The sequence below is a fragment of the Lepisma saccharinum genome, chromosome 19 (assembly GCF_977018435.1).
Source record: "Lepisma saccharinum chromosome 19, izLepSacc3.1, whole genome shotgun sequence".
Taxonomy (NCBI): Eukaryota; Metazoa; Arthropoda; class Insecta; order Zygentoma; family Lepismatidae; genus Lepisma; species Lepisma saccharinum.
In genome coordinates, this window is record NC_139247.1 from 61,001,070 (window position 1) to 61,102,389 (window position 101,320).

Here is a 101,320-nt window from a genome sequence, read left to right on the forward strand (position 1 = left end):
TATTAACTTGAATAAGAATTCATGGAAGCGGATATTCCATTTTGGGTTTTTACAATTTTGTCTCGTTGAATGGTGCTTTACTTCGAACATTACATTCTAACGTTTACGTCAGCCTAGCGATGTAACCCCTTGACATTTGAAAACTGTTTATTCACTTGATAAGTGACACTTTTTAAGGGTTATTAATCAAAAAGGGACTGGGTCCTACAGTGCTCAGCCATTTTCCTTCCGAATTTTATTACGTTAATCCCAGGGAATTGGCGTTTGGGTTACTCTTTTCAGTGGCATTCAGAAAACGGTTACCATCGCTAACCACGACGATAATATCCGCCTTTCGGCGGTATAGTTTCAATTATGTTTCAGTTATTTATAACTTCCACACTCCCTTCTCGTGGCAAGCAGCCAATTATTTTCCTTATTTTAATTCTCGGCACATTTAATTTATTACCTGTAATTCATATATTCCACTTATGCTTTCAATTCAGCCACAATGAATTCTTGCGTTTTAGAACAACGTTACAGAAATGTATTCCCTCATAGTTTTTTTTAAGGGGCATCATCTTATGAACATTAATTACATTTTCCTTTGTTTATTGCGTACGCTCGCTCGTACTGGGACCTACAATCGGTTACATTCTCGAAATAAATCGTCGCTTGAACCGATACCTTTGCCTAATCGCAACGCATGTCATTACCATAGCATTCACGCTGTCGTGAATGAACATATAGATGACTTTATTGCCCTTGTGGTTTTGATTCATTTTCGAACCCCCAGTTTATTCGTATTTACGCCATGTTTGTTTTTTTAGTCAATTTATTACCCATTGTACACTAAAGTAATTACTTCCCCCCCTCCTCCAATGCCGTCAACGTTGACTACAGAGGACGGGACATTTCATTTGTTGCAAGATCGTCACCACCCGCGGGAAGATAACGTCCTTTATCAATTTATTATTTTTATTATTATTATTATTATTATTATTATTATTATTATCGTTCTCGCCACGGTAACCCGTCCCCATCTTAACGAATAACCTTTGGGCTAGTGCTTTGCTTTTGCAATTGCATATTTTAAAGAATAACCTTTAAACTTAACCCCCCCATATACCTTGTGTTTTATTGCAATTTTTTTTCACATTTTCTATATTTTCGCTCCAATCGTGACATTTTGAATTTATTAAAGAAGTAACGTTTCAGTTTGCACCCCTACCTTTTTTTTTAAACGATCTGGTCTGGTTTTCCTGTTCATTTTTCAGCTGCCCCTTACCCTACCTTTTCACACCGTTCGTCTCAGCCCAGCAAGGACTGTTGCTGCAGTTTGAAGCAGAGATCACAACAGATGCATCCAGCATCCCCAGGATTCATCATGTTCCGGATCAGCATCTTCCAGAGGTTCATCCCCTCCAGGACAAAAGTGCACCCCCTCCCTACTGGAGCTACCATTCTTGCGACGCGTGATCACCAGACGTTGTTCGCGTCCAGCAGTGCACTCCACCCCCCAAACTTTTCATCTTTGTGATCAGCACCTTTCAGAAGTGCATCATCCCCCCGGCACTTTTCATCTTCGTGATCATCACGTTCCTGAGACGCAAGCACCAGTTATGCTTGCGACCCGCGATCACCATAAGTGGTTCGTCTACAGCAGTGCGCCCCAACCCCCAACGACTCATAATAATTAGTGATCAGCGCCTTATAGAAGTCATCAGTGTTGATAGACAGCTATCACCAGCACCCCCATCAGAATTCATCAGTTTGGAGAGCAGAGTTCCTCCGACCCCCCGTCAGCTTTTATCATGGGGATGACCATTACTTACCAAGTGCCCCCCCAGTCATCAGTTTCGGGACCAGCAACGCCCCAGTGCCTTCGTCACACTTCAGAATTCACGTTGCCGCCGCTGTTCGTCTGTCCACTCTAGGTTCTTCACGACGCCCCCCTCCCTATTCGAGTCTTCACTATTTGGCCTCAGTGCCCATCTCCGCAACACATCTCACCTCCAAGTGCGTCGTCCAGTGCTCACCTTCGAACCCCGAGGACAGTACCCAGTCTGCAGTCGCCAGTGTCACCCCCCTCCCCGCCCCTCCAGATGGCAAGGATTCTTCACACATGTTCGTGGGTTCGACACCGGTTCCAGGCTTGCCCAACATACATCGCGCGCGTCGTGTGTTTGGGTCCAACCACCGTAATACGTTAAAATGGACGCTCTACCAGTGCCGTTTTCGCGTGTCTATTCCTTCTGGACTTCCACTGTTCGCGAGCCAGAACTTTTTGCCTCGCACAAACTGCCAGTGTGTTCTCCTTCGTCCAGGAATAGCCTTTCGGTGACGTTTTTCGGACTCATTGGATAAACTTGTTTCCAGTTTCCGGTATATCTCCTCTGTGCGTGTGTCGCGTCGCGTATACAAATGCGTGTGTCCGCATCGATTCGTGTGCTCCGTGTGTTCCTGGTTTGACTCTCGTCGCCGGATCTTCAAGAACATTTCGCCGATCTCCGTTAGCAATGAACGCTCGCCATCGCGATTGCTAATGGGGTAGTATCCTTCAGCTACATCAAGAACGCTACCTAAGTGTCTTTTTTTCTGTTTCCCTCTGGCCAACCAACATTTCAGCCAGTACTATATGTCAAAAACACAAACTCGAAGTGTCACATTGGGAATCAGTTTTTTTTCAGACCGGCAGAAAGACTTAAATTATTTTCTACATCAATTTCTGCCACTACTGTTATTATTATTTTTCCTTTTCAAATTATGTGTATTAACTAAACAGACAATAGTTTGGGGGCGGAACGCCCCATGTATATATATCATATCGCAATTTGAATGTTTGTACTTGTGAACCCTTCAGGTTGATCCTGTTGTATCTTATTGCATGATTTTTTTTCTTGGATATTGATACCAAGTTTTTTTTTAGGTGATATAGACATTCCCCCGTTAATGGGTTATAAACAATCTCCGTGTTTTCCGAACGATGCGCAATGGAATTAACCTTGCCCAGGAAGCAAAGATACATTTTCTTCTCTCTTACGAGTGCTTCAGTGTTTGCGTGTGCTCCGTGTGTACAGTGATAAACACCGCTACGGTGACACCATGAGAAATGGCCAGTCAGCATCAGCTGACCCCGCGTAGTACGCGTGCCATCAATGTTGTTTATAATCCAGCATGTTAAGTTCTTTAAGTGCATGATTTTTGGTTGTGTGTAAAATTTATTTTTCCTTACACCCACCCTTGTATAATAGTAATTTTTTTTGGGTTGGTGTAAATAAATTGTCTTCTAGAATTGACTGGTATGGCCGGGCTCGCGTTACAAAAAATTAACTTCCCTGCGTGAATTTAATTTTTTGCCCCAGGCAGGTGTGTCGTATCATGCCCAAGGCATGACTCGAATCCGGGACCCCGGGCGCCATAGTCCGATAGCCTAATCATTTCATAAAAAGGGCCCGAGTATGAAAGAAGCTGGAAAGAGCTTCTTTCAAGCAAATGCCACTTTCGATCTTCAGCGGATGTAAAAATCCGCTGATACGAATTCTTCCGGAATCGCAGGAAAGATACTGCAAACTCAGCTTCACGCTGAAAGCACCGTTATTGAGAGACGCGGTCTCTCAACAGCCGAAGTTCGAATTTCGTTTAAATAGCTTGAGAGAATATTTCTCTCCCCAGTCGGTATCTGAAATCTATCGCGTGCACAGTTAGTGCCTCGGAATTATAAGAGTTGTTGAACTAAGAAAGATATGGCGTGAATAGTTGTTACCGAACGTTACAAAAGGAGTTACAGCGAGGAGTAGTACAATATCGGAAAGGAGTTTTATTTCAGGAGAGTTTCATCAACGAACCAGCGAGTCGATCGTCACTTCCAGATCTACAGGTAACGAACGTTCCTCTATCCTTGTCTTTCATTCTCTCACACCCTTGCCAGACCAGTCAATTGTAGTGTTTAAAGTTAATCGTGAGTGTTCTTATTTCACGGGGCTAGCCCCCTTGCTTGGTTAAGTGTAGACGTAGCTTTTCAGAGTTATACCCCCCTCTTACGATAACACCTCTCGCAGCCAAATAACCTCGAATATCAGGCTTCACATAGCCTATCTACGATCCCTTAATTTAAAAACAATCAGACTTTGTACGAATCATTGTCCTTGTACTAGAACAAACTGTACTTATAACCCGATGTGGCTTAATAATGATTCTACATGGAATTCTTATAATCAGTCTGATAAATGCTCTAATAGATTTTCACGAGTTAGTGAACTCAGTCAATTGCCACGTTTTGGAGGAGATGTTTCAAAACAGTCTGCTAGAGAATTTATCGAACAACTAACTACAATGTTAAACATAATTGGTGTTCCTTCCAAGTATAAATTATGTATAATTCGTAAGTGTTTTTATAATGTAGGCGCTTACTGGTTCAACAGTGAAAAGAAGAGTTTCATTTCTTATGAGGACTTTGTACATAAATTTCTTGATCAGTTTGCATCTAATGAGTTATTAGAAAGTCAGTTGACATTGTTACGATCTAGAAAATACAACCCAGCTTCAGGTTTGTCATTGGAAGGATACGCTTTAAAAACGTACTCTGCTTATTGTAACCTTGTGGAAACTCCAAACAAAGTTGAAGTAATACGAATGATTTTGAAACAGCTACCTGAGTCAATTTCAAAGAATGTGGGCTGCCATAACATTACAGATCTTAAGCAACTTACGCAGAAATTAAGGACTATTGATTTGTATTCGAGTGATAAGAATAAAAGTTTATCTTTGCCCGGTGATAATACAGATTCTGATGACAGGGCTAATAAGAAGAGGAGTTTCGATAGAACAAAATACTTCGTCAGGCAAGTAAATGTTGAGCGGAATTCTTATGATTCTACAACACAGACTGAAAATGCAGGAATCAATGTAAATCATCGCCCATCACCCAGAAGATTTGAACGCAATCCCTCAAGAAGGCAGTTTGTAAGGTCTGAAAGAACTAATAATAACGTAAATAATTCGAATTTCAGACTTGGCAATACCCCAACATCTGATAACAGAAGATATAGTAGAACTGGAAATTACAACGAACAACCAATAGAGTATGGTAATACATCTCATAGTTCACAGGGAAATAGTGTTACTGTAGGCAGCACCAACTTGCAGCGTAATTCTGCAAATATGGAACACCTAACTCCGACTACTACTACCACCACAAGTGCACATTCTTCTAACTACTTAAACAACTAAGGCAGGGTGATATGCTCCGATTTACCTTGCCACAAATAAATGCAAAGGAGCTGGATGGTAGTGTTAATAACCCTTATTTAGTACATGTTAAGGAATGTCTGAAGGATTATAATAAAATTAAATCTTTAGGCGTTACCAGAGATAAAGTTTTATCTGTAGCATTTTTATTAGAATGGTACGATTCTGAACCAGAGTGGATTATGTCAGAAAACGGTACTCCAATACCAAAAATTGAGAATCCAGAAATACAAGGTAAAATTGCGGATCTGTCTTTAAATTGTTTAATTGATACTGGAAGTCAGTGTAATCTATTAGATTATAAAATCTGGACAATTCTAAGTTCAATTATACCAGGAGCAAAATTGGAACAATTAGAAGGAATACAATTGGCTTGCTTTGCAGGAGATCAACGTATAAAGGTAATGGGTTTCAAATATGTAACAGTTCAAATAGCAAATGAATTTTTCCACATGGGACTGTATATTGTCAAACAGTTACACGCTGATTTAATTTTGGGTTCGCCGTTTTTGTGGCAATATAAGGCGATTATAAATTACAGCAACGCAACCGTCATGCTTTCGAATTCATTAGGTCAGGAAATAATAACTCCGTTTTTAGTGCAATCTGAAGAAAGTCTTCCGTCAATGAAGGGAATAGTACGTTCTTGCAAATTACCAATTTCAACCACTTCACAAATTGAAGGAACATCTGACATCGCTTCGGAGGAAGATATTCGGCGTGCAGCGTACATGAACAATACTCTTCCATCTGATTGTTTGGATCAGTTATTTCATCTTCTTCTCGAATACCATGTTTTATTTTCTGACAGACCTAAAAAAGCAAATGTGGAAGCTTACGATATACAATTGGATACTGATGTGCCAATAATAGCACCCACTTACCCTGTTCCTTATGCTAGACGGGATGATATGGAAAGAGAGTTACAAAAATGGCAACAGTGGGGCGTCATACAAGAAAGCACATCTCCCTATAGGAATCCACTCCACATAGTCCCAAAGGCGAGAGGTTTATGGAGACCAGTGGTCGACTTCCGTAAATTAAACCAACACGTAATTTCTCCGATGACACAGGTAGAGCCTATCTCGGAATTACTACAAAGATTGAAGGGAGCAAAATACTTCACATCTATTGACCTTAGTTGCGGTTATTTTCAGATTCCTTTGACACCAAGGTCGTTTAAGTTTACGGCATTTTCTTATAGAGGTATTTTGATGGAGTTCCATTTTTTGCCTTTTGGAATCAAAAGTGCCGTGAGTGTGTTCGTTGATAGAATGCATAAAATATTTGGCAATCATACAAATTCTTTCCTGATTGTTTATATTGATGATATTTTAATTTTCTCTCCATCAATTAAAAACCACTTAGAACATTTACGTTATGTTTTATCAACTCTGAAGACAGCTAATATGTCTATTAAATTGTCGAAATGCAAGTTCTTCCAAACTGAAATACATTTCCTAGGCCATGTGATTTCTGGAGAAACCATTCATATTGATCCTGAAAGGAACCAAGCAATCATGGATTTTCCAGTTCCTCAAAACAAGAAGGCTCTAAGGAAATTTTTAGGAATAGTAAATTGGAGGAGAAAATTTGTTCACAAATTTGCAATGATAGCTGCTCCTTTGTATGATTTACTAAAATCAAATAACAAGTGGGACTGGAAGGAGAACCATCACCAAGCTTTTAATGATTTGAAACAACTAGTTACATCTCCTGATGTATTAGCTCAACCGGATTTTAGTAAAATTTTCCATCTTAACACTGATGGAAGCAAAGTTGGAATTGGAGGAGTTTTATGGCAGTTATCAGATGAAGATGAAACGTTAGTAATACAATATGTTAGTAGAGTATTGCGTGGTACAGAATTAACTTATTCAACTCATGAGATTGAATGTCTTGCTATCCTCTTTTCAGTAGAAAAGTTTAGTGTTTATCTTAGTGGAAGAACATTTGTTATTCATTGTGACCATCAGTCACTTTCATGGCTGCAGTCGGCTAGAAGTTTAAACCCAAGACTAAACCGCTGGGCATTAAAACTTCAAAGTTTTGATTTTACTGTTGAACATATTCAAGGTTCTACCAATATTGTGGCTGATGCCTTAAGCAGATATCCTGCAAGGGCACAGGGAGATTTATTCACATCGAAACTCTACGTTAATAATACAAATATCAATCTTCTATCCCAAGATACTCCACAATATTGGGTACAATCTCAACAGAACGATGAACAGTGTCAAAAGTTAAGAATTGCGATAAACAAAGGAGATTCTAAGTTCGAAATCAGAGGACATTTTAGAATGTATGAAGATATCTTATTCTATAAATCTATTGCGTCTGAACACTGGAGAATATTTGTACCTAAAAAAGCTGTGGAAAAGGTACTGTATGATCATCATGATTTATGTGGACATTTTGGTTATTCAAAAACGTTCAGAAAGTGTTCAAAATTTTTCTTTTGGCCAAACATGAAAGCCAGCATTAAATTATATCTGAGAAATTGTCTTGAATGTGCTAAGTCAAAGCAGAGAGTGCAACGTATCACACGAGAAGATCTTCACATATTAACTCCTAAAATACATCAATTCCTTTCATTAGATTTGATTGGTCCGTTACCAGCTTCTCAAGGTTATCAATATATACTAAGTATAGTGGATCTTGCAAGTAAATTTATTATGGTTTATCCTTTGCGTAAAGCTTCATCTATGGAAATTATCAATAAACTAAACCAATCGTATTTTCATCATTATCCTGCATGTCTAATTATATTAAGTGATAATGGTTCACAATTTAAATCTAAGGAGTGGCGAAGTTTTATTACCTCCAAGAACATCAAGCATATTTTTACTTCGCCATATTCACCACACGCTAATCCAATTGAACGCTACAATAAAGAGATTGTGCGTTTACTGAGGTTATTTTGCAAGGATAATCATAAATCTTGGGCTAAATATTTGACAAACGTTGTCAAATTGTTGAACAATTCATATTCTGAATCTATTGGTTTTACACCTGCGGAACTATTTTTACACGATCAAGTTAAAGATAATATAACTAATATTGTCGATTGGCCTGAGAATATTGAAGAATTATCCTGGAAGGCAAAATACTTGGAGCTAAAAGAAAAACTTAAACAACGAAGAAATTCTAAAAGTGTTCAAACAAGCTCTGGTACCAAAAATATTGTCAAAGGAGATTTAATCATGATTAAAAATCATGCTAAGAGCTCTGCTTTAAACAAAACTATCTACAAATTGTATGATTTGTTTATTGGCCCATTCTTGGTAATAGAAGTAAGAAATAATTGTGCGACTGTAGTTTCTCTAGATGGAAAGGGAACAAAAGGTAGACAAAACCTAGAAAACATTAAACCTTTTAATTGTTCGGAGGAGAAAAGAAAGGAGTTGTTAAGAAATACTGATTTATGTTTTAATTGTACATAAGGGTTGAATTTGTTGTAATTTTGTGCAAAAACGAGTTCAGTTGTTTGCATTATGTATTTTATTATCATGTGTAAACCAGCATGAATTTATTATCTCTGTTTTGTTGATCATCATATTATCTTTTATGTAAGAACGTATGTTTGGCTTCTATTCTCATCAGTATGGTGTATGTCAATGTATCAAGGAAAAGTGTTGACACGAATAAAAAAAAAAGGGAGAATTATACAAAGTGTGTCTGGAAGAATGATAAGAAGGAATATATATAATGTAAGTTGAATGTAATGTGGTTCGCATTTTTATTGAAGGGCTTCATTTGCACATATAGTTTCAAACGGAAGAAGTGCACTCGTGAAGAATAAAACCTTTTGAAATGGATAGTTATGAAATAGTAATGGTAATGAGATTGCAGTAAAGAAGAAATCTACTGAAGATGGCTGTAAAGAAGATGTGAAAGGAATGAGATTGCTGCCAAAGAAGTAGTAGAAGAAGAAGTGAAGATGATACATTGAAGATATACGTTTGAAAAATATATGTATTTCTACATCAAAGTATGATGTCAAGGTTTTCAACCGGAGGAGGAGGCTATTGCAACAGTTCTTTAATTCAAAGACATTTTACAATTATATTTTGTTATTTAGTTTTGAGCATAATCTGAAAAGAATGAAGAAAATTCTGTTGTGCTACTCTGTTCAATTTTGATGTTATTTTGTTTGTTACTCGTTACTATAGTGACTGTAGAAATTGGTTAATATACTAATGTGATAAGTAACATTTGAAAGTTAATTTTTTTTAAAATATTGCAACAAATTGCTCCACACTGGGGAAAGTTGCACCGTCATGGTATTCTGTTCCCTAGCTGAGAGTCGTACATAGCTTGTGCTGGTGTTGTGACCCGTGGATGACCTGTCCGTTGATGATCTGCTACTGTTCTTGTGTCTGTATACCGCCTCCAGGTCCTACAGACATCGCTTTGCGCCACACCAACAGCCCTAGCTACAGCCCGTTGTGACATGCCAGTCTGCAGTAGCGTGATGATCCTGGCCCGATCAAACTGCACTATTGTACGTCTAGGCATGCCTTGCACACAGCTGCACTCGCTCGCCTTCGCTAACTGGACGCAAGAAACACCTACCTAACCTTCGCCGACTACCGCGGTGCTACGCTCGAACACACGCATGTGCTTGCCGACTCCGGTAGTCGTCTGTGGTAATCGGTATTGCACGTCGACCACGTTACTTCGCACAATGAGCTCTGCTTCATCGTTTCTTGTCCGCTTCGGCATTTTGCGGACGCTATTTTCATCACTTCTCGGGTGATGCAAAACTTTTTTGACTGTGTTTATAAACATATATAAATGATTGATTTGGTTTATTTTACTTCGCTTTTCTGACCCTTTTTGGCTAATCGTGAAGATGAAGATGACAATGAGTGATGTGAAATTGATGAAAGGACTATCATAAAGAACACACACGCACAGTCCGGGATTCGAATCGAGGACCCCTGGTATCGTCGTGCACGTTGTTAACCACTGCACAACACATAGAAACATAAAATGCGTGATAAGTAATTTGCTTCTCCATAACTCATGATTATATTATATAACTATTATTCGCTGTATGACTAGGGATTAATTATATTTTTATGTCTAGTCAACCTTGCCACCTAAGCAGCAGCAGCTTCCGCATTTATAGGTGGAGGCTAAATGAAGAGAAAGTCAGAAAGATATTCAAATTTTGTAACATAATACACCGTGTTCCAAAATGAATATCGGGGTTTTAATTAAGTGTATCTTCTATTACATATACATTACAGAAATGAAACATACCTTAAAAGGAAGGGTAACTCAAACATTTTTTTGTCACAAGTTACAAGTGTTCAATGTGGGATCCCCTTGTGACACGGCACACATCTAGTCTGTAGGCAATTTCTTCCCACACTGAAGCTAGCATGTCTGTTGTAACAGACTCCACAGCTGCATCAAACCCGCGTTGCAATCGCAGGGGGTGAGGTCGGGAGATCTTGGGGGCCATTGCAGAAGAGCCACGGCATCCTCACAATGACGACAGATCCATCGTTGGGGAAAAACAGCATTCAACCAATTCCGTACTTCACGATGAAAGTGAACGATCCAGTTGAGGGTAGAACCATTGCTGGAGCATGTCCAAATACGCAGTACCAGTGATAGTGTTTTCCACAAAGAAAAAAGGTCCATACACTTGTTCTTTGGATAGAGCACAAAAGACGTTCACTTTTGGCGAATCCCTCATGTGCTGCACTGTTTGGTGTGGATTTTCGTATTCACTCGTCCACTAAGATGAAATGAGGCTTCATCACTAAAGATCACACTTGTAAGAAAATCATCTTCCATGTCCAGTACATTTTCGCAGAAGTTGGCACGGGTCACATTAACTTCAGGCTTTAGGGCCTGTAACAGATGTAGACGGTACGGCCTCACGTGCAATCTCTTTTGTAACACCCTCCAAACAGTGGTGGACGGCATTGACAGTTCTCGACTCGCCCGCTTTACAGATTTCTTGGGACTCCGACCGAAACTTGCTCTGACCTGTTTCACTTGCTCATCTGGTAGACGTGGTCTTCCGGAGCTCTTCCCTTTGCACAGGCATCCCGTATTCTTAAATTGGTTGTACCATCTTCGGATGTTGTTATCCGATGGGGGATCACATCCATATTCCCGCCGAAAAGTACGTTGCGCTCCAATTGCTGAGTTACACCTTGCGAATTCCAAGAGACAAAGGCTTTACGCTCAGGAGTCATCTCCATCTTTACTACTAGCGCCGTGCTGCGGCGGAGTTACGAAACATCACCTGCGAAGTTGAGACAAAAACTGTTTGAGTTACCTTTCCTTTTAAGGTATGTTTCATTTCTGTAATGTATATGTAATAGAAGATACACTTCATTGAAACCCCGATATTCACTTTGGAACACCCTAATTACTTATAGAGCATGCAGACGGCTGTACAAAATGCTATATACCTAGTTTTCTTCCTTAATTGATATGTGGTTTATTCTTCATTGTAAATTAAATCAACCATCCTGGGAGTTGAACCCATGATCTTGTGTGGTAGTCAGACTCTCTTTTAGAACGTCAATATGTTGGACATTTGGTCATCAGTCGATGCTGATCCATTGTTTTCAGAGGAAGACGATCTGGGAGCTTCTCATTCGACATTTCACTCACGATGTAGGAAAACGAGATCACAAACACTTCACGATTCTATCTTCTCGCGTTTACAGAAGTTAAGCACCGCTCGGACCACAAGCCCTACTTCAAACTATCTGACAGACATAATTTGTCCACCAAATCAACAGATGAATCGACCGCTTCGACGATTCTCCGAATTTTCAGAAAGTGGCCTTTACCCTCCTTTGCAGGGCAGGTCGTTAGCAGGATTGTTGAGTGCATGTGAGAAGAACCGCTATGTCATTCATTCCTGTGCCGAAAGAGGGGCAAACAATAGAATTCTGTTCTTGGAATTTGAAACTCATGGGGATATCTTTTCTGAACCATAAAATAATTAACCCAGAAAGTTCTAGCCACCCGCAGCTAAATCTTCCTGTTTGTGTCGACCTTTCGGTGCCCATGGTGCCAGTGCAGAGCCAGATGAAGAGAATGAACGGGTTTGTGGGGGGGGGGATTCTGGATCTGGTGTGCAGCAGGGAGGGAAATTGCATTTTCAATACGTCTCCAACTTCCCTGACCCGGGCGGACCAAAAAACCATTAACTGCACCCTCTCCCAATACATCTGTTTGTGTTCAACAAGCGAGAAACAGGGAAATAAGAAAGAAATGCCTTGCTTGAGGTTCGTGGTACTGGAGATTGAAGAAGTGTTTCAAACTGCAAGCAAAATGTACTGAAGAATTATTTTGCAATATTTGTCATCAAAGTAAAATTTCCAGCTAATACAGAACAGTTTCCCGGGGCCACTGCCCCCCCCCCGACCCCCTAACGACGTCCCTTTTGACTTCACCTCTAAGAACATTTGAAAATACGTAAATAGCATTGATAAACGTTAAATCCAAACTTTACAGTTCTACATAATCTACCTTTATCTTTCAAATTAGTTAAAATTATCAAACATTTGAATCTTTCTCTAATTCCTTGAAAATTTTTCAGCTTTTATATATAATGAATTACTATCTAATAAAAACTACGTGTTCGAGTTCCGTATTTAAGATAATTTTTGACAATTTAACGTACACGAGGAATGGGAAAGAGAAAGATTGGAATTCGTTTTAAATAAGCTTGCAAACTTTGAAAATTCAATTCTCGCTTGGAATGTGCAGAAATTTTTATTTTCGATAAATATGGTAAATATTTTGCTGCAGAAGTTACCGTGGTCATAGGTTGGAGTTTTTTAAAAGCATTTTTGTCATTAAAGATTTTGCGTGCACACACACCTTCAGGCAAAGAGTGAGAGTGTAAAGTTATGGACACTGCTGGGTTGTAACGACCTTATTGAAGAAGCACTGAAGCAAGCCATCCATGTGTGACCACCAAGCGCCTTGTGACTAGACAACCCAACCAGCATTGCTATTCTGCGGCTTGTATACGAGTCACGGGTATACATCTCTGTAAATTGAGTAGTGATGCCAAAGAGAAATACGAGATGAAGATTGTCGATCGTAATGTCTCGTGTTCTCGACATGGAATAATACTCGGTCCACGTTACGTTCCATTATTTAATGTTGTTTGGGAACGAACCTGACGGACTGGGTTTATATTTTCACTCCATGCATTCCAGTAAATTCCATATTTTACAATTATATTAATGCTTTGAACGAAAATAATGCCCAGAAAAACATCAAACACCGTTCACACCATTCTTCTCACACACATGCACGTGAAAACAAACACACAAAGCTAAGTTTTTACTTCCAAGTGAATGTTCAAATAACAGTAAATGGAGAAGCACGATGTGCCAAACATGGGATTTTTCACAGAAAGAATGCGTCTATTTGTGACATACGTGGTTTCTATTAATAGACAATGAAACAATTATGAGAGAAATTAACATGCATTTTCGTCTTCAGGTGTTGAGGAAGGAAAGAGACTGACTGGAAAAAAAGAAAACATGGTGCTATTGATAGAGTGTTGGTTAGCATACAGAGCTTTCATCAGAGAGGTCTAGGTTCAATCCCCACCAAGGGCAATTTTTTTATTCATTTCTATTAGTGAAGAAATATGTAATATTGTTTTCTAGGCATTTTGACGAAAGGATGCACATCAAAATTGTTCGTTTAATCTGTATTTTCATTCTTCTAATAAGTTCTCTATCGCTAGGGGATATAGAGATTCTCTATCTAGGCGATGGATATCTTCTCAATGGTTCCGTAGCTACGAGTCTCCAGTCCCTTCCACCCACTTGTCTTATTTATTTACTTCATTCATATCAACTCACGAAATACCATGAATCTAACGAAAACACACAGATATAGTTAGAACAAGAAACACACCTCGCGTCGAAGGTTCCAGACTCGAGTTCTGGCTCTTTTCTCCGAGGGTGATTATTCTTGTGTGTCTGTTTATCATCTTTGTCAAAAAAATATTCCTCGTTATTGCCGTGATTAACCTAGGGAGAGACCAAAGCGACTGAAATAACAAAAGTACAGAAAATGCAAGACACATCTGCCTAGGCATGTTATACCTTGGGAATTAGCAATCTGAAAATTAACTTGCGTTTCAGTCGATTACTTGCGAAAGAGTTTCGTGTTGTCTCGTTTGGAGTGTTGGTTATCGTGTCGGACTAACATGCGGGCAACCCCAGCGGAAGGAAAGGGTTTTTTTTTTCTTGTCTAATTTCATCCAACCTTATTTATAAAACTGAGGTTTCTGCAAAACCTTTTGAATTGCAAACCACTTCGTATGTTGGTAATCTGAAAGTAGCAAAGATGAAAATTTGATGTTCCGAAGCGACGATGTATTTGTGTATGTGTTGAAAAAACGCAGTTATTTATTAGCGAAAGACATGCAGCAGTGCTAATATGGCAGTAGCTACAGTCTGTCAACACACACAAACTTTCACGTTTCCCGTAAAATGATTACCATTCCACGTTTCAAAATCATGAGTGCTGTCTAAAGCAATACTTTGATACTTGCGTTTACATGTTCGAATCTAAAGTAATACGAAACTTTTTTTTCCCAACAAATGACATTGAAACCATTAATAACTGTTTGCAATGTGATATTGATATCATATATGGAAAGAATAAACATTGAGAATTTTGCTTAAAACAAGTTATAAATAGGGAGCGGAAGTTGATGAAATGTCATCTTTTTTCTGGCGCGGGCGGGAACTTTACTTCCGGTTTGAAAGGAATAACATGGAGTTCAAAGGTGCAAGGGCAGTTCTTAAGAAAAGGCGACAATCATTGTGTGTCATTTGGTTACAGCACGAGGTTGGGAACAAATATTATTTTCTCGGGTATCTATTCATAGTTTTCACTGATGCTATGAACAATGATTTACCTAAGGAGGGAGGAACAAAAATTAAGAGTAGATAATAGTTTCCTGTATAAAATCCACATATAAATGCTAATACGTGTTTTATTAACGGTTGCTAACGAAAGCCGATGAGAAATGGAGAAAAATAAAAAGTCTGTCTTATCTCTGTGTTCTGGGGATAGCTGTGTTCAGTGTCCTTAGAGATGAGGCTCTTTGATGTCCGTTCCTTTTGTAAGTTTTCGATATTTTTCCAGTCAAATATATTCGAATCCCAAATTAATTTTTTGTGGTGTTTCTTGTTAAAACAAAAACTCTCCTCACCGGAAGAGATTGGTGGGGAAAATTTCAGGACAAGATCATTGTTGGGGGAAATTCCCCCCCTGGATTTCGCACCCTGCGTTTAGAACACTCGGGTTTACACGTCAATTTCTTCAATATAAGAGGTGATATGGTAAAGAAAAAAAAGAAGGTAACGCGGAGTTTTTAAATTTCCTGCAGTAAACGACAGTTTTCTTCAGTTAATATATATATGGCAAATTTATGTATTTATCCTACTTTTACGTCGCTCTTCCCGTCATATTGTTTAATGGGGAGCGAATTTACAATATAGAGAAAGTCTCCAATTTTGTTAATTTTCAGTATACTAACTAATTTTGACCTCCTAATCACGAATCTGATTAAAAAAACCGGGGGTCACGTCTGAAAATTTGAAAAAAAGCCGATTGATTTTATATATATATATATATATATATATATATATATATATATATATATATATATATATATATATATATATAGGTGTACATGCGTAGTTTTACGAACAAAAATGTAATCTCCTGTCATTGTGTCCAACCACGCCGTTGTTTTACAAGAAAATGATTTATGATGTTCAATTCTAGTACGATCCCTATTTTTTCGATGAATTTAGGGGTGAAATGAGTGTTAATGAATGAGTGTTAATGGAACCTAACCTAACCTCGTGTGAATGGTTCGTGGGGCTACCCGGGGATGGTTTTTGGGGCTAACGTCAATGGTATGTGGGGCTACCCGTGGATGGTTTTTGAGGCTAACGTCAATGGTTTGTGGGGCTACCCGTGGATGGTTTTTGGCGCTAACGAACAATTTTTCATCAAAATGTACAATTTCCAGACGTGACCCCCGGGTTTTTACAACAGATTCGTGATTAGGAGGCCAAAATTAGTTAGTATACCGAAAATTAACGAAATTCGAGACTTTCTCTATATTGTAAATTCTTACCTTTAATGGTTAGTATGTATCTTCTCTAATGTCACATTTCTTCCTACTTTTGTGTAATCGCAACAATGACTACGAGCAATATTCGAAGTCGGGGTGCAGGAGAAACTCCCCGCGCCCACTGCCACCAACAACAACCAGCACAATCTAAGTATCACCCAACCTGCCCACAAGACGAGACGAAACTTTGGTCTGTCCCGTCTCATTTCGAAACATTCTCTTTTCCCGTCTCCTTTTATGAGATGAGACAGGAAATGTCTCGTCTCGTGAGCAACACTAACTTTAACAATAGAAGTATCCCCTTAGGCCTACTGTCCCCAAAGGTTCAAGTAAACCCCCCCTCCTTCACCAAACTTCCACTTCAATGAAAGGACATTCACAAAGGAACAGTCATGCCCAGCTCGAGAGTCAAACATGGAATATGTGAGTTCCTCAGTTAAATTATGAATTTTGTGCATAATATTTACAACGCCAGTTCATTCGAGGTAATTCTGAATCGGCAGTTTGGTTTGCATATACACGTATAAGCATAGAGGAGTTGGTATAAGCGTGATAATATCCAGTTTTAGAAGGCTCCTACAGAGCTGTGGAAATGTAGCGAAGAGAAAATAAGTTGAGTCGTGGGTGCATCCAAAGTGGGAGCGTCTGAACCAAACAGTTGCGCAACTGTTGTGCCGGCTAGATGCGGCCATGGTTAAATAGTCTGTGTATGCAGTAAAGTTGCTCTTATTTTTGTACCTGCGTACCTGCTTAAATTGTGTTGAGAAAATAAAGATGAATGAAAAATTCATTTGGTAATTATTGTGTAAAGAGCATTATTACTTTTTTTTTTAAATATTGTAACAAACATGTTAAAACCATTTAACGTTTGAGATTTATCAGTGTTTGTGTACAAGCGCGAGTGATCAGCTGTCGTAAATATATGAAAAATGTACCTTATATATATTCGTTAGTTCAGTTTTTTGGATATTCTAATTTCTTTTACAATTTGTGATCATCTACTCGTGGAATCTCCCCGTTCAAAACCTTAAAATGCACAACATGCCAAAATCGACAGTGAAACCCAGCAATTAAGATTGATTGATTTGTTGCTTTCAGTCCACTTTTTGCACAGTAAGGCTAATCCGGGCCCAAGTTCCATTTGTTTTATTGCGATTTCATCATGGGACGAATGCAGTTTTTATATGGTTCGATTTCGATTTACGTCTGTTAACACATACTGTGTAGTTTTAGCGATTACTTAAGATTTTGTTCAATATATGCTTTCGTGGTTAGGTTAGGCAGGTCACTTTTGGTTCTCTTAGCATTAAAATAAAGTCCCTAAATGCATTCTAAGTTTCCGATTTACTTCTACATTCATTCCCACTAGTCTACGATACTTACTATTGCTTGTCAACGGAGAATACCTTGTGCATGCATGCTTAACTGAACCTAACCTAACCTTCTGTGAATGGTCCATGGGGCTATCCGGGAATGGTTTTTGGGGCTATTTGTGGATGGTTATACAATCCCAAATGTTTTTTGGGGCTATCCGTGAATGGTTTGTGGGGCTTGCACCATGACGTGTGTTCCGTAACACTTCGAGAAATGGCCTATTTTAGTGTAAAAAATGTTTCTAATCATGTGAAAACCTTAATGGCACCTTGAAATATGTTCCGTAATACAAAATTGGTAAGTACGAACCATATGAAACACAAAATATCCGATTTTAAAGTGTCTCCGATATAACAAACTGATGCCAAATTCGAATCCAAACAGTGCTCATTACTCTAAGTAAAGTTCAAATTTCGTGTGACAATGATTTCCAAAATTCTACAATAATTATTCAGTAACATTATCGTATGAGGGAAACGGAGTCCTTCAAATTTACAGGAGAAAGTACTTACGAAAATCATTTTCTTTAGCGTTGTGGAAGTTCCTGAATGTAGATTTGATCCATTTTAATGTGAATGCGTGTTGTTTTCTGCTAAAATCTCTGTCCGACACGCTGTTTCTGCTCCCGCCATTTGCTTTCTGCACGAGAGTGCAATGTTCCGTGTGTTACGATGATGCAACCCTATAGCCAGTGTTTCAGCCTCGCCGTGTTTTCACTAGAACATGACGTGTCGAGTATTTTTAATTTTTTTTTTTTAACTATGCTTGCCTAACCTAACTTTACGGAAAATGGTTTTTGGGGCTAACGTGAATGGTTTTTGGGGCTAACGTCAATGGTTTGCGACTTATTAGCATAATTTCAAATGCAGGCACGAAAGTAGATATTTTCCGGTGAACGAGATTGCAACACTGCATAAATCGACAAAGCACTCTCAGAACGCCCCCTAAACCAGTACGCTATCACAGCCATAATGTGTTACAGATTCGATACAACAAGTAACAGTAAGTACTCGTAAATCTAAGAAATAGACATTGATATGCATTATTTCACTTTAGGAAATGTTCCACATTCGAAAATAACACGTTAGCAATGTAAAGAAGTCCGAAATATATGATTCGTAGGTGTTTCCCTCATACGATAATAGTACCAATTATTCTGCTAAGTGAATTAAAAAAAGAAATAATCATAAAACAATCTGAACCGTTACCCTAATCGGGACTGGATCTACAGTTTAAAGTGGGATCCAAATCACTATGTGCCTCCTCCGGTTATCGAACCTGGGATCCCTCGATTACAAGGCGAGGATGCTACCACTGTGCCATCGGGAAGGCCCCAGCAATTAAGAAACTGAGCTGTAATCATAACAGTAAATGTTTGTAAGTCCCATAAATCTTTGTGCGTAGTGGAAAATTTTCCACTTTCTTACCACTGAACAATTACAGTTATACTGAATTTGTTGTATTCGTGTATCATGAAAGGTTGAAGGGCATGTTTGGTTTACTGCATTAATCACTCAATGTACGTTTCGTAGAAAAATTAAATGTATTAAAAAAAAGAAAACTGACAGAAAAATATTTCTTGATGGTACTAGAAATAATCTAGTGGTGGTTTTCTGCATTTTCACTTTTATTTATTAGAAATTATAGAGTGCGGACAAGCGGAATGTTAGTGCCCGTGAATCTGATCTCTCCACTTGTGATATTTTACCAAAGTATATTCCATGAAAATGTTACAGCAGTAAAAAAAACATGCAAAAATGAAGTAATATTATTTTTATTTGAGTATATTAAAACAGTTTCATGGAGTAAGGCAGGAGCCACTTATTGTGCGAGTTATAGGAATGATAAAAGAGAGACATTGTATCTTAAATTCTTAATGTCATAAGTTGCTGGGTCACTAAGCTTTAGAATTTTAAAGATGTTGTTTTCTGACGTAGTTTACTACTTCTATGCTAACAAACATTGTACATCTGACTTTATTTTAAGCTTCTGACTAATTCACTTTGTATTTAATTCTAGCATAGAATGATCTTCCACATGCAAGGTAGAATGCAAAACAGGGTGAAGATAAGAAACAAGATGTGATGACAGGAGTATGGATTCAGAATGTGGATTGCAGGACAGCATCAAATATACCTTAAAACCAAGGAGAATCCCACCCCAAAATATTGTCAATAGGTTGAGAAAACGGGAAATATATGGCTGCATTAAACCAGGAACTCATTTCCATGTGGCAAGAGAGTTTCACCAAAATGTGTTCCCAAATTTCACTATTGTGAATGTAGAGAAACCACCATGTTTCTTAAGGAAGTTTAGTCCTGATGGGCAGCATTTTATAGCATTTTCATCTGACCAGTTTTCACTTGAAATATATGAATATCAGGGCCCTGCGGCTGCTGGGGATCTTGTTCAGAATTGTGAAGGAGAGTATATAGGTAATAAGAGTGATAGACACAGTGATTACATTCGTAGCAAAGTTTTTGAGAGATTTTTTAAGATTAAGTACACAGTGAATGTAGCACAGAGTGGTGAACAGTTGAATAGAGAATGCAGCCTTTTCACAGATGATGGCCACTATGTTATCGTCGGGTCAGCAGCCTTTGTACCAGATGATCTACGTCCTCATTTTTATGAAATTTATACAAACAATGAATCTGTTACACCAAATCCAAGATCCCCTTTGGAAGACTATTCTCTCCACTTAGTTGATTTGACAGCAGGCAAATTGTGTGATACGAGAAGATTTAAGGTGGATAAAATATTCCTTTCTCACAATCAGGGATTGTATTTGTACAAAGACACATTGGCAGTGTTATCAGTGCAACATCAGACTATTCATATCTTTCAATTGATCGACGGTATGTTTATAGATGTTCGCACAATAGGGAGATTTTGTTACGAGGACGATGATTTTTTATTGTCTTCAATTATTTCTGTAGGTACAGGATCAAGCATCCATAGACCGTTCAGAGAAGCAACCATTAACTCACTAAAACACAGACTCCTAGTGTATTTGTTCAAGAGAGCCAAGCATATTTCAGAAACAACTGGTGATCCTTTCGAACTGCGAAAGTTTTATCAGTATTTTGACCAGTTTAAAGCTTTGCGTATCTGGAGGATGCAACTTCTGGATGAGAATCATTTGCTCCTTAGGTATGCTGGAGAGGATGTGGTTACGTTAAAGTCAACAGAGCCAAATTCCCAGTCATCTTTTTTTGTGGTGTACAACATGTTTACAGCAGAAGTACTTGCAGTGTTTGAGAACACATCAGAAGAGCTCCTGCACTTGTTTGAAAATTTCTGTGACCTGTTCAGAAATGCAAAATTACACTCGGAATCACAGTTTACCTGTTCACCATCGAACAATATTTATGCAAGGTAAGTAAGTATTTTTGCTTTTCTAATGTACAAGGGTGAATAAAAATTTAAATATTAATATATTCATGCCTAGTTTTGAAAGTAATATGTTCTCTCCTTTAAAAAAGGGGTTACAGGGAGAGGAGTGATGGATATGTATGAAGTAAACAAGTTGCTGACCAAAAAAAGTATTTTCCTGCCTTATAAGAAATTCCTGGACATTTATGTGTATACATTTATTTCCTTTTACCCATATATGGAAAATTACATGTATAAAATGATTTTTTAAGTGGTGCAACATAATAAAAAGATTGCCTGAAAAGACCTAGAATAATAAATTAACCACACTCGAATTATTTTATTTATGTATCATTTAGCTACGTAGTTTTTTAAAAAATCCATAGATGTTCAGTGTACAAATAGAATGCAGCTTATGCTTAAAATTTTCTGCATTCTACAACCACCTTTTTCCCTTTATCATTTGTTAGGTTAGATATTTGTTTTAGCTAATTTATGTTGTGGTCATCATCTTAAACATGATAGCATTTTATTTTAAAATTTCTGCTTTTCACTTACATGCACACACTATCTCTTCCCTCTTGTCTCAGCTTCTTGGAGATGAAAGTCTACTTTAAGGCATAAATCAAATCCATGCCAATAAGACACATTATTTCTTGCTTTCAAGATAATTCATGAACCTGCTACATACAAGTGCCACTAAATTAATGTTAGCCTCTATTCAGTGCCAGAAGGGGGGAAAAAAACTAGTGTGTTGAGAATGTTCTACAGTTGAGTTTAGTGTAGCACTATGTTTCATTTCCAACAAATGAAAACTTATGTTGCCATTGTTGTATCATTGTACTAAAGAAACATTGTTTTTTTTATCATTTTTGCTTTTCCTGTCCCATTTTATATAGTTCTAATATGTGGCATTGAACACGTGTTTCATCAGTAGAACTAATATGGCAAAAACACAAATTAATAAAACCAGTCCTGGTAAACGAGTGTGTTAAGTTCTGGGCTTCAAGTCTCAGCCTAGGAATGGATGTTCTTTATGAACATCCTTCTTCATCAATTTCACTTTATCACTCATCTCATCATCAAAAGCAACATTAAAATAACAAAAATACCAGTGGATAAATGTATGTAATAATATAATTATTCCACAATTTTGTTGTTTGATATGGAATTTTATCATTGACTTATATGGTATTTGAAATGTGTGTGTGTGTTTTTATGAAAAAGAGGAGAATGTTAAAAAATACTGGTTTATAGAACAAAAATGTGGAATAAAAAAGACTTAGTACATAGGGCTGCTACGTATCTGGAAAACTGGAAATGTCAGGGAATTTTGCAGATATTCTGGAAGTTACGTAAAAAAAAAAAAGTTGCAAAATTGTTCATTTCCAGTTCTTGATTTCTCCTCAAAAAGTTTCAGTTCAGAAACTTGTGCCTCTCATCCTTATGATTCTTAGTGTGATTCAGAATTATTATTCCTTTGAATTTCAGTTCTACATATATGTAATTTTCCATCGTTGCATTGTAATCCAGGGGTCTCGGGTCTGATACCCTGTGGAGGCACAAGTGGTTCGGATTCCATTTTAAACTGTAGGTCCAGTCCCAATTAGCCTTACTGTGAATAAAGTGGACTTAAAACACCAAATGAATCAATCAGTATATGTAATTTTCACTTTTTGTACTAGATTTTAGAAGGAATATCAAAGTAAAAGTTTTAGTCCAGCTATACTCATTGATGTCGTCAAAATGATCATAATTACCTGAAAGGTTGGTGAACAAGAGGTTATCGCTTATTTTTTCATAGATCTTGACCTTGTTGGCATTTACATTTTGGTGGAGCAAGAAGAGAAATTTAGTTATCAACATTATCATTTTGCGTAATGAATGTTAAACTGACTGTTATCTGTTGATTCTGCATAATAGTAGTAAGTATACGTAAATAGTACAGAAAGCAAATATAGTGTAATTCAAAATCTGCTTTTTTGTTTGTTTATGAGAACACAGTGTGTGCAGAAATTGTTGTTACATGCAAGAATTGTGTGGCAAATCGGCCAAAAAGTGAAAAATTTTGTATGATTTATGAACATATTTATTTTCTCTTCTTTATAGATCGTTGAGAAGTGTTACGGTGAAATAATGTACCTCTGTTACCTTAGCCAGAAGGCTAGACACGTGGCACCCGACACGTTCGATACAGATTGTAATTTTACATTATTGTTCGAACTTGCACGTGTTTTGTGTAAGTAGAATGAAATTTGCTTTAAAAAGAGATGTGAAAGTGAATATTCATAATAATTAATGGACTTCTATATTTAATTGAAAAACATAAAGCAAAAAATCATGATAATAAACATGACTGAAATAATTTCATTTGTAGACTGGAAAACCTGGAAATGTCAGGAAATCTCATTATAGAATCGTAGCAACCCTGATAAGATGATTATTAGACATTGGAGTAGAAACATCGTGCTAATCTTTTATCGCATTAACAATTACATACATTCACTCTGATCATCCGAATGGTGTTGTCAAGGACAGTAAAGTATATGGAAGAAATAGACTTTTTGTTTTTCCAGGTTGATCCAACAACGTTTCAAGCAAACAATAGTAAGTGCAAGGTTTGGTGGTCCAACAGAAGCAACAAAACGATTGTTGGGTCAGTTACCAATAAGTGCACAGTCCTATAGCAGCTCACCATACCTGGATCTTTCGCTCTTTAGTTATGATGATAAGTGGGTGTCTGTGATGGAAAGGCCAAAAGCATGTGGAGAACATCCTATCAGGTAATGTGTTTCCTGTTTTAAGAAATAGTGTTTTATGTGACATTAGATCCATAATTCATTTCATGCAAATGTATTCTTATCTCTGTGCGTGTGTGTAGATAAATGAATTAGTAAAGCACTATTCCCAAAATTGTAATACTTCTTTTAAAATGAAATAATGTATTTAGCCCTTAGGAGGAAGGTCATAACCTTAAAAACGGAATTGATGATAACCCTCACTGATCAACGATCAGAAGCAAGATAAATCAGCATATGAATAATCAAAAATTCCCGTGAGTTGACAAATTATTTTTCATGCTACTTTTAACTTTCTTCAACTTAATTACTTTTATATTCTAATTTACTGCTTAAATTGTGACTTATGACTTTACTCGTATTGTATTTTCTTGTCATTTAACTTCTTTGTAATCTTTTAATTTTATCATTATTTTGATCTGTACTTTTGGGGTTAGATGGTAGACCAGCGACAGCTGAATCTCTCCCAGCAGTAAAGTCAGTTCAATTCAATTTTCAATATTGTTCGTGGCCTTAAGGATCAAAGTAACTTAACAGTAATACTTAATACTCAATATTGTCACTTGTTTCTTGAAGATTAATAGTAATGGCATTTCAGTCAGAAGACATGAGGGATTTTAATGTTTGCTTATATTGTTCTTGAAAATAATAATAAAAATACTGCTTTAATGAATCTCTTGACATGTAGTCATTGAAATTTAATGTTACCATCATTACTAGCTCTTGAAAACTAATGATAATGATGAAACTTCCAGTATTAAAATGAAAAATTTAATGTGTACAAAAGACATTTCCTAAATTCACTGCTTGCACATATATCTTTCATATGCTTAGAAGTTACTCAGAAATGCTACTTGAAGATAATGATAAAGGTCCCAGAGATATTTTGCAGTACTGATCGATGCATTTTTAATTTTATGTCTGATGAGAGAGAAGTGTCGCACAATATTTTAAGCTGCGATGGTATTGTACGTGTGTGTGTTGACTTGTGGAGAACTCTGTTTAAAACGCATTAAGCAAGCCTGGTTGGTTTAGATTTGGCCAGTAAATGGAACTGTGACTGGGTAAGTTGTTTTAGTGTCTTTTTGGCTTGACTATTCTTTGGCAGGTGACTGTTTACATGCATTATACTCAGTTCCAGTAAAGTGAGATGGCAAAATAAATCCTTCTGTGGTCATTGATGTTGAGACAAAATAATTTTTGAGTGGTTGCACGTTGTTTTCTAAATTAGTTGAATAAGATTAAGTAACTTTTATCTTCTAGCCCACCAAATTAGAATAGATACATGAGTAGCAATTTTTAAGCATTACTTTATTTCACCTCTGACATAACCTGTTTCATTTATTTATTTTTCTGTGTTTTCCTGTCATGCCCATGATCCACAAATGTTAGGATGCAGATTTGCAGGCACCTCCAATTCATATTGTCGTGAACCTCTTTCCATTGATCAAGTAAATATTAGAGTCCACAAGTGAGTAAAGAAAAAAAAATGGGGAGGAAGGCATATGACTGTCCCGACTGCTGGATCAAGTTCTCGTGCCAATACTAGGCCTCCCCGATGGCGCAGTGGTAGAGTCGTTGCCTTGTAATCAAGGGGTCCCGGGTTCGATACCCAGTGGAGGCACAAGTGGTTCGGATCCCACTTTAAACTGTAGGTCCAGTCCCGATTAGCCTTACTGTGCATAAGGTGGACTTAAAACACCAAATCAATCAATCTAATAGTTTGCATGGATGATGCTAGATGGTATACAGAATTGACAGCTTGTTCCCTCGAGCGAATAACACTTGAACAGGAAAGCAATCGGTATATGCTCAAGACCAGTAGTTCACGCATAACCGTAATATGTCTGTGGTAGTGGGCCCTCAAATTGTGAAGTGAAGACGTAGTGAAATTGAAACTTAAGTGAACATAGTCATCATCTCGATGTTAAAATGTAGTTGTCTATCTTGCCAATACATAGCAATATATGAAAATGAATAGCTGATTATGGGCCGAGACTACCAGGGTGGATTTTTGCACATACATTTCTACGATTATTGTCATATTGAAATGATATTTGATTCTATATTCTATACACTCGAGCGTGGAAGACTGGAACGAGTATGATCGAGCGAAAGTGATCTGATGCATTACTCTACTACGTGCTGTGCAGGCAGGAAGCTCGCATCACATAGGGATTGCTTGCTGGTCTCCAAAAATGTCAATGAGTTGCTGAAGCCTGTTTTAGAGATGCATCTGGTAACATGTTATTCATCATATGGGAACCAGAGGAATGTAACTCCAAAATGTGCTTTCTTTTTTAAACATATATATTCATTTTGTGGGGCTCTGTTGGAGTCAGGTCAATGTATCTCCCCAAAAAGTCATTAAATTGAAAATATGACTCCCATTTTACAGCTGAGGAGAAGAGATTGAGGTATGTAGATCTGACTCCAAGTAATAGAGCTCTTTGAAATGAGTAGTCACATTTTAATAAAATAGGAGTTATGATCCTCTGGTTTGTACATGATGTAATGTAATAATCAGGGCCCTGATTTTGATGACCTAAAAATATCTGAAAAGTGATCTATAAAATGGCCTAAAAATATCAATAAAATGAATAAAATTTTGTCTTTATTTCAGGGTACAGCACAGTTCTTACATTCTGTAACATTTGAACTGAAATTACAAGGTCTATGTGGAATTTTAGGTATAAAAATCGTATTCAGAATTATTGCAGTAGGTAAAAATCCGCATGCAAAGGTTCTCGAAAATCTGGGAATGCCTGTTGTTCAACAACACATCTTTGTTTGTCGGACAACACTCCTTCACTGATAGACTTTGTTGCAGCAAAAGTTGCATGGATTTCTTCTTACTTGTGAGTTGTATTTCCGTATACGAGGGCAAATTGAAAAGTCTTTGCACCTAACTATTTATTGCCAGATTACAAACCATAAAAGTAAAACAAAATGTACACAATCTTCTAAGTACTTTTTGCTATTTTTCCATATAATCACCACACCTGTTGAGGGACTTGTCCCACCGTACCACAAGTTTCACAATGCCCGTTGCATAGAAGGTGGCCGGCTGATCCCGGAACCAACGACGAACGACGTTCTGCACTTCGGTGTCGTTCGGCCGTTCGTGAACCTCTGTCCTGCCAGGAACTTCTTCAATGGACCTTGCGGTATCCCAACGAATTATGAACAATGTCGTAAACACTACCATAGAAAATGCCAAGTTCAGTGGCAATGTCCTTCAGATGAACACGTTGATCAGCTTTCACCATTTCATCAACACGGCCGATGTCCGGTGTCAGCGAGGAACGAGGTTGGCCCGATCGCTCATTGGCCTCCACATTTTCCCATCCGTTTTCAAACTCCTTGCACCACCACTGCACACTTCGCACTGATAAACACTTGTCCTCATACACTGGCTCCATTTCCCTGTGGATATCTGTGGCTGTTTGTCCTTTGCACCATAAAAAACGAATAACACTTCGCTGCTCATATGGTGTGGACTTCCTGAGCATTCCAGCCATCTTTGCCAACTGATAACAGCGCTGTGCCATGGAAGAAATCGGAAATTGCAATAGGGTCGTTCCAAGAAAAACCTACTACTTCGCTCGTATATCTCGCTTTTGTAATAACACTTATAAGAAGCTAGAAAAAAATTAGGTGCAAAGACTTTTTGATTTGCCCTCGTATATGCATATTGCGACCTGCATTTTGCACCGTGAATCTTCTTTCCGTCGATATCTGTTTCACACATCTTACAAAATAATACTTTACCGTCCGTAGAAAAAACATCTTTGAATTGAGATACAATCTGTCTTAATTAACATGATATAGATGGCTTTACTTTAGACATGGCTGAATGAAACTATGGAAACAGAAAAGCAAACTTTCTTTATCTTTCTTCTTCTTTCACTATCTAAAAGTGTGGCAGTGAAAATAACGAACCAAAAGCATGCCGTGACAATATAGCCAAGACACAGACTTTGAACATCTGCATTGTCGAGCGACATGTTGTTTTGTTCCTATTGCAGTTACATTACATTTTTTTGCAATTATGCAAAAAATACATCCAGAAAAGGATTTAAAACATAAAAATGACGTAAAATGTAAAAAAATAGAAATGACAGAAAAATGCACAATAAAATTTTTGTAACCAGAGGTTCATATTCAGGATTTTTAATAGAGCAATGTGTACTACATAAGGAAAAAAAATGACATGTGATCAAAATCCGGGCCCTGGTAATAACTAAGAAACAAAGAACAAAGCAATAGTCTGTGAAGAATAATGATACTAACATTGTATAAGGATGGTTATTTTAGCACCAGTGTGATACTTAACTAATTTACATTTCAGATTCTATGCACGTGATTCTGGTTTGCTAAAGTTCAGAATCTATGCAGGGGTGATGGGAAAAAGTCCTCCACCTGCAGCACGCCGTCTGGTTGCATTCACATTTCATCCAACAGATCCGTTTGCAATTAGTGTACAGAGGACAAATGCGGAATATGTTGTGAACTTTCACATTAGACATGCGTGAATACCTGCAACGATTTGTGTGTGTGGGGGGGAGTGAGTGGGCAAATGTTATGAACTGTGACAATAGACTAACAAACAATTTGTGGGTGCCTCATGTCAGTATTGTTGTTTTCACACGATTGTTGATGCAACCATTTTGTATTCTTTAAAAGGATACATTATATTTGTGGTACTTGAATGTAATTGTCTTGTATTGAAAAATTTTGGTCTCATTGTGCTGTCATATGTTGAGAGCATATGGTAGCACCTGTTATTTCTGTGTGATAGACATACATAAAAAATTGTTACCTAAATAAATGCATTTTCTGTTATAAAGTGTGGTATTATGTGTAAATACGGTTGATAGGAAGATATATATTCTGAAGATTGTACAAGCACATCAATTGATTGTAATGTTTCTTGTGGAAATCATTGAACAAACATGTATTTTTTCTTTTCTTTCAGTTTTCTAATACTTAAATCTTACATGTTAACCCAGTGGTTACCAAAGTGTACACCGTGGCACCCTGGGGCTTAAAGGGGTGCTGTGAAATGTTCCAATATTTTCACTGAAATAACATTTATTCCAATTATGTGCTTATTTAGCACTTTTTACATGTAAATCGTTCCTGAATTTGAAATATGTGATTATTTTTTAACTTTAGGCAAGAAACCTAACCACACTAACTGGGCATTGCAAGTGTTAGATAGGCTTATATTCTGACTGGGTGCCATGGAAAAATCTTGAGACACTAAAACGAAAAAGTTTGGGAACCTCTGTGTTAACCTATTATGACTCTTGGTTCTTCAAATATGTATGTAGTCAGGGGTTCCAGGTTTGGATCCACTTTATACTGTGGGCCCGGTCCCGATTAGCCTATCTGTACATTAAGTGGACTTCAAACTTTGGCAGGTTGGAACTGATCTTATACTTTATTTCTAGTCCAGTGTGTCCAGATATGAAGGAAGGGGAAACAAGGTATTCATATCAGAGACTAACATTTAATAATAATAATAATTAAAAACTAGAGCTGAGCTGATGGTGATGTGTCTTAATTGTAAAGTATTGGTTTACATTTAATTACAGCCCGATAGTTTTCAGGAGTCTGGGTGACTTGCAGGTTCTGTGAAAATTCCATAGGACACTCTTGCAGAGTTTAAATATAGAGTAATAGATTTTGTGATTAAATAATTAAAATTATGAATATTTTACAGCAAATCTCTAGTAGATTAACATGGCTTAGTTCCAATTAGATTTTAAGATTTGTAACTATTTTGAATATAAATTGTTTCAATTTCAAAGTATTGACATTGGTATAGGTGGGAATCAGTACGAGTATCCCCAACGGTACAGTGGTGGTGCTGTCGCCATATAATCAAAGGGCCCTGGTGGAGGCACGTAGTGCTTTGGACCACACTTTAAACTGTAGGTCCTCTCACCATTAGCCTTTGTGTGCATAAAGTGCACTTAATGAATAAGCTCAGTATCAGGTCAAAGTGGTCCTGGCTCAGTGCTAATTAAAACTTAATTCAATTCAATAGACAGGGTGGCCAATCTAGGACCATGATAAAATTCAAGTATAATTCCTGGTTTTTAAGGCAAACTTTCCAAAAATTCAAAATTACAAGCAGATGTTTTTTATATTTCAGCCTCTCACACCCACACACATAGATATATTAACAATATAAAGGATCTGTGCGATTCCGATGTACCCAAAAGTTCTAATTCAATTCAATTAAATGGTATACAGGCTATATTTAATTTAAGGTGTGGAGTTTACGTTTGCCATTTCATATACTCAGACTTGAAATAAAGCTACAGAGACAAGTCATAAATGTTACGGGATATACTAATATACGAAAATTTAATTTTATGAGAATTTCAAACTCAAATTTACCTAATCAATTTCAAGATATCTTATCTTGCAATAATGTTCCGTCTGTCAGATAGTTTGGTCTGCAAAGGACGATAAGAAAGTAAATAGATTGAGAAAAGCAGAACTGTGAAAAACTTTTTTCAGAGCATTTATAAGTATGTATAAATTCAAGCAGAATTCCAGGAGCCAATAATTTGTGCACAATTCCCTGAATCCCCGGTGAGTAGCCACCCTGACAGACTTTATTTTTTGATCAGGTTCAGATCTGATTAGTCTTACCACCTCACCCCCAAAAGTACAAAATTAATAATAATGACCTTAAGAATATTAAAGGACCCAACAAAATTAAATTGAATAATGTTGAGCGATTTTTTTTGTGCTGATCATATATGTATGGATTTACCTTGTTTAATTGGAGCTGGAGAATCAGAAAATGGAAAGAAGGAAATGTCTCATCCGAGGGAAATAATAATGATTAACAACAGAAAAAAGTAAAAATAGAACACTCAATGACATGAAGGATCATTGGAACACAATTCAGATTCTCTGAGTAAATAGTTCCACTCAGGGCTTAGCATTTGAACTTACCTAGATGCATGAAGAGTATTTGTACAGGAAACGTGAAGGTAAATTGTTTTTCAAAATAATTTTCAAATTTTTGACAGGATTGTAGGTATACTGCTGAATTACACAATATTAAGAGGGGTTCAACAATTAACTTTCCAGGTAAAGTATAAGCAATGTACAGTGCATCCATTTCGATCTTCAGTCGAGAGATCGGGAGAAGCGTGGCGGGCGGTGCTGACGGAGATGCCGACATTTGCGGCCTGTAATGCCCGCTTATTTTTATGGACATATGCAGACATTTATATAAATATTGCAAAACGAGCACTAACCTGTGTTATAATTTATCATCTGTAATTCATCCAAGTTCTGCCCTTATATACACAAAAAAATACGCTTTAGAAACGATGTTAAGAGCCACAGATAATAAAACATTTTAATCATAGTTTTGACCAGTAACGTCCTGCTTAAGTTTATATCCTTGAAAGAGTTTTGTGTCGATGGGGATCGTTTGGAGGTTTCGAATGTGCAACACTGTATCAAGATTACGCTGTAGACGAAACCGTTAAAAGTCAATGGTGTTCGTGAGCTTCCTTGCAATCCGAAATCTCCGAGCTCGAGTTTTTTGTTCCTTCGCGACAGAGCTTTGAATATAGTGGCGAGCAGATGTAAACCAAGAGCGTGTTAATTTCGTACTGTGCGCAACAGTGTTATTATTGGTTACTTGCCGTTACTTGTTTGTGTTATTGCAGTGTGTATGTGTGTTGTGTCAGTAAGAGGATTGGAATGCCAGTCGCAAGGTTCACGTTACGAGGGGGGCTGATAAGTTCTCGACCCGACCCAGAAGGACTTTAGCTACAGGCATGAAAGTTTCAGGCTATTCAACGTATTCTCCCCGAAAGTCTACACACTTGGCACTTGGTGGATATCAGTTTGAACAACTCTTATAACACAGGTTAGTGCTCGTTTTGCAATATTTATATAAATGTCTGCATATGCCCATAAAAATAAGCGGGCATTACAGGCCGCAAATGTCGGCATCTCCGTCAACGCCGCCCGCCACGCTTCTCCCGATCTCTCGGCTGAAGATCGAAATGGACGCACGGTAGTAGCTAATTCAGTAGGACCCCAGAAGTGAGGTGTTTATCCAGATGGCTGGTAGGAGTCATGGTTTTGCAAATAAAGGATGTGCCTGGCTGAGTTTTCTGCTACTTTTATCACCTGCCTTACCTCCTTTCATTGTCTTTTGAATGCTCAAAAATCCCTGTGCATAACTAGTGTTTTTTCAAAATTTTTATCTTCCCTGTTTTAGCTGAGAAAGGCTATCATTGAGGCTTGTATTTATAGGTGTAGAGGTCAGGAATAATAATGTATAATTTCACTTATATAACTCTCTGTCAAATCATATCAGTTTTTTTTAGGTCCTTTTTGAAGTAATTTTCCCCAGTGGAAGCCTCTTTGCAGATAGGGGCCTGGAATTGTGGCCTCCTACATACTTAAATACAGATCTGCTATTGTCAGACAAGCACTCCAAAACATATTTATTGTCCTTGCCAGAAAGAGATCCAGTGTCTGTAAAGTAACTCCAGGGTAGGACTTAACTTGGTAGTAACAAATGTTCGGCTGTTTCTGGATCCAATTACATTTTCTCGCTTGTGGACAAAGTGAGAACTTCTGTAGATCAGTTTGTCACTACTTTACAGCCATAATTGTTTCAAAATAAGCACTCTTTTTCTTCGTCTTGTCTTCAGCTGATTAAAAATCTTCTTTTACACACACACACATCCACTCTCTCTCTCTCTCTCTTTCTCTCTTTATTTCAAATATATAATAACCACCTACATCCCTTGAGTAATTTTTTCTTCCTTCACAATTCTAACTTCGTTTTTCTTATGAATTCAAAATTAGCATTTTTTGGACATTAATCAAGTTAACAACAATGCCCTATTGTCACCTAGTGATTCATGAATTACAAACCTGATTGAAAATATGGAACAATTACAAACCTGATTGAAAATATGGAACTTGAACTTAATCTTTCTTTTAGGGTATGTGGAAATCATTTAATTGAACCCTTATTAGATAATTTTATTTGTTTTACCATAATAATGCCATTGATGTGTTATGATGATCATTTTATTCATGTTGAGGGAAATAAACAACGTGGTTGATAATATAAGACGTAAGCGAGTTACTAAAGATATATCCGTGAAACTTACTTGTAAATGTTCTATTAATTTCGGTGGCCTCTGCCACCATCCACTTGAGCTGTTAGCAGTAAAGCATAGAGTTCCCAAATAGAATGGAAGTAGTAGCTATGATACTGCCGGTATAGCCTAGGGCAGGGGTAAAAAGGTAAAGTGCTCCCCTGTGCTTAGCACTACGCCATGAAGGCGTATAGGGGATGTGGGGGTAACGCCCCACCCTTTCTTGATCCGATCGTGAGTGGGGGTGATGTGATCAGCATCACGCCCCTGACCGCCTTTACCCCCCAGGGTTTCCCCCAGGTACCCATGTCATTTGACGCTGGGTGGGCGCCAGAGCCGCTTCCAACGTTAGAAAAGTTCCCGGATTTGAACCGGCCCGGGACCTTGAGCATGGTAGTCAGACGCGTTACCGACTGAGCCACCGCGGCTCCCAAACTTTTTAGTTTCACGGTGCCCTTAGCATTTCAAGATATTTCTGCGGTGCCCTTAGTGTTTCAAGATTTTTTCCATGGTGCACAAGTCAGAATGTAGACATATCTAACACTTGCAATGCTCAATTAGTGTGGTTAGGTTGCTTGCCTCAAGAAAAAAATAAACACACATTCTAAATTCAGAAACATTTTATGCGTAAAATGTACTTAATAAGCACTTACACTGGAATAAGTGTCATTTCAGTGAAAATATTACATCATTTCGCGGTGCCCATGTAAGCCGTCAGTGATACCGCGGTGCATGCTTTGGGAACCACCGGCCTAGCATGCAAGCCCCACCACCAACTACAAGGTCCTGCAACTAGGTTAGGCAATATGACACCCAGCAGAAGTTAATTCTGGCCATTGTAAGAATGATCTAGAATTACATGTTTCAAATGGTTCAAGTCGGAGAAGTTATTTGATTCTACATAATAAATACAGCATATTAGATTTATGATGGTACAATTTATTTTTCACTTAAATAGGATTGTTTTCATATTGGATACTTTACATTCAAAACATTACATATTGTTTTTTTTTTTTTTACATAGACAATATAAAATGAACAACAATTCAAACTACAGTAGTAATTACTAACACTGGTCTGTTAACAGATACATGGGCATCTGGAAGGGGGGGGGCTGCCCCCCCCCCCTGGAAAACGAAAGTCAACCAAAAATTACATATTTCACACATATAATTTAATTTCATCCACAATAATGTGTGTTAATTATTGCATGAACATGATAAATTCAATTAAGCAGTGTTTTTTTTTGAGGGATGAACACTATTATTGGGGAAAATATGCCATGTTGGCCCCCCTGGAAAAATGTACCTTCCTTGCCCCTCCCTGGAAAAAATCCTGCGGACGTCCAGATGAGGTATAGATACAGACTTCATTTTCAAGTCTGCAAGTACCAATTAAACAAGGAACATTGCTCAAAATTACTGTTCATAACCACAAAATGACTAATATTTAGTTTTGTACCTAATCTTATCTACTACACTGGTCAAAACAATTAGGGGAGCAAGCAAGAAATCCCAAAACCAAAGTTGGAAAGTCAAAAGTAGCAATGTATGTTGATGAAGTGAGTGTGTCCTCAACCAGTACAATTCATCTGTGATGAATCATCAGCATGAAGAGCTCTCTAGTGACACCATAAGGCACGTGGCAGAATTTGTGATATGAGGAGCAATCACGAGGTCACTTGGGAACACCGGTTGTGTGGTGCTGGCAGACCGTAAGTGCAGGTGGGATTCAGTTGAGTAGTGTTGAATAGGAACGATGGCAGAACAACACGATTTAGGGGAATCTAGCGCATGGAGAGTCATTGGGAAGATGGAAGCAGGGCAAACACAACGTGAGGTGGCTGCAGCCCTTGGTGTGTCACGCAGTGTCATTTCCAGGTTGTGGACACGATTTCAACAGACAGGTACAGTATGAAGGAGGCCTGGGCAAGGTCGCCCACGGTCAACAACAGTTAGGGAAGACCGGTACTTAGCATTGTCGGCTCGCAGGAATAGGCAGCAAACTGCAACTGACTTGCAACGCGGCCTTGTTTTGGCAACAGGACGAAGAGTCTCGGGCCAAACTGTACGAAATCGCCTGCGGGAAAGGGGTCTTTATGCAAGAAGACCAATGGTATGTGTCCCTCTGAATGCCCAACACCGTAGGGCCCGCAGACAGTGGGCTGTGGAACATCGTGAGTGGGGACATGGAGAGTGGAGTTCAGTTCTCTTCTTGGATGAGTCGCGTTTCAGTCTCCAGTCAGATAATCGACACATTCTCATCTGGAGGGAACGTGGGACTCGCAATTATCCCGCACATGTGCGCAAAGTGTCTCAGTATGGTGGCGGTGGCTTAATGGTATGGGCAGGGATCAGTGTTGGTCGACATACCCCCCCGCACATTATCCGGAACGGTACTTTGACAGCCTTACGATACCGGGATGAGATCCTCAGGCCTCATGTTGTCCCAATGGCTGCAGATATCGGTGATCGTTTCATTTTTGTGGACGATAATGCCGACCTCACCGAGCACGTCTGGTTGACGCCATGCAAAGGGATGAGGGTATCGAACGAATGGTATGACCAGCATCCTCCCCAGACTTGAATCCCATTGAACATGTGTGGGACACACTCGGAAGATGCATTGCTGCTCGGCCAGCGCCGCCTACAACTCTGCAACAGTTGGAAATGGCCCTTCTGGAGGAATGGGTGAATATCCCGCAGGCTGTCGTTGATAACCTTATTGGTTCCATGCAAAACAGATGTGCAGCTGTCATAGCAGTTCATGGCGACTACACGCCTTATTAGAGGTATGGATCTGTTGCGTATCTGTCCATTTCTGTTGTCTTATCACCGTGCTGTTCTCCTGATTTTGTGCAGTACCTTGCAGAAATCACCCCTAGAACTCTGTTGTGCTAATGACTCATTAGACATGTATTGTACTGGTTGAGGACACACACACCTAATCAAAATACATTGCTACTTTTGACTTACCAACTTTGGTTTGGGGATTTCTTGCTTGCTTCCCTAATTTTTTGACCAGTGTATGTTGTCACCTAGTAGTCGAAGGTGACAAGTTCTTATGCTTGTAAGGATGATGATCTTTGAACATTCTTTTTTAAGAAAGGGGGGGGGGGGGCAAGAACATGTAAAACAGCAGGCTTGACCAGAACTCAAAACTGGGTGTCTGGCATGGTGCGACATTGCTAAGCCAGCCTTTGTTTCGCCTGATTTTTTTTTGTTGCCACTGTTTTACCATCAGTGATACTGCTACTGGATCCACTGCCTTTGAACCACTGGTGATACTGATGGTGGCCAGAATCTCCCAGCATGGATCTGAATATTACAGTATGATCCAATACACACAGGGTACAAAATTTAATAATAATAAGAAAAAAAAGGCTTGAAGCAGATGCCATTTTTGTGAAATTGTCTGTCAGTGATGCTGCAACAGGATGTGTTGCAGTCTAGACCAGGACTTCAATCACTGGTCCATGTCATTTAATTGGCGAACCATATCCCAATTGTTATGAACAAAATTGGTGGATTGTTTCCCCCGTTTCCTTGATATTTTTCATCAGGGAAACATTAGCATGGGCTCACTCCATGACTCCATCCTGAAATTTTGTCAAATTACACTGCTTTACAAGAAAAGTTTTACTGCACTGAAAAATGTTAATCTCTGTTTAAAATTGCTTATAAGTGGATGCAATGAGACACTATTTTTGTTTGCACGTTAATTCATGTAATAATGTAAATGTAATATTTTATATTATCTTGCGATGGTCTAGTCGGTCTGCCTGCCACGTGGGAGACCTGGGTTCGTTTCCCAGGGTGGGTGATCTAAGGTAGGAATTTTTCCAGCTTAGGCCCAACGTAAAGCAGCTCTGGGGCTCACCCAGCTTCAAAGCAATGGGTACCAGGGGGAAATAAAGGTGGCCGGAGCGTGGTGCTGATCAGATCTCACCACCTCTAAAATGATTGAGTGGGTCCCTACCCCCACATTCCATAAATGTGCCTTCATGGCACGGAGCTGTGTGTAGAGGGAAGTTAATCTTTAGTGTTTCTCATTAATTCACGAAAGTTCATGCACATTCTGAAAAATACTTTGAAAATCATATTTTTTTCTGGTGTCCAGTAACATTTTGGCAAAAGTAATATTTTATGAATAGAATAATCACATAGTGACAGTACATTACAGGTTGTTATTTCAGTAGTATCCCCCCAATATTTCAACACTTTAAAATAAAAAAAAATACATCGCAGGATGTGCCCCACAAAAAAAATATTAAAAACATGGCTATGCCTCTGCAGATAAAAGGTAAGATTCTATAACAGGGTCTCTTTCTTATTTCATTTTCTTTAAAATTAATATTCTGGAACGAAAGAGTATAGATGATTTTAATTTACTCAAGCTAACAAGAAAATAATTTTTCCTTGCTATGTATGTATTTTAACTCAAGAAAAGTTAATCTACGGCTTTCACAAAAGGCAGATGGATATTTTAAATTGAAAAACTATAGTCCTTATAATTTTGTATATGTAAACCTTGCCCTTGTTTAGTAGAACCACGAGCAAAATAGTGATGGGTCGTTCGTGAACGAGTCGTTCAAAAGTAACGACTCTCTCTTGTGAGCGGTGAACGACTCGTTCACCAGAATTGAACGACACGTTCAAAGAGTCGTATGTGTGCCACGACTCCTCCGCCCGCCAAGCAACTATTATTCCATTATTCACTCTCCTTTCCACGAATTTTGCGAGGAAGGCGCATGCGCAAGTGTATACTCGCCTGGCGGCCGGAATTTTTTAAAGAAAGCAAGTCGATTCTGCGGGCAGCAAATTGGGACTGGAGAGGAGTGGGAGGGGGGGGTCCTCTCTGTTCCTTTTCCGTATTACTAGTTGAGTAAAGCTGGCTGAAACGTGCCGTGTACGATGAGAGGGGAAGGAGCATGCTCGCGAGTCGACTCTTTCCTTTGTTCAAAGAGTCGTGGCACACTTTAGCGACTCTTTGAACGAAGGAAAGAGTCGACTCGCGACTCGCGAGTGTTGTTTGCAGAGAGAGAGAGAGAGCGCGCAACCTCAGCCCATGACGGGCAGCGAAGAACAGCCAACAAATTTGTCCTGTAGTTTCAAGATCGGCCAAACCATTAGCGCTAAAATTACAAGAAATTAAATGTTAGTAAAAAATATTAGGGGAGTCTTGTAAAGATTTTGGGAAGGTGTTAGGCACAGACCTCTTGATTACAATATTCCGATTAGCCTATTTTGAGTTGTTATTGTTTAAGTCCACTTTATGTGCAGATAGGATAGTCGGGACTGGACCTACAGTTTAAAGTGGGATCCGAACCTCCACTTTGTATTGAACACGGTACCCCTTGATTACCGGCGACGTTATAACTACGTCATCGGGGAGACCCGATTAGCCTATTGGAGCATAAAAGTGGACTTATAACAATTTTTGCCAAGCAAACCATTTTAATACATGACAGCGTTAACCACTATGCTATTAAAGTGAATCAGAAAAGGGAGGCAGTAATTTATAATTTGCAACACAAAATACTTAGTGTGGAAAGCGATTGTTACTTTTAATTATTTTTTAAAGCGCCGGCCTCCATGGTGGAGTGGTTAGTACACCTCATTACTCATCCTGATCTTCGCGATTACCCAAAAAAAGTGACAGAAAGGCGAAGTAAAATAAACCAAATCAATCAACCAATCATTATTTTCTAAAGCAAGATCAAAGACAATAAACACCTTTTGTTTTATGTTACTCCAAATCCAAAAATGACGTAATACAAGCAGCAAGCACAAGTTCAAATTATAAACCTTTAGTGAAAATAACAAACATGTATTAAAACAAAAATTATAACTTACAATTTTTTATATTCAGTTAAGAATTACCTAATAGAACAAACCACATGATAATGAATTAATTATAAGTGGACTCGTGAAATGAAGGTCTTTTTATATTTGAATACTACATTATGTTCTGTTTTTCTGATTTTTTAATAAAGAACCTGAGAGACAAACACACGCTCACACACGCAGTTATACATAATTTCTTATAATCCGATCTATAATAGATATTCAATTTGTTATAACATTAATTTAATATAATACAAGGAACAAATTTGAAATTATGCGTGCAACGGTGGGGATTTCCCCTCTAACGATCATATCATGCAATTTCCCTCTCTTTCTCTCTGTATGCATGTGTACATACATATACTTATATATTATACACGTAAGATTAGAAGATTAAAATTTAAATCACATTGAAATGATAACGTTATTAGAGACGAATCACAAATTTACACCAATAGAAACACAGCATTATATACAAAATAAAAGTAAAACACAAATGAAAAGCAAAGATAAATATGAAAATTCAATGCGCAAAATCATTGCAAAACAAAAATGCAATCAATAAAATTAATATTGACAAAACTAACTCAAGTATTCTATAATGTATGCCGGCGTGGTTAACATATCAAGGGTCTCGAGAAATATAGTTTAAGGGATGTAAGGGATGATCCTTCCACGTAGTACACCCAATTGTCAACCTCAGTTCCACATAGTACACCCTGGACTGCATTTTGCAGACTAACGAGGCTCTGGCGTCTATACCTACGGCCAGTATAATTTTCGTAGGAATGTGTGTGTGTGTGTGTTGTCCTGTGTTTTGTCCTTATGTGTGCAGAGTGCCTTTACAGCCTCAGCTTTTAACCGGTCAGATTATTTTAATATTTTAGTTACTACAGGACATTACAGTTATGCTATTTTAGTTCTGGTAAGGGGCTGGATCCCGTATAAAGTGAAGGGTGCAAAATAGCCTAAGTGACGCACACAAAATTTTAAATTCATATTCAATCATAGCCTTTAGTGTAAAACAGAGATGTGATGGGGAGGGCCGGCCCCCGTGGCGGAGTGGTTAGCACATCGCGGCACGAGGGCAGGGAATCCTGAGGCCGATATTCGGTGGAAACACGTAGCGGCTCGGGATACCACTTTTGCCCAGGCTTTGCTCTTCTGCCACTTTGGCTAATCGCGAACATGAAAATCAGTGATGATATAATGAAATTGATGAAGTGACACTCAATTCCGAGATTCCTCTTAGCGCACTGTTCTAACCACTCCTCCACAGAGGCGACTGAAATTGTTGGAAGTGAATCAGTTTCACAAGTAGCAGGGCATTACAAAATCGCAATGAAAACAGGGCCAACCCTTCCAAAGTTGGTGAGATGATGAGAGACACTCTGTGTAAAATGTACTGTCCGAGAATCTCGTCTCATTGGAGTAACGATACCGATTTATGCTTTGAAATCGATAAGCGAACAAGACCTGACAGGTGTTTTTAACTTGAAATCAAATCACGAACAAGATATGCATTCTCATTCACGAGTTGAAACGATGTGCCAAGTCATCTTGTCTCACCACGATACTCGATCGAGTTGCTCTTCCGCTTCGTGCACATGTAAACCTTTTAATTTACACGTTCAATTTTATTTATCCAAGAAAACAAATCTGTTAACATGAGAATGAACAGAAGAAATAAGCTACTAGTTATTTTCCCATTAAGGAACAAACAAATTTTAAAATGCTATAATTTCTTATAAATTAGCATGCAGTAATTATATTTTATAATTTATTAATTCAGTTTTAATATTTTAACTGCCTAACACGCTTTGTTGTATTTTATGCATCTTTTATACCTAATTGCTTAGTATTGACAGCGAGGATGAATGAATTTTACGTACAGATAAGCTAATCGGGACTGGATCTACAGTTTAAAGTGGGATCCACCAGGTATCGTTACAAGGCAACGACGGACGATGGATGGTGATTAGAGTAATTGACAAGAGGTTAAATACAGATTACCACTCATCTCTGGGCTGGGGTTCGAACCCGGAACTTTCGGTGTCAATAGGCTTACTTTGAGGAGGGCGACACCACTTATCTGTCACTCCAAGATTATTTCAAGCTGGCCAACATAGAAACCAAGAAACAAAGAACATGCACCATGGAGTATGTTTTATTTATGTTATTCAGCCATCCTTTCACTCCTTGTTAAACCCTGGTAAGGAAATCGCTTCCTGTCTCGGATTCGATCCTCTGTGGAGGCACCTTGCTCAGTGATTTAGACCCCCAGTTTAAAATGTAGCTTCAATCCCGAGCATAAAGTGAACTTTAAACATTGTCTGACAAAATCGTTTTCATATGACGTGAAATATTTCATTAACATTAACGTGTAAATATTTTACTAATGAAAACAGCATTAAAGAATAAATATAGAAGTTTAATCATAAATCTCATCGTACATGATACTGCAAAAAAGCTTTTATTGAATGACTGCAGAATTAGGAACAACTACGTAAGATGGACATGGGTCATGTTCACGAGTGATATAAACAGCTGTTGGCCATCTGCGGTGAGCCTACGTGTTAAGGTGTTTTGCTAGTAGAGAGCAACATTGAAAAAAAATACATACGTATAATTTGGCCCGCTTTATAGAAATTCGATCATACATTATGATATTGGCAGAAACTTATATTGAATGACTGTAGAACAACAAAAACATGGATATGGGATGGACATGGATAATGTTCAAGAGCGATATATATTTCTTAAACACAGCTGTGAGCCATCCGCGGAGAGCGAGCGGGTGGATCCTACTTTAAACTGTAGATCCAGTCTGCTGGCGAGACTGCCGCCGCCGCGCCTTGTGTAAGAGAGCTCGCGACTCGCGAGCGAACGATGAGTGAGGAGAAGAGTCGCTAAGGCGAGCGAGTCGTTAAGGTGCTTAATGACTCTTCGTGCCGACTCGCGAGTCGTGAACGATGAGGGAGGAGAAGAGTCGCTAAGGTGCTTAATGACTCTTCGTGCCGACTCGCGAGTCGTGAACGAATGATGGGGAAAGAGTCGTGGGACTGTGCTGTGACTCTTCGTGCTGTTTCAAGAGTCGTGAACGAGCGATGCTCGTGGAAATGCAAGCATGTGTCGCAGCGCAGATCTGGAGTGCATTTTGTTGCGATATTAAAACCAGTGATCGAATGCAAAAAAGGAAGAATATGTAAATGCACGTTATTACTAATAAAAGGTTGATATAATTATATAGCATTTCTGTGTATGCTATCGTACTGCATAATTTGCATTATCCGCAGCATGAAATGTAAACTGAAACAAGATACAAATATAGAAAATCTCACTCATGAGGCAGAGTAATGAAAACAAGTATGTGTATAAAAAAAAGTATAAATTTTGTTTGTGTGTGTGTGTGTTTACTGTTTACACATATATGTATATCCACACACATACAGAATCGTATTTGTATTTTTCTTATTTTATGCCGCTTTTCTTCAAATTTTAAGTAATCGCGACGATGAGGATGATGCGTGATGATATAGATGAAGGGACACTCGTAAAGAATATCCTTGCCCAGACCGGGACTAGATCCCGGGAACTTCTGTGGCAAGATCAAATGTCGATTACTTCAGAATCTTGGCCTCTAGTCGGCTACACGCACACACACATACACAAAAATGCAATACAATTTATTAATCTTGAAGGACGTACGTTGTGTTCGTTAAATACAATCATCTGCTTCAACACCACCTACCCCCTTCCCCCTCTTCAGGCATGTGTTTCGAGAAAAAGAAGCTTGGCGACTCTTTTGAACGACTCATTTGAACGATTCTTCTCAGTGAGCGAGCGCTCATGAGTCGACTCGCACAAATGAACGGCTTGAACCCATCACTAGAGCAAAACAACCTGCGCAGACCTGCGACTCCTGTACACCGTACTCCCGCGAGTAGCGGAGGGGGAGTGAACCATGCTTCCTTATGGCCCGAGCTGGAGGGACGAAGGGAAAGCTGCGCGGAGACTTTTCGTCCCAAGGTTTTTTTTCTTCTGGGGGGTCGCTGTGACCCCAATGAAAATTGTTTCTTCTGTATTTCAAAATTTCCCCACACCGTGGTGCTGCAAGTCTCAGTACCTTTCAGACAGCGTGCTGTGACCTATTGAGAGCTACGGTTGTGTTGCTGCAGTACGTGATAGTGTAGTGGCAGTTGCGTCAGAGACACCCCACCATACTGAAAACTTAATTAATTTCAAGTGTAGGCAGTATTGTTCCACAAGGAACAATACTTCAAGCAAATGAACGCTAATGCTCTCAACAGCTCACAGCACGCTGTCTGAAAGGCAGAGACACTTGCAACACCACGGCGTGGCGAAATTTCGAAATACATAAGAAACAATTTTCATTGTGGTCACAGTGACCCCACCATTCCAGTTACGGGTTAAAATAGCCTAAAAAAATAACAAAAAAGAATTACAAATTAATTATGTACATACATTCATGTTTTTAATATGTGTTCTCTTCTCATTCATCTCATTTCCTCTGCCCTCACATTCAAAACTATATTGTGTAACTTGCAGCACGCCAATATGTAGTGACTGCGCAAGAAATATGTGCGTGGATTGTTTGTAAACACCTATTTATTGCGGTTTTGTTCAATTGTGAGATATATTCATTTTAAATATATTTTTTATTTACTATTGTTCCTGACATTGATACGTCATATTTTTTTTCACAAACATTGTCATCCATGATCCAGGTAATAACAATATTTGTTGAAATCACTGCATATTATTTGTTAAAAATAACATGCATGGTAAAATAAAGTTTCTACATGTACATACAGAACCTTAGAGTAGGCTATTTTTTACATGATTAATTTGTAAATATAGCCAAATATTACGTTTATTTTTGATTCAATTGTTTTTTATTATTTTTGTCCTTTCTAATTTGGAAACCCCACCATACCAATTGTGCAACAAAACATGCACCATACCGGTTAATTTAGTGACTATTATTATTCTTTGCAGGTGTATCGCATTCGTAGAGTCAAGTGTTACGTAGGAGCACAGAGTTGCAACGTGCTGCCATCGGGGGGCAAAATGCACAGTAGTGACGTTGTGTTATGTTAAATTAGAAATGGCTGAAGCAGCAGTTGAAGACCCAGTGATCTCCCGATTTTTCTGCCATAAATGCAGTCGAGAAATTAGCAGCGTGTTACCTGTAAGTTTATGGAGACTAATCCTTTTCATTTGTGAAAAAAATAAACTTGATTATTGGCAAGTTACGACTGATAGAGGTGTAGCTTGTTAGGCCTATTTGGGTCAATAATCCTAACATGTCTAAATATTTTTTGGTTCTGATTTTAATTTTTGAGCATTATTTCGATTTATATGCTAATGGAGTTTTATATATTTATGTAACTTGTACAATTTGTGATAGTTTGTGCGCTCGGCATGTAATATTGTGGGTAATTGCATGAATATGAACTGACAAATCAAATTGCTTTACGTAATGCATGTCTTAACGATAAAATAAAATAATGCCTATTTTTTGTTGCTTTCCAACCAAGCTGTAATGTACTGTAATGAAAATGAAATTTTCAGATATATGTGGATGTACATCTCTATCCTAAAGGATGAGAGTTAGTGTGTGCAAAACTCTGTAAAAATACCATGTCATCTGCTAAGTAACAACATTCAAATACGTTATGAATAGCTTTACTGTGCAGATCTATCTGCAAGTGTTAGCTCATTTTTGTGTTCAATTGTCGAAGAAAGTTTGGCTTTCATGAAAACACGAAGAATGGTAGTTGAATATAGTGTTGTCAGACGTCTCGTTTTTTGATAAATTCCTTGCCCCGAAAAAGCTTCTACACATCTATTTGTCCCGCTTTTTGATTTTTTTCCCTTTCTAATGAGAAAAAGTTTCGCCCCAAGTTCCTTTTGTTTTATTGCGATTTCATCATGCTAAAAATGCAATTTTTACATGGTTCGATTTCGATGTATGTCTGTTAACACATACTGCGGAGTTTTAGTGATTACTTAAGATTTTGTTCAATATATGCTTTCGTGGTTAGGTTAGGTTTGGTTCCTTTAGCATCCGATTCACTTCTACATTCATACCCACCCTTCTACGATATTTACTGTTGCTTGTCGACGGAGAATATCTTGTCCATGAGAGGTGCGTAAGGTAATTTTCGAGTCCAAACAGTGCTCATTACTTTAAGGAAGGTTCAAATTTCGTGTGACAATGATTTGCAGAATTCTACGATAATTAGTGTTTGTACTAGGAGAAATCATAAAACAATCTGAACTGTTACCGGTCTTTTTTTTGTGTAAGGCAGTGTTAGAGTCTGTATTATTATTATTATTAAAAGCAGTAAAAAGTATTTACATGAGTTTATGCATGCATGTGTACAGTATACTCATCACATGACCTATGTTGATGCCAGTACTGCAGCATGAAATTATAGTTTGGGCACAACTATTATCACCAGTTTATAATATACCATATTGTGGTAGTTTCACTAGCATCTTTTATTAATTACTTAAGATATTCACATATCGTCAAAGTTTTGTGAATTAAGATACTTCTACTAACGATAAATATTAGTATTATTATTGTAGAGAGCAGTTAACCCACACACTATGGAGATTTATAATTCACACTGAACCTAAGCAGTGCAAGAAAGAAACCCCACAGTGTGATGAATCATGAAACCTGGGTTAGGTAGGCTACTGGTAACGGTTCCGATTGTTTGATTTTTTTCAAATTCTCTTAGCAGGAAGACTAATTATCTTAGAATTTTGGCAAACATTGTCACACAAAATTTGTACCTTCCTTAAAGTAATGAGCACTGTTTGGATATCAAAAAAAGTTATTTATGTTGAAAAACAACTTTAAAATTACCTTACGCAAGCATGCATGCTTCCCATGGGCAATGTATATTCCTGTTGACAAGTGGCTGTAAGTATCGTAACTAATGTAGAACTAAATTGGAACCTTAGTAGAATGCATTTAGGGACATTTTTTTAATACTAAGAGAACCAAACTTTGCCTGCCTAACCTTACTACGAAAGCATTTATGTTCATCCTAGCATGATGAAATCGCAATAAAACAAAAGGAACTTGGACCAAAATTTGAGTAGCTTAGGCCAGTTAGAGTGGTTGCATTAGTATTTCTGCACTTTCTGTAAAATCTAATGTCACAATAGGGTCAATCCATACCGAATCTTCCAGCAATGCTTGACCATTCTTTAAAATATTCATATTTTTTTTTGTTCTAACCCTTATGCAAAGGTAGTTAAAGTAGGCATTATTTCTGAAACTTGACTTCGTTAAAAAAAGGCAACCATTTTTTGTTTCATCTCTTTCGGCATTTTTGGCCTTTTCAAACAGTTATGATAATTATAATAACTTAGCTAAGGAAAATGATAATCAGAGATCTAATTTTTGTACAGGAAACATATACATCCAAAGTTTTAGCACAAAGTATTTGAGCTCTGTTACTAATTTTTTCTTTTAAAATTATCTTTTTCCTTTTTTTTCTCTTCAAAGTTTTGGACGTCAATGGCTGTATCTAATCCAACTCAACTCTCACAACTGAGTTAAACCACATTTGGAATAAGTGTCATTGTTCCCTCACTTGCCAATCGTTGAGCCTTCTAGCATAAATCACGCAGCAGCGTTGCTATCTGCTGTCAACTCCCTTCTGTTTGGAGAAGCGAGACCGCAAAGGAGCTGCACAGGAATGTACACACAGCACACTAACCACTACCGTGATAATTATGAAAAACAAACGTCTTGAATGACTTAAAAAGAAGTGAGGAATAAAGTTGCAACACCATGTACAGCTCACCGCTCACAAGAAGATCCCCAAGTGAGGGGTGATTGGGAGCGACTGTGAAAGGAAGGACCGGTTCATTTGCTGATTTTAGGGGTAGCAGAAATCCTTCTGCTATGGCTTTTGGAAGTGATTGATTTGCGTCAATCACGCAGAGCGTGTGTCCGCAGCAACAGTTTGCTGCTTTTCTTTCAATGGCCAGAATACTTTTGTATTTCTTATCTTGTGCATTATTTAGACTGTATTTCAAAGAATTTTAAAAATAATATACGGCAACGATTTTAGGGTTACCAGATGACCAACTTTAAAAAAGAAGGCATTTTTAGGTTGGTTGCAAAATGTTGTTAACTTTAGACGAAGACACACGTTTTGTGCCTACTGATGTTTTGGTGGGCTTATAGATCACACACCCCTGTAAAATAATTTTACCCCATTTCCGTATTACTAATAATAGGCCTCGTTGTAGGCAAATGTCTAAATATTCTAATATTTATTCACTATGCTCCTAATATTATACGGTTGTGAAGCTTGGTCTCTTGCTTTAAAAGAATAACATCAATTGACATTCTGCCTCAGGAGTTTTTTCTTCCAGGCCTAAAGTCGGGAATCCGTTTTTGTAAGTCATCACTAAAAACACATTTGCATTTTGGCATGGTTCAGATCACTGCCATGTAACAACTATGAGTACGGCAGTTAAAAAATACTGTTTATTTCTGAATTCTGTCATGAAACAAATCAAAGTAAGCTCCGGCTAATTGCATATTCTTACCTATTGTTAGAAACTTGCTGCTCACCAAGAGCCACGGTAGATGTCACAAATGCTTTCAAATCAAAACCTCACGTGGTGCGGCGGTGACAACAGAAGAGATGCAAAGGTCCAACAATTTTTATTTGTTGCAAGAAAAGTTTATTTTCTTTGCCCTTGCAACTGAGAGTGTTGTATTTCTTTACTTTGAAGGAAAACTGAAACAATATTAACAATTATTTACAAATAACATTTTGTTACTAATCTTGAAGTTAAGCAGTTGTCTACACCGCAGATAATGGGATATTTCCAAATTTTCCTAAAAACCCACCTGGAGCATTTTTAATACCCGAAAAACAGGATTTGTCCAGGTAAAAGAGAACTTCTGGTATCCCTAAATGACTTGCGTCGGTGCACTGTTTACAGCGAGCTCACATGTGTTTTACACTCAGGGTGCACACCCCCGACCCTAATAGTCGAGTTGCCTGTATGTATGTCATTTCACTTCCGTCACAGATCTTCTCCTGAGCGGTCAGTTGTACGGAAGCGCTGCTTCTCTGTTTTTTTGGCTCTTCGCTCACTAGCAGACTACATTTGCATCGTGTATGATTGACACAGAAACTGTCGAGCGATCTCTAGCGCAGGAAACGTTACAACTTTGCAACAAACATGGTTTAAGTGATAGGTGGTGAAACTTCTCTGTGTTACATTGTATGCAGCATATTCGCCTGCAGTACAGGCTGCAGCAAGTGAATATTGCAACATGCAGAATGTATACATATAGCTCTTTCGTGAGTGTTCCTTCTTCAATGTCATCTAATTATTGTTCAATCTGTTCATCACGATTAATCTATGGACGGAGAAACATGATGTAAAGTACGAGAAATACAATAAAACCAACAATGCCTCCTTCCTTCCTGTAATTTCCTCCATAATGACACAAGCTACACTAGTAAATCCCAGGCAAGAAGTGGATATTGGACCATCAGTATATTCAAAACTCTAGCATGATCTTGCCATGCTATAAGCATGCTGACTCTTTCATATTTGGTTTTGCTTTGTGGGAATGCGAGAAGGCGATGAAATACATGATAGGTATAGGAGAAGTGTGTTTTTCCCCAACCTTCTGTGGCTGATCAGCATTGCAGTGAGTGTTCCAGTATTGAGTCTAGCCTAAAGATATCATTTCAGAAATATTTATTTACCAATCAACTTGACTTATGCCTGAAGTATCATCTAACAGATAGATATAAAAGGACTACTAACAAAATAACCTTTGCCCAAAAACTATCACGTACCTTCCCCTCCATCCCTCTCCTACTGCGGACCATACTTTCTGCAGTACCGCCATTTAATTTTTGAAACAAAACAGAGTTGAAAATTAACATAGGGAAATTGAGTTGAGTCGCATGTGAATCCACAGTGGTAGCGTTCCAACAGTTGCGCAACCGAAAATAACATCCATTTTTTCCCAACGCATAAGGTTTTCCCACAAATCGCCAAAACAAAATGGGCGACAAAACACTTGAAATTAATTTATTTTTCACAATTATCTGCAATTTGAAATTTTTCACACATTATGTTTTTGATGAAAATAGCCAAATATCATGAAGTCTACATTTAAATTCATTCCCAGTTGATGGCCATTTTCCAAAAGTCAATTTGGACTATTTCAAAATTTGAGCCCTTTGTGATCCATTTGTTCATGTTTATCACAGTTGCTCACTACTCTCTTTTTGCTTCCTCATCATGTTTGGTACTCAGTGTCAATCACGTGCAGTTTTCAGCCCAACAATGAAAACCAGGTTTCTTTCCGGTCCGTGTCAAAAAGTAAACAATTTTTGTGTGAAAACAGTGTAAAGTAGTGGTCTTGTTGTGATTCCGTATTGTGCTAAGTTTTTATCCTTTACTTTTTGATCCCAATTGCTGTGATCTCACAAATGTGGCTACTTGAGGTTGTCTCACTTCACCTGATGTGAAAAAGAAGCAGAGGAACATCACTGTCTTTATTACATTAAAAGTTTAGTATCCCCGAAACGTCTGAAATTCCTTTATTTTCTTCTTTTTCACATTGGTACTTACGTATTCTGCATTCCTAAGGATTCTTGAAGGTGCCGTTTCATTTTTTTCACGCAAATAATCTCAATTTTGGAGATATCGAGTAATTCTTGTTTGTTCGTTTTCGCTTGCATTACACGCAATATGGCGGAGAAATCTTGAGTAGCGTTGTCGATGATCAGTGGTTATGCAGTATTGCAACCTTCTTCATCGAAAAATACCTACTTCCGTGTTATTTATTTTGTATTTTTTTCCAGGTTCAATAGCCCCACAAACCATTCATGGATAGTCCCACATACCATGCACGGCAAGGTTAGGTTAGGCAAACATAGTTAAAATTGTCATGTTCTTGGAAAACAACGGTGTGGTTGGAAACACTGAAGGGGGGTTACATCATCGAACGCACGCAACATTTGTTTCACGTAGTGGAAGGACATAGAGGCAACAGCTTTCGTGCATTGGAGAGACATTAATCTTCAAAAAATACATGATTTACCGGCAAAATAAATTATGCTATGGGAAAAAACACTTCCACAACCTTTCAAAAGTGTACGGAAAGTCAGTTCAGTAAGTACTTTCTCCTGTAAAATTGAAGAAATGAGTTTCGGGCATACTAAAATTTTACCTTTATTACTAACGTTTATTATACATTATTTGGAGTAAAACTTGGTCAGGACAAGTCTAGTAATTTTTCTCCATTCCCTTATGATAATTGCCTTGAACACACTAAAATCACCAGATTTAAGATTTTGTGACCCAAAAGTACACTGAGATTGGTCTCTTGTAGTCTTTTAGGAAAACATTATGTATGTTGAAAGGTCTTATTACTTATCTTTCAGGATTTCACATGCCCAAATTGCAATAGTGGATTTATCGAGGAACTAGAACCTCCACCGGATCTTGCAGATGACAGTGACACAGAAATGGATGAGGTTGAACCATATGAGGTTTGTGGAGTGGCATTGTATCATAATAGCACATTAATAAGTAAGATGAGTTATATCATTGTAGGATTGCAGGATGTTGTGACATGCTAGCTGTAAATTGTAATTTCCCATAATCTCAGGTTAGGCGGGTGGGTTTGGTTACATTTTCCACATGTAATTTTTTTATGTTAGGTATAGGCCTACTGTTTTTTTGTATGTTTTAAATAACACTGTCTTTGATTCTCTGTAATGAAATCTGTGTGTGCCACTTCCTTCCTATAATTTACATGGATGTAGATTTCAGTTTATATCAAAATATGGGATATTTTAGATATATAGCTGTGGTAGATGCTATTTCCTGCTGTCTTGTGATATCCTTAAGAAAATGGCATGTCCATGTTACTTTTGCGACCATCAGGAATAGTTATTCATCTACTCCCTCCCATAATTATAGTCCAGTATGCCAAAATGGTAGTACAGAAATGACAGACGAAGAGGCAGATGGAAAGTAGAATTTGTACTGATCCTTGAGTAGTAAAGTTGTATGACTCATTCCCTTGTTTCATGTTCTTCTTCTGTATACACCAATGTCACAGTTTGAATATCGGACAATTATTATGAGACAACAAACAAAGGTGTACCAGACAATAATTATGGGACAGAGGGAGTATATCATAAAGTTTGCTAGTTGAATAGAGTAAGTGTCACTAATTTTGACATGTGTTAAATTTAAGTTCAAATATTTTCCTTCTTTCACATGCAGGAAATTTATGCAAACTATTTTTAAATAGTAACATACTTCAACATTAATACTGATTGATGCATAATTGTGAAATAAAAATTTGTACTTTGCAGTTCAACCTCAGATTGGGTCATGATGATTTCAATCTACTGTTGGGTGGTACCGATACCCGAAGACCTGCAAGAGGCAGGGCTCGAAACGGCTCAGACATGCACCGTTCTGGAAGGTATGCGATCCATCCTCCCAGGCAAAGAGTATTAAGAAACAGGTGAGACTGTTGAGTTTGTGTTGTATGCATGCATGATTGAATTCTTTGGGCCAGATCTCAATCTTCAGTGGGCCGTAACATCCATGGTTGTCTGTCTATGAATGGTTGAGGTTGCTGGAACTACTCTTAATTTGGGGAGAAGGATGTCTTGTGACCTTATACATATGTGTGATTTATCTTCCATTCTTTGGCTGTAAGTAAACTGTAAATTTAACATTGATATGCGTTGGAAATATAATTAACTGTCTTGTGTACATTTTATTGGATTTGGTGCCAATTTTAACCTTGCCAAGCATTGCATCTTTAATTTGACAAATTCCCAGCATTACATTTCATACAAAGCATGCAAGATCTGTTCTTGCTTCAGAATACAGGACATTTCATAGTATTTTATAATGTACAAGAAATCTCTCACAGACACAATGAACCACTTGACACTCGCAGAAACCTATTGATGAACTTTTGCATGGACATTGCCCTCTTCTCAACTCAGTAGCAACAGCCAGCAGGCTGTTATTTTTAGCCCCTCAGATGACATTAAACAAGAATGAATACATCTTTGTAAGATGATCTTGTTTGTAAGAAAATGGGTAGTAAATATTTAATTTCTACGCTTGTGGCAGATTTATTCTTTTCTCTTCAGATCTTAATGACTTTCCTTTCTGACAAAAACACACTTGAAAGGGGTGGGGAGGGGGTGATCCGAAAAGAAAAGCCTATAATTTCTATACATACCTTGTACTTTAGTGCAAAAATCTGCCAACTTGTTTTAATTTTCATGAATATAAAAGTATAATTCATACATACACATACATTTTCTTTTGGTGAGACAAAACCTATTGGAGTAATCACATTACATGCATTAATTAGGGAACCACAAACCGTTCATGTTCCTCAGGTGTATATTTGCAATTTTATGTTGGATTGATAGAATCTGTTATCACTATCAATGAATTTTATGTCTGTTTCAGTTAAAATGTTACATCATTCCATCCCTGATTTATTTTCTCATTGAAAGAGACCTGATTTTACCTTCTTTTACTGCACTCAGAAGTTTTGTTTAGTGTTATAAGTGGTTTTTGAACATTCAATTTAAAATAATTCCTGCATACAGTACTATACTGTTACAGACATCATGAAGCCAAAAAAATTAATAATTTTTTTAGTTCACCTCATTTCACACAGGTGAAGCTCAGAAATGTGTTATTTGAATGGAATTTTTATTTCATGTACTAAGTACATTTTTTAAATTAAATTTGGAATTTACTTTTACTCACCATTTAACACCGAAATGTTATTTTACATACTGGTTTTCGTCCTGAAAATAACTCTGTTCTGAAACCATAATTTTGAACTTTTATTCACCATAAATGTGTGTCCTCAATGTGTGTGCAAATTCTCACCATAAGTGTGTGTTTCATGCTTTTATGTTCTTATTCTTCCTTTTTATTATGCATACAGTAACTTAGCTCAGCCTCATCAATCATCAGTAGCACACTTTTCAGCCAATGTACAGTGTAGGATTGTAGTTATGGGTTTTATATCCTTTATTTACTACTATCAACAGGCCTCCCCCATGGTGCGGTGGTAGCGTCATTGCCTTGTAATCGAGGGGTCCCGGGTTCGATACCTGGTGGAGGCACAAGTGGTTCGGATCCCACTTTAAACTGTAGGTCCAGTCCCGATTAGCCTTACTGTGCATAAAGTGGACTTAAAACAGCAACTCAAACCAAACCAAACTACTATCAACATTAATTGTACATTTCCACATGAATGTTTCATTAACGTGATCTTTGTAGTGTGTAGATGAAGTATAACAGCATGGCTTAAGAAGATTGAGGGAAGAAACAGTACTGAGACTTTTTTCTTAATATGCCACACCTGGCCCTCAGTTTTTAAAATTATTTTTAATAATGCATGCATCAACACAATTGCTAAAAAAGTGAACATGGCACCTGAAGTTTCATTGATAACTCTGTGTAGTTGTGTGTACATTTAACCTCCTTTCCGAAGGCACCCAAATGTCAACTCCCTTCCACGTATTACACCCTAGATTGCATTTTGCACACTAACAAAGCTCTGGCATCTGGATTCTCAGCCAGTACAATGTTTGTGTTGTCGATATATGTTTGGGATTGTCTTTTCACCCATGTCATCTTATCACCATTCACCCTTATCTTTGCAATTAGCCAAAAATGGCAGAAAAGTGATGTAAAATCAATCAATTAATTAATCTGCTTACCACTTCCATAAGCAAACATGATAATTTTTGTCGTTGAAATATTAAGTGTTTATGTGCATCATATTCATTTTATGGTCAATTATATCGGTGAATAACATGAATGGATGTACATTCAATATTCTTGTTAAAAACAACACAAAAACTGCACGATATGAGATACCGTCATCAGAACCTCGGCAGTGTCTTCTTCGCTGTCTATCGACTAGCCCTGATGATGACTCGGAGATGGAGTCGAAAGCTCGGACAAACTTTTAAAGTGTCTCATATCATGCTGTTAATGTGTTGTGTGTAGTTTTTAACAAGAATGTTGCCGACACGTGACGTAAGAATGTTAATCATTTAATATCTCGCATATCTTACACATTGTCTCTTGCATATTTTTTTTCATTGTTTACAAGTATTGTTACTCTAGATGAAGCATAACAAAATATATGCCAAACTTGGTATTGTGATAAAGAGAATGAATGAAAAGATGGAGATGGTAGAGGGTCATTCATGTATTCTCAGTTGCAGGTTTCAATTTCCAATTCAGATGGCAGTGTTTTTTCTAATCATCACTGTTAATCCGATTGTAGAGACATTGTGTTCCAAAATGTACTCATCAATATTTAATCAGAGACAACATTGCAAGGAGTGCACATAATGTAAAGAAACTAACAATGTTCTCATTGATTGTGGGAATTTGGTTCACATTTGTGAACTGAGCTTATCAGGCCCCATCAGAATGGATATGAATGCAAGGCTGGCAATAGAGTTTAGATATATCCTGTGCTGTTCTTAGAAGTGGTAACAAACAATGTACTATATACAATATAAAATTTACTTGATTCAAATACAGTAGACTGAAATAATTTTAATATTTCAAAATAATCACAAGTTTTTAATTCCTTTTGCAGGTCAACAAGGGGAACCAGGCAGTTTGTAGCTCCTCCAATCGAGAACATTCTTCACGACTTCATTATGAACCTAACAGGAATGGGTTTGGGCAATTTAGGTGGAGGTCAAGGAACGACTCCTGTGTAAGTAGCATGTATTTGCTTGTAGTGTTTGAACAGTATGTTGAACATACCTTTGGAGATACTTTTCTAGGTACGTGGATAATTGCAGTTTGTAATTCAACTAATATCAACTGTGGTATTCTCTCTCACTGCTATTGGTGTCATGATGTTTACGGAAGATTTAACATTTACATAAAATCTGCTACATATATGTTGCTTGCTTCACATCTGAGGTGTCTTGGATACAGGTATGACATCTGCCACACTTCTAATAATGTAGGCAGACCATTTTTTACCAAGGTTGAGTCATTTGAATGCAAAATTGAAGACTTAACACTTATTTATTACTATGTTAAAGGAGTATAGTTTGATATGGAAAGTTATTTAGAACTACCTGAAAAATCTGGAAAAAAGTATGTGCATGAACTACACTTATTTTATCTTCTGTGGTGTTTTAAGAAGATTAGTACGTGTGTCTATATCACTTCCATTGTGTATCAGTGTGATCACTGAAGCGGGTTGTGTTTTCCTTTTTGAAGTAGTATGTTGTAGTTTTTCAAATATTCTTTTATGTCCCTCAGACAGAGTTTTAACGAATGACTCATCCCTATAGGGTGGTGATGACAGTGTTTTAACGAATGTTTTTAACTTTTTGAGAAGAGCAAAATATTTTCCACTGTCTGGGACGAAGTTTTTTTTTTTAAGTGTGTTCTCACCTTTTTAATGTTTTGTTTTTGTCATTTGTTGACCCCTTTGCAACCTTTCACTTTTAACCTTTCTCCAGGCTTTTTAGGGGCCTCCCCGATGGCGCAGTGGTAGCGTCGTTTCCTTGTAATCAAGGGGTCCCGGGTTCAATACCCGGTGGAGGCACATAGTTGTTCGGATCCCACTTTAAACTGTAGGTCCAGTCCCGATTAGCCTTACTGTGCATAAAGTGGACTTAAAACACTAAATCAATCCAAATCCAGGCTTTTTACACCCCTTATATTGAAGGGAACCAAAATTGACATATGTGCTGACGCATCCAAAACTTTTTAATTCAAGCGATCAATCAAATGCTTTTTTTTCCCCCCAAGGTATGCTAGACCAAAAGGTGGAATTATGACCCACCAACCCCCTTTGGGCACACTGCCGAGTGTGATGCATTTGGCAAGTAGCTTTGATCAACATAAAACGTTGTAATAACATTTCCAGCCTTAGTAACATCACTCTGTGACTTTAAAATAGTTTTTTTTTTTTTTTTTTGCTAAATTTATACTCAATACATATACAAGATGAAATTCTAAAAAATTATGTAAAAATATGAACTGTTTGATTCACACACACACTTTATTTTGCAGAGTGTTTCTAGGAAACCCAGGGGACTATGCATGGGGCAGAGAAGGCTTGGATGCCATTGTTACTCAGCTCCTTAACCAGATGGATGGCACAGGGCCGCCTCCTTTATCCAAAGATAAAATAAAAGAAATTCCAACAGTTTCCATTACTCAGGATCAAGTTGGTAAGTAGTGTCGATGAAGAAACTGACTACTGAAAGTGATGGGATATTTATTATAATTTCTTAAAGTCATGAAACTGTGATGATAAAGATGTCAATGAAATGTGTTTTATTTTCATTCTAGCAAACTTTGAAATTTGCTGTTTTTCATTTAAACAACCCACAATTACATTTCGGAGGAGGGTACAGTTGAATGATGAAAAGAGGGGAGAGGATGATGAATTGAAATCTATGTTGGGGGTGCCAAGCATTTTTTCTGAAAAAATATGTAACACACATGTATAAGTACACATCTTTGTTTTTTTGTATTGTTTACAGTCTTTTCTGATCACCCTTTCTACAGGGTGTTTCTAAAGGTCGTTTACAACGCTTGGGAGGTGATTCCTCACACGAAAACAAGCAAAAAGTCTAAGTTCCATTTTTACGACTGAGGCTTCGTTTCCGAGATAGGAGCCTCGCAAAAGGTGACAAAGTGAACGTCACACCTAACTGGGACGAATACTATCACAGATAGAGAGGCGGTTCCAAGGGAATCATAAAGGAATCGTATGTGCTCAGTCCGGAAGTCACTATGAAAAGTTCACTGCACGCATGCGCAATGGAGTCCTCAAAGGAATTGGGGATTTCCAGCAACAACAATGCATGGAAAAGGTATGTAACGCAGCAAGAAGGACCGTGACAATGAGAAATGCGTTCAAGACAACACATCCCGACCTCAAACATCAAAACATGACTACCGAACACAAAATCCGAAAAGTTGAGCACGGTTGCATACCCCAGTTACACGCGAGGAATGAACGAATCATGTCATGTGGCATACGAGAGACAGGAGGAGGGAAAGAAAAACACAATATCAGATGATTGCGACAACGTGTATTTTTACACGCGACAACTACGTAATATCCCCCCCCACACACACACACAACAAACAACAAATGCTACAATATCTTACGCACAGACAGTCCGTGTCACTGTACACCAACTGAAGATGTCACTTTCACCACACAAAGGGGGTGGGGAGCAATACCAAAAGTGTTCGCACGCGATCATTGTGACGTAAAAGAGACCAGTTTTGGAAGCGCTGCACAGGCAGTTGTGTGTGTGTGGGGGGGGATATTACGCAGTTGTCGCGTGTAAAAATACACGTTGTCGCAATCATCTGATATTGTGTTTTTCTTTCCCTCCTCCTGTCTCTCGTATGCCACATGACATGATTCGTTCATTCCTCGCGTGTAACTGGGGTATGCAACCGTGCTCAACTTTTCGGATTTTGTGTTCGGTGGTCATGTTTTGATGTTTGAGGTCGGGATGTGTTGTCTTGAACTCATTTCTCATTGTCACGGTCCTTCTTGCTGCGTTACATACCTTTTCCATGCATTGTTGTTGCTGGAAATCCCCAATTCCTTTGAGGACTCCATTGCGCATGCGTGCAGTGAACTTTTCATAGTGACTTCCGGACTGAGCACATACGATTCCTTTATGATTCCCTTGGAACCGCCTCTCTATCTGTGATAGTATTCGTCCCAGTTAAGTGTGACGTTCACTTTGTCACCTTTTGCGAGGCTCCTATCTCGGAAACGAAGCCTCTGTCGTAAAAATGGAACTTAGACTTTTTGCTTGTTTTCGTGTGAGGAATCACCTCCCAAGCGTTGTAAACGACCTTTAGAAACACCCTGTATAGTCGATGCATACAGTGTTTTGCTGTGTATCCGAGGAACTTTCCATGTAACATTTTCACATCAAGACACTGATAGTGTACTTTTTATTTACTAATCTTTAGTAGAGAACCACATGTAGTATGTTGTTATCCTACTCCTCGTGAAACTACGATAATCGATTTCCTTTTCCGATATTTTAAAAGCTGCTTGTCACCAAAGGACTGCCTCCATAACTGTAATTTAATATTAAAATAAGGGATTGGTCTCTTAATGCTAACAACTAGGGATGGGCCGATATGAAATTTTGGCCAATACCGATAAAGTACAGATACAAAATATACCGATAACAGATATTCTACCGATCCGATATAAAATTAGAAATGGTCCTTGAAGAATCTGAAATGTTCATTGATCTCCTTAATAAATGTGTGTTTTGTGGTGACTGCAGTGCAAAAGAAGTTGAATATTTAGACATTTACTTTTTTAGAAAGTAGGGCATGGAGATTATCCATAAAAATTACAACAAAATGGCAGTATTTTGCACTAAATTATCAGTATTTATTGATATACCAGATCGGTAAAATAATTGGTAATTTTATCGATAAACCGATATGTCTATATCGGCCGATACCAATAATCGGTCCCGTCCCTACTTACGACACATACAGTGGAAACTCACTTTTATGTTTTTCAGGGGATTAAGCTGAAGAAAATGTAAAGTGGAGGAAAATTACATAACGTTTTTAGCATGTACAATGTGGGAAAGTGGAAAATCGGATTTTCACTGTATATTTTATGGTCTTTGTATCTGAATTTTGTTGATTTTTTAAAATGATAGTTTCCATATTTTAGTGGCCACCAAGTTTAGAGTTCAAATCCGGGAACTTTTCTAACGATGGAAGCGGCCCCGGCACCCACCCAGCGTCGAATAACATGGGTACCTGGGGGAAACCCTGGGGGGTAAAGGCAGTCAGGGGCATGATGCTGATCACATCACCCCCACTCACGACCGGATCAAGAAAGTGTGGGGTGTTACCCCCACACCCCCTATACGCCTTCATGGCATGGTGCTATGCACAGGGGAGCACTTTACTTTTTTTTTTACCAAGTTTAGACTTTAATGATATTGACGCTATTACAGTTGAACATAATCTGTATTTTGTAAATGCACAATATATTTGCTATTTTTGTCCATAAAACATAATTCTGTTGTGAAGCATCAGAAATACATTGTGTTTATAGTTTAGTTTATGTATTGTATTTTCCTTTTGAGTGAAATGTTTATGTATTGTATTTTCCTTTTGAGTGAAATGTGAGACTCACCTTTCAGTACATATTTTGTTCCTGTGCTTTTTCTTTTAAAATGCTAGTGTATCTAAGGGCCTAATAAACATAATTTAATGATCATAAGATGAATGTACTTTCAGCAAAAATCCTTCTGAGATCTACAAATTATTTTTGTACATGCATGTATAAATTATTTCTTTAATCTGAAAAATATATATTTTTTAAATCAAATAATAAAAATCTTTAAATCAAACAACCTTGCTTATAGGCACTTAAAATGTGTGTCTCTTAATCCAGACACCCTGTATGTATGAGCTGCATGGACATCGCATCAGTTATAGAAGTTCTTACATTAGATTAGCGTTACATTTTAACTTGTACTAATGCACTGTAACCCTCATAACTTAAGATGACATTTGACATGCATACCTGTCAATTATCAATTTAAAAAAAAGTAATAATGATATAGTACATGCAATTGTTGTATGAATAAGTTTGTTCCTTTTTCTTTATCAGATAAGAATCTTCAATGTTCCGTTTGTTGGGAAGACTTCAGGCTTGGAGAACCAGTGAGAAAGTTAATGTGTGAGCATGTGTACCATGATAATTGCATTATTCCTTGGCTAGAGTTGGTAAGTATTTGATAATTTTCATTATATATAGTTGTCAGTGTGAAAAGTAGGGATGCACAGATTTGAAATTCTGGCTGATACTGATCCAGTACTGACATAAAATTTACCGATACCGATAACCAATATTATACCGATCTGATATAAAATTATAAATGAACCAAGCATTTTCAGTGCAAAAAAGCTGCATATTTAGATATTTACTTTTTTAAAAAACAAGTACAGAATAGAGATTATATGTTTATATTCATAATAATTATAACCAAATGCCACAATATTCCACTGGATTGTGAGATATTTGTAGACAGTGCTCGAAAAATCTTCAGAGCTAGGTGCCAGCTCTAAAAATCAGGCGCAAGGTAACCACCTACTACATGCTATATTCAAAACATCGCTAAATCATGTGGGAAATGGGGGGGGGGGACAAAGAGTAAACTGATTCTATGGAATATTCAGAACGTTGATAAAAAAAATCATTTGCTAACTTATGCTGGACTGTAATTTCAATGTAGAATCTTCAAAATTTCGTACATGGGAACTTAAAAAATGGCAATATTACAGCAAAAGATCGTATTTGCCAGGCTGAAATTTTTAGTCGCCATGGCGATCTGGCGACCTGGATTTTTCCAGCCCTGTTTGTAGATATATCATAACATAATGTAATACATGTTTCTACAACCCTGGATGGACCTTGGCCTATCTCCCTACTGCCAGCCTCCCTCCCACAATCCTATCTAGAGGTGTGGAGGTCAACCTGTAATAGGGTGATGTGTGGTCAGCACGTCAAACCCTCAGCTGTTATAGATTTTCTAGACCGGGTTACGCTACTCACTCTCGTAGCTCCCCAATTTCCTCACAATGGTGAGTTGCCACCGGTCCTATACACAGGCTGAAAACCCAGGCAGACTCGAACCCATGCCATCCTGCAGTCGGAGCCCAAAGCACAGCACCTTAGACCACATGGTCACGGAGGAGGGCTGTTGTAGATATATCACATCTGTAAAATTATCGATAGTTTTACCAATTAACTGATGCACCAATATGCCTATTCGGTCGATAATGATAGAGTGCTGTTGAATATATGCCATCCCTAGTGACAAATATGCACAATATTTTTCTTGTATCTGACATCTTATCATTACTATTTTCAGTATTTTGAAACTGTAATAGTGCATAATAATGTAGCAATATTGTATTTTTATTTTTCAATATTTCCACACAACTCGTCTCAAAAGATGAAAGCCATGTAAAATTTTAATAATAATGTTAATTTTGAAAAATGACTGTTATCTACCCCTGCCCCAGTTTATTCATTCTCTCAGTACCGTGTGTTTCAGAAATAGTTGAGGGATTCCAAAAAATATTGCAAATAAAGTATTAACTTACGTTAATGAATCCAGTCCAGAAGGAATGAGGAACTCACTTTTTTTTTACTTCTACAAAGGTTGAATGTGTGCACCACATGTAAAACGGCACACATCAAGACAATAGTCTACTTGCCACACTCACATCGACATGGACCTGTCAATGGTGTCTATCACTGTGATGATGCGCCCTCTTAGGTCTGCGATATCATGTGGCATTGGTGGGATGAAACCCCACAAAAAAAAGTCACACGGTGTAACATCTGGTGATATTGGGGACCAAAACATTGAACAAAGCACTGTGAGTGATATGGGCGCATTGAGTGTCACCTGGCAGCAAGAATGTGAAATCTCAACTTAACAAAACACACACGCACAAACTGTTTCCGTTCCTCGATAGTTCTGGACTACCTTCATTAACGGAAGGTCAATAGTTTACTTGCAATACTTTTTTGTAACACCTCAACTATTTCTGAAACACCTGGTATTAGTTGGAATGAAAATCACTGAAAGCAGCCAATACTTTAGAGTCCTCGTGTCTTGGGGAGTTTCCAAAAATTCCACGTGGCACTTTCACGAAGAGTAAATATTTTGGAAATTATGTAAATTGCTATTATTTTTGTAACAACATTGTGGGGAGAAATGGATTTTGTGATTAATTATATCATGTGAAATTTTGAATATTTTAAAGCAGAACTGGTAAAATTTGCCTATTTAAATGTGTGTATACTCTGATCTCCTATAATTTGTTCCAATTTTTCAATTATCGTTGAGAATCCGGAAAAATATCGACATTAGTATAATTTTTGGTTAAAAAAGATATCTACTAACTGCTAATTAACATACTTGTTAATGTGATTAAAATATTCTCATGTACCTTTTGTTATGCACATGCAGCAACATAATCTAATAAAGACATTTAACACAAATTATATTTCTTTTAAATTTCAGCACGGTACCTGCCCGATCTGCAGGAAAACACTGAATGATGACAGTACAGATGAGCCTAACCAACAAGGATCTGGTGGAAACAATGTTGGACCCAGTTTAGCAGCACTTTTCAGGTAAGATGGCCTTTTTCTTAGTTAAGCCAGTACTTAAAATTTTTCCATTTTGTCATTGTCGGTGCTCAGAATCAAGATCAATATCTCATGCTGTGTATTGTGCATTGAAATATTTTGATCTTTTCTCTACAATTTATTTTGCATTGTGCAGATTGGCAGATTGTTTTTACATGTTGCAAGTGCAAAAAAAACTTAATCGACGTGCAAAAAAGTGCTTTCTGTGGTTGTAGCTACTGGAAAGTACAAAATACAAAGAACATCATGCGAAATAAAGTAAAGTAACAGTATGCACTTTTAAAGAAATGGAAGCCAAACTGTAAAGATACCTTAATCTTTTACGATTACAATAACACTCAGGTTTCAACTGTTTCAGTTAAGGCTTGCATGGTAATGATAAAAACATGTTGGCATTGTTTTGTGAGAATTTAGTTTACAACGTACAACTAATTTTATTTCTGTATTTTGCATTAACTTTATATGCATACAGAAATATTGTACAATGATAGGTTATGTTTTCTACAATTTACATTTGTAGTATGGAGAAGTAGTACCACCCCTTTCCCTTTATATGGATAATCCTTCATTATTTGTGAAGGTGGGGATTGTTATGAACAATTTGTGTTGTATTGTGATATGTTTTTTTAAATAGTTGGTAGTTCCATATGGTACAATTTTCCTGCATGTGGTAGAAATTTCAATGTGTCCGTGCTGTTGTCAGTATTGGTGCGGTATTAAATACATTTGGAAATTGAGTTAGTTAAGAGGAGTGCTCACAATTCACAGTATGGTAGAAAATTTACACAGAAGCATGTTGGATTTACGTTGTTTGGGCATCATCAACTTATTTTGAAAGATGAACTGGGATATATTGAATGCAAGTTGAGTGGTAAATTTTCAAGTGCCATCAAGGAAGTTTCTGATCACAAGCATGTCTTGAAATATGTGATGCATTTCAGGAGTAGGCCTTCCAAGTAGCCATTAGCACTAAGGCTGCCTGCATAATTTTTTTCTCAGGAGGGCAGATGTGTTCAAAGTGCGGGAACATAGTGTTTGCTTTCCCCCAGGTAAGAAAATTCTCAACAATCATCCCCCACTAGGATAATTTGCATAGGCATCTCCCACCCACTGAATTTTCTCCACGTTGATTCATACAAAACACCCTTCTCCCCAAGCTAGAAATTTGCACTTCGATCACCCACGCAAGCAGAGTAAGATTTCATATACAGTTAACTCTCGATTCTTCGACCCAGCATATAATGACCCTTTTCCTGAGAACCATGAAAATTTTGGGAAAATGTTGAAAAATTGAAGGAAATCGGCCGAAAAATACGTTTCTTGCACTAGTTTTATTCTCACTCATTTTCTTCACGAGTGCTCTACCACTTGCAAGTGGGTCTGATCTAAAAATAGACACCACCACACCAAGCTTGAGTGATATCCAATAGCACTTGACCTCTACCCTACCTCCCCCCCCAATCGTGCCAATGTTACCCCACACCCAACGGCCACTACCCAACATGCTAGGCTTGTTTTGTCATTGTGATTTCGCTTGTTCTTGAATACGCAAGAAAAGAACATCGAAAGTGCTTGGATGTTATTTTAAATCGACATTGACTTGTTTCTTTGTCCCAAGAGCTGCTGAGAACTGGATGGAGGGGGGGGGGGGGGGCAGCTCAAAATAACTGTGCTGAACTTTCAGTCTTTGTCTATGTATATGGCAGGTCAAGCTCTTTCATTGATAAATACACCACCTTGAGAAATTAGATATAAGATCACAGGAATGTTCCAAAATACAGATGCGTTGTGCCTGGAAGTATGGACCATCTGTCCAGCTCTGACCTAAATTTAAGCAGGTTCCCGTGAGTGAGCAACTCTTGGCCTTGTAGCCGACAACTTCCGGTAACCACTTTCATTCAAAACGCATTCTTTGTTCCCAGTAACACTTTATAAAAAAGCGAAACTGTTAGGGATAATCAAAGCCACAGAGGCCAACTAAAGATCGTCAACCAGTTTATGATTTGTCATCCAAGCTTCCGAAAAGTTTACTTCGATCTTACGTGCATCCTAACTCCCATTTCCCACTTCATACGTTTTCCTAACTGTGCCAATGTCGTAATATTTGCCAAAAAAAGTGTTCTGTTGGCTGAGTGACTTCTCTGTCTTTTCCTCTCAGCAAACGTGTAGGGGGAGGGGGGAAGTGATGACGATTGTTTCAACCGCGATTTTCTTGCTCGTGTGTTCACACAGGGTGATTACAGGTGAGGGTGGAAGTGGACCCCTCTTCCTTTCCTTTGACAACTAAAAAGGGGCAACCAGTTCAGGATACATTCTTGAAAACGAACAAAAACCATAGGACAAATAAAAAAAACTGACCCTCCCTCTTCCCAGCTCATTCTCCGCCACTAGTGTGTACGGCAATGTCAGAGAGGCAATCTGATAATTGCATAATTCAAGTGCTATTTTTTTTAATGCTATTTACTGCATAGGAAATATTGCCCATTGCATAGTAAAACGTAAAGAAAGGGTCATTTCTTTCTTCTTCACACTGCTGATAAAAGATCCGTCTCGGATAGTTGCATTATCTTAGAATGCTGAGGATTGTCTCTTCGACCACCTGTTGCTCAAACATCCAGGAGGAATGTTTGACATCGCGAATACTCCTAAATCCAACATTAAATCGTCAATTAACGTGAGAGTAAATAATGATCTCCCATCTGAAAATGTGCAGGTTTCATAAAGCTTCTTTTGAGTTCATTTTATGCTGATTGTCTAATAGGGACTAAATACGTATACAGTTTAAAGTGAAATCCAATTCCAAATCTGAATGATTATCCACTGGGGCGCTGTTTAATGTGTCCTAGAATAACGCACGGGGTGAAAACAGATCGCAAGTTGCATGTTTCCTTTTTCAGGCTGGATTATAATGCAAGTCAAGAAAGGAGTTTGGACTGCTCCTGGAATGGGGAGGGGGGTGACTATGAAGTTGGTTGAAGCAAAGAAAACATTACTTTTTTTTTTTTTTACGATGTATTTTACAGTCGAACTAGAACGAAATTTACAGTTTGCTTTTTTTTTGTCTGGTGCCTAGAAAGGTTGTGCTGTTTGTCCCGAGAGATCTTATCTTACCAGTTAATCTTGTAACAGACAATGCTCCAGTAGACCTGTATAAAATCGAACATTCATTCTGCCCGATTATCTCCCAACTTTTGCTGGCGCCAGTGTGACTGGTGTCAAGATTCTTCGAGTTTCGCTTGCAAAAAGCGAGAGATTGCTTTCCTTTCCATAGGTCTCGGTGCAAACGGATTTCTCATGAACTAGAATTGTAAGAATTTCCTGGAAGAGCAACAACTGTGCACAATTGAAAGAAAGTAACATTAGTTTAAATCCTTTTTTGTGAAAATGTTTTCATGTTCTATTTTCCTTCTCACTACACACGTCCTGTGCATAACAGGTTGTATAACTACCAGGATAAATGGTGTTACCGTCTCCTAGGAATATTTGTGTCCATTTGAGCTCCGTTTAAGCTGAAAATTGGTGCAAATTCCAATAACGACCCCTTCGTAATAACGACCTTTTTCCTGTGAAAGGTCGTTGTATCGAGAGTTGACTGTATTTCCCTCCAGTCAAAAAAAAACAAATTTTACCTTTTATTTTTATAATTATTATTATTATTTTACAACTCGTAAAATTGAAATTGAATTAAAAACACCTTGATGTTGATCCCTAGTTCAGAGTCTACTGTTTAAATAGAAACTGGATTTGACTTGCTTCGTTTCCATCTATCACTTTGTTATTGAACAGCTCTTTGTCTTTTTGTACTTTTTCGCAAGGCCCAGATATCAAACAGAAACCACTTAATCCTCTGTCTTTCATGGCACCCTTCATCTATGTTTTCACGCTACAATTTCAGCATTCAAATACTTGAATTTTTCGTGATATCTGATCTTGGGAGGCAGGGGGCAACTGTCCCCCCTCTGCAGGTGCCCTTGACTCTTACCTTTGGTGCAAGTGGTCCAGGGTTCCATTCCTGGTGCAAGCCGAAAATATTATTGTGTTGAACCAGCATCATGAGGACAATTGACGGGCTACTTGAAAAGAAGTAGTACAGGATGGCTACTCACTGGGAATTCCTTGAATTCTGGGAATTATGCAGTAATTATTGGATCCGGGAATTATGTGTGAATTCTACGTGAAGTTTTCTCCATACACGTGAAAAATTGCAACTTTCATTAATCCAAATCCCATTCAATTTATATACAGGGTGTCCAGCTTAGACCTTTAACATTACAAAACAGTATAACTTTAGTTGCATTCAATATCAAATGAAACTTATTGTTTGTATGGGACTGGCAACTGTGGCCATTTGCGAAAATCACAAGTACTTCGAGTTGATGTGACGCGCATGTGCATGTAATGCATAAATTCCAAGATGGTGGAGTTGCCGGTTCAGCAGAAAGTGTTTTGCGTTCTTTCACTGGCAGAAAACAAATCTTTGAAGTTGGTTCAACGTGCTTTTCGGCGTGAATTCAATCTTCAACGTCACGACAATGATCCTTCCTATGTGAGTATTGTTAAGTGGGATAAACTGGAAGTGTTGTGTTGGTGCGCAGGAAGTACGTGAAGCGAAAGGTATCACAGGAAAACGTTGAAGTGATTCTCACTGCATTCACAAGAAGTCCAAGAAAGTCAATAAGAGGTGCAAGTTTAGAGCTCAACATTCCTCAGTCTACTATCCATGACATTGTGCACAAAAGGTTACGTCTACGGGCGTTCAAGATTCTGTTAGATCAACAAATTTATCCTGATGATAAACCTAAAAGACAGACTTTTTCGGGCAAAATGTTAACCGAAATTGACAACAACAATGCTTTTCTGATGAAGCTGCATTCCACACATGTGGCAAGCATAATTGCCGTATTTTTGGAAGTGACAATCCTCACGAGTTTCATGAAATTATGAGAGACTCGCCAAAAGTTAATGTGTGGTGTGGGTTAATGAAAGAGAAGATAACAGCTGAAGAAACAGTGAAAGGAATGAATTATTTATTATTTAGACATGCTTCAGCATTACGATGTGCCTCAAATGCCTCCAGAAACCATTTTCCAACAAGATGGAACCCCGGCATATTTTGCTATCATCTTTCGAGAATTTTTCGATGAGCATTTTCCTAGAAGATGGATAGGAAGAGGATCTAAACCACTTGCTTGGCCTCCGCGCTTGCTGGATCCTTACCCCCTAGACTTTTTCTTTCGGGGGTTCATCAAGGACCAAGTCTACAGTATGCCTGTCGAGAACTTGGAAGATCTGCGTAACAGAATTTGCCAGGTGATTAACAATGTAACCCCTCAAATGCTAGTGAATACCTGGACGGAATTGGAATATCGGTTCGACATCTGCCGTGCCACATATCGAGGTTGTGTGAGTTGTGTGAAGTGCTGGTGCTGGGTCAAAAAAAATGCTTGAGTTTTTCTACCAAAAATCTAAAGTTTGGTAATAAAATTGTGTTTCTCTGCAAAATTATGCTCTTTTGTAATGTTAAAAGTCTAAGCTGGACACCCTGTATATTAATTAATGCCTGAGGCAAGTTTTTCCCAGCTTAGCTTTTATTTTAATCAAGGAAGGAAAAGAAAAGATAGGGGGGTGGAAAATAAATCAGTTTACTTTGTTAGTGTCCTTTGCACTATCTATCTGACTATTGAAAGATAGATATCCTAAAGTTGATTAGGTAAATTTGAATTTGAAGTTCTTTTAAAATTAAAATTTTTCATAATTAGTATATCCCGTAACATTTTGGACTTGTGTTTATAGATGTAATTCGAGTTTGAGTATGTGATATGTAGGGAGGGGATGATATGAAATTTTGGCCGGTACCGATAAATGTACCAAAACAAAATTTCCGATGCCGATAACCGATATTCTACCGATCCGATATAAAATTCCAATTGTTCCTTGAAGACCTGAATGGTTCATTGACCTCCTTAATATATGTGTGTTTTGAGGTGACTGCAGTGCAAAAGATGTTGCATATTTTGACATTTACTTTTTTAAAAAGATGACATGGGGATTATTCATAAAAAAATATAACAAAATGGTATAATTTTGCACTAAATTATTATATATTTATAGATATATCAGATCGGTAAAATAATCGGTAATTTTACCGATAAACCGATACACCGATATGCCTATACGTATTGGCCAATACCGATAGAGTGCCAATTAATATGTCCCATCCCTAGTGAAATGGCAATATTCCATTTAATTGAATTAGAATTTTGGATAAACTAGAATTGCAGAGACGCTTTATATTGTTAATATATTTATATTTGTGTGGGCAGGGGCGAGTGAGAGGTGGTAGGTAATATGTAAGGCTGAAATGGAGAACACATCTGCTTGTACCCTTGAATTTTTGCCAACTTCACCTTGAAAACTGGGAATTATACTGAATTTTATCAAGGTCCTAGAGTTGCCACCCTGTAGTAGCACAGTCAGGTGTAACAGGGTGGCTACTCACCGGGAATTCCTTGAATTCCCGTAATTATATGTGAAATTTTGGCTCCGGGAATTATGTATGAATTCTGCTTGAATTTTTCTTCGTAGACGTGAAAAATTGCAACTTTTATTAATACATATCCAATTGAGTTTATACATAGCCTATTTATAAATGCCCTGAGGCAAGTATTACACAGTTTAGCTTCTATTTTTATGAAAGAAGAAAAAGAAAGCTGCGTGGAAAATAAAACTGAATTCTCTCAATCTGTTTACTTTGTTAGTATCCTTTGCAAAACAATCTATCTGACAGATGGAAGTTTATTGAGATATCTTGAATCTTAATTAGGTAAATTTGAGTTTGAAATTCTTGTATAACTAACAATTTTTTGTAGATTGGTATATCCCATAATATTTATGACTTTTTTGTAGATGTATTTCGAGTCTCAGTATGTGAAATGGCGAATATAAACTCTACACATTAAATTAAAGACTTTAAATATCTATCTATATATAGTGAATCAGAATTTTTGGATACATTGGAATCACAAAGACTCTCTATATTATTAATATACTGTATTTATGTGGGGGGGGGGGCAGGGGGTGCTGAGAGGTGGTAATACGCAAGGTTGAAAGAGAGAGAACATCATCTTGTAGCCTTGAAAACCAGGAATTATACTTGATATTTATAATGGTCCTAGAGTGGCCACCCTGTGTAAACAGTCTGAAAACAGGAGCAATGGGACCTTTCTTTCTCTCTCCTCTAATCATGAGCAAGAAACATTCATTCCATTTTCATGACTATGCTTGTCTAATTCTGTTTCGTCTGCCTTGTTCTGTATGTCTTCATTAAAGTCAGATTAGGACAGTTTAATTTGGTGGACTTAGCATGTATATATTGTCATTTTATGTAGGAAAAGCTGAAATAACCCTGGGATATGAAAAGAGATGCATGATCTCAAACAGGAGAAAACATGTTGTATCTTGGCATTGATGATGCAATATATTTTTGTATATTTTAATATTGGGGATATATTGTCTTCCATGATATGTACATATCGTGTATATATTGTCTTTCGAGTTGTCATTGGCAGCATGGATGACTTCAAGAAAACTCTCCCCGTCTTCTCATCCTGCTATATGTGTACCCAGTGAACACACATCTCTTGATGTTAACTCACACTATCAGTAAGATAAAACAAAAGAGACATGAAGGTACTTATTAACATTATAGGGTAGTTTGTGAACCAGTGGGACAATGTATGTGCTGTAGACACCAAATATATCTTTGGTAAAATGTGACTTACCTTAATTAACCTCAATTTTAAAAATCTCCAAGTGAGTGTGTGAAAGTGTTGCAGAAGGCATATGGTGATAATATAATGATGCAATGTCATGTGTGTTTGTGTTTGAATGACACAAACGCTTCACCGTGGTCCGAGGATGTTGAAGATGATGATAGACCAGGTTGCCCTTATGTGGCAACAACAGAAGAAATTGTGGCAAAAATTAATTACATTGTTGGAAACTATCACCGGGTCAACATTCAAATGATAGCAGCCATAGTGGTCATTGATAAAGAGTCAATAGACATTCAGCTTCTTGTCATCAGCTTCTTGAAGGTTCAAGGTTGCTTCACGTGCATGCCCTCCCCACTACTGCATGTATACTTCCAACAGGGTTGCCAGTCTAATTTTTTTTAGCTGGACCTCATATTCTGGGAAGCATGTTACTGATTAATTATAGAAATATCAGTAAAATTGTCAATAATTTTAGTAATAAACCTGTATGCAATTTCTTGTCAGTATTCACTATCAAGCCATCAATTTGTCCCATCCATAACCACATATACTTTAATACTATGTGTAACTATATTCAAGAAAAGTGTAACAGGAAATCAAGAATATATGTCTCGTTCGGTTTAATCTCTTGTGTCTAAACTGAAGCAAGTTCATAAGTATCCGCTCTACTTTTTTTCTGTGATAATTCATTTTCTTTAGCAAATATCCCTTGAACATTAGTTGTATCTCAATCTACTGGCAACGTGAAAAATTGAAGACTAAAATTGGCAAATTTTGTAATGTAAAGAAGATAATGAAGAAAGTAAAAGAAAAATCCTTTTTTAAAGCTACCTTATCAAGAAGAAGCAATGCTTTAATATTTCAGTTTATCTCAGTACTAGGTTTGTAAGCTACTTTCATTGCTGTTTATTCAACATGTAGAAATGTTGCAAAGTGGGTGTGTAATTCTGCCATGATGACTTTATTATAGAATCTCATATTGTTATTTGACTGTTACAATTGTCAAGTGATCATACTGGCCACCGTTACATCATTGACCAGAGTTTATACTGGTTTAACTTGGCAATTTCAGATGAAGAAGTAAGTCCTTTTTCCCTTGGTTATTTGCATTTTGGTATAGTGAAAGAAACATTTCATAAACTTGTTGCTTCATGTAGTCTACTTTTCCTCGCAATTTAAAAAAAACAACATTGGTGCAATAGGCATAAATGATTGTAGGCACATTTGCTCTTCCTGTGCCAAATTTATGTGAAGTCTTGTAAGAGAGTGTTCACTAACTGAGCTTTCAATTGAGAGCATAATACGTGTGTTCTTAAACTCCAGCAAAGGCAGCCCAGGTTTTACGAGTGGCTTACGCAGACTTCACAGGAAATGTCATGTTGATGTCACTTCACTATCAAAGCTGTCCCAAGCTGTAGTTTGCTAACAGCAGGGTGGATTGTCTGCTTGACCACAGATAATTCTGTGCATTTAAAAAGCTGTTAACTTACTTTTGGAAGTAGTATTAGGTGTAAATGGCGCTACATCTTGATTCTTTGTAAAACTCGGCTACATTAATAGAAATTAATAGAAAATGTTGATAACTTTTACAAATTGTTACAGAAAATAACCAAAAGAATCAACAAATAAGTTCATGCCTACATATTGATAATAATAATTTTTGTAGTATTTTATTATATGTTGAAATTAGTAGTTTAGTATACCGTTTATTAACAGCAACTAATAACGTTAAATTAAGGTAAATGAAGTGGCTTTAGAAACTATTCCCCAAAACAAGATTTCTTCATTTATTGGGGAAAGCGACTTTGTGCCCACCCTGTACATCTATGGAAAGAATTATAAAATAATATTAATTTCATGGACCTCCTCAATGGCGTAGTGGTAACGTTGCCTTGTAACCAAGGGGTCCTTGGTTCGATACCTAGTGGAGGCCTGGAGCCACATGGCATAGTGGTTCGGAATCCACTTTAAACTGTAGATCCAGTGCCAATTAGCCTTTATGTGCATAAAGTGGACTTAAAACAACAATTCAACAACAACAATATTAATTTCACCTTTTCCTTCAGTTGTCTTTCTGACTTACTATGGCACGAAATAAATTATTGCCAGCCTTTGAAAGAAAGCTGCTGCATCATGTTTTTCTGCTAGTTTTCGTCTGCAGTCAGTCAACTCAGTTGCATCGAGAACGGCTTTCGAATCTTACGAGCCAAGTAAGCAGGATTCGTCACTGTGACGACATGAAACCAGAAGTGGGCGGATCTAGTTCCAGAACAGATGTAGTCGGCTTTTGGCTGACTTGGATGGGATTTATCGAATGCCTGTAATGACAAAGGCAAGATGTCATCACAGAGAACCTTTTGAGAATCATAATGGGACAATTGAGAGTATATCAGGGCAAAGGACAAAATTTCATCATGAAAAGGAATGCATTGATATCAAGGATGTTAGCTTTTGTCAAAAGTACCAAATCATGAAGGAGAGTTGAGAAGAAGTACACGTCCACCAGGAGCATATGTGCCATGGACATTCCTGGGGAATCTTGATTTTATGTTCTTCATGGAGAAATCAAATGAAAAAGCTTAAAATATGGGGAAATTTTATGACATAATATTATATAAAGTGGAATGTCAACCTTATATAATTATTATGTAATTATATGTGATTTTGTGTCATTTTGCTACATTGAGACCATGAAAATTGGGGAGAAAATGTAAAATCTGAGATTGTGAAGTCGGGGTTCCAGTGTATACAGGGTGCTTCAAAAGCCCACTTCCATAGGAACTCTGTTGGTGCACATTGCGAAAAATAGAAAGAGGGCAAATTGTTGGAAAGATGTGGGTTTCAATCTAAATTTATTGAATTTTCAACGTAGCATGCACTGTGGAGAATGTAAGCTGGTACGATACTAAGTGGTAGCTGAAAATGCTATATTGCCACATGCTTCGTCCCGAATACTGTATGTTATCGCAGTACTGTACTGTGTAAAGTAAATATTAATAATGACAATTAAAGGCAAGGTAAAAAAAAAAAAAAGACAAATGTAGTAAGTAACCTTTGCATGCTTCCACCTTGGACACATCAAATGACATGAGGGCGAGTGAATTAGTATGGGCACATGCATTGTTATGTGGGAAATGAACAGAATCTTGTTAGTTTCTTCGTGTGGAGTAGGTGCAGGCTTCACTTTTTGCATGACGAATGTTGAATAATGCAGTGAGTGGTTTTATTTATTTATTTTTTATGCATGGTGAGAAAATCCAGGTCCACTTTATCCTTTGAACAAAGTTATCAGTGCTTGGAAGTTAGAATTTGCAGTCTTTTTCATCTTGAAGCATTTTTGCCAAACTAAACACCCATGCTGGATGAAGCTCAGATTTTGCCTTAAATACCTATTTTGTTCCTGTGAACATGTTTGCAAGCTTTCAGCACAACATTCATTCTACGAAAATTATTTTATGCCTAAAATTGCCTAAAACCATGTTTTAAGTGTGAAAAGTGTGTTTTGATGACTCATCCTGTTAAGGTTTTTGCACAAGCAGGTTAAGGGAATCAGAATTGTGATCTCCCCTTCCCTTGCCCAAATGGCTAGAGCTTACAAAAACCCTTCAATTAATGCATTTGTCTCCTTGATTATCAGTTACTATTTTGTTAATTGTGAAAGTGCTGTAAGTATGCAAATTTTAAGTTAGAGCATAGGAATTTTTATTTTACACACAAGTATTTGCAGGGTAACGTATGACATCTAAGCAAATGTTCCATGAAATACTGATATGACACTTCAAACACAATATTTGAATAGCAATGGAAGGACATCTTAAATTCTTAGAGGCTTGTTCTCTCACACATGTGCTCTTCAGGAATTGCTACACTGAACATGGGCAGTTGAGATGATTTTTTCTAGTATAAAAATATTTTCCTCAATAAAAATCATTAGTTCAGAGTAGCTTGGCGTCGTAATTATTATTGTTGATGAGTCTTCTGCTCGGTTAGAGCAGAATTTTAAAGATTTTTTTCTGTTTCATAGACCAATAAATAATGTATGAATATATAGTCCTAATACTATTTCTGTTAATGCAAAAATTATACTCTCTTCTGCCTGTATTATGAAATTATGGTCATCATTGTTGTGGACATTTAATTTTGGGTGACTGAAATTTTAAACTTTTCATTATTTGCAATATTAGAAGTTAATCTTTGTTGAGTTTTAGTACCTATTATCATGCCTTTAAGAATTTTTTCTTTTTGCTTGCCTATTTGGGCAGTTTTTTTTGTCTAGAATCTAGGCACTATTTATCACCAATTGTGCTTTAAACCTTGTTAAAATGTGCAACAATGTTATTTGTCCAAAATTTGATGAATATGCACTCCCTCTCTGATGTACTGATTGTGACTGAATGGTGCAACAGCTGTATCCAACTAGTATTAATGACAAGCTGGAACATGTTGTAACATGCCAGAACATGTATTTTTCCATCCATTGGTCCTCAAGCCTCCTGCACTAAAAAAAAATATGCTACTGAGTAGCTACTACAATTGAGGTAACAACACTTATTTGGATGTTAAAAGCTTCTATACTTGATGATGTTTGAAAACCACTGGTGCAACAAGACACAAACGATTCTGCATTAACACAGAAAAAATCCTGATACTCCAAACCTGAATATTTGTAAACCACATGTAATGTTACTTTGCACCACACTTTTGATAGCGTAGAAACTAAATTATCATTCATATGTGAATGTTCATCATGTTAAACCCAGTACAGGCTTGAGCATCTTGCTTGGACCGATAGTGCTCCAAGTGCTTGTTACTTGCACACTGCACCTCAAAACCCATAAGCAGTAGTATGAGAGCTGCTTGCATTGAGAGTTAAAAGTACTGCAGGAAAAGATGGCCTTTCACAGAACCACCACCTGTTTCTTCTGCCACACTGCAATATTACTCATGAATTAGATAAGAGCTTTCACACTGCACAAATGCACTGATTAAATCTCCTGCCTTGCTCACCCTCTTCCCTCTTACAATGCTACAGCATCTCTGCTTGCTTAGCAGTCCACATGTACATATGCGAACACACTTCCTAAAATACACTGGGTTGACCAGGCCTGATCTAGTAGAACATTGAGAAATACTGAGATCTATATTAGAGGAGGAGAATTTCAATAATTTCTATGTAATTTCAATACTTTCATGTATGCATACTCAGTAGTAACCACGATAATATTTCATTTAATACAGAGGTCAATTACTTGATCATATTTAACTAACACAAGTTAGCGTGTACCTCTATTAGCTGATGTTATGAAATAGGTTTAAGATGTCATATTTTCATATTTGTTAAAATTGTGCTGGAGAACACACACGTAGCTAATCCTCTGGGTGTAGCAGAAACTAACATTACTAATTTGGGCATGTCATGACAAAAACTTGTGCATGTGTTATTCTCTAATTTTTTGTGGAAATTTGGTAAAAAATGTGCAGAGGAGGGCAGTAACTTAATAATGCAATTAAAGCATTTTTTGGTGTTTTTCTATACTTATGTCAGTAATGTGTTTGCAAAATTACATGAGTAATTCATTACTTTGCATTATCTTGATAAATTCAGAACTGAATGATATATTTGCCAGGATGAAACATATTTTGCTGTGTTTAAACATATGTTAATTTACGCTGGGAAAGATGCACTACAGAGAACAGATGTCATATTCATGTAAACAGTTTAATGTCCTTGTTAAAAGACAAAGTAATGGTAATACATTACTTTTGTAAGCAAAGTAAGTGTCACTTTTTTTTTTAATAAACTTACTCAATTATGAGAATGTTTATTGAAACAAGAAATTACCAAAGGGACCAATGCAGAAATATTGATTTAAGGATGTCAGAAATTTGGCAATTTGAGTTTTGCTCTATAAGTCCACCTTATTCATAGATAAGGCTAATTGGCATGACCTACAGTTTAAAGTGGAATTTCATTCACTATGTGCCTTCACTGGGTATCGAACCCAGGACATCTTGATTAAATATCGTAACATTGCCAGTACACCATCAAGAGGCCCATATATGTAAGAACTTCATTAGCAAACCATACTAATTTGTTTATTTTGTTGATATAACAACAATAAAATACATTTCATGTATCTTAATGTAGTAAAAGTTGTTGAATTCATTTTACCATCACGTAATAAAGTTAATTGTCAGGAAATAGGTTAAATTATTAATATGGGTAAAAGAAGGATGGGGGGAGAAGGGGATAAAAAGATTCAAATCAGTAACAAGTGAAGATACCACATCATTATTTCCCTCCATTTTTTTAGCCCATTTTAATGTTTTAGACCAATTTCTTGTTAAGTAAGGTTGAAGAAATTTACTCAGACATTTGAAGACATTGTTACAATGAAAAGTTCGATAACATCTATTTTTCAAGTTTTGAGTACTTGTGGCAAAACAAATTAAGTAAATATTGTCTTCTATGATTTTTCATTTTGCAATAATCTGGAAGATTGTATTAATGCTTGCTTGTTGGGTGTTAATTATGTGTTAAGGTCTACTAACACTTTCTAAGTAGCTTGCTTTTAATACCTTTCTTTTGAAGAAATTGTTTAAGGGTTTAATCTGGTCCCAGCCTTCCGTTGTTGACCTAGAAACATAACATTAAATTGAGAGCAAGGTGAATAACAGCACTCTGGCATAGAAGTGCTAGACAAAAGTTATGGTCTATGTTCAGGGTGTCTACCTGTCTGGAAAACTGGAAAAGTCAGGGAAATTTACTATTTTTCTTGAAAAATTTGTATTTTTGTTTCTGGGCCATACCAAAGCTAGTGACTTGCTACTGGCATTTCAAGAAGGTGTAAAAGGTATCAATTTGAAAAACATAGTGCAAATATCCATGGATGGACCCAGCAGTTAACTGGAAATTTCTTGCCTTTTTCAAGGAAAACATGGCTATTAATGAGCCAAAAAGTACAACATTGCTGGAAATAGGAAGCTGCGGACTTCATATTCTTCATGGTGCTTTCAAAGCATCTTTTCAGAATTCTGGTTAGAACATAGCGGTATTCTTAAGAGCAGTGTACAATTTATTTAAAAATGTTCCAGCTGAGAGAGCAGATTTCACAAGAATTACAGGATCAAATGTTTTTCCAAAGAATGTGTTGTCCAATTCGGTGGTTAGACAATGGAAGTGTGGTGGAAAAAGCACAGTACCTTTTACCATTTCTGAAAACCTATGCTGACAGAGTTTCTGGTACCAAGGAACAACTAAGGTGTGAAAGCTTAAAACTATTAAGTCACAAGTGAGGAATCTTCTGTTACAGTCAGGCTAGCTTTCTTTCAGACTATTGCAACTGATATACTGTAGAACCCTTTCTTGTCAGGTTTCAGTCTGATTCACCAGTGGTGCCTTTCCTTTATGAACATTTGATCAAGCTACTGAAACCCCTTATGTCCAGGTTTATAAAGATGCCCATTCTGCTTGAAGCTGTAAGTTCTGAAGATCTTTTGAAACTAAATCTAACTGATCCAGATTGGTGGGTGTTCTGCAAAAGAAGTTGACATTGGATTTGCAACCCGAGCAGCTTGACATTGGATTTGCAACCCGAGCAGCATTTAGATTGTGCAACTATCTGACGTTCAGGTGTTACATTTTCGTGAAGATTGTCTGAAAATATTACAATGTTTTTGTAAGAAGATATGTATGAGATCACCATTGATATAGGTTCACATATGGTGCAGCATGTCTCTCTCCAGCATCTATTTTGGATGGAAAAGTAGGTGAAGACCAAGTAAATGTGGCATTACAAGTCCAAGTTGAGAAGTGCCATTTTTCTGGCCCTGCTGCAGATATATATACTGACTTATGTAGTAATGACAGTGTGATTGCAAGAATGAAAAAAAATTGACATTACTATTGATCGGCTGGATCAGATGTGGATGACAATTCTTGAAGACTATAACAACAGTTCCTTTATACTCGAACAAGTGTTCTTAGGTTACTAGCCAGGTTAAATTGGAGTTGGCTTCCAACGTTTCGAGGGCATACATTGCTCTCATCTTAGGGAATGTAGAAATTGAAACTAATGTAGGTTAATATACATGACTATAATGTGGCTGAGTTTGGATTCTGTCTTCCTATTGGCTCTCTCTGAATCCTGGTGTTCTCATTGGCTGGTGTGTTGTTTTTACGGAGGAGTGGGTTCCAGGCGTGACTGAGCTGGAGTCCCACGTCCCTGTTGAGATTGGTGCTTTCCCATGATATGGCTATGGCTTCCTTTACCCGTCGGTCCCAGCAACCAGCATATTTGGATATTATTTTTGTGTCTGCAAATAAAATTCTGTGTCCCTCAGTGATGCTGTGTTCCGCAAGTCCTGACTTTTCAGGTTGGAATAACACTGGTCTACATGAAAATCGGCCCTGACGCTATTCCTGCTGATTCTTATGTAAAATGACCTCCTGAATCCGAATATGACCCCCGTTTTCCCCCATCACCCACCGTTTTCGGGGGGAGCCCCACATACCTGTTTTTATCAGTTTTCGATAATTTGGAGGGATGAAAAGGATTATTTCAGCCTTTACATTTCTTCTGAGGGGCTAGAGAGGTGAAAAGTTCTAAAACATGAACATTTGTAGCAAGGAGTTAGATTTGGGGGGGGGGATTTGCCCCCTTAAATTGTAAAAAAAATCATTAAAAATGATCGATTTTTCCAGTTTTGTTACTTCTCTCTTCATAAACTTTTGTCTTCTCGTTTAATATCTAAGAAACTAAAAGTTAAAATATACAAAACAGTAATTTTGCCCGTAGTATTATATGGGTGTGAAACTTGGTCCCTTACATTGAAAGAGGAACATAAATTGAGAGTATTTGAAAATAAGATCCTTAGGAAAATATATGGACCTAAAAGGGATGAGGAGACAGGTGAGTGGAGAAGGTTACATAATTTAAAACTACATAATTTGTATTCATGTCCAGATATTATTAGAATAATTAAATCAAGAAGACTTAGGTGGGCAGGCCATGTGGCACGAATGGGAGAGGAAAGAGGAGTTCACAGGATTCTTGTTGGGAAACCCGATGGTAAGAGACCTGTAGGAAGGCCAAGATGAAGATGGAGGGACAACGTTGAGATGGACCTAAAGGAAATCGGTAGGGATGGAAAAGAGTATATAGATCTTGCTCAAGATAGGGACAGATGGAAGGCTTGTGTTGCTGCAGCCATGAACCTTCGGGTTTAAGAAGGCTAGAGAGTTAGTTAGTTAGATCATTTCTAATGATTTTTTTTACAATTTAAGGGGCAAATCCCCCCCCCCCCAATCTACCTCCTTGCTACAAATGTTCATGTTTTAGAACTTTTCACTTCTCTGGCCCCTCAGAAGAAATGTAAAGGCTAAAATAATCCTATTCATCCTTCCAAATTATCGAAAAGTGATAAAAATAGGTGGGGGAAAACAGGGGTTATATTCGGATTCAGGAGGTCATTTTACATAAGAATCAGTAGGAATGGTGTCAGGGCTCGAAAATTATAATTTTTTTTGCAGACCAGTGTAATCGGATATTGCATTGATGTTCATTCCACCGCTGCTCAATGGTGCGTACCATCTGGCACACTGGTGTTCCACACTCGCAGGGTATTCGGTATACTCCTGGAATACGGAGTTCCAGGTCATCTTTGACTGAACGGAGTAGGGCCTTGGTTTTCAGTGGCAGCTTGTGAATGGTCTTCACCCCGTGTGTGGCTAGAATTCTGCTTAACTTCCCGGATGTGTGTCCTACGAGAACACTTGTTCGAATCCCGTCACCAGGAAAGCTACAATTCCTATTTCCTTTATACTGTTTGTCCTGAAGATTTCAATGCTTTCACATGGAAATGCTTCTGTTGAGCACAGTTTCTCTGTAAATAACCGATGTCTTGTGGATAATCTTGATGAGGACTCACTTATTGTCCAACGATGTATACATGATGCAATTGTAAGTTATGGAGGGTTGAAAAAATCCCTATAACGAAATCTTTAATCCATGCAGCAAGGAATGCAAATGGAAAGTGGAAGGAAGCACTGAAAAGGAAGCATGATACAACAAAAACTCAGAAGACTCATTTAGAAGAGAGGAAAAGAAGTATATCAGAACTGAAAGAACTGAGTACAAAGAAAGCTAAAATCCTTGAGAGATCAGCAAAGGAAATCCAAGAATTAGATGAAAAGATGAAAGCATTAAAGAAGAAAATAGTGTAAGTGTGTCTTTTCGAGTAATGTGTTCTTTTGCATTTATTTTAAAGGAAGAAAACTATTTTACAAAATTACATTCAGTTTATAAACACACATTATTTTTCTTGTGACTACTGAATTGTTATGGATATAAATTAACTCCAAAAAATTGGTAAAACAATTATTTTATAATGTATGGGTGGATTGGATGGCTATAAGGGGTGAAGGGAGGCCATCAATAATTTCACATAATGTGATAGTGAAAACTTGCTAGTATATTGGTAAATTCCCATAAATATACAGGTACAAGAGGATAAAGTATGCTTTGTGGTGAAAAGAATAATCTGATGTAATACAGTTTACGGTTATAAACTTGAGTTTGACTAAGTGTGAATTTTCATCTAAGTGCTCTGATTTTCTTACATATATATCACCTTTGACTGGTTGCCAAAACTTTGTGTTTGTGTTTGGGGCAAGGACAGTTAATGTTTTCTTGGTAGATAAGGGATAACGTTAAGAGATCATACTGGTGAAACACACACTCCCCTAATCGCTGCTACTGTACATACATGTTCATGTACATTAATTGCCCTAATGACGGTCTGGAAAATATTTGTTCTTGGTCTGGAAAACCTGGAAAAGTCGGGGAATTTCATTTTCACAAAATAGTAGACACCCTGATGTTTCACCCCTCTGAGAAGTATAAACCAAAAAGAACTGTAGCACTAAATGTTTGTTTTATCAAAGAAAATACTCTGAGAAAGTAGTTTTGGAATACATGCTCTTATTCAAAGGTAGAATACAGGGTGCCCGATCACCATGCACCTGAAAATTTTCAACTGGAGCCTGAATTTTTAATGTTTGTGTATATTTTCTGTGTCACGTGGATCATTATATCAGAATAACAAGCATGCCATTATAAATTTTTGCACTGTTGCTAGCCGAATTTTAAAATCTGTAGTGATATAGTAGAGTCGGGCATATATTAGGCTCACGCTGTTACCAGTTGAATTGAACCTTCTTTAGGAAGGCCACTCCAGCGCAAGAATTAATTACTTTTTAATCCAATGAATAAATTAATGTTTTAAGGTCACATTTCAAAATGTGTAGCTTTGGCTTTCTTTGCACGTATATATTTGGGAAAAGAAAGAAAATAGCTGGCTCCTGGGAAAAGGCACCTGAACAATTTTTAGTTTCTGTCCCTGCTCTTGTTAGTATTGTTGCATACTAGCTGACCCAATATTCCCCCAAGTGAAATGAACTACTTTTTTATGTCCTTTTTCGTCCCCTTCCCCCCCCCCCAATTTGAAAAAAACTAATTTTTAGAAGTTACAATTTCATTATTTTGTCTAGTATGAGGACTAATCAGAAAGTTAGCTCTTGTAGGCTATTAAAAAAAGGAACCGCGTGTGTGTCACAAATTTATGTAAACAAAATCCTTATACTATAAACTACTGCTCAGTACAGATACCACCAATGTCAAGGTGCTAGTCAATTTGGGATACAGGCTTTTGGAGACCCTTTTCATAGAAATTGGCTATTTGATTATTTTGTGCAAGTACAAGGTTCTGTTCATGCCATGCATATTTTGTTGAGTATGTGCATTTATCTTTATGCACAGGCAAGTCATAAATACCATTACAGTACACCAGTAGATCGATTGTGTGACTGTGGTGTTTGTGTGCTTGCTTTGGGTCGTAGGGTTGATGATAATGTTTGTATTGACGTTTCATGTTTTCTGACATCTTCTTACAGTTTACCAAAATTTGATAAGGCTTACTGTGTAATATTGCCACCGATATTTTGTAGTATGGTTCTGTAATAGGTTTTGCTACTTGCCAATTTATAGTGTGCAGACTCAATGAAACTGTGACTTGCAACATGGTGTCAGAGTTCTCCAACTGTGTTTCAGTCTGAAAAATGCCTTAACAATTGTAGTAGCTCTGTTGAGAAGTAATTTTGGTTAAATGCTCTGACCATAATAAATTTGTGAGAAATATGTGTGTCCTTGTACTTTCTTAATAAGAGCCAAACAGAACTTACTTTCTGAATACCCCTCAACTTTCTGAATACCCCTCATGTAAAACATGTCTGCTAATTTGAGTATAACATGTTAGTTATATAGTTGTTTCATAGTGAATTTATATAAGGAGAAAGTAAGGAAAGCAAGATTTTCATGGTTAGGCCTAAAGTAATGATAAATATAGTTGCCGAAAACAGTAGTTAGTAAAGTCGTGGTCCTTAGTTTCTCTTTATTTTGTGTTACAAAAATAGATTGCCATTCATTTACACAGTTCAATGTGCTCTTGATTGATAGGTTGATTGATCAGCCCATGAATGGACAGCAATTTATGTAGTTCAGCCCAGGTAAATATCAGAACATTAAAATCCTGCAGCAAAAAATCTGTGCACTCACAGATTATATGTGGCATTAATTTTATTTTACTTTTTGGTTGACTGCTGCTTTTCTCCTGAGTGCATTGTTGATATGGCACTGACAATAGACTTTGTAATACTGCGGAAGATTTAAAAATTGCTTTTGCTAAATTTATAACTTCAAATACAACTTGTATTAATGAAATAATTTTGGTTATTATGGTAATAAATTCATACTGAACAGCCTTGTTTTATGTGCTCTTTTGTTGAATTTTTGTTTGCTTGTCTATATTAGGCCAAGCGAAGAATAGCTAAGAATAAAAGTTATAAGTGTTGTCAATATGCTTTGATTGAGCAATATATATATATATCAACAGATGTAGACAGACATTATTATTGTTATTTCTAAGGGGAAAAGTTTGACGTCTAAAAACAACATACTGCTCTAGTAATGCATCACGATTTGAAACAAAAAGAGCCAAAGAGTTTACAGTTTTCTTTCACGCAGTTGTAGTTATCAAATGCTTTTCAGTGTATGTTTTAGTGTGTGTTTCAAGTTTAACCTGAAATCTTTAGGGAAAATGTCTGGACAGGATGATTAAAGGAGACTTTATAATTATCAATAAGTAAAATATGTACTCTGGTAGATATACAATATAACTTTTTTAATTGTTTATTGATTTCAAAATTATTTTTGAAATCTGCTGTTCACTTGCTTGAACTTGAATTAAGAGACAGAGTTATACAAATGGAACCATTTTTTATTCTCCCCGAACTGGGAATATTTAGAGTGATTGGGATTACACAGTTGGCATTTCTGTCCTTTCATCTGTGAACAGTGTCATTCATTAGGAGCCTGTCTCAGCACTCAACAATAATTTATTTCCATATATTCCTATTGATAGTCATTATTTTGGTTTTTGGTCAATGTATCTTTTTATATTTTTTTGAAATTTGAAGAAAATTGTTACATAAATATGTAATTGCATTATTTTTACCATGCTGTAGTACATGAAATTTGTTTCATATACTTACTTTTGTTAACAAGTCCTCAAACCCATAGAATTACTTATGTTTCACTGTATAATAAATTGGCTCTACAAGTTTGAATGTTACATCATTATAGAATAAAAAGTCATGAATATTTGATATAGATCTGTTGTTCAATGTTGTGGCCCACCTTTTATGATTGTAGTGACTGCCTGGAGGTAATTTCTGCATTTTATAGATATTTTTAATCCATTATATTAATTTGTTCACCAAATTTGCGATAAAATACCTTATTTGCCTATTGATTTTTGCCAACCATCTTGTCACCATTCACAGAAAGCTGTGAGTAGTTAAGAGACAAATTAATTTGTTGTGTATCTGTCGATAAATTGCAGTGACAAATTTAGTGATAATTTTTACCAATTTAATTTATTTGTCCTCCGTGGCCATGCAGTCTAAGGTGCTGTGCTTTGGATTCCTACTGCAGGACAACATGGTTTCGTGTCTGCTTGGGTTCAATCTCTGGGTTTTCGGCCTGTGTATAGGACCGGTGGCAACTCACCATCGTGAGGAAATTGGGGAGCTACGAGTGAGTAGCGTAATTTGGTCTGGGATATCTTCTATAACAGCTGAGGGTTCAACGTGCTGCCCCCACGTCACCCCATTACTGGTTGAAGATCAGGTAGGATTGTGGGAGGGAGACTGGCAGTCAGGAGATATGCCAAGGCCCTTCCAGGGCTGTAGAGCCAAGGGTCATTATTTTGTTATTATTATTATTAATTTGATTTAATTTGAATTTGAACTGATTTCCGTTGCTGATATACAGGATAATTAAACCAAAACACAGTGACTGGTAAGGAAACAGTTTCCACATATTTATGAAAAGTAATAAATTTATGAGAATTGAAATCATTACAAGAAAACAGTTTCAAAACCACATTTGTTAGAGAGTTTATTGCTCCCGGTGATCAAAATTTGGAAATCAAGAAAATGAATATTGGAATTGCACTGATTTCAAGATCCCATTTTCAGCCAGTATTCTTACATCAGAAATCAGTTTCGTTACAACCCTACTAAACCATATTACGAGGGTGTGCTGAAAAGTAATGCCTCCAATTTTTTAATTGGAATACAGTTGAATTTATTTGAATAATAGAAATGCAGGTAACTTTCTAGAACTTATTATCCAATCTAGACAATTCCTTTTCCATATAATCGCCAAAATGGTGTACCAAACTTTCATCGCCTGTGACAGTATTGTTTAAGAATGCATCACCTTCAAGTTCGTAATGCTGCAGCAACTGTTGCCTAATGTCTAGTCTCTTTGTTTCATGTCAGGTGTGAGCTTCTGAGGCACCCATGATGCACAAAGTTTTCGGTATCCCAGATCTTCAATTATCGCCTGCTCTTGCACCTTGATATGCCACACTTGATGCAAGCTCTGCTTGGGTTATGCAACGGTTCTCTCTAATTAGAGTTCATCGACACAATTCCGATGACCTTCATCAGTTGCAGTACATGGCCTTCCACTCCGTTCTTTGTCACCCACATTGAGAGTTCCTTGGCTGAATTTTTCATTACGAGCATGAACAGCCCAACATCGTACAGTACTGACGTCTACACATTTCTCCCCATAAAAAGCCTTGATTCTCTGATGAATGTCAATTGAGAGCACATTTTCTGAGGTTAGAAACTTGAACACCACACGCTGCTTCAGGTGCACCGACATAGTATGGTTACATGCTGCTATTTTCCTCGCTATAGTTCAGCATCCCCTGGCGATAGAAATTTGGAACGTGCAATGGAGAAGCGGGAAAGTTTAATAAGTACAATGCATGGTTGCGCGAAATCCAAAATACGTTTACACCATAACAAAAAATAGAAGGCATTACTTTTCAGCACTCCTTGGTAGTTTCAAGCTAAAAGAGTTTATGCCAAGAATACTGTGACAAAGTGTTGCCTTTGAATTTTTGAAAATTGCTAGCCTGATTTGGGAACTTCTGCATGAATTTTTTGAAACAAAGTCTTAACAGAAGATTTCCATAATAGAATCAAATGTTTTAATTTCTATTCAACATGAGTTGAGCATGAATGAATGAATTTTTGTACTTAATCATCAAAGAGACTTTATTCACTCAACTTTAATTTTACAACTTAATTTATTGCTTAAGGCTTGGCTATACTTTTGGGTGAAGCCAGTGTTGAAGTTATCTTCTCCTTAGAAATCCTAGAGCAGGAATCTTCATGTGATTGGTTTGCTTCAGCTGTTGTCTAAATATTCACAATAGTTTTGAAACTCCATAAACCTTTTAAACTATTTCAAATATCAAGACAACATGAATGCTCTAGAAGAATTCTAAGCAGATGTAATTGTTCAGAATTTGGAATATCATAGTGTTTTTTTTTCATCAAAAGGAGCGGAAATGTCTAAAACAACTTGGTTGGCATTGGAAAGGTCCAGCCAAGCCTTAACACTTAAAACCTCAAGCTTTTTTGCACACACAATCAACCAAGATGGGTCTACTGGACCCCTATTCTCTTTCTATAGTTTAGAGATCAAATTTTTCTTTATTAATGTAACATTCGATTGTAACTTCAGAAAATTGTGCCTAAACATAAAATATGAATATTTCTATAACATAAAACTGTTGTTTTAAGTAATTTTAGTGGCAATTTAAACATTCTTCTGTCATAATGTAATCTATACGATACTACGTACATTGTATTCCATACAGATTTATAACTCAACCTTGGGGTTTAAAATTTCAGTTGAAGAGGGAAGAAATAATTTCTTTCAGGATGAACTAACTATATTTTATGAAAAGAAATTAATAATTAACTTACTGCTTATATAGCATTCAATTGCATTTGTTTTTCAATTGTACAGGTATTATTATAAGATATTTGTGTTACATACTTCACTTATAAGATTTTGTAATGCTATTGCATTTTACATTATATATTTTTCTTACATGGTTGAAAATTATTGTACTTTTCTCTTAATTTTTGATTCAAAAGGAAATATATTCTTACACCATTATATTTTACACAAGTTTTACTTCAAGGCAAACTTCTACTCGCAGTGAACACAAATGAGTTTTCAGTAGAATATTCAGTACACACATTTCTGTTGCATTTTTCACAGATAAAAAAAAACTGTTTTCTTGGTCCTTTTGATGGGCACAGGAAACATTTTTTTTTCACAGCTCCTTGCTTACTTGAAGAATTTACCGCCTGTCTTTACTTCAGATCGGCAGAAAAACCTTTCTTGGGGCAGTTGGGTATTCTTTGCAAGTCCAACCTGTACCCCTTTGCTGGAGATGTGGAAGCATCAAATTGTGGCACAGTTATCTCAAAAACTTATATTTGGGTTAGAGTTTTCCCAATTTGGGTTGAAAATACCCTTGCAGACACTTCATTTGTAAAAAGGTAAAGTGCTCCCCTGTGCTTAGCACCACGCCATGAAGGCGTATAGGGGGTGTGGGGGTAACGACCCACACTTTCTTGATCCGGTCGTGAGTGGGGGTGATGTGATCAGCATCACGCCCCTGACTGCCTTTACCCCCCAGGGTTTCCCCCAGGTACCCATGTTATTCGACGCTGGGTGGGCGCCGGGGCCGCTTCCATCGTTAGAAAAGTTCCCGGATGAACCGGCCGGGGATCGAACCCGGGACCTTTAGCATGGTAGTCAGACGCGTTACCGACTGAGCCACTGCGGCCAGTATGTATTGTATGCTGATCAATTTTCTGAAGCATGTCATTACCAAAATACAGTTGAAAAGAGTCGTGTTACCTATCAACTACTTTCAACAAAGGTAAAACAACTTTGTTCAGTTTTGATTTTATAATGTTGAAAGTCTTTGTTCTAGTAAACGGAGGAAATGTATTTTTTCCATTCTTCATCTGTACTTAGGTAAACAGTACTGTTTGATGACTGTGTATTTTGTTGTTCAATAATCTCACGATCAATCTCCTCTGAGTAGACCACACACTCATGATCAACTTCACTCTCACTGGTATAAAATTTTTCATCTTCAGCACTGATTTCCCCCAAATCAGTATCATCATCACTAACACGATTTAATATTTGTGTAGTAGCTGAATGTGTTCTAAAGACATATTGTTCCTTGCCATTGTGCACAAAGAAACACAACATTGTCAACAATCACATCTAGAAGCAATGCACGAGTTTAAAACTATTACCGTAGCTGCTGATACAAAGTGATTATTGCCAAAATGAGAAGAATGCTACTGCTGCCAACTCTAACGACTGCCTTGTCCTGTTCCGCAGTGCTATTCAGATTAGAAGTGCTGTTTATATCATGGGGTCTATAATGTGAATGGTGGGCAATAAGTAATATGGCCAAGTGGAAGGTGACCCAGAGGGAATGAATCGAAATAATATGCCACTAACCAGTCAATCACAAAAGTTGTATACAGTGTTGAAGCGTTCGACACATTTTTTGACGTATCGCTTCAGTCTCTTTACCGGGAACCTTTGATTAAGCAAATACATGTGATTAATCCAAATAATGTTAAATCAAGACGATCCTTCCATGGGCGCATCTAATAGTAAGTATTCACAATAAACGTTGTTAACGTGCATTCTCCAAAGATATGTCGTACCCCACATACTATCTTGCGACAGCGTTCAATCTACCTCACACCAATTTGTGCCACTGTTAAACTACTGCATTTTAGCAGACAATCATTCACCCTCAAAACCTCGTAAAGATCAGTAGATATTCTAATCTACTACTACAAGAAATGTTTATGAAGGGTAACGAATGGTACAATTTGAATTTAATTGTTTGTTTTATTTCAATAGTCCGCGCAACGTAGTTTTGGATATTGAGAACAACAATAATACATTCATTAAGCACATTCAAGTGAACGTCCAGCATTACTAATACTAATTCAACCTTCAACATTCATAATTTACAGGGCGACTAATTCTAGTCATTAATTCATTTAAACATTTACAACAATTCTTAATCTGCAAAATCAACATTCCAATCGAATTTACTGCTGTAGTATCATTTGAGAATTTAAAGCTTACACTCAAAACCTAACACTAATTTGACCAGTTTCTCCATTATACAAAATAATTATTACTCATTTTGGGCTCTGATGCTCTTAAACACCCTGTAAAATATTATGTTGCATTTTTTGAGGGATGTGAGGAGGAGTGAACTTCTTGGCAACCCTAAATTTAACAGTGTCAAGGATTTTTAAGAAAATGATTGATCAAGTACCTTCCAATCTGCATGTCTACCTTTTACTATTGGCAGTAGCGAAGCATAGTCTTACGAAGGAGGCAAGCAATGTTTCAGTACAACAAAACATGTAGTACAACGACATGCCGAGGGGAAAGATTCAAGGTTTATAGCCTCATTTACCCAGTTGCTGGATTTGTCAAAATATCGTAATAAAGTGACTGTACTAAAAATAAACCATGTGTGATCCGCAAACGTCACATTTACTTTTTTAAAAAAATCAGGTAACGTTATTCATATGATATTAAACGTTTTGCATATGCGAACTTTCCGCATACGACTAAAGGGAGACGGAATTCCTTACTTACTTATTAGTACCTTTATTTGTTCATTATTATTTAATATGGTCAAACGGTGACCAAACCGATTTAGATAAAAAAAATGGGAATCATTTGTTTATTTTACGCTGCATGATGTAATTTAGTATTTTTGGGCACCCTAAAAACCGCATTGGAGTAACTTAAACACTAAATAAAAAGTTAAACACAAACAATAAAAAATTCATTTCAAAGCAAAGAAACACATGCATAGACGATGTACTCACCACAATAAATTTCAAACTCTTGGTGTTGGTCGACCCCCTTCCACGATTTTCATTTTAACACTTATCTCTCTCGAGCTAAACGAAGCAATTTTCAATTGCTCAATAATACACCCGCACTTCACATCAACCGTTCCTAAATACGCGTTCATTCCGATAAATTCACAGCACAAAACACGAAGCAACAAACACTCACACTATCCCACGTGCTTTCCACAACTGCAAATGCAAGCATCCACACAAGATCACTTTGAAAATCTCTGAAACAACAGAAAGTGATACCAACCTATTTCCTTAATTTTATCCGTCACAAAGGAAAGATATATCAGTTTGGAGATAAAAATTACGCGGAGGAATCAGAATCATTTCAGCAGAACGAGTATGTACATTAATATTTAAGTAATAAAGTGTCATTCAATGGCGTGCCCGGGGCGAAGGGGGGGGGGTGGATGGTAGACGTAACCCCCTTTTGGCCCAGTATATCTAAGAAAAAACGTCAAAGGAAGGAAAAGATGACAAAATGGGGACCGTAAAAAGACCCTGGGAACACCACTTGCGTCATAATAATAGAACTTAAAACATATTCGGGCCTCCCCGATGGCGCAGTGGTAGTGTCGTCGCCTTGTAATCAAGGGGTTCCGGGTTCGATACCCGGTGGTGGCACAAGTGTTTCAGATCCCATTTTAAACTGTAGGTCCAGTCCCGATTAGCCTTACTGTGCATAAAGTGGACTTAAAACAACAAATCAATCAATCAATCATTAAAACATATTCTTGTGCTCATAATATGCAGAATGTATACGATTTACTTCTATGCCATGTACAAATATCAGTAGATAGTTCTTTCTCAGATAGCTTTATTTTCACCCCAAGTTTTATTCAAGAGCAGTCAATTTATTGATTGTAAAATTTGTGAAAGAGCTCACTTGAATTACTGCGTAAATAATTTGGCAGTTGCAAACACTGGTAGCGGTCAACACTTCTGGCGTAATTTGAGCTGGACCGACCAGGAAGCAGGGTGCAGGACCAAGGTCCGTCCAATCTTACCTCCCTCCCTGAGAAAACTCTTCACGGGGGTGCAGAAATTCCACTGCCCCAACTCCCAATGTCAACTTTTTTTACGAGTTTTACATTTCGCGAAATCTAAAATAATTTGTAATATAATATGATATATATGGAATTTAGAACAGTGATAATAACTTCTTTTAGTTATTTTATGACTAACAATTATTATTATATTTGCGATCTTGTTTACGTGTTCATGAAGACAAATATTCGTTACTAGTTTTTGCGGGCAACGTACCCATAGATGAATCCTTCTGCTTTCGGTTGAACTCTGCTATTTTCGGGAATCACGCAAGCTCGGAAAGCACAGCTTTTTGTAGAAGCTTTGTGGACAGGTTCCACCTGAATTTCACGCTTCGCCATGTGACTCCTTCGGAGGCCTTATTTTCCCGCAGAACGGCTGCAAGCATTGAGGCTGGTGCTTGCTACAGAGCTGCTGGGGGAGTTTGCGGCCGCATTTTTTCGCGAAATCGAGTGCGATGGAAACTAAATACGGTTAGAACATTAAGTACATTAAATGATATTCGAATTATGCAAGCAGTGCTTGCATTGCTTGTACTATATCTTCGCCTCTGACTATTGGGACAATTGTCAAGGAGTCACGAAATACTCAAAAATCTCAGTTTATACGTGAACTCAATGTTACGTTCGTACCACTTTAGTACCTTTTTAACATTTCACGTTCACTTTAATCTTCGACAGAACAAGTTAATCAAACTCACTGTATATACCTTGGTCCTCTTTTAGCGAACTGCACGTCATGTTAAATTGAATGTGGTCCTTTGTCCTGACCTAGGCTTCTACCATTCTCGACACCGCCACTGGCACCATCCTTTTAGCTTGGCGACTTGGAACAACAGGCCTCATCTAATTGGAACACCAAGACTGGTCATCAATCCTCGTAACCTCTTCCCTTACGGTTACAGATGTTGACTTGAAGTATTACTTGATTTCACAGCAACTGGTCTCCTCGTCGAGTGTCCAATTCGTCCGGCGAAATTGCATCGAATGTGCACAGAACCTAGTACCTCGTCAAACTCAGCAAACAGTCAAAAACCACATGTACGCTTTTCGTAATGCATTCTTCTTCGTGGACAGGTTCCCGATAATTGTGTAGTAACTAATGCCACTTGTACAACGACCTGACTAACTGTCTTAACATGAAAAGGTCAAATCTATTTGCAATTTGTACTCCCTTATTCCCCTCAAAAAAGACAAGATACGAAAATCCACGTCTAGTATTTGTAGCACAACATAAGAGTTCATTCGCAAATGCATACATAGCACAGTAATCGACAATTGTTCCTTACTCTGTTCCTCGACAATCCAGTTAGTGGGTTTCCATTTCGATCGTCTTCACACTCGAGTTTTGTGAATGTAGTTGACGCCCAATTTCCCCCATGCGTGTCTTCACGCTGCCATACTTCACGTAAGAACGCTCTCGCTGCACTCTCCAGCTGTACTGCACTTGCATCGTGAGGTAAAGGAAAGGGCGAAGATTGAGCACTATTACTAACAAATGAAAATAAGAACATTGTTGAGACTCGGTGACGAAGGTCAATAACATGAACATAGTTGGCACAAAGAACCAAAAAACTTGATACATTTCTCTAAGTCTCTTAATCGAAAATATGAGAGAAAGAGTCTGATGTACCCACCCACCTTGTGGTTTTAAGGATTTACACTGAAAACCTGTTTGTCATGACTGATGATTTTTGTCAAATCATGTAACATATACATGGTCAAAAAATAATTCCCATGGTTGAAGGAATTTTTTCATTGACAAACTTGGTGGCTTGGCAAAAGGGACTGAGAAGATATCAAATATTTAAAAGGTGAAGGAAAGATAACCTACATTATGAGGTCATGCAAAAAAGAAAGAAAGAAACAAAAAAGTTGCACAATGAAAGAATATGCACCCATATAGTGCAGGAACGAGAAGGATCAAAATTACAAGTAAGAAGTTCAACCCAACACTGCTTTATAAATATGAGGAGAATTTTAAAAAAGTGATTACTCAGCAATATGTCCACTGTTTGCTACGGGTAGAAATAACGAATCGTCAAATCAGATAATGGGTCAAAAGTTCCACAGATTGACATGTGCTGGCAGCACTGTGCTGACTACCTTTATTGAATATTCTCATGAAAAAACAGAGGGCTTGTGCAAGCTTGTGATGATGAGGGACTTCCATATTCCACAGTGGTTCAGTGATACTGATTTGTCAAAACTGCAAAAGTTCCGACAAGCAGTCATCGACATAAGGCTATGACTACGAGATTCTCCTTGGTTCACACAATGCTGAAGGTAGTTACCATGAACAATGAATATTACAGTAATGTTCTGGAGAATCACCCTCACCCAGCTATTTGATGGAAACCGACACTTCTGAGTGCTGCATCACAACCCAAAGGTGCCATGTTGCAAATACAGTGGGGCAGCTGCTTGAGCTGTGGGGTTGGGAAGTGTTGGAACACCACCTTATAGTCTGAACATGAGTCTGTGTGACCATGACTTGTGTCAAAAACTAAAAGATCTACTACAAGGACTTTACTTCCGCCACAATAGTATAGTTAGATAACTTTTCTTTTTAAATAAAATGATCTTATGAAAACTATGCAATATGAAGTACTGGTCAAGAAAGTCAGAGAAACAGCAGCGATGGGGTGATATGCTAACCACACCACCCAATGAAAATCTGCTTAGTAGGTCTTGACCCTCAAAGGGCTGTTGTGCCATGGCAACTTAAGTACCGAGTATGGAGAGATGTCATTTAGTATAGATACTTCACTACTTGAAAGTATTAGTTATTTAATATATGCATTATATCATTAGGATTTGTAGTCATCCATTAACTACAAGAAATGCTGAAATATTTAGTTATCCCCCACTGATTTCAGACTGACTTGGGTCCAGGGTGAGCCTCGGCAACTAGACAGGTCACAGGTGGTGGTTAATGAAACCTCATCTATGAGGGGCAGCTGCAAAATAAGGGAAAGACAAAATAAACAGTCTTGGAATGAGGAAAGTGTAGCCCTCTTCCATATAAAAATAAGTACACAAGAGGGCACACAATTGGTATACACCACCATCCAGTTGTAGTGTGTGGCAGGCCCAATTAGCCAATCAAATCCGAGACAAAAGGGAAACTAATAGATCCTCACGTATAATGTTGGTAATATTTCGCACCTTATGCATGATGTTTATGCTCTCTTTATAGAGTTACCAAAATTTTGTTAGTATTAAGATATGGAAAAATGTGTTGCTAACTACATCTCCTCAATGGGGTAGTGATAAAACTGTCACCTTGCAAGTTTTGATACCTGGCGGAGGCACATAGTGCTTTGGATCCTACTGTAAACTGTAGATCCAGTCTCAAATTATCAAATTTGCACATAAAAGTAGACTTAATTTTCTGCACTGGAACTTGAACTTATCTCCAAATGTAACACACTAAAATTACATTTTAAATGTGCTGTTTGGCTTTACCCATGAGGTTTTTGATAAGTGCACCGAGTTAATAAAGCCAATATCGCAGTTAGGAAATAATTTGTGTTTGCTTCATTTGCAAATAGATTGAATTGAATTTTTTTTTGTTATCTATTAATTATTGTTGATAAGGGCGTGCTTCATAAGGTAATAAAGTTATATCACAAGTGAAGTTAAAAAAATATCTGTGAAGATTGAGCTAGAAGACAATTGGAAAGAAAAGTAGGTATTCGTAATTAATGTGATACTGATACATACATTAGTAGTATGCATTTGGAAGAAGTATAAACCAATTTTCTGAAAATTTATGAACTAGTAATGAGATATACAAAGGTTTCCATTCATCCATCAGTAACTTCATGAAGTTATTTGAAACTGTCCATTCATTTATGTATCAAGATAACAGGAAATACAATACTAAAAGTAAGTAGAAAGTAATGCTGTGCGAATTGTTGTAAACTTTTGCAAGTCCTATTCTACGTATCCAAATCCTATGTACGTAGACCTTTTGAACGCTATGGAATATTCATAAAGTTTTTAGTCAACTACCATCAATTAATCAATACTGTCTCGGTATCATCCAAGAAAGGGAAATCAATATATAAAGAAAATGGTCAGTAATTTTAACCAGTCTGCAATTTCTTTATAAGGAGACGTTGACGTGTGGACACAAGTTACTGTCCATTGCTATGGGTAGGATATTATCAGCTGATAAATCAGGTCCTCTTCGACCATCCCTACAGGTTTAGAGTAGTTCATAGTTTTTATAATTTTGTTATTATTTGTTTCTAAGGTGGGTATAAGTAGTGTGTTTTAAGTTAACTAACATGTATCTTGTAATGCTTTGCATCATGGAAATTACTCATAAGACTTACGATGCAGAAATTAATGACTTTTCCTGATGTATGGAACATATTTGCACATCGACACAAGTCCACCCTTCCTTCAACACTTGTATACTGAATTCAAAAATTCCCCCCCAAGTTTTTGTCATTGTAATGGGAAATTTCAACTGACAAACCACGAAATTGCTTGATGTATGCCAGGACAGCAAGCACGCTTGGATTAGTAAAGCCAAAGTGAAGGGGGAGGCATTTTTTTAAAGGCAAGATTATATAACCCTTAAAATATGCATTTTGCACTACAAAAATGTAAAATCATTTTAGACAGATTCAGAGTTCAAATCCTAGCCTTATCCCTCTCTTTATCACCAAATTTCATGTAATCATCATTCTTTCTAATTGTCACAATTAATTTGTAGAGGTAGTACAATGCCAACACTTGCAAATTGAAACATTTTAAATTTGTTCAAAATATTTTAGTTTTTAATTGGAACTATACCATATCAATCTATCAAAACTTTGCTTTAAAATATTCATTCATAATTTTAACTTAGAATAATTATTTAATCACTAAACCCATTTCTCCTTGCAATTGTGGTACCAAAATAATGTAGTAATGCAATGCAGATTGAGAAAAGCACCGAGTTTTAAGTAGCAATTGTAACATGAGTACAAATAGGTTACATAAGCCCTGACATACACAGTTCCTGCTCACAATATTATAATTGGAAATTGATTAAATTAATTAGCATGGAATAAAATTGTTTAATTTTTGGAGTAATATTACCTCCCTGTATGTCCCCATACTCCTGCCTTTAACTGATACTTGAATAAATAATTTACTCATGTTTAAGACCTGTATTAATATGGTATTTTTTATTGTTTTACAGAGCTTCAAGTGCTTCTTCAAATACAAGCACTACTTCTTCCTCATCATCATCTTCATCATCATCTAGTTCTGGCAGCAGTAGTAGTCACAGCACAAATTCTCATTGGCCGCCAAACTACAATAATATGGACTTTGAGTTTGATTAGAGAAAACATGTTATTTAATTCTTTAAATAAGTATATAATGTGAAAAAAAACGGGGTTCCGTAAGGAATTCTACTGGAATGCTCAGCATTATGTGCGTGATAATTCATAATTCGAATGGGTATATAAATTCTGCTGAAGAGTGCACTGGCCATTGTGTGTATATACTTTCTCTAGTAATATGTGGTACAGCTTGTAATAGCTTACCACAGGTTATAAAAGTATTCAGTGTGAACGAAATATTTAATACAATTGATTGTCTTTCCTCCAAGAAATTCATTTGAACTAGATAACAAAGCACTGTGTTTGCATCATGGATCATTACAGACAATGGATTAATTGTGAAACGACATAAAAAGTGTATGGAATATGTAAGTAGTAATTTTTTTTTGCTTCTATTCTAGTTCAGCATGGAGTCGAGACAATGAAAGTACTTTTTCGAATAGCATTACTTTCTTTCCTTGAGTAACAGACTGCATCATGAAATAGAAGCAATGCACATGTGTGAGGATTGTATGATTGGATTCATGACATTCACTATGTTTCGTTTTGTTTTTTATCAAGTGTTTTAATATCACCGTTGGATTCCAATGTGCTCGGAATTTTTGTCTTGTTAAGTTCATGTCACATTATGTACATTTTGCTTATGAGGGCATGTGATTATTTTTTTCCTAAATAATATATTGCTATTTCTTGTTGAAAATATCATACTGTGAATTTCTCATGCTCGAAAGATGACATAATTTTGTAAAATTATAAAGAAAGCAGATAGCTACACTATAATTATTGCAACTGTATAGCAATTTTTTTAAATGCATATCTGTTAAACCCCTTCCTCCTCCCCCCAACAGGCACCTCAAATGTAATTGTAAGAAAATAAATAGACTTATCCAATCATTTATAATAATGTAATGATGCCTTCCTGACAATTATTCACATATTTGTCCTATTCCCCCTAACTATTCTTTGATGCACTTGAATTTGTTAACATATTTGGAGCACTGCACAATAGAGTGTACCTAAAAAAAAATAACATTACCAGATTACTAGGGTACATCATTTTAAAATTTTATTTTTGCTACTGCTACAATAGTTACTAAAACTTCTTTATTAAATATAGATAAGTAACACTTCTGCTATTGGTAATTAAAACCCACGCACGTCCGTGTTTCAATTTGCACTGGTCCTACGTTTAAAGGGGCATTTACAGTAGTATGTGCCCCACCAGAAATCGAGCCCAGAATTCATTGATCAAAAGATGATGAGGCTCAACACATGGTTGTTTTTACATAGAAATTTCAGTGAAAAATGCAGGCTCGACCAGGACTTGAACTCTGGTCTCGGGCATCCCGTGCCATTACTCTACCACTGAGCTGGCCTGGCCTAGCATGATTATTCCCTGCCTCTGTTTTACCTGTGTGGAAGCGTCTCTGCTATCTCTGGCGAGGGCAGGTTGGCTCTGTACCTCAGTGATAGAGCAATGGCACGGTATGCCAGACCTCTGGGTTCAAGTTCTGCTCAAGCCTGCATTTTTCGCTCAAATTTCTACATAGTACATTTCCTGTTAGAAAAGTTCCCGGATTTGAACCGGCCGGAGATCGAACCCAGGACCTTTAGCATGGTTGGTCAGGGGCGTGATGCTGATCACATCACCCCCCCTCATGACCGGATCAAGAAAGTGTGGGGCGTTCCTATGCCTTCATGGTGTGGTGCTAAGCACAGGGAGCACTTTACCGTTACCTTTTAGTACATCTCCTGTGTGTGCCTAATCTTCAATTCGATCTTTACAACTGATGATAAATAATTTAATTTGCGAGTATTGTAATAATAAATTTGAGAACTAGGTATAATATTGCCAATCAAGCATGGCCTTAGGTAGGTGTGGGGCCTGAAGCAAATAATGCACACATTATAGAGTTCTTTCAAAAGTCCTGCAGGTGGCTCCCGTGGCGCAGTGGTGAGCACATCGTACTATGATGCCAGGGGTCCCGGGTTTGAATCCTGGCCTGGTCATGGATGTTTGTGAGTGTCCATTCATCAGTTTCATCATATCATCACTCATCCCCATCTTCGCAAATTAGCCAAAAGTGGCACAACAAAGTAAAATAAATCAAATCAATCAATCAAAAGTCCTGCAGGATTCTAAAAACCTATAACTTTTAAAGTAATAGGTTTATTATCTGGAGGACTTTTAAAACACACTGTATAACATATACTGAAACATATTAGGAGAGTCCAAGTTTCTCAGTCTTAAACATTAGTGTTCTTGACAGTAATAATTAGAGCCTGGAAGTTCAGGCATTTATTTTCGTTAAAATAGGCAGGCAAAAAGGCATTTATAATGTGGAAAATAGGCACTAAAAATGAAAAAAGCAAAATAAACAAAAAAAGGCACATTTGGAAGTCTCTTACTTTTATCTATAATTTCTGGCAAAATGTTAAAATCTACATTGGGAAGAACATTTCAATTTTCACCAAATTCACGCACGTAACCATGTAACTTACCACTTAATGGCACACTAAATTTCGGCATGATGACAAATACACGATCGTTTCCCTCCAAAGTGCAGAACTAAACTAAAGATAGAGAACTTGATTTTGGAATGCATGCAAAGTCCCTTGGGCATTAGTGCTGTTTCTTGTCAATAACGTCCTGACACGGACGCTGGACATGGTGATGTAATTGTGCAGATGTTCTGCAACAGGTTTTCAGCAGTCAATCATGCACAAGGAAATGTTAACCGAAAGGCAATATCCTAACTCAGCATGAAATACTTTTCTCTCACACTTTTCTCCTTCAGCAATGTTGAAACATGCGTGAGTTCAATATTACTTAAATAAAGCGAAAATTATTCACATAATAAACGGAAGAAAAATAAATGCCAACAACGTTTTTTGGGAGAAAAACAATTTATATACACAGTTTTTTTTAAAAAAAAAATGGTCCAATTTCATTGAAAAAGGAAAAAAAATGCATTATAATTAAAAATAGGCAGTAAGGTCCCAAATAGGCAAAATGAAAAGGCTTCTAAAACATTCGAAACAACATAAAAAACGTATATCCGAAAAAATTTTATCAATATATCCAGTAGATAAAAAGAGGCATTTTGCCAAACTTCCGGGCTCTAGTAATAATAATATATTAACATTTTCTTGAATGTTCACATAACCATTGTTTCACAGTAAGAAAAATTATGTTTCCGATACAATGTTTCTGTCCTGTTTCTTAGGCTTTCATTGTGTTTTCCATAAGTTTAAAACATTAAAAACTGGTAACATTAGTTAAAAGGTAAAATCTTGAAAGAATAAAATAGAAAAGTGGAATCAAACTAAGGAATGTTCTGTTTCTTCCCTGAACCTTGTTCTTTGGTTTCATTCCTTATGTCACTTGAATGTTCATTAAATCTTTTCATAAAAGATCGCCTGTTTCAGCTACATAACTTCTGTCTCATGAAAATGCCATCTATGAATCTTAGCCAGAGGAGTGGTTTTGCTCCAGCCTGCCTATAAACAGGTTAGCATAGGAGGGGGCCATTTTGGTGCCCATGGCTGTGCCATTTATTTGCAGGTAGTGTTGGTCTCAGTTCTGGTATTTGAAGCACAAGGCATTTTATATGATGGAATTCGGCTCAGTAAAACTTTCAGGCCATATTCTTGTGTGTGAACCAAGGTGAAGCAGTTCAAATTCACCAGCAGCTGTTGAAGCCCTGGGAATTGATATCCGAGGATATGGTGGAGATGCATCCGGATCAAGAGCAGCCACATCAAGTACATGTAATGTGCATGAAAAACTACTCTTCATTCATGTTGTGGTAGTTTTGATATGTTAGTTAAGGTATGAATAAATTAGCTTTACTTTTCAATCTCATTTTTGAATAACTCTGTAAAGAGTTACAGTAAATTAACACATTGCAGTGAGACTGGAAATTTACTTAGAAATGCCATGAAAAATCTGTAACATTTGTTAAAATGAATGAGAGTCTTGGAAGGACATGTATCAATTTTTTTTTAAAATCAATGTTGCTCGCCTGGCAAGTGCTTTTTTGTGTACGAGGCATGTCAGGAAAGTAAAGATACAACTGATATATATTCTATATCTTAGGGAAAATATGTAAGGCATGAGTTGACAACACAGACAGTAACCTTGATCCTTCCTCTTTCCAGTAGCGTTCATTCGCAGCTTTGTGTGAGTCTGACGTACTGGAAATGGCTGTGGTGATAAAGAATCCCGCCAAATGGGAAGTGCGGGCTGTGATTCGGGTTCTCCAGGCAAAAGGCGAATGTTCAGCAAATTACCACAGTTTATGGGAACATTATCTGTCCTATCTCCTGCCAAGGCACCCACCAGATCACAGACTGCACTTTGCATTTGGCGGGATTCTTTATCACCACAGCCATTTCCAGCACATGTGACTCGCACAAGGCTTAGCGCAACACTCCGAATGAACGCTACTGGAAACAGTAAGGATCAAGGTTACTGTCAGTGTTGCCAACTCATGCCTTACATATTTTCCCTAAGATATATATCAGTTGTATCTTTACTTTCCTGACATACCTCGTACGTATGTTTATGGACACATCTGAGTTGTAATGATCACATTGAGTCAATGAGATTTTATAAACCAGAAGTGTCCATGACTACACGGTAACTTCAATTTTGCATTTTTTGGTGAAACTTCAGAACATATTCTTTTATTAGGACTGTGAAGATTGAATGTCTAATGCCAAAAATTAGGGTTCCATTGTATGTGAACCTATTTTGCAGATAATTTTACTTACCTCACATTTCCATTAAAAAAGCTGCTACAATTCAATCTTTGCAATTTCGTTCTTTATATTCTTCAACAATATTTTTTGCTGTGTAAATGTCTATAGTGTGTGACACATGGCAATGTGTCATGAAACACAGGAGTGCTTTGCACAATGCACATGAGCATGGCCTGCGAATATCATCATATGTGATTAACCCCTCAGCAGGCATGCAGGATGTTGTGCTTTAAACACAAGCAGCGCAAATCATGCAAAGAAAAACAATTGTTATAAATGCACTAAAAAACCAACCAAAGTGTTGAAAGCCAAAATAACAATGAATGAGAGACACTGAACATATGTACATAGTGTAGTTGTATTTTTTATAACTGTATTGTACGAGGGTTGGGGCAAAAGTCATTGCAACTGGTTTTTTTCTTGCAGATATGTGAGCGCAGCACAAAGTGCTGTGTGTCGCGTGGATGCCATGCAGGCATAGTGTGTATGCACAACAACAGATGACTCTGTGATTGCAGGAAGTAGCACAGAGAGCGCCCTGAAATCAGTTGTGTGGCGAGCGTCGTGCGAGATGGACGTAACCCGTGTTGAGCAGCGCTCGTACATCAAACTAGCCGTTCGCCGAGGGTTGAATGCGAGAGATTGTCCCAGTGAATTAATTGGTGGACGCCGTTGGGGATAATGCTCTCCCATAAGG

General features: G+C 37.4%; 2 protein-coding genes across 6 annotated transcripts; both read left to right on the top strand.

Annotated features, from left to right (window-relative positions):
* The first annotated feature begins 17,099 nt into the window (after positions 1–17,099).
* Positions 17,100–28,787, top strand: abo (de-etiolated protein 1 abo). Of its 2 annotated transcripts, XR_014443794.1 has the most exons (5): positions 17,100–17,184; positions 19,784–21,142; positions 23,716–23,922; positions 24,090–24,194; positions 28,289–28,428. XR_014443794.1 is itself a non-coding variant. In XM_083141359.1 (4 exons), the coding sequence occupies exons 2-4, from the start codon at positions 19,860–19,862 to the stop codon at positions 28,470–28,472; spliced, it is 1,674 nt and encodes a 557-aa protein (XP_082997485.1). In that variant the 5' UTR covers positions 17,100–17,184; positions 19,784–19,859; the 3' UTR covers positions 28,473–28,787. The 2 variants fall into 2 exon arrangements, 1 of the variants encoding a protein (XP_082997485.1); XM_083141359.1 differs by lacking the exon at positions 24,090–24,194 and having other exon boundaries at positions 28,289–28,787.
* Positions 28,788–32,874: 4,087 nt separating this feature from the next.
* On the top strand, positions 32,875–96,830 carry Iru (E3 ubiquitin-protein ligase Iruka). 4 transcript variants are annotated; one of them, XM_083140922.1, is made up of 10 exons: positions 32,875–32,939; positions 43,964–44,156; positions 50,422–50,529; positions 51,364–51,518; positions 54,657–54,779; positions 56,099–56,259; positions 59,718–59,833; positions 62,146–62,258; positions 82,564–82,613; positions 95,715–95,850. In XM_083140922.1, the coding sequence occupies exons 2-9, from the start codon at positions 44,073–44,075 to the stop codon at positions 82,601–82,603; spliced, it is 900 nt and encodes a 299-aa protein (XP_082997048.1). In that variant the 5' UTR covers positions 32,875–32,939; positions 43,964–44,072; the 3' UTR covers positions 82,604–82,613; positions 95,715–95,850. The 4 variants fall into 4 exon arrangements, with proteins under 4 accessions (XP_082997048.1, XP_082997047.1, XP_082997046.1 ...); XM_083140921.1 differs by lacking the exon at positions 82,564–82,613 and having other exon boundaries at positions 51,364–51,476; positions 95,715–96,830; XM_083140920.1 differs by lacking the exon at positions 82,564–82,613 and having other exon boundaries at positions 95,715–96,828.
* The last annotated feature ends 4,490 nt before the right edge of the window (positions 96,831–101,320 follow it).

Bases quoted from the DNA above. Each gene is read 5' to 3' on its own strand.
- abo (XM_083141359.1), top strand. From the start codon at position 19,860: ATGGATTCAGAATGTGGATTGCAGGACAGCATCAAATATACCTTAAAA. The intron at 21,143-23,715 runs GTAAGTAAGTAT...TTGTTTTTCCAG, and splicing joins TCGAACAATATTTATGCAAG to GTTGATCCAACAACGTTTCA. The intron at 23,923-28,288 runs GTAATGTGTTTC...TTTACATTTCAG, and splicing joins TGTGGAGAACATCCTATCAG to ATTCTATGCACGTGATTCTG.
- Iru (XM_083140920.1), top strand. From the start codon at position 44,073: ATGGCTGAAGCAGCAGTTGAAGACCCAGTGATCTCCCGATTTTTCTGC. The intron at 44,157-50,421 runs GTAAGTTTATGG...CTTATCTTTCAG, and splicing joins AAATTAGCAGCGTGTTACCT to GATTTCACATGCCCAAATTG. The intron at 54,780-56,098 runs GTAAGTAGCATG...TTTATTTTGCAG, and splicing joins GGTCAAGGAACGACTCCTGT to AGTGTTTCTAGGAAACCCAG.